We start from the raw sequence: 144179 nt of genomic DNA, 5'->3' as shown, positions 1-144179 counted from the left end.
GGGCAGAGACCCCAGGTCTCTGGGGCACCAGGCTGGGCTCCAGCAGTTGCGCAGGAGGAAGCCCTGGACCAGGGCTGCTGGAGGTGGTGGCCACTACCAACAACCCTTAACAATAACCACAGTCAATTTTGTAAGACAAATTTTTGATCATTAAATCTTCTTTTACTCCATAAGAAATAATTACCCTCCCTTTTGGAAGTAGTTTGAGAAATAAGGATCAATATTAAAGTACTCTATAACTTACCTGTATTCAGAATTACTTTTGGAATAAAGTGCTTAACCTTTCCAAGAAACATTAGTCCACATAATTTTTATATTTAGAAATAATTATACAGTTTCATATACGTAAGTAAAAAGAAAAAGTAATTATTTCTACAACAGATCTAATTACAAAAAGGTTTTATGGAAAATGGAAATGTCAGCCTTTAATTAACATCATGTTGGACTTAAATTCCAAAATACCTGTTTAATAAAAAAATAAATATTTCTTCAGTACAGCGTCTGCTGAGGAGTTATAGTAAGAAATTATCACCAAAATAGGATAGAAAAAGGAATGTTCCTAGATTTTATAAGATTCATACACTGCTGCTTCTGGGTTTATTAATATTTTGCTGCAAGAAATTATTACATAGATTAAATGTTCACAATGAAACATACTGTTTTCTCTTTCTTGTTCACTTCTATTTTAATTTCAGAGAACTTTTTTCCAGTTGTCAAGACAGAACACACCAGGAAAAAAAATAAATCCAGTTGTCGGGATGGCTACCTTTCTCAGTGTCCTGGGCCACCTAATACTATAGTACTTAAAAAATGGAAGTCAAGGTCCCACTTTCATCCTACTAAACCTTAAGCATCTCATTTAGGGACACATTCTAGATTTTCTCTATAGAGAATCCTCAACACCCAAGTGAGAGGAGCTGTACAGAATACAACGATCACCTTCAAGCTGTATCCTTTTGTGAATGCAGCCTATTGATGTAGGGTGAACTGGTACACCCAGTTGTCAAGAGCTGATCTTGTAATAAATATATTAATCTTGTTTGCTTTTTTGTTACTTGTTCCTTTATAGAATTCTATCATTTATCAGTAATTACAGATGCACAGGTGTAGAGTATATTTTTGATATGCAAGGGCTGTTAGGTGACAAGTAAAGCAAGGATGTGTTTGTAAAGATGTTCTCTGATGGCTGATGTTCATCAGCACAGCTATTGAGCACTTCAGGATGGGATGCAAAGTACCATGGTCCTGGAAGCATATGAGATGTTGTTTAATTGAGAACAGTAGGCAGGAATTTTAGCACTTTTGAGAAAGATTACTGAATTTTGGATGTCTACCTGTAGAGTGAGAAAATGGGTAAGTATTCAAACTGTAGTTTAAAACTTCTTGAGCTGCCTGTTCTTAGCACTCTAGAAAATCAGGCTGGAGACACATGAAACTGGTGAGCTGAATCTGATCAAGACTACAGAATGTATCAATCTCTAGTGATAAGGCAGGCCTTCAAGTACCCCAGGCCAGTAGGGAAATATGGAGCAAGGAAGACTTACCGATGGAGGAGGAGGATCTGGTTAGGGAATATTTAAACAAACTGGACATACAGAAGCCTATGGGGCCTGATGTGATGCATTCATGAGCACTTGGAAGCTGATCAATGTTATTATAAGAGCACTCCCAATTGCCTTTGAAAGGTCAAAGTGGGAGAAGATCCTGAGGACTGGAAGGAAGCAAATGTCACTCCTATCTTCAAAAAGGACAAGAAGGAAGGTCTGGGAAACTACAGGTTGGGCCGCCTCACCTCAGTTCCTTGGGAAGCTGACAGAGCAGGCATTTTCAAACATATGAAGGACAAGAAGCCGGTTAAGTCTAGTCAGCATGGATTTACAACGTCGAGGTCATGCCTGACAAACCTGGTAGCCACCTACAATGAAACTACTAGCTCAGTAGCTGAGGGAAGAGCTGTGGATGTCATTTATTTTGGTTTTGAGATTTTTGACACTGCCTCCCATAACATCCTCCTCAACAAAGTGGTGGAATTTGGGCTACATAAATGAAATGAACTCAGGCTTAAAGTCAGCAGTGATCAGCAGCACTACTGGCTGGAGGCCAGTTGCTGGTAGTGTACCCTAGCAGTTGATGCCAGGGCCAGTATTGTTCAATGCTGTCATCAGTGACCTGGATGATGGGACAGAGCGCTCCCTCATCAAGTTGGCAAACGATAGAAAACTGGGAGGAGTAGCTGATACACTGGAGGGTTGTGCTGTTACGCAGAAGGACCTGGTCAGGCTGGAGAAATGGGCTGATGGGAACAGTTTTCAACAAGTTTCAACAAGGGGATATGCTGAGTCCTGCTCTTGGGGAGCGTACTGAACATAATTGGCAGGGGTTTTGTATGTGGGGAGGGGCTCCAGGGGTGGCAAGTGTAGGAGGAGGTCAAGGACTGCCCTGTGCTAGTCAGCTGGTTCCAACCAGCTGGGCAACAGAAGAAGCAGACTCACCATGTGCCAAAACCAGAACCAATCAGATTAGTTTATGTTGCCTCTGGTAAAACATATTTAAGAAAGGGCAGTGACTACTAGGCAACACAAGAGAAATGCCAGGGCAGGAGAGACACCAAAGTAAAAGAGAAGACACAGGAACAGAGGCAGGAGAGACCTGCAAGCTGGTGAAACAGCAAGGGCTGGAGTCCAGCTGTCAGGAAAGTAGCTTTGTAGAGAAGGCCCTGGGGGTCTTGGGGGACAATAAATTGACCATGACCTAACAATATGCCCTTGTGGCAAAGAAGGCCAATGGTATTCCAGGCTTCATTGGGAAAAGCATTGTCAGCAGGTTGAGGGAGGGCATCCTGCCCCGCTACTCAGCTCTGGTGAAGCCACACCTGAAGTACTGTGCCCAGTCCTGGGCTCTCTAGAACAAGAGAGACTTGGGCAGATTGGAACAGGTCCAGTTCAGAACCATGAAGATGGTTAAGGAACTGGAACATCTCACATACAAGGAGAGGCTGAGAGCAGGGATTATTTAGCCTGGAGAATAGAAGGCTGGGTGAGAAGGTGACTCTCATCAATGTGATGGGATATATAAAAACTTGATAGGAGAGTGTAAAGAAGAGGGAGCCAGGCTTTTTTCAGTAGTATTTAGTGAAAGGACAAGAAGCAGTGAGCACAAATTTAAATACAGGATATTCCACTTAAACAAAGAAAAAACCCCACCTTTTTTCACTGCAAGGATGGTGAAACACTGGCACAGGTTTCCCAGAGAGGTAGCTCAAAACCTGACTCGATACAGACCTGATGACTTGCTCTAGCTGACCCTCCTTTGAGCAGGACTAGATGACTCCAGAGGTTTCTTCCCAGCTCAGTGATTCTATAATTCTGTGATTTTACAGTTAAAGTTATTAAAAAGACATTCTGAAAGCGTTTACAAATTTGAGTTGAACGTACTCTACAGTTCTTGTTTCTAGATACAGAAAACAAAATCATCAGAGGATAAGGTAGTAAGGTTTTCTTTAATGCAGCAGCTCAGTGTTTGGAACACTCTTTCATAAGGTGGAAGACCTTTTGTTTAGTTTCTTCTTCTGCTTAAGTCTGTTTGAACCTACCATAACTTACCTCCCCCCAAGGAATTCCTGTGGAAGTGTCCTTAAGCTTGATTTTGGGATGTATCACTGTCACTCTCTTCTGCTAGAAGCCTTTAATTTTCAGGCTGTGCTGAAACACTAAGTGTTACTGAAATTACTTCAGATAGTCATTACAATAGTCATAAGAAGAGAGTTCCACAAATGAGTTTCATTTCCCCTTCTGAAGAAGGGTTTTTTTCCACAAATACTTGGCTATAAAGGATGACTGGGGATAACCCACTTCATATTCTGGTAGAATACTCTGCTGGGAGCTCAGGATGCAAGTTTAGTTCACTTTCACTGAGAAGGAGTAAAATCCAGATGCCATATATATTGGACATGTTCTGTGACCATTAGGTAGTTCTTCAAAGGGAGACTGATTATATTATCCCCTTCACTGTGGATTTAACTTTCCTTTTGTTTTGTTTTTCTGGAAAATGCCTGCAGAGGACTGAGCCACTGAAAGCAGGTCAGAGAGTGGACCACTTTTTTTGTCCTTGGCAAGGAGGGAGGTATCGTTTTGGCAAGAAAGGATGAAAACAAGCTTGAAGACCTTGTTTTCCACTTATGAGTGCTGTGGTCAACTGAAAAGCTATTTTCCTTTTATGAACAATGTTGCAACATACAACCACCATAGCACTTAACATTGTGTTGGCCTTGTGTGAAAGCACTGATGGCAATCCACTTCCATTGACTAGAAATTAATCGGTAGAGAAATTGCTGTTCTTCCTCCACCAAACTAATTCAGAGAGGTATTAAAAACAGGACATTATGTACTTTTTGACATTCCTTTCCTTTTCCTATCTGATGGCATTTGCTCACAAAGACAGAGAAGCTGATTTTTTGTTAGGTCCTGCTAAATACATGCCACGATTTAACCCCAGCCAGCAACTAAGTACCATGCAGCTGCTGACTCACTCCCCATCCCCATCCCAAGGGATAGGGAGGAGAATTGGGGAAAAAGGTAAAATTTGAGGGTTGAGATAAGACCAATTTAAAAATTTAATTAAAATAACATAAACCCCAATAATAGTAATGATAAGAACAACAACTGAAATTAAAAGGAGGGAGAAGGAAAGAGGAATAAAATCCAAAAGGAAGGGAAAGAAAACCCAAGTGATGCACAATACAACAGCTCTCCACCTGCTGATCAAAGCCCAGCCAGTCCCCAAGCTGCAATCAGCAGGCCCCCACCCAATTTTCCCCATTTATATACTTAACATAATGTTCTATGGTATGGCACATCCCTTTGGCTAGTTTGAGCCAGCTGTCCTGGCTCTGTCCCCTCTCAATTCATTGTGCCCATCCAGCCTTCTTGCTGGCAGGGCCTGAGAAGTATTGACTTAGTATAAATATTATCCAGTAACAACCAAAACCATCTGTGTGTTATCAACATTGTTCTCACACCAAATCCAAACCACAGCACTGCACCAATACTACAACGAAAAAATAAATCTACCCCAACTGAAACCAGGACAATACATCAGCTACAAAATACACTAAGATAGCCACAAAAATCTTAAAGTGAATAAGAAAGCAGAAAATGTATGACAACAGAATATGGTTTCAATTGTATATGGGCCTTCAGTGATAAAGAAAACAAACATCGTGGCTGGAATTGCTGATATTTGGAAAGTCAGTCACACAGGTGGAATGATATGGTTAAAACCATAGACAAAATTAGATTATATGGTGGAAGAGATCATATTTGATATCACAATCACCACTGCTACATTGGAAGGTTTTTGGAAATCTAGTCTTAATTTTTCTATTACCATGCCATACTTCCCCTGGATGTCCAGCCTCTTGATAGCTTTCTTCAGAGAAGGGGCACATAATCTTCTGTACTGATTGCTTTCTTGGGTGTCTGCACCAATTCCAGAAGGGCCAAAGAAATTAGTTTTCACAAATCCAGTCTTAATGGAAAGAAGCCCTTTTGTCCTCACCTACAGCTGTTCAAGGCACAAAAAGTATGTATAATTTGGAGATTACTAGAGATGGTTCTATCTAATCTGTTTCTAGGGCCCAACAACCTTCACTGAGATGACCAAACATTCATCTTTCACCCTTCATTAGTAAGAGTACAGACTGGATATAGCCCCAGAGGAGATACAAGAAGTGAAAACAAGGACAGACATAAAAGGAGGGTCATAAAAGCATAACTAAGACATTTAAGGACAAAAGCAAGGTCAAACTTCATTACATATAAAGCTAGCTAGCTACATAAAGGATAAGAAGAAAGGATTCCACATGTGCTAGTAATAAATGGAGATTCAGGGAAAATATGGCACCTTTTTGGATGAGGAAGAAGATCTAGTAATGAATGATACAGAAAAGTCTAAAATACTCAATACATTTTTTGTCCATCTTCACAGTCAAAATGGGCTTCCAGCCCCTCTCATGTACAGCCTGAGATCATAGAATAGTTTGGGTTGGAAGGGAAGTGTTAAAGGTCAATCCCCCCTGCAGTGAGAAGGGACTTTTTCAACTAGATCAGGTTGCTGAGAGCCCCATCCAACCTGACTTTGAATTTTTCCAGGGATGGGGCATCTACCACCTCCCTGGGCAGCCTGTGCCAGTGTTTCACCACTCTCATTGTAAAACACTTCTTCCTTATATTTAGTCTAAATCTACCTTCTTTTAGTATAAAACCAGTACCCTTCGCCCTAACACAACAGGAACAAAAGTTTGTCCCCGTCTTTCTTATAATCCCCCTTTAATTACTGAAAGGCTGCAATAAGGTCTCCAGGTTGAACTACCCCACTTTTTCATCTTTTCTTCATAGGAGAGGTGCTCCATCCCTCTGATCATTTTTGTGACCCTCCTCTGGACCTGCTTCAAGAGGTCCATGTCTTTCCTGTGCTGAGGACCCCAGAGCTGGACCCAGTACTCCACTGGAGGTCTCAGAAGAGCAGAGACGAGGGGCAGAATCACCTCCCTTGACCTGCTGGTCACACTTTTGATGCAGCCAAGGATACAGTTGGCCTTCTGGGCTGCAAGCACACATTACTGGATCATGTCCAGCTTTTCATCTACCAGTACCCCAAGTCCTTCTCCACAGGGCTTCACTCAATCCCTTCATTCTCCAGTCAGTATTGATACTGGGGGTTACTCCAACCCAGGAGCTGGACCTTGCACTTGGCCTTGTTGAACCTCATGAGGTTCACATGGACCCATTTTCTGAGTTTTTCCAGGCCCCTCTGGATGGTATCCCATCCCTCGGGTGTGTCAACCACATCACTCAGCTTGGTGTCACCTGCAAACACGCTGACACAGAGAGGCAAAACTAGAAGTGGGGGAAGCAACAGATTAAGGGCTACTTGGAGAAGCTGGTAGTAGTGACATCCATGGAGCTGCATGAGGTTCATTCAAGGGTGCTGAAGTAGCATGCTGTTGTGGGGAGGTGGGCTATCATCTGCAGAAAGTAGATGACAACTGCAGGAATTCCCTGTCAGCTGGAAAAAGTCTAACATTCTGCTTGATTTCATGAGAAGTAGGAAACACTTTGGGAACCTGATCAGCCTCACCTCAGTCCCTGGAAAGACCTTGGAGCACATGTCCTTGCAATCCATTTCCAGTTACTTGAAAGAGAAGAAGGTAATGAGGAACAGGCAGCCTGAATTTACTAGCTGCAAACCTTGCTTAATCAACATGATTGTGGGTAGGTTAGCAGGTGGTGATAAATTATGGGGCCTGGGTGGAGGTCTGAACTGTAGGGCTTTAATCCAGAGGGAAGCTGAGAAGCTTTAGGACTGAGCCAAGAGAAGCCTTATGATGTTCAGCAAAAAGAATTGCAAAGTTCTCCTGGGGAAGAATAATCCTATAATAATAATAATAACAGGTTGGGAAGTAGCTGAAAGTATAGCAGCCTGCTGAAAAAGATCTGGAGGTTGCAGTGATTGTAAAGTTGCGTTACAGTCATACTACCCATATACTAAGATTAAAATGAGACTGTCACCTCTCTCCATGAAGTATAGAAGAGAACAGACCACAGCTTTGGTGATCTCAGTGTGACGGACACATATTTGTTATCTGGTATTTTTTCATCTCCTGTGAACTTTTCATGTCATTGGACTGGTAATATCTGTATTAACTTTAAGAAGTTAAGTTCTTACCAAAATATTCATCACTTCTAATGTTGCATTTAATATCCACATCAAAAAAAATGGGAAATGGTTTACATATTGGAACATATCTCTAAACCAGCAAATTAAACAGTTTTGAGATTTAAAGGGCAACACATGCATGACATCTGTTAAAAGCTTTAGACCTCTGAGGAGGTCTGGACTGGACAAAATCCCAAACTGTCCTTGGGAAGTGCTGGGGGCAGTATTGGCTGGTGGAGGCTGCCACATACAATTACAACAACTAAATAGTTTAGGCAGTGGAGCTGCCATGCCTGTTCCTTTTACCACGATACTTCATTTACTAATATAGAGATAAAAAAGGGGTTGAGAATGCCCATTAAAGAAAACAAATCCCAGTAGGTAATGTGGCAAAAGGAAGCTTTTAAAAAAAAAGGGAAAAGGAAGTCTGTAGCACAGTGCTACATCCGAAGTATAGAAGACTTTACATTTATATGTAGAAAAAAAAATATTATTTATTTATGTTCTATGAATAGCAAAAGTTCTGGAAGGATGAAACAGTTTCAGGTCATGACATCACGTAACCCAGACACATTACACTAACGGCCATTAATGAAAGCAGCCAGAAGGCTCTGTGAACATCATACAATTTAATGAGTTGATACATTAGGAATTAATCTTTGAAAATGGGAAAAAAATCTGAAAGACAACTGCTCACGTGTTTCTAACATTTAGATATGGTAAAAAGGGTGAAATAGAGCATCACTTCTAAGTAACATAACAGCTAGTTCAGGGCCAGCAACAAAGACTTAGCACATGCCTGACCAGCACAGAGTGACTGCTATATACTTACACTTCAATGCTTGCCAGAGGTTCAAAGGACAGTCTTAAAAGAGGGCAGATTCAGGGAAAAAAAAGGGAGCCTTGTGATGTAGAGCTTGAAAAGCACATTCTATCAAGCTAGCCAGAGAGAAGCTAGGAGGTCACTTGTCCATAACAAGTAATGGGCACTCACCCAGTGTGGGAGATAGAGACGTTTTTCAGTCCTACAGAAAAGAGCATGAGATAGCACAGCTGCTCAAAGTTGAAGCCAGGCCACTTCCCTGAGGATGAAAATTAAACATTGGAACAGTTCATCAGAAGAGGTGGGGGAATGTTAAGCTCTCACAGAGATATTGAATTTCATTTTAAAAGCCAGCCATTGATCCATCTCCTGGGAGCAATCCTGCAGTCAGTGTTCAGAGTGAGCCTGCGCAGGCCACCGTGTAGTCCCATGACAACACTTGAGTTTCTTTGTGCTGAGCTGCCCCAGTATAATGACATGACACATCAGACTGGGTCAGAGTCCTCAGTATGTGTCCTGTCATGCCCTATACCCCGATCTTGGCCAGGAACACAACATGGGCCAGTTGCTCTGGAGCTACCAGAGCAAGACAAGTGCCATCTTCTAGCTACACACACTGCTAGTGCTAGCTCTGCAGGGGGCTAATTTCAGCCTGTTTTGAACACTCTCGGTTTTGGGGTATTATAAGCTTGTTTTGAATTTCCTTTTATCACTGTCATTTGCATTAGTCTTTGGACAAAAGGACTTTTCAGCTTGAGAAGCTCTCACTTACCTCCCACTGCATACATGTCCAAAAAGTAACCGCTCAGGCTGTACGTTAAAAACAAGCATCCTTTCCTTCTCTACACCAGCCAACTTCTGGAGTTTCTCATCACTGACTGTTGGCAGTCAACTGAAAATACCCCTACTGTGGCTGTGAAAGGGAGAGTTAGAATTAAGACTTTAATGATTGCTAAGACCTGACAACAATAAAAGGGGATAATTAGCAATAATTTAAAGAGCAGACTATTGTCACAAAATGTAATTTCCAAATCCAGTTCTCTCTCCTCTTTTCTGAACTAATAAATGTTTTCTGGTTTTCCAGACATAAGCTTTCCACCAGCCCTCAGCACATTGTGGCTGTGCTAGGGGGACATTATTGACTCCATTAGCAATCTGCTAGTCAAGGTTCCTAGTGAAGGGGTTTCTGGATGTGATGCTGGATGGCAAGCTTATTAGAAGGGGAATATGTGGTGTGAACATATTTTTAGTGCTACCCAGCTGTCCTTTTTGCCTTAGTCTTCCATTCTGTGAGTGCTTGTGTAGTAATATAACATCATAAACCACATGAGAAATAGCTTAAGAGCCTAATTGGTAAAGTAATATGCCAATACACCAATTTTCAATAGTAGATGAAGCTCAGAAACAAGAAAAAGAAGCAGAAGGCTGATAGGGATTTCATAAGAATAGAGGCCATGCTGCCATATCAAAACCAAGAAATGAAATATCATTTCAGTTCAGTTGCTTTATAAATAAAATAATTGCTGGGAAACTGGAGGTCTGGGATGTCTGAGTAAGTGCATGCCTAAATGAGCAGAAAAAGGGTAAAGTATAGTTGTCTATAAGCACATCAAGTATCTCATTTCTAATTACAGTTGATGGAGCTATTCTTGATATTGGTGCAGGGAAAGTAATTCAGATCATCTTTCAGCAAAGACCCACAATGAAATTCAGTTGCCTAGACATTGATGTCAAGCATCATTTCAGTTGGTCTGTGGTATAATATCTGGTTTCCAGTTGTCTCTCCAGAAGGATGCAACCCTCCCATGCAATCTGTGTCCCTCAGTAGCTATCTTCCACATCCCACGAACCAGCACTAGGGGACTGCACAGAGGCAGCTGGATCCTGCCTATAATGCTTGGTCAACTAACTCACTCCTTTGTCTGTAATCAAAACTTCAACACATATGGCACACTTACACACCTAAATGGGAGTCTTGAACTCAGTCGTGCTTCCAAAAAATGTTATGAAAACTCTGTAGTTGATAAGAAGCCCATGCTGTACACCAGACTATTTGCTATTAGCTGACATGGCTAGATGAATTATACAGTTACCTGATTTCAGCAGAAAAATTAAGACCAAGTGAAATAGATAAATGTGTCTTAGGTGGGATATATCCCATGTTTTATTTTATGTGTTAGAGGGCTTCAGAAGCTTATAGAATAAATAGAGGTGATGGAGTAGAACAATGTAGAGTCACTCAGCCTGAAGAGATCTCAGGAGTCCATAGTCCCACGTCCTGCAGGGTTGGTTATGGGTTCTGACCACATTGCTCAAGGTCTTATTCCAGTCAGGTCTTGAAAATCTCCAGGGATGGAGACTGAACGACCTCTTTGGGCAATCTGTTCCAAGTGAAAACTCCAAATATAACACACGTACTTTGAGAATGTGAGTTAGAGCTTAGTTTTCAGAAACGTGTAGGCATTGCATGCAGTCCTGAAGAGGCTGAATAAGAGGAAGGAAAGGATTTAACAGGCATCATATCCACAGACAATGGCAAATCGCAAGGAGTTTTGCAATAAGTGTCACTGACAAAATCAGTCTGGATACTACACTCCTGTTTCAGGACAAAAGATGAGAACAACCTGACAACAGATGAAGTCATGCACAGCAGGCAGTAAGTGTAGGCCTGACTCCATCTTTGCCCCGTAGTTAAGACTACCCAGTGTCCCACCCAGCTGCTCTCAAGAAATTAGATGGCAGATACAGAAAAGTAATGGGGATTAGAAGAACGAAAGAAAGAAGAAAGTAAAAAAAAAAGCACAAAGTAAAAGCCCTTACCAACAATACTTAAAACAAGCTGAGTCTTGGACTCTCTCTAGAGACAACTAAAGCAACCCATTTAGCAAAGAAGGAACTATACCATTACTGGGAAATGTAAGTGGGTTTACAGTGGTGTCTTCTCTAATGGGAATGTTTATTCTGGCATAACTACATAATATAGACACTTCTATTCAAGGAAAAAACACTGCTATTTTAGGGAAAAAAAAACACAAAAAAACAAACAAACTACTCAGAAGACCAGAACAAGAGATTTACGTCTTTTATTTGTCTACCAGTACTTCCATGAAGAATATTTAGTCATCTGCAGGTGTATTAGAAATTTTCTATTAACAGCAGGTTTTATTAGAGATGTTTGAGATGTATTTTCAACAAAAACAGTGACACTTACCAACTACCAATAGGTTTTCTGATAGAGGAATGGGTAGTTCCTATCTCACCATATATGTGTCATGTTTAAATTTGCTCATTTATAAGGTCAGAGAATTATAGGGAAAAAAGCCCCTAGGACCAAGAAATTATAGTCAGATACATCAGAAAAAACCCAGTATGTCCAGGTAATGAATTGTGGAGATGGGATGATAAACAAATAACCAGGAACTGTAGAAGTTATTCAGTCAGTTTGAGAAACAAATTGGTTTTGGCACTTTACACCATTGTGATGGAATATTTAATTAAAAATTAAGAAACTTGTCCAGCCTTTGTATTTCCTGGCCCTAACTTAGCTAGGTCTGTTAAGAAACCTTTCTTTTATGAGGGTAAATTACATCCTGTCTGTGAACTATGGAAACTTCACATTCACACCTCAGCTGTGGAGACAGAAGCATGATCACCATCATCTGTTTCACTAGTGGCTGGGTGCCAAAGGAACATGGAAACATAAGAAACTTTAGGCCATGTTCTTTTCTCCTCTGCTAAAACCCCTTAAAAAATAAGGGAAGCCTTTCTTTGAAAAGAGGGGGAAACTTTTGCACAGTGTGGAAAATGTCAAAATCCATAAGAAATAAATTTTTTCTTAGATCCTTAAAATAATTTGCAAGATTTTCAGTTCATTAAATCTGATGTTACCACTTACAAAGTAAGCTACATATGTTCAGATCAGTGTGGAACGAGCAACTATTAGTTCTTAGAGTAGCAATTAACATTTAATCTAGAATACCCACCAGGTAGAATATTGTTGCTATTTACCATTTAGGATCAGTGGTTTTTAAGTTAATGTTTACATGAAGTCATACGGTACTTTGCTGCGGGCAATACTGACTCAGTACACCAGTTTCTTTAAACTGCCAATTTTCAGAGCACAGAAAACATACGACCAAATGAGATATGAATAAGCATTAATTTTGGAGATTAGTTCTTGACTTCATAGGGTGTTAGCTGAAGTAAATGAGTAAAAGTAAAGACAGAAAAGGGGATAACAGCTAGGGATATTAATAATATAATAAATAGCATCTTTTAAAATTAAGTTGACTGTTATTATATAAAAACAACAGCTGGCAAATACAATCAGCCCACAACACAGAATGAGTGTGGAATGGGAAACTGTTCCTCCAAAAGGTGCAGCATCTGTTTTCTTATCATCCTTCCCCAACTACCAACTGGAGCAGAGAGGTGTTGCAACTTGTTTCCCATCCCTTTAACTCTTCTGGCATTATAAAGGTTTCTGTACTCCTCCAACTCCAGCAATGGATACCTCTTTATTGCCGCTGCATTTGCTTTTGTCACCTGAAAGCTGCTTTTTAGCTCACCCACACCAGGCCATAGAGGCCAGCAGAGATGACTGGGAGGAAGGAGGATTAGGTCGAAGAACCTGACTCATATGAGAGATCAAAAAAATTAAAAAAAATTAAAAATTGTTCACCATGTCTTCCAACAGAATAATATGGGCTATTGAATAAAACCAGAAGGTGGCTAAGCCCCTCACTCCCTCCCCCGTTCCCACCCACCCCCAAGAATGTAGTTCTTATCAGTGTGGGTGTAAGCTCTGAAAGTCCCTGTGTGAAAGTGATGAAAAGATGTGAATGCTGAATTTCATATAGCTAAAAAAAGGGTATCAGTTATGGCCAAGGAAGAAAAGATTCAGTGAAGGTTTATTAAATGCACATCCACCTCTTGATAAAGAAACTCTGAGGCTGCAGTTTGCTGGAAGTTCAAAGAGCATCCTGATGTCCTTGTACACCAGGCATCTGCTGATGGCCACTGGTGATGATGTGATGCAGAGACAGATGGGCTGGTGCAGTCACCCTTTCTGTTCTCCCTGTCTGTATTCCTCTTATGTTTAAAAATTGCTAACAGGCTTCAGATTCTCTAATGCTCAGATAGCTGATCCCTAATGATTAGAAGAAGATGAAGAGCAAATAGCTCCTACTTCTAATTTTCCACTGTAGCTGTCACAGAGGAGACAGAATATGGCCCAGCATTTCTCCAGTAAAAGTAAGAAAAAAGATGAATGCTCTGACTAGAAATGTTCTCTTGAAATCAACTCACTTCTGTGCATGAATACTGACAAACACTGAAATGAGTTTCAGCTACCTTTCCCTGTGGGAAATATCCTGGGATCTTGTATGGGAATGAAAACAGAGATCATGGAAATCATGACTGCATGCAACTAAGTGAAAAAAATTGACTTTTGGGAAAGATTATCTATTTAACCATCTGTCTAGGGCTCTCAAAACCACTTTGAATGAAATCTGTTTCTTCAAATATTTTGCTGAAAATTTTCACTAAAGATTTCAGAGTCGTATGATGGCGACAACTAAATCTTAGCACACACTGTGTCAAACAATGATTGGAATGTATCCTTAAAAAAATTCCAGATGGAAAAAGATATATTTATGCAAATGTTCCAAAATAAGATGATTTTGCGTAAATGTAACAGATATAACTATGGTTTTAAAATTACCGTAACCCACAGAAGAAATCTTTATACTTGGTAATTCTGTCCCAGTAAACTGGATTGTTTTGAGCAAATAGATGCAAGATCCTTCTGCATGACTTAAAGGTCATGGCATCACTGGAAAAATTATTTCCCAGCAATGTCTCCGGTGCCCTTGACTTTATTATGATTTGTCCGTTCTTAATATCTCTGTTTATCAATTTGGTATCCTTACTGGCTACATCATGCATTTTTAAAGCAAACATTGCAAGTCAAAGGATGATCCTTTGGAAATGGAAATGTAAAATTTTGCAAGATTTTCTGCCTAAAGGAAAAAAGTCACTAAATATCAATTAAAAGTTATCAGGCTTTTACTATTTAAATACATCTGCACATATTTAACTGTAGGATTAATCTGGCTAGAATATGTCATTTGACCTTGACTAATTTTCCGTAACTCTCTCCTTTGTGGAAAAGTATGAGAGCTGTATTGATACAGATAGATCTAATCTCCTGAACAAACAAGTAAAATGGCAATTTTGAGGAATAAAAAAGGTGGCTATTTACTCAAAATATAACAGCATCTTAGTCTTTTGTCTACCTGTAAGGATACTGATACTAAAAGTGTATAATGTAACTTGTAAAAATATCACCCTCTGTAGCATGTAATTCAAAACCCAACAAAAACTTTTTGTATTTGTACCAGTCTTGAAGAAAAAAGCAAATGAGGGAAGACAACAAAGTTATACAGTCACATTTTTAATAACAAACCATTTCTATTTTCCAGATACTGGTGGGCTGATAATTTTAAATCAAGGCCCCTACTTACTGTTTCTTGTGAATAAATCAAATATTTGACATGTAAACCAAGAAAACTATTTAAATCCCTCATGTTCCTTTTCTAATGGCATATTTTGTAATAGTGTACCAAAGCAGTACTTCCAGCTTTTGTTATAAATTGCTGTGAAGAGGTCTTATTGTGGAAACATTGAGATAAACTTTAATGGTTACAGCAAGAAGACATTTAACTATGTGCTTATATTGTGTTTTCTGCACATTTGTGAATGAAAACACAACTTAACCATATATTTTAGCAGGGTGCTTTCATTCTGCAAAGCTGTAGAGTTCTTGTTAAAAAATAGTGATACTAAAATGCTTTTGTATATGTTTTATACTGAAGAGTTTAACCAGCAGACAACAAATAATGAGTAAGTCACACTCAGAGAGTCTAGAAAAGATGTTTGATCTAAACCCTACAGGATCTTTAAACCTTCATGCTCCATATAAATTCAGTGATTAGAGTCCTCTGAAGTTTCTGAATGCACTTTGGCTGCTCCAAAGAACAATGCTGAAGCCTGAGGAATCCAAGTGCATTGTATCCGGGCAGTGTATAGGGACTATCAGCCATGTCCTGCATATATTGCATTCAAAGCAACCACAATCTCTAGAATATGAACTTCTATATTCAGTCATTGTTCCCTAGATGCCTACTGTTTAATCTTCTTTTATCTTCTGAAGTCTACATTCTGGTATTAAATTTAATACCATTAAGAATGGTATTAAAGGTCTATTATCCAACGTACTTTTGCTCCCCCAGAGGTATTTATGCTTGTACTGTTATCTCAGCTGTGTCACTGTAAAATCTGGAAGAGCTTCAAGGAAATCAGTGCAATTACTTTAGATTAATGTTGTTATCTCTTATGTCCAAATGTTGCTTTTAGTCATGCAAGACATTTAACTTGTTCTTATTTCTACATAGTGGTGAAAAGAAGTCATTATCAAAATAAAGTAATGGCGTGGAGCCTTGATATGGTCATGAGACAGAGACGAGGTCAGAAATTGAGATACCAGTTCTGGTGATTCTGACACCTTTGCTGGTCATAGGTATCTCCACCAAATTCAGTGAAGTAATTGGTAGCTGAGTAAAGCTATCAAGGAGCATACTCAGGTGTACTGGAAGTACTCTGCAGCTGCAAGATCTAACAAATGAAAGTTCAGCAAAGTTTCTGCAGAGCTTCCAAAACATTGTGGCATCAGGGCAACAGGATGCTTAAAGTATAACTGTAACCACAAGAAAAGAAAAAGCAAGAAGACTACCAGTTCTCGAAATCAGACAGGTCCTTAAATCCCTTTTTAAATTGGGGATTACCTTTTGACTGTGTATATACAGAAGGCATGATTTGAATCACAGAACCATAGAATCTTAAAATCATTTAGGTTGGGAAAGACCTTTAAGGTCATCAAGTCCAACCATTAACATAGCATAGTCAAGTCCTCCAGTAAAGATGTCCTTAAGCTCCACATCTATGTATTTTTTAAACACTTCCAGGGATGGCGATTCCACCACCTCCCTGGGCAGCCTGTTCCAATGCTTGGTTGCCCTTTCAGTGAATTTTTTTTTTCTAATATCCGAACTAAACCTCCCCTGGCATAACTTGAGTCCGTTCCCTCCTGTCCTATCACTTGTTATCTGGGAGAAGAGATGAAGAATGATAATAAATTAGATAGGCTTAACTGAACTGTGGTACAAAATGCACTGGGCAGCAGGTGGTAACATTCCTCTTTCTGCCTTTGAGTTTAATGTCAGAAGTTGTGTATTACATTTTATTAAGACATCGGAAGACTGCAGACATGTTCCCAGGTTTGCAGAAAAACATTCTGTAATTTGGATTAGCTCACCGATATGTGAAAGGAACTGGAGATGCTTTGTGGTCTTTTTTAAAATGAAGTCTTTGCTAAGCAGAAAAAAAGGATGAAAGATGAACAATCAGTCAGTTGTATAAGGAGCAGTCAGTATCTGTAGGTAGAAACTGTGTATGAAGAAGCAAGCAGGAAGACTGCCATAGAAGTGGGAGATCAACAACCATGACTTCATGAGACACTGACTAGATTGATAAACTGCTGTGCAAAGAATGAAAACAGGATGTTGATGGTCAGAAGACATTAATGTTCCAACCTGATTACTACAACAGGCAGGTAAAAACCTACCATTCCTTTATAAAATAGCAATTCAACATTGATCTGGTACAAATGTCAGAATAGAAGTGTCTTGGGTTTTGTGTGTGTGTGCTGGGATCCTGACATTACAGAGCTAAAATAAACTTAATGAAAATGGAAAATATAATCTCTTTGTAGGATAGAATTTGCTCTAGGTTTTTCTTCATCCCAGCCTCCAGCGTGACCGACTATTATTAACTGGGAAGGAGAGGACTGCCTGCTGGGTAAAGTGAGAGAAGGTGTTACAGGGGCTCACTCCATCTGCCTGACTTTCCATGTGACCTTGAATGAGCCATTCAGGGCCAAATTTACTTCTTATGTTTTATTCTCAGTTTCCATTAAAATGGGTCTTTCCCCTTCGATAATGTAATTAGAATTAATTTTCCCCTTTTCAGGGGTTAATTCATTTGGTCTAAATGATATATTATTTTCTATTAGGTCCATTCATGTTAACTGACCTAGTCAAGTTAACGTAGCTATGTAAACTTAGCTGCTGTGATGCTGGGCAAAATTGTGCTCCCTGCGTTGAAGAATTTCATCCACAAAAATGATGGTAGAAATGGCAGTCTGACTCAGGGAGATACAACAAGACTAATTCATTAGAGCCTTTAAAATGCAGTTCATAAATGAGAAAAACCTGTGGAGTCTGGTTTTAGGCAGGTGCAGTAATAGTCTTTCTGCCTCCTAGATGGAGCTAAAGCACTTATCTGTTCTGTCTTGGCTTGTGGCATGGGGGAAAGCAAGTAACATGCCAAACATCATTGCCTTCTCTTGCATTTCATTATTAGTATTACCTGCAATTTTAGACACATTTTAAGAACACATTTTATGGAATAATAATAAAAAAGTTTGGTCTCCATTCTCCATGGATGATGTTTTCTGAGCGTAAATAAGTCTAAAATTAACAGACCTTTTTTTTACTTCTTTGCAGCCAGGCACTGCTTCTCACTAGATATATGCTTCAGCAGGCACTGCCAGGTATCCAGTTCAGCTTTCTGGGTGGTAAATGTTCAGTTTTCTTCCCGCTAGTCCTCATAAACGATAGATAAAGGACTTTTGGCCCCAGGAGAGAGACTGAACATATAGTCTAGATGAGACATTTTCGGTGTTCTAAAGGAAGAGACACCACGCTGTTGAAAGCGAGGAATCTGAAAATGAAACCTACAAAACAAGAGACCATTATGAGCTGAATGTAGACACAAAACCAAAGCAAATCTTGCAGCTTTATTTACTTGCAAACAAAAACCACAATCTAACAAAACCTAGCAAAAAAACCCCAAACACCACCAAACCCAAAACCCCCACAAGAACAAATGCAATAATGCCATTCATATATATATATATATATTTTTATTTTTTTTTCTGTTTCTTGGAAGGTTAAGAAAAGGGCATTTATCTTTCAGGGTTCTGGTGAAACTTCAGTTAAGACATAAGCACATATATAAGTCTATCTGTCTATGCAATTCAATACCAAAAAGTATACTAAGTTGCTAAGTAATTTAATTTTCACAGCCTCATTTGTGACAAACATCAGTATTCAGTGCACTCTGCATGCCAGTGGTTTGGGGTGAGTGGACAGAACTAAAAAATGGAGGAGACCTATCAAAACAACCACAGGGTGAAAGTGGAAAGGAAAGAACCAAAATCTCTTCACACTGTACCAAAAGACAAAAAACAACAAATGTGATCAGGGTCTAAGAACATTAAAATCATAATAACATCATACCTAAAAGAGAATTTTTCACAGTTTAAGAAGAGAAAGAGGACAAAGGAGTGGCTGGTGGCCAGTGCACCAGCTGCAGGCCAGCATCAACTAGCATCTGGGAAAAAGATGCTGGCTGGCTGGAAGATAAGGCAGTGAGTGAAACTGCTACAGCAAGTTGACAAAGCAGGGGCACTGCAGAACAGGTAAGGTCCTTTCCTCTGTGCTACTGTGTTTCATGAGTCCAAAAGCATAGACAGAAGCCAAGAGATCTGAAGTGCGCCCAAACAGGCGCTGCTGGATCTTTATGTCTGGCATCTGGCCTGTCTGCATTGCTTGTGATTTTAATGGCATTAATTTAATCCAATATCTTTTGATGGTTTTTAATTATTTAATTTGCTGCTTGAGATGGGTTTTAATTATTTAATTTATGTTTGCTTCCTTATGTTGCCGCATATAATAATCTATGACACTGATCCTACAATGACTTCCTTATTGGTGTGCTTCTTTTCCACTATGGATCTGCACAGTGTGTTCTATGCATGTGATGTGGACTTTCCTCACTTCTTTGAATTAAGCAATAATTATCCATAAAAACTATGCACTGAAATATATTTTAATTCAAGTCTGTAGGGATTTTTAACTCTGTGATAGGAATAACCTGCAACACACTTGAACTAATCTACAGAGATCAGTTTAATGCAGCAGAACAGAGTGGAAATATATTAATGTGAATATGCAAATGTAGTATATTCACTTGGTAATGAGTAGACCATGTTGGACAAGCCATCTATAAATGAATATGTAGACAAATCTGTGTAACCAGCAACTCTACTTCCTGGTGGGACTGCAAATGCAATCTTTTTTTATTTTATTTATTATCTTTAAAGCCAAGGGTCTTTGTTTACCCTATCCTTCTTCCCTGCCAGGTTCTTTCCTCTTATCTGTAACAGAATCCATATGCCTTAGGGGAATGAAACCTTTAAAATTACTACTTGATATTGAAAATCAGGTATTTATGTTGTGATGCTAATCATATGTTGTGGAAACAAAAGTATTGGGAAATCATGCTCCCGCTTTAGAAATGGACATGCATGGTCATGTTGTTACTACACACAAGCTTATACCAAGTTTTCACAAGATAAAATCTTCTGAACAGGTTTGAAATAATAGAATTCTGGACTACCATTGATATTTATCCTGTATCATACTCTGAACCTGGAAATCAATGAAAAATACTTTGTTTTAATGTTTTTTGAGTCCTAACTACCTTTAGAATCTGGTCCATACCTTCATATAGGCATTAAATGAGATTTTTAGCTAAGGGCATAATCCCTCCTTGAATTTCCTTGTGTGAAGTTGGAGTGACAGTGTGATACTGTTTTGATACAGTACAGCTTGTTCTATAGGCATACATGCCTCGACATGCCTGCTCATTTGAAGCAATGTACTCTACACGGTATGTTTCATAAGTTAATAAATATGTTTTAAATCCAGACTGGGTTGGTATCTGGAACCCGAGGCCATAAATCATAGAATTTCCCTTTAAGAGTCATACATCAACTCCAGACCTCCTAACTGAGTGATATTATACCACAAAATGGAATCACATGAAATTCAGGCTCCCTCTCACTATATCAATGTATTTCCTCCTCCGAGCGTGCCCAAGTATTGCAAACACGCAATCCTGATTAACAGAAAAATTCTCTAACAGCTTTCTAGTTTATGGACTGTGGAGTCCTCTGAAAAGTTACTTATCAAAGATGGAAATATCCCATGCCCTATAAAACGTGTTAGTGCTTTGTAACTGTGTTGCCTGTGTTTTGGCATGGGACACAGTATAAAGCAGGCTGCAATAAGAAGCATTACATAAGCCTTTAAAGCGGATCAACGCCGGCCATATCTTGTCATCTTCCTATGGCAAAATCACTACTGAAGCCTCGACCAGCTTCTCAAACACAGCAAATGCAGTTCATACTATCTGGTAGACCTGGTGACACAGCTGAGAAAAACTCTTCTGAGGTGTACCCTAATGCTTACATCACTTGTCCTTCAAAGGATCTATGCTTATGTATGCCCAGATGTTTTATTTTAATTTAATTTGGGTATGTTTACAGAAAAACATGTGCCTGAAGGCTTAGGATGGAACTAGCGCATAGCATTCACTGGAATTCAAACAATTTATGTAAAGAGAGACTTTGTCCCTGTGCTTTGACAGAGCTGCCATGGAACTAGTTTGCACTTGGAAGAGGGAGTGTCAAGGCAGGTTGAAGGCTTAGCTGAGAAACCAAGCCTATAGTCTAATCTATAGCTGAACACAGCTGAAAATGACGGTTAATTAAACTGCAATTACTTTCTGACAGAATTTGCATGTCAATTGATGATAGAAGGGAACAAGCACGAAACTGATGCCTGGGATCATGGAACCATCCAGTCATGATGGCCCATGGATACAGAGCTGACTGGCTTTGGGATTACTGCAGCCTCTGTGAAATGGAATGCCTTCAGTAAGAAGGTGTTCAGAGGCTTTTCTTTATGACTGTTACTTGAACTGAAGCTGGGGAAAACTGACATCTAAATAAAACACTTGTTTTCATAGGAAAAGGGATTCCTCCTGTGCCATTGACTAGCTGTTAGGTAGCACTCAGTTTAGCGTGACCTGCAAAGAAGAAAGAAAGTGTGATCCATGGGGAAGCTGGACAAGTATGAGAAGCAAATAGACAGCATGCAGGGACTGAGACCATGGGGAATGCTGGGTTTGCAGAAAAACAAGTTGCACGATTTTATGTGATAGAAATCACTCTGGAACACAGATATGCCCAAGGAGGATGGACATCAGAAAATTAAGGTTTTAAAAAGTAAATAATAACTTTACAGTCTTCAGAATGATGCTCAGAAGACTGTAACAGTGCTAAAAATGATTGATGAGAGAGACCACAGAGAGATAATTGGGTGGCTGTTTTGTCTTAGCTTTTAAGACTAAAACCAAGAATGAGGAGAGAGGAGATGTGCTGCAGCATTGATCAGTCTGGTATTCACATTAAAAAACAAGAATAAAAACTTGGTAATAAGAGGCTTGGTTATTTTTTGAGGTACCTTAACCCTGCTTCTAGGAGAGTTTGTTGAGAAAAAGTGAGCTTTGCCTTTACATGTTAAAGAGAATTAGCAGGGAAAGATTAAAACTGTGGTCAAAACTATGATGCTGGTAAAATGCAGAAGAAAATCATGAGGTCAAAAGTGAAAACAATCCAGGACTAGGAGACAAAATAACTATATTGTATCCAATGAAAATAATAATAAAAGTTTTAGGTGAACTCAAAAATATTTTCTGATTTTTTTGGTCCCTCCAATTTTTGGGGGGTTTTGTGTTTATTTTTAGTTAAAGAGGGATATTCTAACTGTCACAGGCACAGAGTGGAGTTCTGCTCCGACAGAAGATCTGCTCATGACTGCTTTTTGGAATAGGACAGTTCCATCAGTTCACAAGGATGACAGAAACTTCATGACAAACAACTAAAAGAGAAAAGAAGAAATCTTGAGTAACCTTCGCTGAATACAAGGAAGTGAATATGGGCCTAACTTCAGTACCTTATAAGACACTGTGAAAGACACTAACTTATAATACACCGCACTGTATTTCCATCTCTGATGAGCAGTTTCAGGCAACCCAACAAAGATGGGATACTACAAACGGTAAAATAGTTCAAACTCTAGTGCTGGCCAGAACCTGAGAAATAAGCATCACATGAAGTACTTTCTTCTGTCAGCAAAGCAGTGCAATATGGGTGGAAGAGTGTGTCTTTAAGAGGATCCAGACTAATACTAGCAGATTTAAAAGGTGACAAAATTTAATGGATGCATATTTCATGCCTAGAGACATTATGCCTGAAAAAAAAGACAATCGTCATGTATTTTGTCATGAATGCCCATACAGGCAAAAGTGCAAAGTACGCGGAGAATGCTTTCGTTACCCAAAGCAGAAAACTTTTCAGACTTGAGAAATCACAGCCCATTTTTAGAAAAGGTTGTGACAAACCCCTACAATTTTAAGGTCAAGAACAACATGGTCACAATTACCAGCCTCTGACAGCTAAATCACACCAGCAAGAACTGTGATAAGGTATTGACAGCAGATTTTACAAGGTGTAGCGTGCTGAAGTTCAGCATATGAGCTGATGAGTCACAGCACATGCCAGGATATTCAAATGGATGTAGTACCAAACAGGAATCACAAAACAACTTGTGACCCCCCTGGACTCCCTAGCAGCATCAGTAGTCCAAGCCATGCTGTAGATCAGCATACTGAACGGTACATGAAGCTTATTGGCATCATTCAGGTTCCCATGGTGTGACTAATTCTCGTTAGATTTGACCCCAGGAAGTAAGACAATGATGCAGACTGCAATCAGATAAAGGAAGGAAAAGATGTAGAAAGACTGGATCCTGGAGGGAGGTACACAGATTGCAGGAAGGAAGAGGCTGGAAGTGCCACTGTGACAGGGCTGATGGGAACCTACCTGCAGCCACACCACCTTACTTAATTCAGTTTTACAAGCACTGACTCCTCTGACGTGATTATGCCCTATGCAGCACACAAAACAGGAACCATGCTGCCCACATACAGACAGAGAAAAAAACACAAGGAAGTCCAAATAGGACACAAAGGTCTGAGACCTGACCCTGACATGGGAAAAAAACATGGATGTGAACAAAAGTTCATCTTCTTCATTGTGATGGAAGACAATGGTTTCAGAGGTACGGATATGAGATGAACCAAGTGCTACACAATAAATACAGTGGTGACCCAGCTCAAGCGGTAACATTTTCATAAGTGCTTAAGTGAATATAATACATAAAAAATCCCAGATTAACCCTAAGTGTTTGCTATGTAGTGCAGCAGGCATATATCAATTACGTCTCAAAAACTACTATAGCCACATTTGCTCCACACTGCACCCCAGCTAATAAAGATGTTTCAGTAAGGCTGGTGCATATTGCCTTTCTGCATCTGTCATTCTTCTAGTTCTGGAGCGGGCTCAGTCATTGCTAGCTTGCACAAGCAGACACCTAACTTGCTTTCAGAATAGAACTTCCATTTTCAAAATAGTTGTATGTTTTCTTCAAGAATTACTGGGACAGACTTTCTCATACCTATGTCATGTAGGAAACTGTAAAAAATTGTATTCAAGAGAACTAGTACATGTATATATTTTTTCACAAAAAAAATTATATTCTGTTATCATACAAGATGATACGTCATTCTCCCATTTTGATCTATTATTGAGGAAGAATCTTATTCCTATATATTGCCCAATGTAGCCATTAGATTTTGGAACATATGTAATGGAAAATATAGTAGTAGACTACAGCGATCACTATGATTTTGATCACTATGATTACGAAAAGGACCTGCAAGCTATCTCCAATCTCTAGGCCACAAAACACCAACCTAACATAAGATGAATTGAGCAAAACATTCAGGAGTCAACAACAACATCAAAAGCCCTTCATTGCTAGGCAATTCATAGGACAGGGCAGTGTTACAACACAGAACTAGTACACTATATGCTCATTCCAATAACAGACCCAAATGGCACGTGTCGTAACCAAATGCTCATCGTCAAGATATCTTTAAGACAGATCACAAGAAGTAGTCACATGCTAGACAGATGAAACACCTTGATACTTTTAAAGAGAGATTATTTTTTATTTTGTGCTATAATTTTCCTCTGGTATGGCAGAGGAATTAAAATATTTTTTGATGAATTTCACTGGTGTGTATTGACTTAAAGGGACCGTCTCATTACTGCATTACTGGTGAGAGAAAATAGGTAGGTAAATGAAGTAAGCCACTTACCACCTTGGAACATGTATCTTTTCTGCATCAGTGAGCATCTGACTTTGCAAAATGCAGATCTTCAGACCTTTAGTCTTTGTGGAAACTGCCACATGAATCCAAATTACTAGTTTGAAGAGAATTCACATCTTTTCTTTTGTGGGAATGAAGTTGATGTCAGGAAGGCATGAACCATCCTTCAAACCCATCAGGTGACAGTTACCTTGTTCTGATTCTGAAAACTGATCTCCAGACTAGAGTAAAAGAGCACTTGTTATTTCAATGCATCTTCTATTTTTTCTCTTCAGTTTCTGTTAAGAATCGGTGTTTCCTTTTTTTCTGCCCATCGTACAAATAATAGCACATATCTATCTATCTACCTGTGTATATTAATTTGCTTTAACTCTGGAGAACAAAAGTTCACAATAAAAACACCTACAGGGCACATCAATTAATTTATTTTCATCTATCTGAAAAATATTATATATAGATATAGATATACACACACATATAGATATAGATATACACACACACACATATATATATGTATATATATATAAAACTATCTACAACACTCTCTAAAATCATCATATGGCAGCAGCTTTTCCTTAGGAAAATTCTGGCACTGGTCAAATGGAAATAATTAAAATGAAGTCATTAGTACTTCATATCTGAAAAGTATTAATTGATTTTTCTCTCCTTTTCTGTATGATTAATTGTAAGTTTTAATGACTGTTTTTAGAATAAGAGAATAATTGTTTAGGAACTGTTAATGCTGTTGTTATGATCAAAGATTTGGCTCCTGAGGGTATTGATCTAGGACTCTAAAGACTGACTTGAGATCCAGGATTATGAACTTTACAGTGAGTACAAATGCTACAATCTCTAAATGCTCGGTAAATTGTATTTTTTTATTTTTCCTAAAATGTTTTTCAGGAGGAGGAAGGCAACTATTTCTGACGTGTTTGAAAGTGGTGCTTGCGCAAAGACATGGCCTTAAGGGTACTGAAGGACACAAGTCCAGATAAAGGCATTTGATACATGTTACCTGCTCAGGGCTTTGAGTAACCTGATCTAGTGAAAGATGTCCCTGTCCACGCCAGGGAGGTTGAACTAGATGATCTTTGAAAGGTCCCTTCCAACCAAAACCGTTATACAGTTCTATGATTCAATAATGTGAGAAAAGTTCTTTCCAATGTGGCCATTAATTTCCCAAGTTTACCTTAGCCTCTGAGTCCACGATAAGCTTGAATTTGCACTCAGTTCCTTCAGTTTATTTTAGGATGACAAGGACATCCTTTTTCACAGTAGTTTTTGCATTTGACCATTTTGCTTACGACAGGCTATGCAAAAGGGCACTCATTCTTCATTAAGTACCCTAAGAATTGGCTTCTGTTTCAAAGTATACCTCCTAGGACTAGCAACTGTGTTATTTTATCTACAAAAATCTAATCAGTCTAATACAAAAAGCTATTAAAAGCATTACTTGCTTTTACCTAGAATGCTCCTAAAGTTGATGGCATGCTATTTGAATGCATCTGTTAGCATACTGTATTATAGAAAGGACCTTGTCTGAGGTAGTAATCAAATTAAACTCTAGCTATTTTCTATTGAAAGCGCATTTTGATTCACTTCCCAGCTATCTTTCTGGAAGAAAGGAAGTATTCAAGAATGGTCAAAGAAGGAGCTTACCTGGGACAAGTATAATATAACAAAACAAGAAAAAAGAGTTTAGGACTTTGCTGTAAAAGACTTCAGTTATCTCTTTTGACTGTGGTAGTATCTGGGGAGTCAGAGTTAGACCATAGACAAAAAGAGACACACAGAGATAAAGGATATGTTTAAACACCCAGATAAGCCAGGATTCAGCCTTTTTCCATCTAATATTGCCTGACCTCCCACAGTTTTTTGCACACAAATTCACAGGTAGGTACAGAGACTGATTCAAATCCAGAGGTCTCTGGAAAGTGAGAAGCTGAGAACATTTGGCACCCCATCACGTATCAAATAATCCCCTTTGTAAATACATGGGTCAAGCACAGGCAAAGTCAGCAACTTTTCTGCCAGCAGCTACACAAAACCAGCTCTTCACAGTCATAATCATGGTTGTCTAGCACAAGAAAAGCAGAGTCAGTCTTCGCTTTCAAGGGCTTCAGATAAAGAAGGACAAGATATATAAAGCTGAAAACACATGCTCACATTGGAGTGGCAGGACTGTTATTACATGTTGCGCATCTCTTCCCACCCTTCCTTTGTTGACCCCCACAATTTTTATATCTGGACAAAGTGAATTTTATTACAGGAGAATAATATATTAAGATTTTTTTTCATGTTAGCTGATTTTTTTTTCATGTTAGCTTGCTCGTTTACATTATCTGAAAAATAGCTTAACAAACAAGTTGTATAATGGTAAGTAGTCTTCCTTCTCCCACAGTATTCACCATTTCAGAGACTTAAAAAGTCAAATTTGATTGTGTTATTGGTAAGACAAGAACTGTTATGGCTGCTTTCTTTGTGTTGCCTTCATGACACATGTTGGTTTGAGTTTTATGGGCTTATGGCAATAAATAAAAATGAAGAACCGTTTGGGTTCTATCTGCATTGTTTCAGAAGTCTTGCTCTTGTATGCTCTCTCTCTCTCTCCTTGCATTGGCAAAGCTGGAATGAGCTATCATGCCAGACAGGGGAAATCTGTCTCAGATTTTGTTTACTACTTAGAGTACAACCTGCATGAATAATACAGTTTGGGAGCTAGTTAATTCTAATTAAGAATGATATTTGCACATTCCTTTCTGAGGCAAAACTCAGGATGAAACCAGTCAAGAAAACAGCATCTGCTAAGCTCAAGATCTTTGGTAGGCACTAAAACTTTTAATCTTCATGACAGAATATGTGTTTCCCTGTGACCTCAGAAATTAAACTCCCTTCTTTAGCAGAGCAGTCCTGCAGGTAGCGGGAGACACATATATGCCAAGGAATAGCACTTCCTCCCTCTGCAGTAATAAACATGCCTGAGAAGCATTGCAAAGAGGTAGCTTAGGTCAGATTTCATACCTGATGACTTAATTGAAAGCCTGTCTTCATGCTACCCTAATCTTACATCTGTTTCCATGGAGATGCAGGTTTTGAATGCATTCATCCCTGAATTACTTCCACTCCTTTGTTATTAGGCAGGTGTGCAGCATGCAAGACAACCACGCCAGAGAAATTCTGCATGTTCACATTGCTCCAATGAATATGAGCCTTTCTGATATTTTGTAAGCTGCACTTTCAGGTGAGTCAACAGGGAGTATCCTTAAATGGATAACCATACACATAAACAAGAGCCTTGACTTACAGACTTAATAGTCCATATGGGGTACACCACATCTGAGGCCAATCTAAGAAATTTCAGAGTAGATGAATAAAAAATGTAATTCCCATTAAACCCCTTTTTATGATTTTTTTTGTTGTTGTTGTACAAGCAAACTTTCCCTGTGGCTGTGTCAGTGCCATTACTATGGTCTTGTTCTTTTGTACAGCAAATTTTCCCCCTCCTTAGAGCTAAACTGCAAAATCTCCTTTTGCACTAAGCAGAGCTCCAGGTCCCACTTTCTGACACGAATATCATAGGTCATGTCCTATGTCATTTCAGGATAGATTCAGAGAAGAAATTTTAGAGAAGAATTGATCAATTCTGCTTTGATATAGTTCACATTTCCTTAACAGTTTATCTTGCAAATTAGTTATTGATTAGATTTTACTGACATTTGTAGTTGAGATCTGAACCAGGTGTTTTTTATGAGCAGTACTGTGATTCAATGCAAATCAGTGCAGCACTTTATAAAAAAGATTAAAGCTGAAAATTTAACAGCATGTACCAAATCTGCATTCAGAAACAAAAAGGTGCCATTACAGAGCACATAAAATTTCCCAGAGTGTTAAAACGAAGATTCACAGCACACAACGCGTAGTATTTTCTCCAGGGTTGAAATATTCACAACTGAGAAGAAAACAAGAGAGTAACTGGGTTGGCTGTAAATCAAAAAGGAACATATGAACTAAAGGCTAGTTCAGTGGAGCTCTGGTCCTTGCTCCCTCCCCAAACATCCATACTAGAAGGTAATCAAATTGAAACAGAAGCAAGTAATGCCACAAGAGGAAGGGACACAGAGGGAATCCTTTTTTTCACCATTTGTAGCCAATTACCTGGGACAAAACATCTGTCTAAGGCCTACAGTTTGCCCTATTGAGTCCTTGAAGATATTGGTCAAACTCACCGGCTGACAGCCTAAGGCTTCTCAGCTTTAGTCCTATAAAATGATGTCACCACTACATATTTGACAGCTATACCTAGAAAATACTGAGTAGGATTTTAATCGTAGGATTTTAGTCATGGGTATTAACTAACTACAACTTCACACAAAGTAACAACATTAACAGCAATAGAAGAATATTTATGGATTATGGCTGCGAGTAATGACTTCAGTGCAGGTGATCCTGACTCACACAATGGTACAGCAAATTTTCTGAAAGGGATAAATACACATGAGACTTTTGTCTGATCTCATATCACTGAAATGCAAGAATATCCCTGCGAAGGTCAGTGGGTTTGTTCAGATGTAAAACAAGTGGGAGAAAACGCAGTTTCCTCCAGATACCGTGATCATCATTAATACGCAATATTCCCAAACAATGCCTAGCAAACTTCGAACAGTAGCTGCACATTTAAGTATCATAAAATACTTTGTGTTTACTAGTTGTTTTCTTTCCTGCATGCTGTTTGTAAGAGGTTATGAAGGATTAACTACACGGGAGACACAGAGATGCAGGGAAATGTAGCCAGTTGTTGAGTGAACCATCCACACATGAGCAGGACCCTTACTTGTGGCAGTTTCCCTGCCTAAAACAACAGGCTGCATCATCTACTGGGTATTAATTTTTAACAGCAGACCTTTGAAGTGATTTCAAAGACATGACGTGATTAAAACAGATAGAGGAAGCAAAGGGAGAGGCTGGAACACAGGGATGGATGGGCTGGGGATTGCATGCAGGAACCCGGCCAGCTGACCTGCTCCCAGCTAACACCATACACTAACACAACAGTCTCCCTCCAAGACTGTAGTACTGACTGCTTTCAGGCAGTCAGTGCCTGCTGGTTTGTTTCATAAAGAAAAATGTTCTTAACAGCTCATGACCTCCACCTTGTGAGCACGGCAGACCCTGACTTGCCCGGCTCTGAGGGGTGAAGGAAGCATCCTGAGGTGCTCAGGAGTAGTAGCAGAGTGAACCAGGTTTAGGAGAAATTGCTCATCTGCAGGGACTGCATCTGGGGATAGCTGTGAATTGTCCGTGACTGATATAACTCTAGCTGAGAGCAAAAATATTCTTTGGAATAAGTACACAACATATCCCTTGCACCCCCTGAAACTTATTCTAAGACATCATTCCACAGAATATTCTTAATACAGAGTGGAAAGCAAGCAATCATTTCCTTCTATTTCAGAAAAAAGTTTAATCCAGCTGCAGTGTTGCAGCAGCAATTACAGAAACATTAGTGATACAATTAAAGGAACTTTTTGAAAGTTTTATCCATTACCTCACAAACTCATGAAAAATCTCATTATTAGCATAGTCGGCATTAGCAAGCTACACTTTTGAAAAAAGCAATGCTTAGAAATTTTAACTGCCCAAATTGGTATTGTGTTGTGGCTGGAATATCAATAAGGTGCGAAAAGCCTTTCAGAGCATCTAAAACTAAATCTAAATTAATTTAATTTAACTGATGTGTCAACTAACATTTAATTAAAGGACCATGTACTATTTGGAGAGAAAAAAGGAAGGACTATCTCATGCAGTTCCAGCACAATGCTATTAATTTCCCACTCAGAACAGTGTAAACTTTAAATACTCATTTATTATTTGATTTCCCTCATTTTGCTTCATTTTGATTTTGTGCCTGACTGAATAAGAGGGTTTGGGTTTTTTTGGGGGGTGGGGGAGTGGTCTGGAGTAATTTTGTGGAACACCTTTGATGTTCTGTGGAGCAACAGCAGTTCATAGACACAGGCTGAATGATGCTAAATTAAATCAGGAAACATTAAATCTGTCAAAATAAGATCTCAGAGCAAACTTTGTAGCCACAGAGTTGGCTTACATAGACACAGTCTGCAGAAGATAAAACAAAGTTGAAAAATGCACAACGCAGCTTGCACATTAAACCCAAAAGTTAGCATAAATAAATACTGTGCATCCCTTGAGGATACTTTTTTAAGGAAGACAGATTGTCGCGTGAGAAGAATAGCGATAGCTCCAAATGCAGGAGCAGGTACAGCTTCAGGCTTCATGCCGGAAGGGGAGAACTGAGGTTTCCCCCTCTCCTACCTGCATAATGCCGTTCTGCCTCCTGTGCCCCATGCTGGGGACATGCCCGCGGCTGGGCGTTGTATGCAGGGCTGGGAATGGGACACGCCGCACTGGGCTGCTGCTCAAAAGTGCAACTCCTCAAGCTTCAGCAGAGCCACAAGTATGCTGGCAGGCTATGCAGCAGCCAGCTGTTGGAAAGTGCCCAAAATCACAGTGCAGTGGAAGAGAGGTGGGATCACAGAAGACAGGCCCAAGTCCTGCTAGGCATGTGGAAAGGCAGCTCCTTTAGAATTCCAACGAGGATCACAGCATAATTCAGGCTGGAAGTGACCTCAGGAGGTCCCCAGTCCAACCTCCTGCCCAAAGCAGGGTCAGTTATGGTGTCAGGCCAGGTTGCTGAGGGCTTAAGGTGGGTCTTAAAAACCTCCAAGGATGTAGATGGCACAACCTCTCTGGGCAACCTGCTCTGCAGCTGGGCTGTTGTCTTGGAGTAAAAGTTTCTCCTTAAGTCTAGTCTGAACCTCTTTTATTTCAGCTTACGTCCTTTGTCTTTTGTCCTTCTTAGGTCACACATGTTGCTGTGTATCTACTAACAAGCAGTAACACCATTCTCCTTTGGAAAGCAAAAACAAGGAAGGTCTGACAGTAACGCACTAAATCTTCCTTCATTAATCTGCACGGTTAACAACTACTTTGTGTCTTTAATCTGTTCAACAGAACAATGATACCAGAGCTGGGAAGGAAACCTGTTTTCCATCTCTGTTTTCTTGATATTTAGGAGTAGATTTCAGTTCAAAACCAAACAAAAGGTGAAATCTTTCTAGTAAAAGAAGTTTCAAAATTATACTTACCAAGCCATTCCAGTCAATGATGTTTGACTGTTGTTTATATTTACTGTCTTGTACATGCAGTCTTATTTGAAAGCTAGTGTTCGTTTTGAACTTGATGGTCTGGAATATCTCCACTTCCAGGATGACTGAACACAGTGGTCAAGCTACTTCAGAAAATTTTTCTAAAACTTTTCAAACTGAGAAATTCACAGAAATAGATAACCCCAGAGGAGCAAAATGAAAACGAGAAATGAAATAATAAAAAAATCATTGCCAGGGTATGGGTGTCTCCTCCCAAAACATTTTCAGCTAAAAATTCCTGACTAGCTACAGTCTTGACAGTTCATATTCAGTCCAGTTATGATATTTGTTTTCTTTAAGGAATGATTAGATTTTATTTTTTTTTTTAAATTGCCAAGATGCAAGTTAAGAAGATTCACTTATGCAATGATGTATTGATAAAGATATAGGTGCATCAGAATAGTTTAATAGCATGATAAACAACAAAAATGGACAAATAGTAAAACTGATAAACAGAAGCCAAAACCAGTTTGTTTTTGAGTATTGCTGATCCCATATAGCCACTGAGTTCAAAGTGCTTTAAAGTCCTCTGTTGTAATCAGAGGGGTGCTTAGCAGTTTAAAAAAAAAATCTCTGTTCTGAAGGATTTCTTACCGATTGCCTTAAAATGTATCCCCAGCCTTTTACTGCTTCAGTGACCCTGGGTACAATATGCAGATCTGCAACCAAAAGAAATTTGTTACAAAGAAGGAAAAAGAAAGCAAAGTGTCTGGTTTTGAAATAAGCTCCAGAGTGATGGTTGCATTTATCGGTGCCAGCTCAGCTTTTCGCAAGGGCATGCAGCACATCCTTGCCTAGCCAAGCTTAGCCTCTGGCTTGCAGCAGGTATTTCAATCACTTGTTCAATTAGTGCAGCCACTCCCCCAGCATGGCTCAACAAAAAACTCCTTAAAACATTGAGACTACCAGCAGAGTCTTGGTGATTAATTTTACATCTTTTGTGCAAACGTTAGCAAGAAGAGCTGTGGCTTCCAGGAGCTGGAGGTGCCAGGTCCCCAGGGGGAGTTACCAGCCCTAACCCGTGTGCCATGTCTTCCAGGGAGATACCTGCACCCAGGCACAGCTCAGCCCTCCTCACTGCTCTGATCTCAGTCTCTTCATCAGTTGTTAACAAGGTTACCTTGAATTTGGCCCACCTGGTAGCTATTCCACAGAGGAATCTGCCTCTGTCTGTGGCTGGCAAGAGAACACCTGGCTGATAAATGAGTATGGTGAAACCCATCCTGCTTCTGTAGAAGGTGTGTATATCTTCCACCATACTTTCTGTGTGGTTTGTCCAGGAGCCCCTGTCACCCTGCTCACTTCCATAAGGAGCACCAGCAGCCTGCCTCCTCCCTACAGCATGGCATTTACTTTGCTCTCAGTGCCACGAGGAGAAGCAGCCACGTGGATCTCTAGCATCTGTCAGCTCATTTTCCCATCTTGGCAGAAAACTGTGAGGGGAAAAAAAAATCAAATACCAGAGTGGAATTAATCCTATAAATATTAAGCAATATTGCTTTAAAAGAAGAGAAATAAATAAAGAATTACCCTTTTATTGCCATGGTAGATTTCTTATAGGAAAATTAAATACACTAAGAGCATCATTGAAACTGAACAAGTAAGTACAAACCTTCTTAGTTAAAATATAAAAAAAACCCCAAGATCTTTATTCAGAGCTGCACTGCTGCAAGTGCTTCAAATTAGTGATTGATGTTAAAGGAGATTTACACAGCACAGTTGTTCTTGTCTTTTTCACAAGCCTATAAATTTAGACCAATTCAAATAAGTTACAGAAGTAGTTCAGCCGAATGATGAAGCAGGAGAAGTCCTCTGTCCTGAAGGTTATAATGCATATTACTGAGAACATGAAAAAATAGATACATTAAGGAACAATTTAGAATTTCTTACTGGCTAGACAGAAAGGAAATGAGGCTGCAGCAGCAGGCTGTAGAGCGGGCACAGGGAAGTATTGCAACTTGTCCCTGGCAAGGCGCAGAGAGGTAAATGGAAATGGGTGTTTTTTTCTTTTCTTTTTGCAGTGGGATGACTATGTACGGGAAGAGCAAAATGAATGAGAAACCAGATCAGCTGATGTACCACCAGCACAACACCCATTTTATTCACATGAATCCAAATGTTTAAGCCTCAAAAGCCAGCCTCGTTTTTGTCTGACTGGGAAGTCACTGGAGTCCGGTCAGCTGTCAGTATTATGGTTTTCTGACCATTTAAATTCTGCTTTTGGTCACACCTAAGGGGTCCGGATCTTGCTGGCAGAGAGAGAATCATCATTGCTCTCACATCTCTGCCTTTAGAGTTTCTCAGTTAAGCTTCCCTCCGTTTATTGGATTCAAGGTACCTGGCTGGTCCATCTATACCTGGTCTGCATGTGTCCCCGTTTGATGCAGATGGTTTGCATGAAGCTAAGGGAGAACCAGCAGCTCCTCGGGATTACTCCTGTAGGAGCACCACTGTTGAAGATGAACAATCAGGTAGCAAAACAGATAAGGACAAAAAAAGAGGTGCCTGTTGATTGAGAAATTTAATCAGGGGAAGAAGGAATCCTGCCTTTTGATTATTGCATCCAGCTCTGCTTCTTTATTTTACCTTGGAGGACAAATGAAAGATACAAAAATGCAGTTGTGTGGCTTGTTTAGAAATCAAGTCTTAGCTGGCTGCATAAGAAACCTGTGGATGAACTACTGAATCTTAATCTCCCAAGTGCTACTCCGGTCCTTCATTTAAAAATACTGCCCATCCTGAAAATCAGGACTTGGAACTGCCCTCTCTTGGGTGTAAATCAGCATGAAAATTGCCTCAGTGTTATTTAAATGTAGCAGCTGTGGGCTCTAGTATTAGCTGGAAGTAATGAATACATTATTAACTGTATTTTATAGCAAGCAAAATCCATTCATTCACACTACTTTTATCTTATGATTCATCTGTAGTTTTTAATCTATACAGGGAATATGCATCATGTACATGAAAAAAAACAAACAACAAACCACCAAAAAGATGTTTGAAAAACTCTGTCGTCACATCCTCTTTTCTATACTCTTTCTTCTGGTGATCATCCTTTTATGCCTGCACCATCACCATACTGAAAGTAACTTAATTATATGTTTCCTAAGTATCATTTCATATCATTGATTACTAGCTAAAGCAAACCTCAAAAACCACTCTGTCCTTACTTTTGAAGGTCAGTAAGGAACAATCTGCAAAACCAGGGCTGTTTATTATACCTTTTATTCTGAGGCATTTGACTACCTTGCCAGGTCAAACAAATAAATATTAAATATTGATGCATTGTTTATTTAATACTATAAACATTATCTATATACAAATATCATGGGATACAGTCACATATCACATGAAAACTGCTGTCAAATCAATACACTGATACTGAACCTCAGAAACTGTGGATGGCTTAGATGTGTTTTGTCATCTTTTCTGTGTCTGTACTTTTGCCAGCCATAAAGGACAGTAATACCTGAGCAGGCTGTGAGCTATGGCACTTCAGATACTTTAGCAATCTCATTATAACTGCAAAATTGCACATTTCTCCGAGATGTCATTAAGTAGTGACACTGGTGCTACACCGTACCCACAAATGCATAGGTAGCAGTGCGGGGAGAGAAGAAATTCCTTTTGGGAATGAGGGAAAACTGAAGACCAGGTCTTTTATCATGATTGTATGCATGAAATTTTTATCAGACGAGAAACACCATAGACCAGACCTGCTTAAGACTTCTCAGAAATGATTACATGGACAAAGCTATTAACTCACTGTGCTCATGAGGTCAGATTCCTATTTCTTAATGTTTTATGTCGCTTCACGTTTTCCAAAGCCACTGGTTCCTTCTCTGGCCTCTTCAGCACTTCTACCTGCCTCAAGAGATCTCCTACCTGAAAAGGGACTTAAAAAATATTGGTGGGTGGAGACTCATTTGCTTTTCCCCTTTTTATGATCATCAGCAAGGTGTTTCAGTTTCTCAAGCAGCCCACTTGCCAACAACAGAAATCTCACTGAGGCCTGATGTGGTCATTCACCAACATCAAGATAAAAGATTTTGGGACTGGGTTTTCTAACTATTTCATCTGACAATGCATGAGCTAGAACAGGATGCAGGTCTTCTACCTCTAGATTTGAACTCCACACTTAAAATATAAGAAATGGAAACAATTACAGGGAGGATAGGGGATACCTACAGAGTGTTTGGACCAGGGTTCATCCAGTTGCTGGGAAGCACTAAAAACACCAGGTGAGGTCCCCCCCTCCAGTGCGCACTGGGCACCGTGCTGGCACAGCCTCTGCCTTGCCTCGGTGGTGCTTGGCATGGGCACACTCTGCTCTCTGCTCATGTAAGTAACAGAGGGTTGTAGCTTTTGGCATTTTCTGAGATTCACATTTAAAGATTAAAGATGTAGGTAAGCATGATGCTCTGTCCGAAATGCTAGCCTGGGCTTCACCATATTTTTAGTTGTTACCTTATTTTGTTTGTCACTCCAAAGGGCTGCAAATTTGCCTTGCTGCTGGCAGGGAATGAAAACATGACAATGTACATTTTGGCTGCCATGGGCAGGTGGATAGACTAATATGTCTTTCTCTTCTCTGATTCTTTCTCCCATTTAATTAAGAGATTTCTAGATGTGCATGCAAACATTATAATATAAATGCTTTGACCCACATTTCCTCTCACATTAAAAAAAAAAAAATTCTAAAGAGTTCAAGGGCATAATGGCTCTTGCTTCACAACTAAGAATAAAAAAGTATTCAATTACTTGTGAAGGAACATGCTAAAGTATGCTTAGTGATATATTTGAGACTTAAGGTAGCTAAAATTGGCAGAGTCATGTCTTTTTTGTTTCTATAATTTTGGAACCCAAGGCAGTCATGGTAATGAAAGGAGTTATTTAAAATTAAAAGGAAGAAGATTTATTAATTAATAAAAAGTGTTTGGTCTTGGGGAATGAAAAATTAAGATTTTTTTTTTTTACAAAAAAGAAACATACATTATTTCTGTTCTAATTTACATGTTTATTTATTTTATTTAATTTGTTTATTAATCAGACTTTCTAAAATGTGCCATTTAAAGATACCAATGAATTTCTGATGTTCTTTTGAAAATAAGCTCTCTAAATTTTATCCATGTAACCAAAATTCAGTAAGTTATTCTCTGGAAGGGTGCCCCCTCTGAAGTGCAGACTTGGGTGTGAATCCCTGGTCTCTCAGTATGTGACTGAAGGCATTCTTTCCAAAATGACACAAGTAATTTTCAGGCTTTACAGATTTTTAAAAGTATTTATCTTTGTCCCTTAAAAATCTGTAAGAGTTGAGCTTGAGTTTTTTCAAGCTACGCTTGTCTGCAAAATGTAAGGAGTAAGTCCAGATACAGTGCTTATCCCCCTCCCCCCCAAAAAAACTATCACTTGGGTTTCAATTTCCAAATCGCTGCCATGATTTTTAACATTTTGCTTCAAAACTGAGCATGAGAGGTTTATATCTGCTGTTGTTTATTTCTTTCTGTTGCTACTAGGTCAGTACAAACAGATGTGTGCCAGACCATGCAGTGTATATCCTAGGGTAGCGCTCGCTCTTTGTGGAGAGGTTTAATAGTGCTTGCTCAAGGAAATGCAAATGAAATAAATGTTGATTGAATTCAACCTGTCAACTATCAACTTCATTTACTATTAAACTCTCAAGGTTATGAGATTAACTTTGTTATAAATAATTGATCTGAAAATAATTCAAACAAATTATTGGCTTGTGAACTGAATAAAATATTCCATATTAACCTGAAGATTATAGACTGTATGTTTTAATCTACTGAGAAAGTAATCTTTTTTGAATTGTAGATCATTGTTGAATATATTTGATGTCTTTAGAGCTGACCAAGCTGGAAAGTAAGTGTGTGTGGGTATGTATATATGAATATATATAACCTTCAAAATACTATCACTGTAACAAGTGATACTCCTCAGGAAAAATATATTTCAGTATATATTATCTTTTAAAAATCCTGCAAAGGAGTGAATGTAATAATGTGATAAACAGTGGGTTAAACACTAGTCTGTGAAAAGTGGGTTTGAAGACCAGTGTAAGAGGTGCCACTTGAGCCCACAGGTTTTCAGCAGAGAGCTAAAACCACTGTGTAGTGCAGAAGCACCAATAGAAGAAAAAGTATGAACATGTATATGAGGGTCAAAGGTGCCCTCTGGATTACTCTCATTTCCATTTGTTTTTGTTCTCTGGCCATGTCTGTGGAGTGGCTGGGAAAAAAAGGACAAAAATGCTGCAGGCAAAAATTTCATTCTGTTTATAATCTTCTACAGATTCAATAGTTTATTGTTTGAGCAGTTTTTATTGCTCTAAGTCTACACACCGTGTATGACAAAAGTATAAGGAAATTAAGTTTAAAAAACTCTAGTTTGTGGGACATTCATTCTTGAAATCTGCAGAGGGAGGCATGCTTCTCTCTTGCACCTTGCATCTTCCCAGCAAGTGAGGACACTCTTTTAGATGTGTTGTTTGTGATCCTGTCTCTGCCCGATCACTTGAAGCATCAAAGTATGATGGCATGATCCCTTGGACAACAGCAGAGAGGCTCTGCTGTGAGTTACTTGGCTGAAAAGAGATTGTGTACAGTGACATTTCTCCAGAATATTCCCATCAACATTATGAATTTGCTTCAGAATTTGCTTCTGATCTCCCTAGATTTCTTTTCCTCCAGCTCTTGTGTGTTTTTCCCCAAACCCTTGCGCTGCTCAGAAGAGGAGGAGCAGAGGATATGGACCTTGAGCTGTGCACAACACCTTTACAGTACTTCTCTGGCTGACAGGCTTATCAGTATGGAGAACAAGGATATGGCAACAACTTGCTTCCCTATGGCCTATATTGATCACTGTAATGCTTTTAAGTAGGGAAACCATCATGAGGAGTTTCTGAGAGCATCCTAGCCCCAAGCCCCGGCTGCCTCATTGACTTGTCCACTTAAAGACTGAGTCCTCTGCATCGCTTGGATGCAGGCACCTCCAGCCTTCAACAAACTGTAAGCGCCAGCTGTTTGTCCCACCTTAGAAAGCACTGAGGGTTTTTTTTTTACTTTGAGGAGTGAGTAGAACAGAACAATTGTAAAGACCTTGGTTGATGGGTTTGAAACTGAGTTTATTACACAGAATTATAGTTAATTTTCTGCGTGTGGACTACTTATTGACAATCTATCACAATATAGCCCCCCACTACTGGATAAAAAATAGCTGGGTGCTTCAAATACAGCGTGAAAGTTGGTAATTTTTCAGATACATAGGGAAAAGCTGTTTATTATATACAAAGATCTGCAACATTGAAAGTGACAATTTTACAGGCACTTAATAGAAGCAAGATTTTTGTTAGGGCGTGCTTGTACTTGGCAAGACCCAGATTACACACCTAGAAATGGAGTCTCCAAGTCACTCATATTATTGGTAAATTCAAGGCAGTGGAACTGGACAGAGGTAAAATGATGTCCAGTTTCACTGCCTTGAGGTCTGCACTCACAGCTACTCTGGCATGTGAGCCTAGGGCTTCACATCTGCTGAAAGGGGATGACAGGTCTAGCTTAGCTATGAGGAATTCTTGGAGATTCACGTAATTCTGCCGTAATTCTAATTATTTTAGTTTTTAACAATGTTTTGTCAAAAAGTGGTACATCTTGACTTTCAGTAATGAATGGCATGGAAGTACTTTCAGAAATCCCCAACCCATACAGTCATCAGTCTTGTCCTCATTTGGCTATAGGTATAGCTTCCTACTCTATCTAACTGAAACGACGAGAAAATGAAAAGGTTCATGTTTTTTTTTAATAGTTACCTACCGATGCTGAAACGCTGCAGACAGAGTGGCTGGCAGGGTAAGTTCAGGTTAGACCTAAGTGAGGAAAACTAATGAATAGAGAAGAGACGGGAACTACAATGACTTTTCTGTGTGGGAACTGCAAAAAGGCTTGACCTCAATTAACGAAGGTTAAGTTTACATGTATTAATATGTAAGTAAAAGTTCCTGTACAAGTAGGAGCCTTGGTATTATGCATGCAGGTACATGCATGTGTGCCTGCATACACACTGCCACAACCCCAACCATCAAAGGTTTTGTATGTGGTAACTGAGTAACCGCCTCACAGCTGTATAACCTCTGTCTTTTGCACTTTTCACTTCCTCTCTTCCTTTTCATTTCCTTCCTCCATTGAGTCTAAATATAGACCATAAGCTGTTCAGAAACACTACTGGGTTTCCTACTGGGTTTTCAAAGGCCCTGAGCAAATATTCAGGACTCAAAATCAATTTCTCATGAGCCATTCAGTATTAGCACGCACTCATGCATGGTGTTGTCTGAAGTTAATTCTCATAAGCAATGTGGTAGAAGTGATTTTTCAATAGCAGTTGCAAGGCAAGAGGTAGGCAAACAGATTTCTGAAGGATGTTTCATGTAAATAAGAAATTAAGCTGGAGATGGAAGGAGGAAAAAGAGAAGACTGTTGAACCTGGTATAGCTAGCAAGGCAGAATTAACAGGAAGGCAAACAAATCCAAAATGTCAGCACAAGAAAGTGATACAAGGCTCTGAAAGAAAACATGGGATGCTAACACAGCTGACCATACCCTGTTTAATTTTTGGTCCAGCTTATTTCTACCTATATTTTATTCCAGAAATTTTACAATCAAGTGATACTGGCTTTGGTCCTTTCTCTGTTGTTTGAGTGGATCCTTGGTCCCGTAGAAGGTGCAGCAGTTCTGCAAACATTGATGCAGCCACAAAGGAGCTTTGAGACCTCAATTTACAACATTTCACTCAACATACCTGATGTCAGCATTTTGAAAAAAGGTGTTCTAAATTTTGAAATGAGAAATGTTAATAACAGTATGAGCCAGTGAAAACAAGAACACAGGAGTGAGCTGAGCTTTAAAAGAAACATTTTATTTGGTAAAAAATAAAAGTAATAAATTATTTCAAGACAGTTTTGGTTTGTATCTGTACACACACAGTATATCCAAAACATAGCTGCTACGCAAGCCAGGAACTCAGTCTTAAAAAAAAAAAAAAAAAAAAAAAAAGGATTTACACATCAAGTAAGAATTTTAAATGAAACCAGCACAGTCTTTTACATCTGTCAGTATTGAAACCAAATTGATGGAATTCTAGCCCCTGCCCTGCCACTCCAAACTACCCAGATATATCCCTTCTGGGTCTTGTGTGTTTGTAGCACCTCTCATGCTTCTTTTGCATTGTCTAGGTCAGTGTTTCTCAGCTTTTTTTTTTTAATCAAACAGCACCTGATTATTATTTTTGCTGCAGCACTGATGTTCCAGCTTTCACTTTCAACTGGTAAAAAGCACATTATGAATGTTCACTTATGACTTTATCTTCTGGTTTTACTTGCTTCCTTTGCTGTATGTGGAAATATGTGCAAATGCTTTTTTGTTTGGCTTGGTTGTTTTTTCAGTACTTTGAATTCTCCACTTCCATGTCCCCTTTTGAAATCTTATGGATCACCAGGGATCCACAGACCCTGCACTAAGAAAGTCTGCTCTAAACTCTGAAACCACGATAATGACGTATTAACACCAGCATGTATGACATTTGACAGAAACATATGAGACACAATGCCTAAATGTGGTGTGGTCAAAATCAGACATGACCCAAAGAAAACAATGAAATTGTCAAGTCAACAGTTTCCCAAAGTACATGAGCTAGGACTACACTGAGATTATTTTTACACCAAAATCTAACAAAACACATATGCCTGCTGTTATGCTTTATCCTGGGACTGCCTCGTTTAAAAAGCTAAGCATGTGTTTAATGCCTTGTTGGATCAGTTTCAGTGTTGTTCAAGAGCTTGGGAAGCTGTACACAATCAGTCTGAATTCTGAGCATGTTGGTTGTTAAATGAGGCAAGAACAGATGTGCAACAGGCATGTAAGAGTCCTGTGTTTGAATGCTAATAAATGAGTTGCATTCATTTCTCAAGCACAATAAAATATTGCCACTGGTGTTTTGTCTTTGAAATATTTCTACTTCAACTGTCATAAATGTCTGTTTTGGAGAGAAAAGAAGCAATTTTTTCCCAGCTGTATTTACATACGGAAGCAACACTATCAAAATAAACATACGCCATGGGCCTTTCATCAGTAATGAATCCTTTCCCTCCAGCTACCTTTTGCCCTTATCCAGTGAATATTTAGTTGAAGTAACACATGTGATGGGACAAAGATGAATAGTCTTCACAGCAGCTTCTTTTCAAGGGTTGTCCAGTCATTTTCAGTAAACCAGATTCTCTTCCAGCAATATACAGATATTTTTTAAAAATACACAAAGATATATATGGACAAAAGGAGAGCTGATGACCTTTGGAAGAAGGTGAAGGCAACTCAGGACTACAAAGACGCCATGAGGTTATGCAGGGCTAAAATTAGAAGGGCCAAAGCCCAACTAGAATTTAATCCGGCTACTGCTATAAAAGACAATGACATATTTATATAAATACATTAGCAACAGCAGGAGGGCTAAGGAGACTCTCCATCCTTTATTGGATGCAGGGGAAACATAGAAACAAATGACAAGGAAAAGGTTGAGGTACTTAATGCCTTCTTTGCCTCAGTCTCTAATAGCAAGACCAGTTGTCCCCCAGGTACCCAGCCCCCTGAGCTGGAAGACAGGGACAGGGAACAGAATGAAGCCCCCATAATCCAAGGGGAGATGGTCCGAAACCTGCTACACCACTTAGACACACACAAGTCCATGGGGCTGGATGGGATCCACCCAAGGGTACCGAGGGAGCTGGCGGACGTGTTCACCGAGCCACTTGCGATCATTCATCAGCCGTCCTGGCTGACCGGGGAGGTCCCAGCTGAGTGGCAGTTAGCCAGCGTGATGCCCATTGACAAGAGGGGCCAGAAGGGGGATCCAGGGAACTACAGGCCTGTCGGCCTGAACTCAGTGCTGGGGAAGGTTACGGAGATCATCCTGAGTGCCGTCATGTGGCACGTACAGGACAACCGGCAGATAAGGCCCAGTCAACATGGGTTTAGGAAAGGCAGGTCCTGCTTGACTAACCTGACCTCCTTGTATTTCAAGGTGACCCACTTTAGTGGATGAGGGAAAGACTGTGGATGTTGCCTACCTAGACTTTAGTAAAGCCTTTGACACCATGTCCCACATCATTCTCCTGGAGAAACTGGCTGCTAATGGCTTGGATGGGCATACTGTTTGCTGGGTAAAACACTGGCTGGATGGCTGAGCCCATGAAGTGCTGGTGAATGGAATTCAGTCCAGTTGTTGGCCAGTCACAAGTGATGTTCCCCAAGGTGCAGTACTGGGGCCAGTTCTGTTTAATATCTTTATCAGTGGTGTGGATGAAGTGATCAAGTGCACCCTCAGTAAGTTTGCAGATGACACTATGTTGGGGAGAGAGGGAGTGTTCATCTGCTTGAGGGTAGGAAGGGTCTGCAGAGGCATCTGGACTGGCTGGATTGATGGAGTGAGGCCAGTTGTATGAGGCTCAACAAGAAGTGCCAGGTCTTGCACCTGGGTCACAACAACCCCATGCAACGCTACAATCTTGGGGAAGAGTGGCTGGAAAGCTGCCTGGGGGAAAAAAACATGGGGGTGTTGGTCAACAGCTAGGTGAGCATGAACCAGCACTGTGCCCAGGTGGCCAAGAAGGCCAAGTGCACCCTGGTTTGTATCACAAACAGTGTGGCCAGCAGCAGGACAAGGGCAGTGATCATCCCCCTGTACTTGGCACTGGTGAGGCCGCACTTCAAATCCTGTGTTCAGTTTTGGGCACCTCACTATAAGGAAGACATTGAGTGCTGGATGATCTTAACAGTCTTTTCCAACTTAAATGATTGTTTGCTTCTAATGATTTTCAAGATACAAAAATAATTGATTTGGGAATGTAACCCCCTATATATCCCTGGCTTTTCAGAAATAGGACCTGACCACTTTTTGAAGTGTTACATATATAAGAATTGCTTTTAAATACAGACTGGGGTGTGTGGGGAGGGAGCATTCTCAGCAAGGAGATTAAAGGGATTAAAACTTAACTAGTCAACATCACTAACGTAGAAATCCCCACTACTAGCTTTGCTTAACGGCAAAGTAGTTCTGTAGCTGTGTTCTGAGCTCTCTTTCTGAAAGCAAATGTTTTCTTCCATCCTGTTTCTCAATACCGAAAAGAGTTCTCAGAACATGGAACATGTCTTTGGTATCACGTCAAAATGTCAAAAATTGAGACCTAACTGTAACTCTTACTTTTGAGTTGAAAATTATGAAAAAAATCAGACCCTACAGAAAAGTACCAAGACATCTGTAAGCACCTGTATGAAATACAGAATGAAATGGCAAGATGGCCTTTTGAGCAATGCAATCTCCTCTCTTGTCACCAGTGTGTTAATGGAATATGTACTCATGCAAGTGAAGACAAAATTGGAGTAACGTGTTTCGATTACCTGTGAAATACTGCAGCTTTGTGATGCTCTAAGTCTCCTGACTTAAATTAAAACTAACAAAAACGCCAAACACTCTATTGTGCAGTAAAATATTGATATGGGGAATACATTACAGTAAGTACCACAGTAACTTTACTGATCTCTCTGCATTACACAGTTGCAAAGCTACTTGGTTGTACAGCTTATCCCACATAATGCAACAAAGGAAAAAAAATATAGTTAACATACAGCTTAGTGGAGTAATTTAAAATTTTATTTTTCCATTGTCTTGCAACAGATTTTGGTATTATTTTTCTTATTACTTCTTTTATAATTGACATTTCCTAATACATTTCAGAAAGCTGAAAAATAATTAAACTGTTTTCTCTCTGAACAGTAATTTTTCACCTCTCAATGCACAAACATATATTGCCTGATAAGCATTTTGTTTCTCTCAAGGTTTGTTACAAATACTACTACTCTCAGATATTTAGACAGCTGGAAATTTGATTTTTCTGATTATAACCTTTCATTACATCTAGTTCATGTTTGTTAGCATGAACAAATAGTGCAGTGCAACTCATTAATATGAGAACAACCAACATTTTGCAATCTGAGAGGCAGTAAAAACTGTTTATTATAAGGCCAAAGAAATGAAGCAACTTATTCACTGGGCATTACAACCATATGTAGGGGTGGTTTGTTTATGATGTGAATGGAATGGGCACCATATGAGCAGCCTGTATCTCCCGGCTGCACTGCTCCTGAGCCCCACTCGGCATTGCATAACTGATCGGCTTTCGCACTCCTAGATCTATTATGGTGCTAATGGTGTTTTATTTAATGTGGAAATGACACGTTGTTTTTTATGGGTTTCACAATTCCCAAGCCATTTGGCCAAAGGACCGTCATGCACGGCAACAGCTATTACTTCACAGCCTTACAAAACTGGGAGTGCATTAGGTGTGTGCAGGGTGTAACAAACTTGCAATGTGCACAGCACACTTAGGACACATTGAATGAAATGCATGTCCTTGGAAAAGCAGAAACATCAAGACGAGCTTTGGGAAAAGGAAGTTTAAAAATATAAACCATATTTTTCTTTCCCTCCAGAAACGTGCAAATCCTTCTTCTTTTCTCATGCAAAGAAGCTACTTTTCCTTCCTATTTTGTGAACAGCTGGGTTCCCGCAGAGACATCAGGCAAATCTGACCGGACTGGGTGAGCACTGTTTTCCCACCTTTAATGCACAGTTCTGGAGGGAACAAACTAACAGTTGGTCCTTGCACCACCTGTGGAGCTCCCCAGTGTGCTTCCCCACCTTCAAAGCCGCAGCTGCAGGCAGGGCATCGGGCTGCCTTTCCCCTGGTGTCAGAGCCTCGTGCTCCCCAAGCAGCACTGGATCTTGCAGCATTTCTAAAATAGTGGTGGCAGTACATTAAATGTCTGATCCTACTTCCACTGAGGTCTGTGGTGTCCTTTTGCATTCATTTCAATTAACCTCAGATCAGGCTTTAATGTAGCAGCATGCCTATGTGGGATCTCTGAGGAGAGATCTGAAAATGAAAAAAAGCTAGTTCTACTGTGATTATCTTTTTTGCATTATTAAGTGTACGAGCAGGCTCTTCACAGAAGGCTCTTAATTTTCTACATAGGTACAAAATAGCAGTATATATCTATAAACATAGATGACTTGGTAAATTAAAATATCTGCCTTCTCAGGACTCTAATTAGCAATCTACTTTGAAAAATATGGTAAAATATTTCCAAACTGTATCAAAATAGATTTCCTGAAGTTTACTACAAAATAGAAAGCACTGTCACTTCAAAACTTGCCCCAAGACCCTTGTTCTCCCTCTCTAAGTTCCTTCCCAGATATAGTACCTCCTACAAGCATATGTCAGAGCTCATAAGGGTAGGAGGGAAAAAGATCCTCCTAAAACCTACCCTCAACATTTTTAGCACCACGTGCATCTTAAGTTCCTTTGCTGCAGTGTTAATTCAGGCACTATCCTGGATAACTGTCTACCCTGCTGAAAAATACTAAGTTATAAAAAGCACAGTATTGCATTGCTGTTGGCGGCGTACCTGGGGAGGTATGTTGTGCCTCTACTGAAAATACACTTAGAGCACTAGGAAGACCCTGCTTACCTTGGGCCTGAACATGCTGCCTCTGTCAGGACATGCTATTTTAGTATACATGTTAATTTGGCAAAAACACCAACTATGGCATTTCAGCATGGAGTGAACAAAGTCACCAGTATTCATCAAGAAATTCATAAAATCTTTTCTGTGGTTATAGGTAAGGGGGAGACCTACACTTTCAGCAGAGGACTGAGATGCAAACTTCATCACGCTCATAAATAAGTACCATCCCCACAGTGAAACAGTTATTGCTATGATGCATCAGCCTAATAGGGCTGCCTGAGAAACAGTTGGAATAAAAACCTGGCACTGCTTCAATGAAACCACTGACACTAACTGCGGGGACTTCACAGGAGCCAGAGCAGATCCTCAGTGAGAAGCAGATTTCTGTATGAAATCTCTTCCCAGGACCACAGGTAGAAGAGACAAGCGAGCTCAATCTAGCTGGTGTATGAAATGCCTTTTTAATGTTTCTTCCTAAAGAATCCAGCCAAGACCTTCATAGTGGGACCCCTCCATAGAACACTGTAGAACCTTTTGGATCTAAGAATAGTCTCCTAAAACATGAAGACCCTGTATAAGGATTATAAGCTTTCAGCCAATAATTATCCCAAATTTCTGAATTTGGAACAAAATTGTCACAGAGCATCTTGAAGCTAAATGGTTACGGCATTCTTCTAAGAGACAAACTCCACATCCAGGAGGGCACAAGCCAGCTGGATGCTCTGGCTGCACACTGCAGATGGGAAGTGGATGCCATGCTGCTGCCCAAACACCTCACCCTGCCTGTGCTTTTTGTAAGCAATAACCTGGTATAGTCACTTAATATCAAGACATTTTTTATGACTGAGGGGCTCGGATGAATAAAAATGTGTCCCTTAGACTGCTGTTAGGTCCCTAAATACCTTCATTAAGGTTGAACACTTGCTACCATCACCCTTCTCTGATACATTCTTTGGCTTAGGAGAGGTGCCCTATTGTTTGATGTGGTGACCTTTACAAATCCCATTTTTAGATGTCTAATTGCTCCTAGCCACATAATATTTGTCCTGACATAAGGCAGCATTGCAGGGTTGAGCTTGCAATTTCCCTGGTACACCTAGTCAAAGCACTTGCAACCTTATTTAAAAAATAGGATACTAAAGCCAAAGTTGCAAATACATCTGGCAACATTTAAAACAGACTGTTGCATGTGAAAATCAAAAACTTACCTGAGAAATGGAATTCCACAGACAATTTTTTTTAAAAATACCAAATAGAAGAAAAGTAACAAAAGGCAATTTTTAGAATACATTATAGAATACTGGCATGTTATACAAACGTAATTAACCCATTGAAATTTAGACTAGTTCTAAGTTATGTTCAAGGCACCTTTTTTATAAATAGCTTTTTCAGTGTTCATTCTACATTCACACTAGTTTAACCATGTAAACAAGTCTGTGAAAGCTCAGATTAAGGTCACTTTCAGATATGTGTGCCAAATACTTCAGAAAAATATCATATTACATGGAAAATTCAATAAAGTAAGATAGATCCATCTGCTGCCCAAACAGTTCAATAGCTGCTATGGGGTAAATTATTAACAATATGAAGCCTATAGGAGGTTTTAAAAAATTAGTTTAAAGACAAGTATCATGCAATGCATTAACATTTTGTGTTTATCATTTGAAAGTGTACCTAAATGCTAAAAAAATGCGAGCCACTATTCCTAGTGCTATCCTATTTTTAAAGGGCAAGTCTTTGGAAACAGTAGTATTTGAAGTTTAAAAACTGTTTTCCCCACACTTAAATCTTACAATGTACTAGTATGTACTTTCTTCACAAGGAAAATGTATAAAATTAATGTTACAATATAAACACTATAAACAACTCCCTTGAGACACCTTCTGGACACGGAATTTCTGTAAAGACTTAAGTGTAACAATTCTAGGATAATTATGTAAAAATATGTACATTCATTCCAATGTCCTAGATCCCAGAAGAAACCCAAGAAAGGTCTACAAAAGTTGCCCATCGGTCTTGTCCAGTTAAGATTATCTCCAGCTTGGACACTCTTGCTGTATTTCAACATAACCAACAAAAATTTTACTTGCTTTTGTGTAGGAAGTTCCCAAACTTTTGCATAAATCCTCTCAGCTTATTTTCATTAGGCTGCAGTGGATGATAAGCAGTTGAGTTGTAGCTGACCATGTGGTTACTCCTGCCGTAACTATTCCCTAAGGTCTTGCTTTTAATATCTGAGAGATGTGAAGTGCTGTTGGGTGCGTTTCCTGCAGGTTGGCTAGCATTTTCCATCTTACAGAATGGCTCAAAGCGACTATAAACACGCCTTTCACTCAAACGGGATCTTAGCTCCTCCTGGCATTTTGAGCTTGGCAACTGTGGTGTCACTGAACTTGCTCTCTGAAGAGCAGAAACAGGGGCGCTTTCAGGAGTAGTGTTTGTGGTGCTTTCCTTTACATCTTGATACTGAATCTGTTCTGTATTAAATCTTGGGGTAGAGGCATCTCCTGCAGTTTCTATGAACTTACTTTCAAGGGGGCACAAGAGAGGACACTTTTTATTGCTTTCATCAGATGGAGGTTTTTGAGACTTTGGTGACTTTGGAGACTTTGTTGGGCTCCCTGTGACATCTTCTTTACTTCTGTTCAAGCTACCTTGAGAATTTGATGATGTATTTCTCTTTCTCCTTGGGGAAGAATCTGTCTTATTCTCAGAAATCTTTGGTTTTTGATTCTCTTCTTCAGAAACCAGTGTGTCAGAACTACTACACATTCTGTAAAAGGCAGGACCCCTGTTTTTTGACAAGTTTTCCTTCTTGTCTGGTGTGAGGTTAAGAAGTGACCTCAATTTCTGGGATCCTTTCTTTAGAAAACTTGGGGAATTCTTACTTTCTTTCTTTGCTGTGCAATCCTTACTAGACTCCTCCTTGCCAGCTTCAGTGAGAGCAGCCATAGAGATTGCCTTGCTAGAAGTTGGGCTTTTTAGCTCTTCTTTGAGGTTCTTTTCCTCCTGTGGTAAGTGGTTGGTCACACTGTGTAAACTTTTAGAGCTCTTCAGTGTGTCTTCTGGAAGTTTTGGACTAACTGGCTGCTTAAGTCTATGCCTAGTCAGTGTGCTGTAAACGTAATTGGATGCATGTTTGTTGGCACTAGGGTCTAATATGGATTTTGAATTGAACATGGGAAAACTTCTTCTTTTTAGCATATTTTCATTTTGAAGGTTCTTCAGATTTTCTGCATGTTTGTCTGTGCACAGTGTCGTGTACAAGTAGAGAGATGAGTCACCCGTTGCATTTGAATTTACAGTAGGTTTTGTGTTGTCTGCAATATGAATTCTGTGGGGTTTTGGTGCATCTGATTTAAGAGGGACGCTTGTGCTAAGCTCTTCTACAATATTATCTGTTCCATTTTGCACACTAGGAGCATGATTAGATGTCCCTTTAGGTGTTGCACTTCCCTCTGACCCAATTATAGTTGAATTTGTAGAACTTGCACAGCTGCTTACTTCCTGCTGTTCAGGTAAAGTTGGCTGAAACACCAATGATGAACGTAAGCGAGAATGCGAATACAGTGCATGAGCTTTAATATTTTCAGCTGTGTCATAGCTATCATATCTGTCACCCAAGGCTGAGCCATTAGACTCCACTGGATAATCTGATTGATCATTCAAATATGACTTAATTCGCCAGTTACGTAGGAATGATTTTGTTGTGTGTTCAAGGGTTGGCATCCTTTGCTGCAGATGGCGTATATGGTTATCTGTCCCATTAAAAGACCTCCGTACAATTGAATTTCTTTCTGCAAGATTTACCTTTGGTCGTGAAAACTGATCAGCAAAACTTTGCTGGGGTGTATTGTAGTTATTTGTATATCCTCCCCGTAACGAAGAAACAATACTAAGGCTATCAGATGGCATCTTCCAAGCATTTGATTGATTGTTGGCTCTATTAATAGCTCTGTTGAGCAACAGGTAAGGTGTCCTTTCTGGCTTCTCCCCAGCATAACTATGTCTCTTCCAGTGCTCATTTTTTTCACTAGGTTGATACTGCTGGATTGTATTTTGTATATTAAAACCTGGATGAAACGGTTGTTTACTATAGGCTTGATTTCTCAAGGCATATTTATCTATTTCATTTACTGCATATCTTCCACGAGTTTTCCAACAAATAGGATCTATCTTGTGAACCGTGTCTTGCCTACTGAAAAGGTTTCTTTGGCTAGAAACTGAAGCCAAGGAAGACACTGAGTGTTGGTATGTATCGTTATCCCAGAGTGTCCTGCGACTGTTTACACGCACTAATTCTGGAGCAAATGAATTGGGAACAGAAGAACGGGCATACAGTGTCCTGAACTCTTCATCAAAGGATTCAACCAGCTGTCCTGTGATAACTTGAACCATACTGAGGTTGGTTTTTTCAAATGACCACATAAAGCTGAAAGAACAAAAGACCATTAGAAACAGTTCTTTTGAACTGAAGTATTACACTGGTCCTTCTTAATAAGAAAGCTTTCACACAAACCTGGGTTTTGTACAAGTCTTCTCTAAATAAATAAATAAATAGCAGGAATGATTCATATAATTTGGATTTGGAAGGTCTAATCTAATACAACTCGAAATCAGGTGGTGATTTTCCACTGCTTTCAGTGACAGCAGGAATGAGTCTATAACCACTTAATTGCCCTTAAAAAAAGTGAATATTACAAAAAAGCATTCACAAATGTAGAACAGTGGAGTAGAAATACCTAATGGAGCAAAATTACCTCTACAAAGACTAAGCCAGGATTGGCTAGACCCACTGCATTTACTCCTGAGTCAGAGAATGTTAATGTGTAGTTATGTTGTGGAAAAAAAATAGAAAAAAAAAGAAAAAAAGAAAAAAAGAAAAGAAGAAAGAAAGAAATAATATGCAGAACTACTTCAACAGTTCTGGATGTACTTCACTCTAAACACATTTTCAGAAAGATGCACCTCAGAATTGTTAAAAAGTTTACATTTTCTACTATGCACACCAGATTGGATATGAACATTTATTTTAATTGCAATGATGCTGTTCTGATGCAGGCAATTTACATCTTTTCTATCCACCTTAGAAAGGCTGAACATATGCTCAAACCTAAGTAGCTGTAGCTGCTTTACAGCTAGAAAATTAGATAAAATACATTAACATGTACACTAAGTATGTTTCAACAAGCCTAGTATCATGGTGTCTAAAGCTTGTGATTTGTAGATTACGACAAAGAAAAAATCAATTTTGCAATGCTATTTTCATGAAAAAAAAATAAATTAAAACTATAAACTTCTTTTCTTTGCATTTATCTTCTGGATATAAGAAAATAGGCTTGTTGTATTCACATAAATACCTTGCTAATTTCTTCTTTTTTTTTTTCTTTTTTTATTTTTCAGGAAATAATACTGTGCTGAGATTAAATCAGATCATGCTGCATAAATCTCTTCTATTTTCACAATTAAAACCAATATGTTTTGTAATACTTAAAAAAACTCTAAACTTTAAATTGAGTTCAGAGAGCAAGAATTCAGAAAAACTCATCTTTCCTGTTATAAATCACTAGATCCTTTTACACAACACAAGCTTAATGTCTACAGAAATTGATCATTCCATCCCTTGTGCTGCTAGGTCTCAAAGTAGTATTATTTTTCAAAATGAAATGAGAAAACCCATCACATTCTCACAGAAGCTAACACTGTGTGGAGATGTCAAAGCAGGCAGACTCTCCCTGGACTCTCCTACACTGACTCATTTATGAACTTGTCACTTACCTCACTACCCTCTATATACATCAGTCTGAATTTGGGGCTGGCCAAGCCTCAAAGGAAATAAAAAGCCAGATTTTAGAAAGCTTACAGTGGTGCAAATCTGTCAAAGTCAGTGGTTGTGGATCTGGCACCCAGGCACTACGCTGGCAGAAACTAATTCGGTAGACCAAGGAGAGAAGTGTAGCATGAAAAGAAGGAAAATATTTAATAACGTGTGAGATAGAACTGTCCCTGCTTTAACATATTTTTTTTTCCAGCTCTGCAAAACTGTAACTTCTTCCAGCCTATGCTTTGCACACATACACTGGCAATAAAATGGGAAGTAGAATAAAGAAACTTAGCCAAATATAAAGAGAAACTATGCCAGCTTAACTTGGGCAATTCTGAATTTGACCGTGATACACTACAGAGTGCCACAGAACAGGTCTACAATGTAGCTTTAGAAGATTATTACGAGGAGAAGCTATCCAAGAGAGCTTATGAAATAATTTTGGCAGCCTTTTCTGGAGTGAATGTTAAACAAGAATAATTCAGACAACATAAGACAAATCAGTATTTTTCTCCCTTTTAGCAAGTCTCCAGCTGTGGCAAAAGCTATAGCCTTTATTTCTTATTTGTGAAAACCTAATAGAAGATGTCAAAACTGGGCTCTGTGTTAGCAATGAGTATCCATGATAACTTGTTAAATTACAGCAAAGATAATCAAATCTGCCCATGGAGTTCCCTGGAAGAATTTTCAGAAATAGAAAAAAACCCAACAGATTTGCAATAGGAAAGGTACTAAGACCACAGGTTTTGTACAGACACCTCAGTAACTGTTCTTACCTGTAAGAACCATATATGACTTTCTTACAGTCAACAAGAATAAATTTTTGTTCCATTTTTCCATAGAATTTTGCTCCTGTTTTAGAGTAGTAATCTTGTCCTTTCACTGTCCGCACCCTCATGTTCTGAAAAAGACAATTGAAATACTTTAGTTGATATCATATATTCCATATTTAGCATCCAGGGGTTTAAAAGTCAGAGGTACAGTAGGAGAAGAGTTATCTTATTGCATATCAGTAAAGTCTGCAGGGAAGACTGGTAAAACTTGTCTTCTAGGGACCCAAGTTACTGTTTTGTCTTCAAGACTGATGAAATTCCCTAGGCCATAGAAAATGAAATTTTGCTTTTCCATAGCCACTGCTCCCAGAAATGATGGTCTGGCACAAGATGTCTTTGACAAGAGAAAGAGGTTTTGTACTGAAAAGAGCCAATTGTTTTCATAATCTGATATAAAATATTTAGAAGATTTCTAAGCATCTCATCTAATCAGAGACAAAATCCGAAGAACCAGGATCATTTTTAATTGAACAAGGCTGTTATATCTACAAACACAGATACCCTACTCTGAGATAATCCATTGAATGATAACACCTGGCACCAGAATCCCTTGCAGTTATACCACCATTAAGATTTCTCAATCAGCTTTGCACCATCAATCACATTTCTAAATTCAGAGATGCTATCACAACATGCATAGGTAGCATGAACTCTATGCAGCAGTTATGTTTGAATTCTGTTAAGACACTTTATGTTTTACTCATACAAGCTCAGTAAATTGCACTTGGGAAATTTTCTGTGTTGGATCTCAAAAATGTGGTAAATTTTTCTCCCAGGCTGCAAATGAAATTGGTTCAGGTAAGCCATTGCCTTCTAGAAATAAAAAAATTCAAAAGATGTGTTACTGCACTGTACTAATATAATTTTCAAAAAGTTCTTACATGGATGTAGAAAAAATGTAAAAGCATTTATCAGAAATTGTTACAGAAAGGTATTTATTTATAGAAAAAATAAAATTTATATTCAGTGCAAGCCAACCTACAGCACTGAACTCATGTATCTGTGAGATACAAAATGCATCACAAGACATAAAAATGTCTTAGAATATAGCTGTGAATGATCACAATATTTACTGTAGCTTCTAGCCTTGCAATATTTGTTCTAGCAATGCTGATTTGTGGTAATTTACAAGTATTCCAGTGCAAGTGAAACCTGTAGCTTAGCACTGCCTTTAAGAAAACCCATATGATTATTGCATAGACTGTATAAATGGAAATAGTGGAATATAAGACTTGTGAATACAAAGGACTGTCTGGCTTCATGGGACTGCTACAAGGACAGGGTGAAAATCACAGCAGACATGGTCTGTAAAGGCCAGGTAGAGATGGGTTAAGGTGGTTCATGAAAGCAATACAGGTAAGACTGTGTGCAGGGTAAATTCAGAAAAACTGGGGGGAGAAAGTAAACAGAATAGAATAGAACAGAACAGCATAGAATAGCATAATTTCAGTTGGAAGTGAGCCACAATGACCACCTAGATGGACTGCTTGACCACTTCAGGGTTGACCAAAAGCTAAAGCATACTATTAAGGGCATTGTCCAAACACTTTTTAAACATAGGCTTGGGACATCAATCACCTCTCTAGGAAGCCTGTTTGACCACCCTCTTAGTAAAGACATGCTTCCAAATGTCCATGAAAACCTCCCCAGTGCACTTTTGAACCACTCCCATGAGTCCTGTCACTGGATACCAGGGAGGAGAGCTCAGCGCTTCCCTCTCCACTTACCCTCCTCAGAAAGATGTAGAGATGTTTAAACTTACAAAAGTATTTAAGATTCCAGGCTATAAAGTATGACTGAGTTTACAATACAGTTACATAAACCTTTACTGTCTATGGGAGCACTTACACATTTACCTAAAATATATCAGGTTCTGATAGACAGAGGTGTAGGAGTTTTAACAATAGTGTCTGCTACAATCCAATGAACTTTATCTTTCCAAACAGAAAATTAAAAAAAAAAAAGGTGAAAACCTCCATGAAATGAATGAAAGCACATTTCCAAATAACACATGCTTTCTAAATCAGTATATAATTCATTGTTGGTATTTGAAAACAATTATTGAAAGAAAAATCAAATCAAAGAAGCAAGAGTAACACTTAAAAGCTGCTGAGCTGGCAAATTATGGTTTAGTTCAAACTATCCAAGTTCTTTACATTTTGTTTCTTTATATAGGTGAATTTTTACTTAGCATCTTTGTCAAACTGTTTGAACAAAAATGCAACTCAGTTAAAATGTACAAAGACAGTATTTAAAAATTTGTAACCTAAATGTTTTTGCAAATGTGCTAGAAACATAAAACGTAAATTTACCTCTTCATTAGGTAAATAATAGAAATATTATCTAGAAGTACTGTAAAACTGTAAAAGTGAAAACCCAGGTGGATGCTTAGGGATATTTTCAAAAACAGCTAAAAAAGAATTAATAACAATAACCACCCAATTTGCATTATTGAATGGGAGGTTAACGTAATTTTGCATCTCTACCTGCTAATCACTTTTGACAACCTAGTATTGTGTCTTTCAAGTTTTCTTCACACCAGTTAGAAGTTTTCTTATCAGTGAAAGTCAATTTTCCCACTTTTCCAGTGTGGTTTTGTTGGACTTTGAACAAACCAATCCCATTGAAGAAAATGATTCTCTTTCCAGCAGCTACTCAAGCTTTAAGTAAAAATAATTAAATAAAAAGCTTTTATTTGAAAGTTAAATAATGTGGAAAAAGTAACTACTGAAAAAAGAAAAAAATACTGGCATTTACCCATTCTAAAGTTTATCACAATAGGAAACCCTTATTTACTATAAAATAAAATGTTGTGAACTAGTCATGAAGTTTGCATTTACTTTAATGACTTATTTACTCAATTCTGTATACCATGTAATTATATTTTTATTTCAGATTTATATTTAACTATAATAAATTATATTTATGTCATTATAATTTGAAGAAGGTAACTTGAGAGGCAGCTTATATATTTTCAAGTAAACATAACAAGTAATGCTGGCCTAAAGACATGTCAGCTGAACACATCAAATCTTACTGAGATAAGGCCGGATTGGTGTTGAACAGGATATCACTTGGGAATCTGGAATGCTGGAGGCACAAGCAAGGCTAATGGCTTGCAAATTACCATACTATATATATATAAAAAAAGCTTTGCCTTAGGTATTCATAAGTGGAAATATAACTTCAAGTAGGCCTATCTAAAAAAGGAATAAAATTTCCATTAAGTTACTGCTTCTTAAAAAAATCATAGTCTCTGCTTCCCCTGTTCTATCATTCTTCCTCCAGCTTTTCTATCCTGCTTCCTTAATCCCTTACTCTTTTCCTGTCTCACCATGTCATCCTTTATACAGATGGGAACATGGCAGCACAAAGGCATGTGCCTGAGATCAGAGTCATGCTCACCTTTCTCACAGTTCATCTGGCGTTCTTCAACTACTTTGAACCCTCTAATTAGGTGCCAGGGATGCATACTGTGAATAATTGCCCAAAATATAGACAAAATTTGAGGATACACAGTGACAATGCCTTCCACTTAGAATTAGAAGCAGTAAAGATGTACATAGTGAATTGCGAGCCCCATCTGGTATGAGACGCTGTTTTCTACCCAGTTTCATCCTCAGGCTAAAGGTCTCCCCTGCTGAAAGCAGCATGTCACCAATCACTGCATCGTTGTGGGTAAAGCAATAGTTCATTTCTGACCCTGAGAGGAAAATCCTGGGCAAACCAGAAACCAACAAACCCACACACCATGAAGGAACCAAGCTAGCCTGATGGGACACACAAACGTATGTAAGGTCAGCCACAGTGATTCAAACGGAAGGTCTGTCTGGTCCTGTAACCTGCTTCTGTCAGTGACTGCTAGCGGATGTGTACGGAGGGATAGTTTAATCAAGGACTTGATGTTTTAGAAGGTTTTTGAAGCCAGACACAGGATCTCCTCCCTCCTCCAAGGGCAGGCTGTAGGACACTCAGGGACATTTAAAACAGCCACTGGCTGCAGTTTAAGGAAGGCCATCAGGGCTATCCAGTTAAATGACACCCAAATGATGAACAAGAAAGAAGCCCTAACCTCTTCTTACATATCGGTGCACCATTATCTTCCCAAAGAGAGACACATAAGCACAGTTTAAAATTATGAAGTGCAATTCAATTACATATTTATTTTAATCAGTAAAACCCCTCCAGTGTGACAGATAAGTACAGTGAATATAGTGCTCGCAAACCTTTCACTTCAGCACTTACTTGCAGAGACTGTTTTTATCAGTGTTCAATACACAACCTATACTTGCTGTAAAGAATACGCCTAACAGTTTTCAAGGAAAAAAACCCCCACTTTTCTCATATTGTTCATAATTACTAATACTACTTATTATCCTGGGTCTCTCTTCTTACTAAGATATAATAGTTACTGTAGAAATGCTAAGTAGTTTTCAAGTTTGCTTCTATTCTGACTTTGAATCTGATTCAATGACCACCGAAGACAAAATCTCAGTGACTTCACTGCAATCTGGCCCTTAGCACAGAAGTTTGCTCACAGATACAAGACTGTGCTGTGCAGGTCTATTTAATAACCAAATCTGACTCAGACTTGGAAGTACTGGAAAACTTTTGTTGAATTGGATAACACTGGTGAGAAATAACCCGCTGCAATCAGGTCTCAAGAGTAGCTGCTACTATGCATTTAAGTACACATATCTGGGAGTAGACTTCACAAAAGGAAAGTAAAATCAATTCATTAGTGGTTTTATTTTCTCATTCCTGCAATTCATTAAAAATACTGAGAGGATTTTCAGGTAATAAACAGTTCCTGCTGAATTGCTTTCAATATCCTCCTATAGCAAGATGATTCTTCATTATTGCCAGAGAAGTAAAAATAGGTTTCTGGAGAGCATGGAGCCTCTTCCACATGCCTCACCTTATGTCAAGTAAAACACAAAGATCTGGCATCAGCTGAGGAGCTTGGTTGACTTCTTGAGCATTATGCAACATTGGCTGCATTGGTTCTTTATTTCTAATACAAAATTAAGTTATTGCATTTGAACACTCTGGTGGTTCTGGGGATTGTTGTCTTGGTGCTGCATTCTGCAGTACAAACCTATTTCACAGTTTGCTGCAGCACCTGTCAGTAGTAGGAAAAAGCATCTCTTGAAAAATTTGGCTATTAGGTTTTGAGAAATCACCTGGAAAAAGTCTGAATCTGTAACGACTCTTCATCTTTCTATGTAAAGGAATTGCTGACTGAACAAGTCAGACCAGCGACAAAGTTAGTCAAAGAAGCTTAGGTAGAGAAGAGAAAAAAAAAATGAAACCCATTAATTACTGAGGAAAATTGTAGGACAGTCAGGAAACAGATAAATGAAACTTGGGAAAGAGAAACGTGAAAGTATCTGAGTTGAGTTGCACTGGTGATGTTAAGATGAACATTAAGTATAAACCAACCCACAAGAAGAAATACTGTACAGAATTCTAAAAAAGCTCCTAGTAAACCCCAATTTTATATTCTCCTATACAGAATTCACAAAATAATCATAGAATATATAGTCTATCCATTTTTTCAGCTATATCTTTCAATAAAGAGGGAAACAGGCCCTGATATGCAGTCAGATGAAGATTTGAATAAAATATTATTTTTTTTCCCATGCAGACTACTGAATCGTAAAACTGAATTAAAAAAAAAACATTTCATTCATCACTGCATCTCATATTTTACTGATTCAATGGCAGTGAAAAAGAGCTAGAGAAGGCGCTGAGTCAGAAAAGCTTTACAGAAATTCCTCATCATGAGTGCATGGCATGAGGAGCATCTGCCATACTCCTGCAAGACTGAACCAAATCATGACAGGGAATAAATAACGAGATCAATGTTGCTGGTGCTACAGTTTGAGGAAAAGAAATCGATCCATACACCTCTGTCCTCTTCTTGCTTTCACTGAACAGCAGCGGAAGAATGAAAGCCAAGAGCACAGAAAGCTGAAGATGTTTTGTGTGGGTCTTTTGGGTTATTTTGTGTTTTGGGTTTTTTTGGTTTGGGTTGGGTTTTTTTGGTGGTTGGGTTTTTTTTATTGTGTTTTTTTATTTTATTTTATTTTTGTGAACATTGAAGCAATGGGAAAAAGGAAATGGGAGAAAACTTCTCCAGAGTACTGACTGTTCCTTCACAGTCACCTACAGCTTCTCTTCATCTTCAAGAAAGGCACAGGAGAATCACTGCAGGAGTAGCAAGCTTTTATTCTCAGAGCAACAGTCACTGGGACTAGCACTTGGATGAGAAAACCATTACTTTGAAAAGCTTCATTACAAACTAAACTGGAAACCCAGCGCAACAGGATTACTGCTTAGCTTTTTGGCATGTATTTTTCATTTTCTGATAAAACTCTAAGTATTCTAAGTAAACCTTGCAGAGTAAAGATATATTCTATTTCTCCCATCATTATGAAGTAGAAACATAAAAAACATAACATCACTGAAGAGGCCAAGTCCAAACTTCTCCAATCCACACTAATCTGTACAAAATCCTCTAATGTCTGTACATCAATTCTTTCAAACATAGAAATGCCTGTGGGTCTATAAAACCATATTAAAAAGACAACCTCGAATCCACTAAAAAGAAGTTAAGCTTTTGAAACAGCTGTAGATACAGAATTAATTTCAAAATGTACACTATGGCATTTTTTGAGATTTCACTTGAAATTAATATTCCCGGTTTCTTTTCTTTTGGGATGATAAAAGTCATGCCATGAAAAGACATATCACCATCTTTGGCAACCTCTATGGCATAGTTAATCCAAGTAACCAGCAAATGGTGGTATCTCAAGTTCCAAAGTATGGAAATATTGCCACATACTGACTTCATGAAGGCAATCACGACCAGCGTTTACAGAACCACAACAGCTTTTTGACGTTTTCTTTCCAAAAATTCCCATAGCTCTGTGCATTAGGCCACCAGAGGGCAATCCCACACACTCATACACAACAAACAAGCATAGAAAGTGGTGCGGGAATACTTCTAAGGACCTAAGTCAATACTACAGAGCAAAAATTGGTATAAAATAAGTTTGCTCCAAAATTCTACCAAAAAGCCCTCTTTATCCTCACAAATACACCACATCTGTATCTGATTTTTAGATTGGGTTCTTAAAATGGATGTGGCGAAGAAGAGCCTTTATAGCTTTTTTTGCCTGGCGTGAACATGGTCTAACTAGTTACAGAAGCAAGGAATTGCAAATGGGACTATATGGAAGTTCAGCCAAGGCAGTACTCAGAGCACTGAAAACAAACGCTGGCAAAGACCTTGGAACTTCTTCAGTGCTATCTCCAGTACAGTAAATCTAAAAGTATTTACGAAGCATTTACTTTAGGACAGTGCAGCTCATGGTTTGTATTCTAATCCCTGCTAAATATTAGAGCAGTACAGGACATCTTGTGAAAAATACACGTTAGTCTTGTTATCTTTCTTAGAGGATAAATTCACATATTTCATGTATAAAAAGTAATACTAATATATGATGCAGATAAACATGATAATATAGATTTTCAGAAAAACACTAATGAAATAGAATCTTGGACCTTTTGAAGTATTTTAATACATAATAACTTTAAATAAAAAGGTCATAAAATGAAGTATGCAATATATTAATTTACATAAGCTTCATGACTCTATTCTCAGGCTGCTTTAAGAGAAAGAAGAAAGAAACCTACTTTTACAAACATGATGTATTCCTAAATACATAATAACGGAAAATTATTTTTTAAATAATATATGAGAATTATGTCATTCTATGAAATACTCTTGTTTTGACACATGAAAAAGATAAAAAACTTTCTAAAGAGAAAAACATTTGTACAGAAGGTCCTGCTGAGAGCTTACTTATTTATACCTCATTGTTAATTTGAAAAAGCAGTACTTGATAATCACTTTTTGATTAATAGTCCCTTTTTAATGGGTTGCAGAGGAATGAGTAGTGAATATTCGTGCACAGGAACACAGTAAGTCTTACCCTGAGCCTCTGAACTTGACAGCCTTGTTTCTCCGTCATTTTCAGAAAGTGACTGAAGTTTGACTCATCAAGCAGGAGATACACTGCAATCCCTCTAGCAGATGCCTCCACAATTTCTCTAAAAATATCTACATCTGTAAACATATCCATAACAATGGCAATGACCTGAATAAAACAGAAAAGACAAATTATTTTATTGTATAAACACATAAATAAAACTCTTAACCGAAAGTCACACCAGGCAGCCAACACTAAAATTTTTTTACACATCAAAAAGTTCTACTATTTTCCATGTGGTACCATTTAATCCAGAAGGCTTTACAAGACCACTGGATCTTCTTTTTGAGAAGTCAGATGATTGCTTGTATGGCATCTGTGAGAAGTACCAAAATCAACCAAAAAAAAGTTGTGTTGTGGGTGTGTGTAGTGATTGGTTATACAAGGAAAAGGAAATCCAGTGGAAGAGAAAAGAAGGGGAAACAGTCATATAAAAACAGTGGGGAAAAACACCCCCAATCACAATATAACTGCAGTGTGCATGAAAAAAAAAATCAGAAAATGTTTTTGTGTAAGGGGCTTCTTCATCCTTCATCACCTCTAAAGCTAAATGGCTCAAGTCCTTGAAGGAGTCAAGGAAAAAGCTCCTTGAAGGAGCTGGAAAAGCTGATGACTTCAGGACCCATACTGATTCAGCACTCTTACTGGGATGAAACTTCTTCAGCTGGTGAGAGCTCGGCTCAAGAAGATTAGAGTGCTGAACATGAGCTACTAATGCCCTTTGATCTACAGAGATAGAGTAAGTGTTTCTGATCTTAGGGGCAGGTGTCAAGAGGATGGGACCAGTTGCTTTCCAGTGATGCCCAGCCACAGGACAAAGGGCAACGGGCACAAACTGCAACACATGAAGTTCCATCTGAATATAAGGAAAAAATTCTTTACTTTGAGGGTGACAGAGCCCTGGAACAGGCTGCCCAGAGATGTTGTGGAGTCTCCTTCTCTGGAGACATTCAAAACCCACCTGGACACAATCCTGTGCAACCTGCTCTGGGTGAACCTGCTTTAGCAGGGGGTTGAGCTAGATGATCTCCAGAGGTCCCTTCTGACCCTGACCGTTCTGTGATTGGGGAAAACAATGTCCTGCTAATGGTATTTTGGAGATGATATACTACTGACATAACATTATCAATTTGGCAAGAACTAATACTGAAGCATTAGAGGGAATAACAGAGGAAGAATGGGTATGTCTGTAACTTTTAAAGATGGTATTTTTATCCACTAGAGTCTTCATGAAAAGTTCCAATGAGATGTCTCTGAGGCAAATTCAAAGCAAATAAAAGCCTTTCACAAGTATCAGAGCAGGCTTGATAGTGGGCATGCTTTTACCATTTTCACTAATTCTTGAACTACTTGTACCTCAACTTTAATGGTGTAGTTTTTAAGTTAGTCATTCCAGAACTCAAAACATTTACCTCACAAATTTGGTAAATGCTGTCGCACACAGCCCGGTAGAAGTTATGTCTCCACCAGTTGTCTGAATTACCTTTTTGAATCCTGCCTGCTGAGAACTAAAAGACTCACTTACTTTGAACACGTACTTAAAACAGTAAAAATATGAATGAGAGCTGACTTACAAAAAGTAAAATAACAATGTTATTAGGAAAGCTAAATAGACAGCTCCTGAACTAGTAAAAATGAAAGGACTTGGCCTTACCATAACATGTCACCTGGCAATAAAAAAGACTCTTTACAAATCCATCAGTCAAAGAGGAACTGAATAGCACGAAATAATTAAATTCTTTCAAAAACCTTAGGTAATATGCCCATGCAATACCTCATTCATTTTATTGACTTTCTGAAAATAGAACCTAAATGTGATTTTTACCAGTACAAATTATATTTCTTTATCTAAATTTGAAAGGAAAGACTGAAAACCAAAAAAGTTTATCTTGACTCGAACGACCTCATCACTTTCAGACTGCACCTTCTGCTTGGTCTTTTTTCTGAGATACACAACATTAACTGAACATAGCAACCCTATTTACTCATCTGTCTTGTTTCACTTATGTCTGAGCAGAAATCTGCCAAGACAGATCAAGTATGTTAGGTAAAAAGACCAAAGAAGAAAGACTCTCCTTAAATAATTCTGTTTCGTTACTTGTGTCCCCTCCCTCTGAACTCCCTCATTTCTTCTTAACCTTTCCTTTTCTTCAGGTCTTTTAGAAATAGGGGGTCATTACATTCAAGGAACTATTTAAATGTAAGAGAGAAATCCTGAATGGATTAATTAGCATACACTGACATGAACACATGAAATATTCAAAATCAATAGTACAGCCTTCAAAAATCTTTCTAACATTTTCCTATGGCAGATACCTAAGATGCTAATTTGTTTGCATCATCTGTGGTTGCAAAGACTAATATACTGGAAATACACAGAAAAGAAAAAAACAAGAATAAGTAATAAGACCTGAAAACCAACACTGACTAGAATGGCCATATCTATTTTAATGAAGAGAGGAGGAGAGAAATAAATTCATAAGCAAGCAGGCCAGTAAATTGGTGGCATGAGAGGGATGCATGTGCGCTACTATGCAGATATTTTGTAACTTGGAAATGAACAGGGAAACTCTTTGTCTTCACTAGTAGAACTGTTCTTAAACCATTTAGCTTACTAATTTTGGAGTTAATTCTGCAAAGCATCAAAACACTTCCAGAGCTGGAACAAGAATTACATTTTGGGACCTAAAGCTTGTGCTAGCTGGAAAATCCTCACCAGATTTAAAGACATGTATGCAAAGCCACATTCATCATCTGACAACCAACTGGACATCCATTTTTGCGTTCCCTGGAAACCAAAGATGACTTTTGTTTTATGCCCTCATTAGCCTGCCCATTCACTCTTACCAACGCTCAATTAATCTAGTCAACACAAACATAATTAGGCTCAATTGTTGGAGGAAGAAGAGTGCCAAATTTGAACAATGCATACGATATACATTCATAACTGAAAAGTAATTTACAATGGACAATTTCTGTATACTGATTTCTATGTCAGACCGGTTGTTTGATCATAAACTATAGATTTTGGTGCAGAAAGAGTGGATTCCATAAATTTCATAAATATTCTGGTTTTTAAATGTATTAAACTCCCTTTAATATTTTGGAGTGTGTGGTGTGTATGGTGTGTGCGCAGGGTACATTTCTCTATACATTTGCGTGCTTTGCAGCAGAAGGCAGTATTGAGCTTGGGGAAAAAAATAAACAATATGGTGTTCAGGGTCCCAAGGCTTAATTAAGGAGACCAAGACTAGGAAGTTACTTCAAAAGAGCTATTCTATACTTTGTATCTACCTTTAATGAAAGCTGTAACAACAGCTACAGGATTAGTCGCTTGCTGCATCACTATGGAAGGGAAGATTTCACTACCGGGTTTTTACATTTGTTTTTGCAATTGCAGAGGCAATTTTCACCCTGATACTTGTAAGAAGAAGTCATATAACAGTGAAATCCAGCAAGGACGAAAAAATTATACAATTCAAGTTGTAGAAAATAGGTCAGAAAATTGCCTATTCCACAAATTCTGTGCCTTTTGGGCATAATACCACCACCCTGTGTGAAGAAACTCCCCCAAAGACAGCTTCCTTATAAACTGCCATTTTCTTTCCAAAGCATATTTGTTTTCCAAAATGCAGAGGTCTTTTCAAAAGCAAGCACCAATGCTTTTATAGGAAATACAAAGGCCATCCAACCATGCAGGGGACACTGGATGGGTGCAGCAGTTTTCTGCTGAAAGCACGAGAATTCTGGGAGAACTTTCCAAACCTTGAGAAACTGATTATCACCCTGACCAAAAATGACACTCAGTTGAGAATAACTTAGCATTTTTAACTTTCAGGGAGGAGAAAGTAGTGGTGGAGCTGGTACTTGCTGTGCATAATATCACACAATACTGATACTATGCACAGCAAGAGTGAATTATCACCACCTGATTTCGTATTAGATAGAAGAGCTCATTTCAGTGATCAACTTAAAGTGAAGACTGCAGAAATCAATTTTTATACTTGTCTCCTTCCCCTCAAATTAAACTTAAATAATCTTAGATTATAGTTACTAATCTTTTCGTCTTACCTACCAATTCTTTTTTTAAAGTGGTGAATGTTTTTTAAGGTTAAAATTTGGTTTCAATGGCATCCTTACAGAAGGAGAAAATCTGCTGCAGTCAATAAGCACAAAATTGCTCCTAACAAAGCTGATAGTTTTATCAATTTAAATGAAGGCACCAGTAGAGTTATATTCTATTATTTGTAGAGCTAACTTGACACTAAGACTATGGTTTGCAATAGAAAAGTAAAGCTTCACATATTACTTTTTAACATTTTAGAAACATTTAAGTACAGAAAAGTAAAATTTTGTTGAATAGCACTATTTTTATGCAAATATTTTAAACCACATTTTTTTGGTAAGCTGATGTATTTTACTGAATTTGCACAGTATCGAGTAAAGTAGCATTTTAAAACTCATTATCTCTATCAGATCATTTTAATACAAAGTTCTTTTAATACTTAAAAGGTTTTTAATAATCTCTAGGTTCAGGATATTACTCACTCCTACATAAAATACTAGTCACAAGATTCATGACAGACACACACACACAGATTTTTGAAGGTCACAAATGAACAGCTATAGATGAAATAACCTGCAAAATTATTCATGTTCTTGCAAAACAGGAGCTTAAGTACATGATATCACATCACACTGGATATTATGAGACTGTAAATGGAGGCTGATGCTCAGTTTTGTTGATCTATCATGTCACAGGGCCAGCTGTTGCTCCAAGGAGTTACTAGTTTGGGCCCATTCACATGCATATTGGTTTAAACCGTTCTCACCTTCAGAAACTAATGCTGTTCAAAGACATATATAGAAAGAAGTTGCCAATCCCAACAACACAAATACATCTATCACTAAACATATCCTGAGCTTGTCCAGGGGAGGGCCACCAAGATGTTCAGGGCTGGAGAACTTGCCCTGCAAAGAATATATGAAGGAGCTGGGTTTGTTCAGTGCAGAGCAAAGGTGGCTCTGGAATGTTATTCCATTCCCCTTTAACACAACAGTGGCTTTAGGAAATCTTGCAGTAGTCCCCCAGTGCTTTACAGGACGCGTCTAAAGAAGATGAAGCCAGGTTCTTCAGAGTGTTGGCAAGTCAAGAGTCAACGGTCAAACAGAAACAGGAGCAGTTCTAACTGGATATAGGTACAGAGTCTTGTTTGTTTGTGTTTCTTATAAATAAAGAATACTGAAATGTAAAGGAGTTCTGGTAAGAATTTTGGTAAGAAAAATCAATGGATTTTAATCTTCATAGCTCAGTTTCAGGACATCAAAATCAACCCTGTTAATGGGTATGTACTGAAATTAAAGCATAGATGTAAATAAAGGCCTTTAGTGCTCATGCTCTGCAAGTCTATTTTGTGCACTACTGACAGTTTCATTATCCCAGTATCTTTGCTCCTCTCACAAGCATTAATTATAATTCTTTAAGAGATATCATGCAGAGTGAGCCATTTAACACCTCCTTTGCTATAAACAGTAAAAAAGAGGAATTAAAGCAACTGCTTCCTTAGGTCAGGCTTTACTAAAGAAACACCTACCATTGTATCAACAACCTCGTAGGGAATAATGCTACAGACCTACCCTACGCTGCAGCAGTATTGACTCCCTGTACCCACGCGAGGCTTACTGGGGGCATGCTATGGCAAAAGTCCATATCGCTGTGCAGTGCTTGTGAACGCCACCACCCTTCCTCACCCCAAAACCAAAGAACCACATTTCAGATAGAGATGTTAACTCTCTTTTTGTTGACCTTTTCCACCGCGCTCCAGTCAATTTCCATTTCACAGATCTCTGTTTTGGAGAGAATCTTCTTGAGGCACAGGCTCGGTGCTATCCAAATCTGGCCCTTCTCAGAGATCAGGCAGGTCATGACACTTGCAACAGTGCAGAAAGAAGACCTGGTACTGCATACCTTGCTGTTAGCAACAGGAGGCAGGCAGCAAATTGACTGGGTGGGTTTCAGGCACCATAAAAGAGACAAATTTTGTGATCAATGCCGTCAGCATTCCCACTAGTAAGCTATATTATTGTGTTGGTTTTTTTAACTATGTTACACTGTTGTTTATGGTTGAGGGTCTAGATCCAGTTTATGCTTGCTGCAATTCATATTAGCAGCACCCCAATAAATCATCTGATAACCTTACTTTCTGGCACTGTTGCTAGCACCAGAGTGCTTCTAAGATGATAGGTCATTAATTTTGTCTGAATTTTCAAAATTGAACGCAGCCCTGAAATGCCTTGCACAACACATCCTTCCATTGCAAAACATACTTTAAAACCATTGTGAGTTGCACCAGAATATCTCAGGTCACCTTTGGGCCAGCTGAATTGCTGAGGTCTCACATAACAAATGTAGCAGAACAGAAGTCTTGAAATAAAGTGAAGACCTCCTCTGTAAACAGAGCCTAGATACACTAATAAAAATAGTAATCAAACATTGAGTGTGATCCACTCTCCTACAATTTCTGTGGTAACGTAATGGCACAAAGACTGAGATGATTTACACTTACATAACTTCTGTGAAGTTAATGTCACCCTTGTAGTATATTATCACCAACACTGGCTCCCTGAGATCATATTTAATTTATTTAACTTGGCTCTGCATTCAGAGAGCAATAGACCATAACCATACAGTGTACTTTGAAATGTTCTTCCATTATTACATTCTTTAAAAGCAATTTAATTAACTACAGGGTGAAGTCTGGCATTTCACTACAACAGGCAGCTACACTACCTCAGAACCAGCTCTCCTAACCCTCACTATCTTCCTCCTCCTGCTCCAAAACATTTCCACCATCAATTTTGTGGATACAAAAAGTGCACCTCAAAATTGAACATGTCCGCTACTCTGATCACCAAGCCTCAGTTTATCATGTCACATACCACCTACACAACATAAGCATTTTAAAGTGAAAACTAAATTTACATAGAATAAAAATTAACTTCGACATGTACATTAGCAGTCTACCTCAACATCTTCTCTCTGTAACAGGATGTTAGACATGCTCAACATCAACAAAAATTCATAAGAAGAGTCACTGTCCAGAAAACAAAAAGTAAGCTAAAATTCTATAAATTTCCTGCAATACAATATAGAAAACCAATGCAAACTATTCTCAGAAAACTGTGAATGCAGCCAATCACATAAAGCACTGTACAAATAGTTTACGTGTGTTAACTGTGTAGCTCACATGGCAAAGCCTCATCTGTTCTGCCCAAGAAACATGTAAGGTGTGTGAACTTTCTAGCTATTGGTAATGGGGGAAAATGTTCTGATTCTGGTAGCAAAGAATGATATAGCAGTAAAAACTGCAGCTCTGAAGAATGACATGATTTAACTTTGAGATACACTGGGAAGATGAATTTTTTCAACTTTTGTGCAGATTTCCATGTCTCTAAAAAAACAGATCAGAAGATCAGGATTAGCTCTTCTACAAATGAAACTAAAACCAACACAGAAGAAAAGTTCTCTGAAGTGCAGCTAAGCTTGTTTTTCTGAAAAGTGAATGTACAGTATCCTTCTGCATTGCCTTTCAGAAACCTATTGCAGGCTGAGCTAGCAAGTCAGACATGTACCATCCTAAAATGACACCTTCTGTGTTACCTTTTCAATTCACTCAACCGGGAATTTTACAGGTATCCTGCAAAATGTACAGGATTTTGCTACAGGATAATGAGCTACATTAATTCTGTTAATGTGATCTGTATCTATGGGTTTGGCAGTTGTTATTCTGCCTGAAGGATTAGCAAGAACTCAGCTTGAGCTGACCAAATTACATGAGACACCACCTCACTCTGGCTGGCAGCAGAGGTGGTAATTCCTCTGAAGCTTTACTTCCGCACAGGCAGAATTGAGTTTCAGCAAGCCACAGAGACGAGAGGAAGGAAGAGGATATTCTGAGGACTCTTTGCGGGGACTTTCCAAGAAGCATTTATAAACCTAACCCTTGGAAGAAAGGATCTGCAAAGAAACAGCTGCTGCCCAGTGACTGGCACACCATGCACAAGAAAAGATTTATCTAAATCTGCAAAGAACTCTTAAGCGTGATTAAAGCAACAGGCATTCACAATGCTCAATTTTAACACTTTCCTTTCTGCTTGGAATGCTCTGATCAATCACTAAACTGCTTTCAGTATTTCATAAGCAAGCTGTGTTCTGTCACTGCAAACAGAAGTGGGCAGAGGTCCTACAGAGAAGCCTTAAGGCAGCACGGAAAATCCTTGGCATGATGGAGGGAAAGTGTTTGGGAGCTTACTCTGTCCTTTCTTCTTTTGCCATTGATGTTGTTGCTCTGTTCTCACTGCCATGTGGGCTGCAGCTGGTTGGGTAGCAGGACTTTAATATTTGTATTTAGCTCTTCAGAATGTTCTTATTCAGTTGTTATTTTGGGAAGCTGCCAAGCTTTTCCTAAGGAAAGCAAACAGAAAGGAAATGCCAGGATTTCTGACGGCCTACGACTCAGCTATACCAAAATGGAAATTCATGACAAAAATAAAAGGTAGTTCTCTAGCCACTGGCTTTCTCTATTATGAATTTCAAAGACTTGCTACTTAAGAAATAATTTTTTAATGAAAAGATTATTAATAGCCTTAATATGTGGATTCTCTCTGGATCCCTTAATATTTAGGGAATGTTCAGGCTACTTGAATTAAAATTATAATGTTTTACGTCTTTATTTTAAATCTGTTTGTAAGCAGAAGTACTCATTTATTCATGTGTGCATTACTTAGTGACTGCCCAAAACCAAACAATGTGCAACCATGTGATAAGCATGAATTATTTTTTTTAACGTGTTAATAGTAATTGGAACTAAACTGTTAACAAATTTTACTTTTAGATCTGCTGTGCAGGACTGAAAATCTCGTACGACAGCCTCAGAGACCAGTCTCAGTTTTGAGACTTCTGCCAAATAACTGGAGTACTAGTAAGAGCAGTAGATGCTCCTGGCTACTTCTACTTGGCCAAAGGGAAGTATGCGCTGAGCACTGCATGGGTGAGGACTCTGTCAATACTTGAAAGTATGAACAGCTGCCATAAATCACCATACACAGCTAAGAACATGGGAAAAGGCTACCTCAAACTCGGGTGTAGGGGGGTGGCAGTGGACGCAAAGGGACAAAAACATTTTAAAAAAACGTACTGAAATTGTCCATTCAAATTGCTCATGCTTACAAATATTCTTCATGCCAAAGTGAACTAGACTCAACACCCACACTTCTGAGGGCTCTTACTGAGACTTCTTTCCAGAAATCTTAAAATAATTTGCTGCTTATCAAGGAGTCAAAGTAGATGTCTGAGATTTCAGCTAAACTAGGTAACAGTTCCTGAAAAACCATTTGGTTTTGCCACCTTTAAGAGTACATTTTGGTGGGGTTTCTCAGACTGGTAATGGAATGAAGTTCAGAGTCAGTCTGCCTTCCCACTGCTCCACTCAGTTTCCTCAAGTATCCTGTATAAACATATTGTCAACAGTGAACCCCACTTCCTGAGTGTTTACATACTGAAAAACAGTAGACAATGTGTAGAAAACCACAATATTAATGAACACTTACAGGCTGTGGACTTTAAACTCTAAAAACAAGCAACATTTCTTTAAAGTAGACAACTTTGTTGGCATTTGTTAATTAGACACTTGGAAACAATGAGATTCTCTTAGTCAAAGGCAGATTTATAGGAAGAAGAGATGATTCAGACCTACTTTTGTAGACTGGGAAGAATAATTTTGCTTTTAAGTTTGTTTATGCAAGAGCTGTGCACTGTTTGTCATCTTTGGGACCTTAATAGTAAACACATTTCTGAAATGAAATGAAATTGAACGGGAAGAGCTGAATATCTAATACTCTTATTTTATACATAAACAACATATTTTAAATATCCTGCACAGGATTCAATGCTGCTGCTAGTATATATATTTTTTCAGACAAAAAAAAATTGCAATAAAACATAACTATATTGTTCAATTGCATAATACTGCCTTGAAAACCCCTGCTGATACTTAGAGGAATGAATACGTACTACTGATCCCTTGAGAACTTAAGGAAAGAATCAAAAAAGAAAGGTTGGGACTTAAGACAGAGGTGGAAACAGTGCTTCCACAGCAGACCCTGTAAAATAATGGAGGTAGATGAAAATAAGTATTTCAAAAGCAGGAAACACTTAGTTTCTATGTTTCTAAGCACATGAAGATTTTGTCGATTCCAAGTCAGCACACAAACCTGATGCATTTAAGAGTTGTTTATGATTCAGAAAGATGTAATTTCGAATGCCTACATGCAGTATGTTACACACAGTTCACATGGATGGTCTATCAAACACTTTTCATATGTGGAAAAATTAAAACATAACAGTTGTGGAGGACTTGTAATGCATGTACTGGTAAGTCCACAAGCCTTATACTTGGATGACCTTGCAGCAAGTAACAGATCTTCATTACAATATTATTTTTTTCTAACATAAAAGACATTACATCCAAAGGAAAACAAATCTATTTCAGATGGCAGTGCCCAATTAAAAAAAAATAATTAAATTACCAGATTTCAAATGACCAATGAGCATGACCTGATTATACTTAATTCTGAGAAAAAAACCCTAATTATATCATTAGCTGTTGGAGGTTAGTCCTCTACAGACACTCAAAACTTCTAAGATGGATTTCATAATCCTAACAAACACTACTGGCAAAATTGTCTCAGGGATAAATGTAGAAGAAAAAGACTAATAAAAAATTAAAGTCCCTGCAGAAAACATTGTTAGATGTCCACAGAACCACAAAAGAGACAAGAACCCATTCTGGTTAAAAACTTCTCCTCATATCTGCTGGAAAGAAAACACAGCAAGGTACACACAGTCCAGGAGGTTCTTACAGAGCATTGATGCTAACTTTTTGACACAGGTGGTGGAGAAGCCAACAAGACAAGGTGTGCCGCTGGACCTTGTACACACAAACAAAGGACGGGCTGGGAATGTGAAGGCTGGGGTCAGCCTTGGCTGCAGTGACCATGAGATGATGGAGTTCAGGATTCTGCATGGAGGAAGCAGGGCAATGAGTAGGATTGCAACTCTGGACTGTCAGAAAGCTGAATTGGCCTCTTCAAGGACCTTCTCAGCAGAATCCCATGGGCTAGGGCTCTAGAAGGTAGCAGGGTCCAGGAGAGATGGCTAACATTCAAGCATCACTTCCTTCAAGATCAAGAAAAATGCATCCCTCTGAGTGAGTAATCAAGCAAAGGGGGCAGGAGGCCTGCATGGGTGAGCAAGGAGCTTCTGGCAAAACTCAAACAGAACAAGGAAGTTTATGGAATGTGGAAAAAGGGACAGGCCACTTGGGAGGAATATAGAAACATTGTCAGAACATGCAGGGATGCAAGGAGGAAGGGTAAGGTCCATTTGGAATTAAGTCTGGCAAAAGATATCAAGGACAACAAGACAGGCTTCTTCAAGTACATCAGTAAGTAAAGGAAGACTGGGGAAAATGTGGGCCTGCTGCTGAATGAGGTGGGTGATGAAGGACACAGAAAAGGCAGAGTTACTGCGTGCCTTTTCAGCTTCAGTCTTTACTGCCAAAGCTGGCCCTCAAATTTCCCAGACCCTGGAGGCAAGAGAGGAAGTCTGGAGAAAAGATGACTTTCCCTTGGTTGAGGAGGATCACGTTAAGACATCCATGGGCCCTGATGGGATGCATCCCCAAGTGCTGAGGGAGATGCCAGATGGTATTGCCAAGCCACTCTCCATCATCTCTGAAAGGTCACAGAGGACAGGAGAGGTGCCTGAGGACTGCAGGAAAGCCAGTGTCACTCCAGTCTTCAAAAAGGGCAAGAAGGAGGATCCAGGAAAATACAGGCCAGTCAGCCTCACCTCCATCCCTGGGAAGATGATGGAACAGCTTTTCCTAGATGTCATCTTGAAGCATGTAGAGGAAAAGGTTCTCAGGAATAGTCAACATGGATTCATCAAGGGGAAATCATGCCTGACCAACATGACAGCCTTCTACAGTGGAAGGACTGGCTGGGTAGATGAGGGGAGGGCAGTGGATGTTGTTGTCCCTTATAGGTAAGCTCAGGAAGTGTGGGTGAGATGAGTGGACAGCAAGGTGCATTGAGAACTGGCAGAATGGCAGAGCTCAGAGGGCTGTGATCAGCAGCACAGACTCTAACTGGAGGCCTGTAGCTCACGGTGTTCCCCAGGGGTCAGTACTGGGTCCAGTCTTGTTTAGTTTACTCATCAATACCCTGGATGAAGGGACAGTGTCCCCTCAGCATGTTTGCTGGTGATACAGAACTGGGAGCAGTGGCTGAGACCCCAGCAGGCTGCGCTGCCATTCAGCGAGACCTGGACAAGCTGGGGAGCTGGGCGGAGAGGGACCTCATGAAGTTCAACAAAGGCAAGTGTAGGGTCCTGCACCTGGGGAGGAATAACCCCACGCACCAGTACAGGCTGGGGCCGGCCTGCTGGAAGGCAGCTCTGCAGAGAAGGACCTGGGAGTTCTGGTGGACAGCAAGGTGGCCATGAGCCAGCAGTGTGCCCTGGTGGCCAGGAAGGCCAATGGGTCCCTGGGGTACATTGGGAGGACTGTGGCCAGCAGGTGGAGGGAGGTGATCCTCCCCCTTTACTCTGTCCCGGTGAGGCCATATCTGGGGTGCTGTGGCCAGTGCTGGGCTCCTCAGCTCAAGAGAGACTGGGAGCTACTGAGGAAGGTCCAGTGGACGGTTACAAAGATGCTTAGGGGACTGGAGCATCTCTCTTATGAGGAAAGGCTGAGAGAGCTGGGCCTGTTTAGCCTGGAGAAGACAAGACTGAGAGGGGACCTTACCAATGTCTACAAATATCCTAAGGGAAAGTGTCAAGAGGATGGGGCCAGGCTCTTTTAAGTACTGCCAATTGACAGGACAGGGGGCAACGCACATGAACTGCAACACATGAAGTTCCATCTGAACATGAGGAAAAACTCTTCTTTGAGGGTGACAGAGCACTGGAACAGGCTGCCCAGAGATAATGTGGAGTCTCCTTCCGTGGAGACATTCAAAACCCACCTGGATGTGACTGTGCAACCTGCTCCAGGTGAACCTGCTTTCCAATCTTGACCATTCTGTGATTCTGTGAATCCTGGTATAGCAAAGGTAACAACGAAGTGGAGAAAGCAGTCCTCAACAGAGTGTCCACTTAATCTTTGGAAAGAAGTGCAATAATCTCCTTGTTTTATAAGGGTAAGAATGAATGTTACAGTCCATTGCAATACAGTAATATTTTTTAGAGCAACTGCCATTACCAGACCTGGACAGTTTACGCCTAAGACAGTGAGGAATTCCCTGCTCTGTTGTTGGTCATTTTTAATTAAAATTTTGAGTATCAGGGGTATAACGCTTTTGCCCAATATTAAAAAAACAGCTTGATGACCAAGTTCTTTGCTCAGCCCGACTTCTGAAAGGAAAACCAACACAAGAGTTAATGAATACAGAAATAAAGGCGAATTATATATTTAGGGAAGTGGGAAAAAAAACATCTTTTCAAATATTGCTTATTTCATCCTTTCTCAAGATTACAGCTTTTGTATTGAGCTTCATACATGTGATTAAGAGTCAGTAACAGACACATGAGATAAGCATACTTAAGGACTGGTTAATGACCGGATGTTTAAAGCAGTTGTCCTGTGAAAATATTTTGATTGCCTGTGAGTATTTTTAGCAGCCTGTAGGACTCAATGACATTACAGGTCTCCATATTGCTGTCACAAAAGTGAAAGCAAAACCACTAAAATGTACAGGTTATTATGGCCTATTTCTGTTACTCCTTCCTCCCTTCTCTCACTGCCTTCTCCTTCCTTCCTTCTCTACCTCTCTCCTCCCGTTTCCCTCTCACCCTTCACTCCCTTAATTCTTTCTTTCTCCCTTCCTGTTCCTTCTTCCCTCCTTCAAGAACTTCAAAGTTAGTTAAATCTGAGATTCAGAAGAAAATCTGGTTTGGGATACTGAATGTGGCCTTAAAATGAGTTCCCACATATTTTATGCAAACTTTAATACACATCACATTTTACTGCACATTTTATGACCAAATTGTTGTAATATTCACGATAAAGCTTTTGCTTCCTGCTACAGATGCTATTTACTTCACTGCCACTAATTTCAAACCCTATAGGTGTACTTAATTCCATTTAAGGAGTTCAAATCAGGCAGTAATATGGTTACGGTAAACCAGAAAAATAGAGAGTCCAGGCTGTTTATAATTACTGGTCACAGGTCAGTGATGGGTCAGTATGAAGGAAAGCCAACAATTCTCCTGTATAAATAGAAGAGGATGGATAATGAGAAGTTTACCTAGGGTTCAACTCTGACAAATTCTCTGTTCATCTTACATATGTCCTACAATTTTTTCCAGTTCAGCTACATGACATAATAAAATGCATTTATAAATAAAAATATCATGCCTGGACGAATACCTGTAGTAACATTTATGTTGCTAAAAAAAAAAGGAACAGCAATGACATAAGATTAATATTCTGCAATATGTATTACAGACATAAGGTATGTCTGCATATGGCACATAATTACATCTGAACAGCAGGTAAACAACCCAGCCAGATGATTTTAACTATTTATTTTTTTAAACATGGTGTCACTTGAGCAGGAACCTTCCCTGATACTTGGGAGAAGCAGATTATACCACCTGCTTATAGAGCAGCTACAGTTAATGTGCAACATGTTGCTAATGACTGTGCGCTGGCAGGCTGCATTTCAATTTCACCTATTTTAAAGACAGGTTGTGAAACTAATTAATTAATTATTGTCTGCAAATCATGTTGAGATTGTCAGGTGAAATCCATTATCCTGGCATGCTAGATTATTTATTACAGATTAGACAAAAAAGGAAAAAATAATTGCAGACTAGTCTGAAAGCATCAGCAGAATGTCCTAAAGATAAGAAAAGATTAGTCTACTTCATAAGTAATTATGTGCAGCTTTTCAGGAAGAAAACAAATTTAAATTTTTATGCACATTACCATATGGAGCAATACATCTGAAATAGTAAGGAAGCAATTAAAAATACCCTGCTCAAACCTCCTGTGAAGCAAACTGAAATGAAGCAGATAAGTAACTTTACAATTCTTGTAGACCCCAGTGGAGTGAATACTGAATTGGAACTAAACAAGGTATTAAACAAAATTTAATTCCTGGATCAAGTGCAGCGCTTAAAAAAAATAAAAAGAGAGGAATTACAAGTAAAACTATTACTAGTTGGAAGAGCTATGATTTCAGTAGCAATACTATGCTCTAAAATATTGTATTTATAGAAAATTATTTCAATTTTGAAACACTCTAAAAGCTTTTTAAGAGAAACCTGACAGTTTTTATTCAAAAGTGAATCTTCCCACAGATAGTGAGGCATTTGAGGGAGAAGCAAGTCAATGGATAAGGAAGGAAATTAATAGAAACAAGTTTAAAAATTTAAAAGAAATGTTTCTTTCCTATTTATTTCTGTCAGTTGTTTGCTAAACTGGTCTTGTAGTCTCTATGTGAGCTGAATTTTGAATAACCATCTCTGTCAGACAACAACCATGTATATACAGCTTAAGAATGATCTTGGTGACACTATTTTTTTGTACATGCAGTTAACATCAGCTTTCACTGATCTGCATACAGCTCCTCAGCAAGGCCCCAGGAAAAGTATTAATCATTTACAATTTGATACTGCAATTATGCAAAATCACAGGAAAGATTATTTGGTCTTTGTGATAAAGTCAGATGAAGTAATCATTATGCTCCATCTTCAATATCTGCTAGTCTTTCCTTTTGAATTTAAAAGTTTATTTTTGATGTTTAAAAGTTTATTCAGTGTATTCACATTTTCTTAAATCAGTCCTATGCCACTTCCAGGATGCATCTGGGGAGGAGCAGACCCATGGCTGGGCTGCAGGACAGAGTTCTGTGATCCAGATTCCATTGCCACAGGCACTGTCATCCTACCGTCATGGTCTCCTCTTCTCATTTTTCTCATCTTCACAAGGATAATGTGAAGCACTCATTCATAAATGAATAAAATGAACAGTTATTCAAATAACTGAGTTACCAGCGTGCAAGTAACTGAACCCTTAATACTCAACTGAGCTAGTGACCAACATGGCAAGTTAGTAGGGTTTTATTAATGGGTAGAAGAGAAACATGTTATCACGTCTTCCATTGTACAACTTCATGTATGTGAGATCACTTCTCTTTATAGAAAATATTCCTCCTGACATGCCCTACATGCTGCTGGTTCACACCCACTCCACCCCCATTTGGGTAATGATAATCAGAGATCTAATCATGAAGCATGCTGAACACTTGCAAGAAACGCAAAGCTCCCACTGGGGCAAGGGGATTTCTTATAAAACATCACAGCAGGCACCTGGATTTAAAAATAGAGGAAATAGAAAATCAGTCTTGGGGCACCTACTGCAACTCTTCAGTAGCTTTCTTTGAGAGATTCACTGGCTATTAGTGCCAGTGAGACCCTTGCAGCCACAGAACGTTCCTGTGCTGAATAGATGTATACCTCAGGAGTATACATGCTAGCAAATGTGAGGAGTAGAGGGGAAAATTCCCTTGTTTTGCCCTTGAAAACAGAACCTGTCTAATCATAAAGAACAAAGGCAGAAACACCACTGACCAAAACATCCACAGACTTACATTAAGCCACATTCTGTTGGAAAAATTTCCTCTTGAAAAATGTGCAATGCATGCTAATAGCTTAATATGCTAGATGAGTTGTTTGAAATAAGGATGGAGATGAGAACCTCCAATATCTCTGTGGAGCGGTGAACATTTTATTCCAAGAACACTCTGTAAAATAACTGCTTTTTGTGCAAACTAGTGCCTTTCAAATAAACGTTTGTTCTTAGGAACAAACTTAGGAAGTACCTCTCTGATCTCAGGAAACATCTTCCTTTGAGTAAACTTCCCACTCCAAATTCATGGTAATAAGGCTCTCTGTACCTGACTGCTATGCATCCTGTGCATGTATGCGTACCTAGAAACCATGCTTTCTGTAGCACAGTGTGTACACATGCATGTAGAGGATTGCACACACATGCACACACGCTGACTGGAAAAGAAATATTCTAGTATTTGCCTCTTTCCTTTAGATAAAAAATTTCAGACCAGCACCATACTGACAAAAGTGTGGAAAAAACTGCATTATTTTCAGACGTAATAACAGGACAGCTTTTATCCTTTTTTCTTGCTCACTTAAAAATGTATGTATCTTTTGTTGTTCTTCAGTCTTTCCTTATAATTCTGAACCTGCTCTCAGGTGTGGTGCAGGCCACACGCACTAGAGAGAGCAGGTGCAGCTGACAGGAAGGAATCTTCCAGGGAGTTTACAATTTTTGGTCAACTGTGGCCAGTAGTTGGTAATTAAAAGATACTCCAGTTTCTTATCAATCATAAAAAATACAATATACATCATCTTAATTGACACAGGAACAATTTTTGCAATGAAACAGGAGCCAGGTATGCAACAGGTAAGCCTTTCATGACATTTATGTGGGTGACCAAGCATTTGCTGAAATGCAATCTAAATCAGAAACACTACTTCAAGTGAACAACAAAAAAGGTATTTTCTTGTTTCTCACAGCTGCATACAGGAATACTGTGAGAAAAAAGTAATAGCAGAACACAGTCAGATAATGGGGAAGTGAACAACTGCTTTGTATTTGGATATTACTGAAATGTTTCTGGTTATCTCATGGACAATAACAAGTACACAAAAGTTTGATACAAAATATAGTTTTAAACCACCAGAAGCACCTGAGAGGGTAGATTCCAGCTTGTCTTGCAACTGTATTCACTACCCTTAGTACGTGAGTACCCTTGACTATGTACATGTCTTCACAAATCACTCTAGGCTGTTATCCATATTTCTAGATGAGGAGTCTGTTCTGAAGGAATTTATAAACAAGTCTTCCATATGCTAGACCAATGTTTTTAATCAAAAGACTTTCAGGTTCAGCAAAAATAAAAGGATACAAAGAATAACAATTTTTTTAAAGGATGGAAAAGGTCTTTGAATCAATACAAATGCATGACCTAGCAAAGTATGTGAATCTTTCCAAAAAAGCAATTTAGCTAGTTTTAGAAGATATTAATGTAGAAATATATTTTTAATAGACTAATGTTATTTATGGCCTTCCAAAGCATCCATGACATAACTAAAAAAATTAAAACTTACTGAAGTCTGCTACTTCTCTATTATGAAAGTCTTAGAAAAAATACTGAAAAAAATAAGCAGCTTTTACAATTCCTCTTAAATTACTTCCAATAACACTTATATACAGAAAGCTTTTCATATGTAAAGTGCAAACCATTTAATAAATGTGGGAATAACATTTTTATTATTATTATTATAATTATTGCATCTATTTTTATCTGGGAAACTGAAAATATATAGGGTGTATATGTGTGTGTGTGCACATGCAAGTCACACTGCTGGGTGTGCAGGGACATTGCAGTCACCCCATTGCTAATTATTTTTGTTACTGTCACATTAATGTGATGCTTTGGGAAGGCAAAAATGCCCTGCTCCTTAGGAATCTCCTCACTGCACTTGACTGTGCCATGCAAACAGATCCTCAGAGGCTAATGGCCTGTATTTACAAAGATGCTGTGCATCCCAGAGTCCCTCTGAAAGCAACCCCTGCAGCTACACAGCAGCTCAAGCCTCACCTCGCCCTCCAGTCCTGCATTTAAAATTCTCTGCACCTTCTCTTTTGGCTGACTGTCATGTTGAGTGATGAGATACACAAACAGAAAGCTCAGGCAGTCTTGGTCTCAGCTTCAAAACGGGTTTCTTCAAGCAAATTCCATCATTCAGAGAAAAGTATACAAAAAACCAATCTGATCTCCTGAGCAATTATGAATTAGTTACCCAGAAGTGCTGACTGTAGGACTAGCACCCAAGCCTTTTAAGGTCAGATTTATTATTAGTATCAGCTCTTTGAAGATGCAACACTGTCAGCCTCGTGCTCTGCAGGGAGTCAGATTTCATTATCATAGTGGTCCCTTCTGGTATCAAAATCTGTGAATCTCTCAGTTTTATCAAACCTCTACTGATTTTGTAGTCTGGAAATGGCTGCAAAGATGAATAGGGAGGGCCCTGAAAACTGGTAACAAATTACAAGTTTTTGAAGGATACAAACATTGATCACAGGTTCCCGTCTACCCAGCTCTTTTTCAAAACAACTTCCAATAAAATCAGACAGAAAATAATCTCTGAAAAGGAAAGCAATGACAGGGCCCATGGAGAGGACACGTGAACACAGCATATAAACGAGCAGCAGCGTATAATCAAGAAATAAAGAAGACAGTTTGATACAAAAATTCATATTCATTAACATATCAGAATCACTACTAGTCTTGGTGGGGTAGCGTGGGGGAGATCATGTCTCTGAACGAGCTCAACACTAAAGCCTTGCTGCCAGCATTTGAGGGGAATAAACCTGGAGCACTGGAAGCCTCACTGGATGCAATGCAGAAGACTCATTCCCTCCAAAATCCTGGGCACAAAGCACCAAAAAGCATGCCTGAAAACGACCAAGCAAGCAAAAGCTGCAGGTGAATGACTCTCTGAAACACTAAGGAATACCTGCCAACTGGAAAACAAATGAAACATTTAATTTGAGATTTTCTTGGGTTTGTGGTTTTGAGCAAATTTGAGAAAGGAAGGAAAAAGAAGGTATAGTTTATATACATTAAAATCCTTCCCAGACAACCTGCTGACCTTCAAGAGCCAATCATGACTTTGAAATAAATTAAAATGTCCTAAGTGAAATGCCATTCTCAATTTTCATAATGTGTTAACTTAGTTAAATATGTTAATATTTACCATGAAAGATTTTTCACATACATCATATTCATAGGTGTTCTGCATTTCAGCCTGTGTGGTGCAATATTTACTGTGGCAGCTGCTGACAGCAAGCTTTTCAATGAAGTTCCAGAGTGCATGTGTGCATATTTATTGCATATTTATTTATATAAATATTATGTAACCTGCTTATACAGATCATTTGATAATTATTTAATGTCATTACATTTTACTGTTTTGGGCTAAAATCCCAGCCAGGCCACACATAAGCAATTTAAAAGCAAAACCAGAACAGATCAATGCTTTTACTTACAAGCATTACTGTAATTGCTAAGACCTTTCTTAATAGCTGTTAAAAAACAGATATACCATGATGTGAAAATATAATTCACTATATGTTTACAGTAACTTGGCACTATATATAGGATTTAGAGTCAATGGAAGACAGTAATTTAAAAAAAAAAGTACTGTATTGTTTTTGTGTGTTACAATGCTTCCCATAATTCTGAAATTCTCTTCACTAGAGAAATAACTTAAAGCCTGGTCAAAGCAGTTTCTTGCACAATTTCCAAATTTCCAAACAGAAGAATACTTAGTGCAATTACCAGTAACATCTCCACTGTTAGGACGGCAATGCCCTTGACAGGCATTGACAAGGCTTTTGTACTTCTGTGCATTATCACGCATTTTTTTTCCTAAACTTTGTGACACATGTTCAGCCAAGACTGATCAAAGAATCTGCCCAAATTTGGTTTTACTGGGCAAGGAAAACCTGTGCTTAAACCTACGTCTATTTCTTTTTCCATGCATTATAGCATGGATCCCCATACAAACTCTATGAAAACAAGCAGCTTTGACCAAGTTCCATTTGGTTTTTTTAAAACTAGTACCTCTATGTGAACATCAGGGTGAACTGAAATGCAGCCAATAATGTTGTCCTTCCTTCTTTAAATCAAGACAGAGAGATATCTATATTTGGAATTAAAATACCAGAACTTTTTGTTACTCACTCAGTACAGTATTTCCACAACAGATAATGCTATATAACTGTGCTGCCGGAATACCGCAGTCAAGGTACTTCGCTGGAAATCCCCCAATATCTTTAAACACCTAGCTTTTTGTGTTCTTTTTAAAGTAATTAAATTCTATGGAAAAAAGTCTCTCAAAGATCATCTTCTAATGCCGATTTCAGATACACTACTCAGCTTTGTAACTTCAATGCCTGCTCTTACAATACTATTATTTGTTTTAGAAATTAAATATTTTCCCTTTTCTAAATATCTGTATTTCTGTTACATGTAGTCTAATACCTTGAAAATGGACAGCTAGGTTATGAACAGAGTAACACATTAAACTGAAATGCTTTCTTCTTCCACTTCATAGCTCAAGAAGGACTATGTTGTATAATTAAATGCAGCGAGTCACCTCCTCAGATAGTATAAGCAATGTCACTCCATAGGATTTAGCAGATTATGAAATTCTGATCCCCAGGATTTTTTGAAACACTGCTAACAAAGTTCAAATTAAGCATGTCTATCTGTGTACACACAATCTTGTATCAGCAGTGTCATAACTGTCCATGAAACTATTTCTCAAGGTGTTTTTTTATTTTTTTAAATTTAAGAATATGCAGCATTTAAAAAACAAAATACATAAACTATTTTGGACAGTACTACCATAATAACTAAATTCCAGATGTTCACTTCTTACTGTATTTTCTTCCTTTTTGTTTGCTTGCATGCCAGCATGCATGAAAAAGTGCACGTGTGCTTCTAATATGTATTTTGCAACCATTTCAAAAGCCTTAGAGTACAAATTGAGAAACTTCTCTATGGAATTTTCCCTGCCTGTATATGAGCTCAGTAGAGCACGTGTAATGTAGCAGAATATAATGAAGCCTCTATCCCCAGTACAAACTCTTAAGGTCTGCTAGGAGAGGACTCAGTTACTTTGGTTGAGGCCAGTTATACAAAGTTAGAGAAAAAAAATGTTCTTTGATAAGACATTCTATATTGGCAAAAACTATTCTTGTTCTTTATGCATCAACATGATAAATTAGTCTGGCTCTTGAATTTCTTTTTAAGGGACCAGCCTGCCTTCTATAACATTCATATGTGCATCCCTTCCTTTGGGTTAGACTTCTGTGGGACCTGGGCCTGCGCATGCATGATGGGATCAGTAAAGGAGAACTGAGTAGTGGAATAGCATCTGCAGAAGGGAAAGCCTTCCACTGGTTTCAATGCCTTGCTTGGGTTTCAGATATTCAGTTACTCAACACAGGTTTTATTTAGAATAAAAAAAAATTACTGTTGCATTCTGCTTGGACATATATTACTCTTGTTTTAGTTGTTCACAGTGGATGCAACCAACTGAAGATACATGCTCATTTTGTACTACAAGTGTTCTGTGGTGTGACTTAAGAGAGAAAGAAATCAGATTCTTAATGATACATGGTCATATCCCTAGGCATCAACCCTGCAAACACATATGCATGTTAAGTTAATGGAGCCTCTCGTGTACACAAATTAAAAGTATTTAAATCCTCTCAGGATTAGGGATCTAATTTTGTTTGAAGAAGAACAAGCGTATTCTTTGAGCAGGTATTATATTTTTCCCTCTCTGCCCTTTACTAAATACCTAAAAAATTCTTCTCAAGTTTTGTTGGATGTATTGTTAGACAAAATGAGATGAGAATCAATTGTGTATACAAGTCATTTTTGTAATTAAATAGCCTATTGTAATTTCTGATACACAAATGTTCTATCTCTAAACTGCATCCTTGCTGCCAAAAACTTCAGTTTATTGCAAAATAAAACAAAGGGTAAATATGAAAGTCCTATTCAGATAATATATCTCCCCTAATATTTAATCTATTAAACCAGGGGTCCTCAAACTACAGCCCGCAGGCCAGATACAGCCCCCAGGGACCTCAATCCAGCCCCCGGTATTTACAGACCCCCCCGCCGGGGGTTGGGAGGGGAAACCAAGCAGCCGCAGATGACTGCCTGCCACTTCATCCGCGTGCCAGCCCCCTGGTTAAAAAGTTTGAGGACCCCTGTATTAGACCTACAGTTGATAATAAATACCAGAAACCTGCCAATAAAACTGAGTGATTTGACTAGCAATTCAAAAGCATTGCTGTATTTCTAATATCATGACAGTGTTTTACTACTTCTTACTGGGAGACACAGAACAGGGAAAAGACTCAAATCCTCTGTACAAGCACTTGCTTCAGGTGTGCTGACTGGCATCCTCCAGGGCACCCAGGTTTCTTTATTGACCTAAGAGGGAGCTCGCATTCCCAGATGTCACACCTGGAACTTCATTCAGGGAAGATGCCAAAAGTACCTAGAGCAGGCATAAATGCTCACCTCTGGCTCAGGTGCACAATGAAAGAAGGGAGGGCTGTCCCAGGGGAAGAGCTGGAGTTGGGGGTGAAGTGGGGGGAAGGAAAGAAGATCTACCACTGAAATGTATAGGTTTCTAACCGTATGATTAGTATGGTTACTTCAGGGTGTGACAGCAGAATATGCCTGCAGAGGTGACTGCATATTACAGACATCATGCACAACTTTCGTGCCTTACTTCCATCCATCTGATACCGATTCTCATGGAGTTACTTTTGATTGACACACGATAGCACAGAGCAGAGCCCAGACAAATCAAACATTGGTCCATCTGCATTTGCCTTAAACTGTTCCCTCCACATAACACTGTAAGACTTAGAGTAATCCAAAGCTGCCAGCATCCTCATCCTGGGTGCAGACTCCAGAGTGTTATGGTCCCTCAGGAGGTCTAAGCAGCATTTAGTTGCTGCACTGGTTCTAACAGGAAGCCTTCCAGCAACTGAAAGGACTAGTGAAGACCCCTGCTTCTCTGACATGCCTCCTTCCCAATTCCCAAGAACAGCATGTCTTTTTCTTCCTTTTCTTCCTCCAGAAAGCACTTGGAGCCCTGGCTTTGCAAGGCTCTGATGTTTACACAGAAGAGCTTCCTGGCCTCTCAATTGCTTCCTGCAAAGACACCGTTTAACTTCTCTGAACTTCAAGTCAAAGTACTGAGCCTTGGGACAGAAATCCTGATCACAGCACTTCAGATCTGGACTGCACTTCCATCATTAAATTTAACTTATGCATAAGAAATCAAATCATCTGACTAATCAGATTTCTGGCACAAGTGGCTTACTGTCATACAATATGCCCAGAATTCCTGAACAAAATAGATGATGATATTACTGCAATCATATAGTGCATCATAAAATCTATCATAAAATATGATATTACTTGTGATCATATACATAAATGTTATACATATATGTTAAAACATAAAATAAGGTTATAGCAAACAAATAAATAGAAGAATCAGTCATAATTCCCAGTTTCATCTCTATGCTTAGTTTTCTCATTTTAAAAGTACCTCCTCTGGGCAAAATAATACAGTTTTTGTTAAACTTTAAAGCAGCTTTTACAATTACATACTACTGTAAAAGCTGGATCTGTTGATGGTTGATATTTTTAGGCCAATCTTCATCAAACACAGGTTATCAAACAGATACTGTGCAGCCACATATACCTGCCTATTATTTAAAAGAAAACCACACCCCTGACAGTGACTTTTCAGGCAATTATTGCGTGCCTGTGCATTAGGCAGTGCCAAGAAATCATTAGAACAGCAAATAGCTTCAGATATTATTGTGCTCTGTCACGCTGGACAGAAACCTGCTTGCTTTGACAGGCGGTATTCCCCTGGCATTTGAGGGAAATCAGATTTGTGGGCTGACACTATAACTTCTGTTTGCTGCCTCGGATGTCTCTGATCAGGAGGTACAGCTCTCTACAGGTACAGAAGTGAATTCTGCACAGCTTAAAAAAGGCTGTCCCTTGGTGGACATTTCTTGGGAACGGTCCCACAGAAAATCAGCAGGCACTTGCTCTTCTTCTGGGCTAGTGATTTCATCTCATCCTCATTATTATTTCTGGCTCATTGAGCATCAAAAACCTGGCAGGAGAACACTAACTACAATACCTTCTGTGGGCTCATGCCACTCAGAATCACCTGAATTAGGAGGTGGTGTCTAGTGCTTTACCTAGTGCTTGAGCCATAAAGGCCGTTTATTGAGCTGAAGTGTAGCCTGCTTGGCAAAGAGTGCTTGCAGCTCCAGGAAACAGCATGAAAATAAGGCTGAGATGTTTTATCTGCCCTTTGAACTGGAGGCACACCCACCTGGCTACCTGAACACACAACCCTGTGCTACTGTTTGAGCCCAACTGCTAAGTGGATGAAGCAGATATCAAAGTTTTCTTTTCATCTCTAAGAGATATGGTGCATAAGTTCTCATATTTTCCTATCGCACAGCTTCATCTCTTACAGCAGGATCGCTGACAGAAGTGAGAAGGCCTGAGGAAATCTGGTGCTGCAGTTAGCAACCCCCCCTGGATAAAAGATGCACCGCAGACATTTTCTGAAGGCAGCTTCATGCCCACACACCTTGCTGGGGAGAGCAAGGGTCACCATAGACTCTGTTTTTGAGGAATCTGTTCTGGTTCCCTCATGTCTTACATCTTCTGGGCAGTCAGTGCAAGCACTCCAGACCAAGAGACAGAACTGGTTAAAATAATCTGCTCTTAACTAAGGTATGAGAACACCTTGTGTATGTCTCAAAGACACACCCTCTTTATCTGAAGATAAGAAAGGACTTATGCTTTTACAAATATTTTTGAAAAGTAAGCACTACAAAGCTACAGTTATATACCAATGCAAACTTTTTTTGAGAAGCACTGATGTTCCCCAGAAATTAGTTTTTATAACTATAACACTAAATGCATGCCTATAATTTTTTTACCAATTAAACCCACAAAGTCAGGAAAAAAAAACTTGTTATCTGGTCCCTAGCTGCTCTGAGTACTATCTGCTAATGTATAATACTCTCAGGCTGCTGGTTTATAACTGTATCTCTTTGCGAATTGTGATATAATTTGATGCCTTTGTGGCTTAGTATTCTCATCTATAAAACTGAACACACTACGGTCGTTTTCTTTGATGGCTAAGGATGAAGGAAATCAATAAATTCTGAATCTACTGTTTATACTGCGGTAGCGGTATGTCTGTACTGGCTGGCACCAATCAGGAAAACTAAGACACCGGTTAACTATATGATATACAGACACACAGCAAAACATTATGATGCTCACCATTTCAGAAAACAAACACAGAGGATATGGGAAAAGATGACAAACAAAGGCAAGGGAAGCAAAGATGGTAGTTTGGTTGCTTCCACTTCTATATTTACAATGTAAAAAGCACTACTGTAAATTCAACTGACTTACTGATCACTGGACTGTATACTGCAAAATTATTAACTTTGTTGATCAAGCAAGCCATAGCCAGATCTTGCAACTGTTTTTTTGAACAGCTCTGTTGAGGTGGGTCATTGTATGGGTGTCTGCAGATCCTACTATAGAGTAGCAATTTCAATGTCTGTTACACCCTGTTCCTGTTGCAATGTCCATTGCTTCTTTCCTCCCAAAGGACAATTATGGTAGGATTTTAAAGACTAAAAGCTCTCTGAGGTCTCAGGTATGCTGACAAAAAGCAGCATTTTTGAAAATGTGGAATTTAACTTTTATTGTACAAATAGCACCTCTCTATTAGAAAATTGTTGCAGACGTACTTTATCAACAAGGTAAAAGGAAAGGCACGGTTGCACTGGTATCAATGGCAAGGTCTGCACTTCTTTTAGAAGTAAATACTAAAATGTACTTTGACTTCTTTTACCACCTGCACTAGAATACTTGCAGTACTCTTGGGAAAAATAACACAGCATTAAGCAAATTGTTCTGAAATAATTACAAGTGAAGTAGATACGTGTACTCTGACCTGATATATGAGGAAACTTAATACACATAACTTGGTGGCCTTCAATTCAGTCCCTCCAAAGAGCAGCATGGGAATTTCTGAACCTGCAGCTCTCCTTGGATTTTTGTTTTGATCCATGTCAGCAGTTTTCCACTTTCCATGTACCTTCTATCATACCGTATTACACAAATACTGCTGAGGTATTGCAGGCATCTGTATACCGAGATATTCTCATTTAAAATTCTATCATCACAGATAGTATAATATTTTAGTTTCCAAATTCTGATACATAACAAACAAATCTAAAGCTTAAAATCACCCAAAATGTGTCCCCCAACCCTCAAAACATCATTGGCTATGCTGGAAAGCTAGGAGAGATCAGAAGCTATGCTCAAACTGCAAGAGATGAGAAAAGGCCTATGGCAACACGAATGTGAAGTGGTTAAGCCTATAATTCTTCAAGGTGATTGATCCCTGACTGAAAAAAAATAGAAAAACCCAGCTCTCTTGAGGATAGGAATTCAGAAGAACAAAAATAGCACTTCAACATTTCAGGGTTTTTTGACAAGCAAGACAAGGAGAGGGATGAAACCCAACTACACTGGACAGGGCACTGAAAGAAGCATTCTGCCTCGGCAAAATTATTTTACATCAATTGTTTTGTATTTATATCATATTTTGACCCATAATTGCTTCAGTATATTGTAGTACAAAGTTATTGTTGAATATGAAAAAGAACATTTTAACCTACTGAATGTGAAAAAAGCATAAATTACTATTTAATAGCACTTTTGTTTTGACTGACAAAGATCTATGTCAACAAAAGAAAAGATTTTAATGAAAAAATATTGGTACAAAGCATATGTGTATGCTTACTTCTTACATATATGTGAATGAGATAGATGTTAATAAAAAATACAGCTGCCTGTGAGATCTGGCCTTTAATTTTTCCTACTTAATTTTTAAATCCATCACAGAGGTGTGGTATTTTGATAACACGATACCCATTGATGGTGGTCCTCTCTGTCTGCATTATAAGTGCACTGCTGTGTCTGCTCTGGGACTACCCTTACATGTAGGGAGTGGGAGGGCAGAGGGAGAAGGGGACAGGCAAGTAAAATTGTGTAAAGAATCCAATAGCAAATCCAAGCAGAAAAAATACCTGAAATAATTACTTGTTTTGAGCAGATGGCAAAAAGACCTGTCCTCTTCCAATGCATGGCACATGCCCTGGGTGATTAGAAAAGCTGGGACATGACCTCACTCTCTCTAATAAATCTATCAAAAGCTAAAAATCACATTTCACCTAAAAAACATATGCATGGCTGCCATGCTGGTTTTCAGCTAACAGGAAGTCATTTAACAGAAGGTGAGTGGAAATGACTGATGAATGCAGCACCCTTCAGCATAGCAGCTGAACCAAAAACACCTGCTGAAAACCTTGGGGGGTAGAATATTTTGGCAGGGAAAATGTTGCCTATATGTCTTCAGCTGGGAACTGAGTCTTTCTGTTTCACTCTAAGCTTGAAAAAGATATCCACTGTTTATCACTCTACAGATAATATAGAAAACTTTTGAGTGGGATGATTATTGCACTTATCTATTCTTTCTCCCTGAATTCAGCAGACTGTTCTAGCTTTTACAAACAAAAAAATGCAGCCCCTTTCTCTCATCTGCTTGGACTGCTGCAATTAATGAGCTAAGACAAGCATTGCCACAAGCAGGATTCATTACCATTATTCCAGTCTGTATTCAAATCATATTTAAAACAGTTGGCAAAGAGCATTGTTGAGAGAGTAAAAAAAGATTGCTCAACACACCCATATTCTACAAGTTTCTTTCTGTACAGAAACATCACTCTTCATATAGGCATGTAAAGAATTTGATCTTCCTTCACACTAGACTGCAGCCAGAGCCAGTTTTATTATTATTATTATTATTATTATTATTGTATTATACACACAACCAAAGGAGATCAATAGTGAATAATCATTTTTTCTGTAATACATAACCTCTCACTCTTGCCTGAAGAAAAAAAAAAAAAAAGAAAAAAAAAAAGAAAAAAGATCAATCCAAACTACAAGAAAATGTTTTCATTTTCACACGACTGTAAAATGAGTCAATGTTTGTTTTTGTTTATTTGACTGGGTCCACTGCTCTGGAAGACAACAGAGGCATCAGATTTTGTACATAACTCCCTCACAAGAACTCAAAGAAAGTCCTTTTTGAATTACTAAGGGCCTACCTACAGTAGGTCCAGCAAGACTTAATAACAAGTTACACTCATTTACAGTGCAACTTAATTCTTTCCCAAGGGTCCAAGTTTTGCAACCCTTTCTCACATTACAAAGCTCAGTCATGAGTAATTCAGCAAAAGCAACTGCCCTTTTTGAGTTTCTGAAATGATACACTAATCATCTAAATTTTTATTTAAGCTTCTAAACAATTAACTTTTTTAAAAGTCTTACAACTATCACTGATTTTATGAACCCAGGCTTAAGACTACTAGTCTATTTGAATAAAATAAAATCAGGGAAAAGTACTGCATATTTACTGAATAGCGTGCAACTTCATACATTCCATCAGGAATCCCAAAAGTATGTCAGGGAATTCTTTCAGTTTTCTGGCTTGTGCTAGAAACCAGCAAACCTTGGGTTGTCTAAACAACATGGTTCTTTAAAAAACAGGTTTGAGTTCTCTCCAGGAAGAGCTGATCCTTATTTGGGTATCAATCTAAAAGACTCAGAGCTATGCATTCTCTCTAAAACTGTGTAGGAATGCCTCAGTGGTGGAGAGAGGAATCTAGTTAATGAAGGAAGAGAAAAACACATTGCCAGAAGGACCCTTTGGTGCTTTGTCCTGTCCTTTCCCTGTTGTCTCACCATGCCTGAAAAGATAGTACAAGCTGTTTCTTGCACACATGTGCAAGTCTCATAACTGAGAGTTTTGAGGCAACTCTTATGAAAAGTCATACAGGGAGAGGACACTTCATTACCAAAGTCTCTGTGTTGCTTTATAGTAAGAGAAGGAAGTCTCACGTTAACATGACACAGATGAGTAATCATCTTGATACCATTTCCCAGATGAATAATCTCAGCAAAAACTGCTAAACATTATCAGTTGCAGTTCAGACAACCCAGCCAGGATGAGTCAGGCTGTAGGAGCACCTCAAGCTTCAGAGAAGCCGGAAACTACCAATGATTAAAGGTAGAAACCTCCAAAACACACAAGAAATAAGGCTACTGGCTTATTTGCAAAAGTCTGTCCATCATTAAGGTCAGACAGACCTTGCAGTGCTTTTTCCCCACGTGGTTATATCAGCATCTGAAAAAGACGCGTGTCTCCCCAGTTGACACCATCATGCCAAACAGACAGGTTATGCTGACAGAGGAGGGTGGTTGCCAAGCTGTATCATTTGGAGATGAGGTCTAGTTACACCAACAGAAAACCCATTTTGTTGACATGTTAGGTTTGACCTAAGGCACTCCGCTAACGTCACACCTATGCCACTGAAGTCCTGTTGTATAGACTGCAGCGTAATGCCATCCTATGTACAATATGGTTCCCCTGCTGTAATATAAGTTCAGAAACATATATCACAAGCATGGATTCATCTCTTTAAAATGATTAGCTCGTTTTTCTAGTATTTAACAATATTGATCCTTTTCTGTAAGAAAAGCTCCATTATTACATTGCCTGTACCTACCATAAAGGTGATGTGTGCATAATTTTTACGCAGATTATGCATTTAAGAAACATTTAAGTGACAAGATTTTCTTATTACACTTTTTCATAGTCACTGGTTTTAGTCTAGTGTAGCATAGCCTTACAAATTATTTTCTTCTTTAGTCAGGAAAATCACTGTCAGCAAGCAAGTTGCTTAATGTTGTTTACAACAGGTTTTCTTAAGGTCAAAATTAACATATGTAATAATCATTTCAAGGAGTGACACTGTGATGCATCAAGCATGAAAGAGGTCAAGAGTAAGTCCACTAATAATGTCATCTAACCCTTATATATCTCCAAGTATTCAAAAGAATCTAGGTTTTAAGTGGCTGTCTCCTTCATGAATTTTTGGGCTAGTATATACATATAAATATATATCGAACGGGTTCCTTCATGGTGTGAATCAGTGCAGAAACATTCTCTGCCTTGCCCTTGTAGGAGCTGGTTTCCTACTGCTCTGAGTGTTCAGGTAGCCCAGGGAAATCAGTGCCTGAACTCAGGCACTTGGGTTTGGTGCTTAAAGCTAGGTGGTATGAATACACCCGCCTCCAACAGTCTGTATATTTTCCCAGAGAAGTTTGCTGTAATTCCCACAGATTTTGCTCAGAGCTGTAATGGTTTAATGTGATTTGCTGAAGAACTTCTTTATTCTTTACAGGTTTCTGTTTTTCATGTGTAGCCTTTTCTTACTTTGAATATTCTCATAAGGCTACAATTTCCACTACTACATAACAAAGAAACCTGCTTAATATAATTGTATTTTTATAAGTGGCTTAGCAGACGTAGGTTAGACTGTTTACAAAGTGTTTGCCTGCTGTATGTTTTAAAAACCTTACTTTACCTTATTTAGAAATCCTTCAAACTTTTCTATGCATCTGCAGAGAGAAGAGGCTGAACAACACTGTGTCTTCTAGATTTAATTGCTGCTTCCTGAAGTGACCAACCCATATCACTGTATCAAAAGTGCTACAGTTGTTGCTGTTGAGGTTGTGCTGATCAACTAAACAAACCTTTCAGCTGTCAGATTTGACAATGACACATACGTAACATCCTCTTTATAAAGTGGAAACACCACAAGCACATCAGAGAGCCAATATACTATGCACTCAACCTTTTCCCAAAGGAGGCTAAGAATCATACCTAATTTTGCTCCATAGCGGTATTCAAAGGCTTAAAATGGCATTTTACAAGGTAGCACCACCAGCTGAGAGAGCCACTGGAAAGGGACTGGATCACTTGCAACCAGCCAGCTAGGCACAAAAAGCATGGCAACTAATGGAAAACAGACTTTCTTTACAGCATTTCAAGACCCTGTAGGAAAATTGAATTAGTTTTCACAATAAAGTTATCTATGCTTTTGTGGCTTCCCTTAGAGTGGATACATTGGCAGCTCAGGAGGTGCTGTTGAAAAAGATCACAGCATATCTTGGGCTAGTCACAGTCAAGACTCACTATAAACAAAAGCAAAAAACACCAAATTTTGCTCTGAAAGGCACAGCAAGGAAAAGAAGTAATTAATTCTCCTCTTCTTTGAGTGTACAGTCATTCTAGACTGTAAACTGCAGGATAAAAGGCCTAGTGATAACTCTATTATGGAAACAAATTATATGCTTTATCTAAAAAGAGGAGAGACATTGTAAAAAGACATTGTCCTTCCCTTCCCCGCCCTTTCCAGTCCATTTCTATTGCACATGTTTACATGCACGTTTCAGCCACTGAAGTGTTTATGGATGCACTGGAGCTAGAGCCCTATCCTACCTATTTAAAGCCCATAAAGTCACACAGAACCCAATTTTTTTCACAGGGAAGACAGGAGAACATGATGTACTTGCTAGGAATACTTCTGAAATCTTGTCAAATCTGCTTAAAAAGATAATGTCGCCCAGGGTTGAACAGAGCTGTATGCTAATACATTTTATGGTGTTGTTTTTTTTTTTTTTAATATTGGCACTGGAAAGCAAAAAGTGGTTTGTACACACAGCACCCTGTCACTGAGGTGTAAGCCAGGTGTGCCTTAGGAAACAAGATGCAAGTACCCTTAAGTGGAAACAAGTGCATTTGGAGAGGTGTCCCTATTTCTTATAATTAGTCATTAGTCTGAAATGAAGGTAAGGTACCCACGTAAAATCTGTTTCCTTGTTGCCAAAACCTTTTTTTTGTTTGGTTTTTTTTTGTTTCTTCTGAGCTCTCTTTAATACTTTCTGACTAATTTCTGCAAGGACAGTTGGCATGCAAAATCACAAAACCAGAGACTCTCAAAGTACATGAGTCAGGCATACACCAAGGTGTTATTTTCTTGTAACAGCAGGGTACTGTTCCAAACCAATGCATGTTCCCACTGACAGAAGAGAAACCTTAGGATATATCCTGAAGTTAGATAGAATTGTATCACTTGAGGTATACTCAGCTGAGGTCAAACAAAAGGTGTGCTGTTTATCTACAAATTCCCCATGGACTGGTCAGCATTACAGAAAAATGTTAATTATGCTTCATTAATCCCTCCAATTAATCCCTGACCCCTTGTAAATAAGGTTAGTAACATTGGTGCATGTGATACCAAGGGACTGATCTCAGTCTGGGAAAAGCTTTTCGTTTCAACTGTTAGCAGCCAGATCATTTTTTACTGCCAGAAATAATAAAAAAAATCTCTAGTAAAACAGCAACTAGATTATTATGGCCACATGGTTTTTTCAACAATATTTTTCATGTTTACCTTTCTTGCATCTCTTATCATCTTCCGAATCGTTTCCTTTATGGTGTAAGGCTGTGCTCGTGGTGGATGAAAAAGCAGATCAATATTCGTGCCACCAGAAATTCCAGGCATCAGGTAGGGCCAACCTAAGTCAAGATTTGGAGCTTCCACATCTGATTCAATGGGCCAGTAGGTTCCCGAGGAAGAGGTGTCATCAATGGCATGGTTAGAGGAATAAATTGTGTTTTGGGGAAGTTTCTGAACATTGTTCAAAATATAATCAATTTCCTCATCTGCTAGAAACTCTGAGCATCTCTCTTTGGAAAGAAATTCTTTGTAGGACTCTAAACCTCCTTCAATCAGAGCATCAATAGCTACTCGGTACCATTCTTTGTAATGAGGTTCAATATAGTTGTCTGATCTGCATTCATCATGTAAGGATGATAGCAAAGATGACGTTTCCATTTTCACAGATATTTTGTATAAAGTCTCTTAAATTTCCATTCATGAGCTGATGAAATGTATCTGTAAAGAGAGAAAAGTAAGAAAACAATCAGAATATTTGTAGAGATGCACATGCACACAGATGTTATTCAAAATACTTCTCTGGTAATGTTGCTTTACGTTTTTCTAACACCTTCCAAGAATTTAAAAATGTTTTGAAAAGGCTCAGGGATTAATATTGCGAAATGAATATTAAAGAGGTAGATAAAGAGCTGCTTCTACACAAGGCAAAACTAAACACATAATTAAGTGATTTGATGAAGTTCTCATATTAAAAGCTACAGCAGAGCTCACAAAATAGTGAAGATCTGCACCAGTAACACCAATACATACCTGACACACATTCCAATATGCTACTGTAGGTTGTGTTTCAAAACTCTCTTCATAACAACTGACAGAGTAGTGTTCAGAGAAACACTGCAGAAAGCAATTGTGTTTTCTACTTCTTGATTCATTACTCTTTCTCTGCAATGCATTTCTTTTCTCTGGCTTCTTTGAAACCACAGTCTTTCAGGTCCTTCTCCTTATCTATCTGTTCTCCCATGCTGATCTAATCCATTTGTTGCTCCCAAGCAGGACCAGCCTACCTCATTTCAGTGAGTTATGAGGAACTCCAGAAAGATTTATCCTCCCACATCTGGGATCAAACTCTGAATCAGCAATCTGATGTCTAGTTTCCACCCTACTCATTCCTTCTGCCAAAAGGAGCGGCTGCTTTAATCTTAGCTTTTTTTTTTTTTTTTACCTCCAAAACATTAATAATAAGTTGTTTACTGCTGAAGATTTATAAATTCATTCTTACCATCTTTTTATTTCATTTAACAAGGGCTGAGAAGAATGGTTCCTGCTGTGACAATCTGGGATTTAAGACAGAGAGAGGACAAATGGCCAGCATTTCTTCCTTTATGTTAGTGCAACCCTACAGGACGCCAGCAACTCCACTGTTTGCCTAAAACCTAAACTGCAGTGAACGTCTGCACTGGGCAGGTAAGCCACACACAGAAAAAAAAAAAAAAAAAAAAAAAAAAAGTGGTGGGGGTGGGGGGATTGTCATGAGAGTGGCATGACCATGGCTATGTAAAATAGATGATACATGGTAGCACTGTTTCATGTGTTTCAGGCTAAGGCACGAAGCTTAAGAGAAAGACAGCGCAAGTAAGAATATCCAGCAAAGGCAGAATAGTTAACAAAATAGTTACAAACAGCATATACAAAGTATAGCTTGAAAGTTTACACTTGGCTTCCCTACAAGCCTCATTAATAGCACACCGGTATAATAGCAAGGAATAGTCATATAAAGTTCTAATTTCATATACTGGCATATAAATGCAACATAATTCTCTCTTCACATCAAGACCTTTCAAATATTTTTGCAAACAGTTCATCTGCTTTCCACTGTCTGTTAGGAACAGTTTAAATGTTCTTGAAAGGAAACATAAATTAGCTACATTAACCTAAAGGAATGAAACCCAAAATCTCTATACATCAATGATACTCCAAAATCCAACTAAATGTTCAATCAAACCAAGATTTCTGAGGAACTTGGGAACTCTGAGGTTAAAAAAAAAAACAAACAGGAAAGAAAAATCCAGATCTGAGGCTGGCATCAGCATGTCATATGAAATAATTCCATTTGAATCCTGTCTCTCAGCCAAGTAGCAGGGTAGATCTTCCCAGATAGGATTGCTTTCGAGCCTGGGGGAAAGGAGTGTTTCTGGCTGCTTCCAGAGTAGCTCTTTGTGGTGAACTGGAAAGCAACAAGCGAAAGGGATCCAACTGCTCTCCCCTGATCGAAAATTAAATGTATTCCCGTGACAGATATTCAGGGCTTCATTCTGCACTGCTCTCACAGGTAGAAATAAAATCTTATAAACCAGGAGGGATAGCATTACACTTTGCCCAGATGCAGATACAGCCTGTGGCATAAGGCGATGGAGAGCCGAGCACGCAGTAAAGACAAGACAGACCAATTCAAAGGTCAAACTCTTACAATGTTGTAAAATTAAAACATTCCCATCAGTGTCGCATGGAAGGAAATCATCTGGAAGAGATTCTCAAGACATTTTAGATGAAGAATGAAAAACTACTGAGAGTTCCAAATGCAGAGTCACTCAGCTGAGCTGTTCTGAAGAGTCTGAACATGCATACAGGCGACTTGACCGAGAATCTAACATTCCCCTCTTGTAGGGCCCTCCAGGACAAGTAACTAAACAGCGTGGTAAAACAGTCAGCCTTATTATGACATTTAAGACTAAATCTGATTTTACAAAGGCAAGTGAAAGATATCTCTGAATTTCTTACTACTTTGGAATGGATATACTTCTAAAATAGGTATTTTGCCACTGATTGCATATATGGTTGAGAAAGACCTAAGTGTTTATTTCAAAAGCTGCTACTTCTCACTCTTTCCTTTGAAAATAATATAAGGGAACAGAACTATACTTAATATGTAGTGTTGTGTAATATAAAATATTGAATGTTATGAACAAATAAAAGGCAAAAAATGATTGCATGTGTGTGCTGGCTCACATGCATTTTTGTTTGGTTTGGTTCTTTTGATTTGTTTTTTTGTAATAGTATAGTACATTGTTTGACTTTTCATTGAAAACAATGTCAATGCAATAACTCATGCTTAGACTTATGCTGAAAGCAGGGTATAAATATACTGTAATCTCAGAAAGGTGAGAGTTTTAGTGCAGTTTCTTACAAATAAGAATACTTATTTTACAGTGAACATCTTTGCTGTTGATCTTTGCTTTGCAAGTGCTGTTTATAAAAGAAGCTTAAAGCACTGCAGATTTATTTAAGAAAGTAAATGTAAAATCTGTCAGCATGGAAATAAATCACAGAACAGAGGAGACAAATGAAAAAAATTCTAATTCTGGTTTTTGGTATTATAAACATCAGCATGTGATACGTTCACAAGAAGAAACAAAAGAAAACACCCAAATTAAAAAAATGGCTTCAGGTGTATTTGACTAAAGCTCTAGATGTCTTGACACGGGTACTTTCTGTCTTAGAAGGTTAGAGCTATTTTGTAGGAAATGCACCTATGAAACCGATATAAACTTGGATAGAGAAGCAGAGGTTTAGACAAAATTCTGAAACAAAATTTCAGGCGCCTTCTTTACCCGTGTATAATGATTTCTGCATAATCAGCTTGATTCATCAAAGATCCTCTTCAGGACAGCAATTCTATTAGCAAGGTTGCGCAGAATGAGGCCCATCTCTGCAGGCTTCCAGAGCTTTATCAGACTTCACGCACATGATCACAAATTTTACCAGCACCAGAAAAGCTGTTACTCATCCTCTAAGAAACAACCTTGGCTAAACCTGAATCTTTTGCTGAAGAACACAAATTCTGAATCCTGCAGTGATGTGATCATCTTGTCCTATTAACAACATGCTCAAACTTTTCCAGTGTCATTATCAGGAACCCAGCAGGAAGACCACTTTTTCTTTGAAAGAGAAGTAAATGTGCCTTTTCGCAGAAAGATACAGAGAGGTATCCCAGCTTCCACAAAAGCAGCTGATGACAAATGCCCACTGAAGAAAATGATGCAACATATTGCAGTGGTTCCAGAAGCACAGTCCTCCAGGCTAGAGCTAAAGAGAAGCAACTTCCCCGCCTTACTAATATTCTCAGGATTTGAAAAATTTCCTATTCAGCAGCTTCGGGGAGCAGCCTTAACCTCAGGCTCGTACAGCCGGTCCTTGGCAAAGCCCTGGCCATGGTGCTCTCCTGGGGATGTCCTTATCTCTTTTCCGACTGAAATGTGATTGCTTTGACGAGCCTCTGCATAAAGTTTCGACCTTGTCACCTGGGTTAAAGGAAATTTAAACCACGGGAAGTTCTTTTTGCAGGCCCCTCTCTCAGGTACGGTTTATGGGGCACCCACCTGAGCAACCCCGACCTGCAGCTGCACTGCGGGGCCTCAGCACCGCTCGGGGGCCGGTGTGACAGAATACACAGGCGTTTCTCGACAGCTGCTTTTCACCAACCTTTGTATTAGGGAATTGTATCAAGAATAAATAATAATTACCTACATTAATCTGTGACAGGCAATTACTTCATTATTAACGAAATTACAGTATTTTCCGTGGATGCAAAGGGCATGAAATCCGAGCGAAAAGCTACACCGCAAGCGTTCCTGCTTCTTTCTCTCGCCTTTTTTTCCCTGCTTCTAAACCAGAAAGTTAAACTTCCCAGGCAATAACGGCGGCCACCCCCCACCCCCCGCTGGCACCGCCACGTGCTCGAACACGCCTCAGCCTTGAGGACACCGCGCCAGTGTCACGCCCGGCCTCGGCGGGACCCCGGCGGGAGGCGGGGGGGGGGGGGGGGCTGCGCGCGGCCCCGCGAGGGAGCGCGTCCCCGCCGCCCGCCCGCCCCGCCCGGCCCTTCTCCCGCCGCCGCCGCCCCCCAGCCGCTCGGCGCCGGCTCCCCTCGCCGCGCCGCCGCCGCCGCGTCGCGATCCCCGCGGCCCCGTGCCGTACGCCCCGCGGCGCCGAGCGGCCCTTGGCGGGGCGGGGGGCGGCCGCCCCACCCGCCCGTCCGCAGCGCGGGGTCGGCGGGCGCGCAGCCTGCCCCCGCCCCGCCCCGCCCCGCCCCGTCCCGTGGGGGGGGGGGGGGGGGGCAGCAGGGGTCCCACTCACCGCGCCGGTGCCCCGCGCCGGGGTCTCGCCTCCGGAGCGGCGGGGCGGCTCGACCCAGCTGCTGCGATCGCGGCGGCGGCGAGTCAAGGCGGCGCAGGGCTCATCGCAGGTACTTCCCGTCGCGCTCGGGCGCGGTGGGTGTGGAAACCAGTTACAACATGTCAGGACGGTGTCGCACCAAACCCGCCGCCGCCGCGGGAGCGGGGCAAGGGCTTGTCTGAACTGGGGAAGCCCGGCCCTCGCGCGGAGCGAAGGGCAGCGCCTTCCCAGGGGCGCGGCGGGGCCCCCCGCCCCACCCCAGCCCACCCCATCCCTCCCCACCCCAGCGCAGCCCGGCCCTGCCCTGGGCAGCCGCGGGCGCCCGCGGGGCAGGGGCCGGCCCCAGCCGCGCACATGGGCAGCCCGCGGGGGGGCCTGGCCGCGGGCCGTCCGTGTGCGTGGGAGAGAGAGCTCAGAGCAAACCGTGGCTTGAAGAAAACATAAACCCGTCAGCCTTGAGTCACAGTTTTTCAGGTTAAGTCCGGGGAGCAAGCCGCGGCGAGGGAGTGATACCTGTGTGGGACCTTTCAACTCGGTGCTGTGGACGAGCCCCCTTTCAACCGCTCAGTTGCTTTAAAATTCTCTTCTTTTGCTCGTGATGTCTCAGGTCAGGGAAACGGACCTGAAGGCAGAGCTCCCCACCCTGCAGCCAGCGCCAGCCTCCTCGGCCACGCCAGCGTGGCAGCCCCACTCTGGGGGACGTTTGGGAGCCCTCACTGAAAGGCTCTTCCCAGCCACGGTCATCTTTTCAGTAGGATCATGCGACTGCCCACAGATCAGGTCGTCACGCGTCCGTAACTTTAGCACACCGAGACTTAAGCACACCAAGTTTTCTTTGTCATTTGAAATTAACAGCGATAGATAGAAAACTTTGTATAGGCTTTGTCCATACCATACCCTGTGGTGCACAACTGCAGGCAGCTCTTTCATGAGCCATTTAAGACAATGCAGCGTAACCCTGACAATTATGCTTTATCAGCAATAATTCATCCAGTCTGGCTTTAAGCACAAACTTTTTTTTCTAACCTCTACTGCCCAAGAGTAGGTGCAGGGTATATCCTATTTCTGAAGCTAAGCATGGTTTTACTGAGACTTTTTGATGATGGTTCCCTGAGGGGGGGGGGAAGTAAAAATATGCAATATCTATACAACAATATAAGTATATAAATGTCTAAGTCTGGTGGCCAACACGCAGTGACTTTTTCTGTACAGTTCATTTAGGTAATGGAATGCGCAAGAGGAAATAGCTGGTGTCAATATGCTCATGGACTACCCTTTACAGACATAGGTTCACCTGGGTTAAATAATTAGACTTTTCTCACACCCGAAAAAGAATTTCCCTGGTTTTGATGAAACATAAAGGAGAAAAGCTGCTGTAAAAACAAACAAACTTTTAAAATGTACTTAGTACTTTATAGTTAGTTAGTGTGCAACACTTTTTATCCCATGAAAATGTGCGGTCAGGAAGGAGAATGTTTCTGTGGAAACTTGTCTGTTAAAGAGGTGGGGCCCTGTAAATTTTTTAAAGCAGTTCTATTTTCTAAAATTATTTTTGAAAGGGTAGGAGGTAGAGAGATGATCATAAAAGCACTTTTGACCTTGACTGAATTGGTTGGACTTTTATTACATAAAATTTGCAGGTATTACTGGGCCTTTCCTCTAGAGAAGTCAGTGGTTGAGTACTGGCTTAGCATAAACAAAAAGCTGTAATGAGACCGGTAATAGCTTCCTAAATAAGGAAAGCTACATGAAAAAAGTACCTAAGTTTTTTTGCTACATGAGTGTCTGTACAAGAAGAGGGTTTTTTTCTGTGTCTTTACAGTGTCCAGCTCAGTGGGAAACTGATCTAATATTGGCATCTTAAGCAACACACACATATATATGCAATACAAATGAACAATACAATATAAACTAGCAACAATAATATCAGTAATTTGTTGCTGTTGTTACTATGGAGAACACTGCGCTCTCTAAATAGCCAGTACACCATGCCAATTTTAAAATTAATGGGTAAACAGAATGATGAGAGGAGGTGAAGAAAACTTAAACACATCTTCTTAAATACCGTGAATTGAATACCTTGCACAGAAGACAGAAAATGGGGATGGCAAATGCTGTTGGAGAGTCTTCCACACATTTGGGGGCTGCCCAAGTTTGTTAACTGAAGCCCTAAAGTAGCTATACTACTAGACAAGACATTTCATAAGACCTAGCTTGGATAGCATGTTTCAGAAACCAGCTATCCACAGTCAACTGTCAAAATAAAGAACTTTTGTACTCTGCGGGTAGTAAGCTTCTGGGTCTTACAGCCATGGGAGGCAGTGGAAGCAGACAGTATGAGCAAGCTCAATAAGTGGTACGAGAAATTCTTAAACAATAGGTATAAAACTGGATTCTAATAGGTTGAGGTGGGGATATGCGCTTCCGCATCCTTACTCCTAGAGTTACGGAGCTGTAGCAGTTTGAGGGGAGTGGACTGCAGAAACTGGCCAGGCTTTCACTTGCCTAAATAGCTTTTCCTTTTGCCATTGGAAACATAACATTGAGCAAGAGCAGTTGAAGCATCTTATTGATTAGAATTGTTTTACTGGAATCCCACTGCTTCATGAAGCCTCAAAACTACAGAAAAAGTTCTTATTGTAGACATAGCTTGTTCATGGGAAAAGAATCAACTACGTAAGTCTGATACCACCATTCTGAGAATGTGATCAGAAGGTACACTGTTTGTCTTAAGTGACCTGTGTACTCAAATGATGGTGGTGATGGTTGATCATCTCTGTAACTTCCATCAGTTTCCAGTTGTCGCTTCTGAGACTTTTTTTTGGTATTCAAAGATGATCTTGCCATGCGGGTCTAGCTGAATGCAAGCAGAAGATAAAAGATTGTTATCACATATACAATGACACCAGTCCATAAGTTTATGATATGAGTAGTTATTAAGGATAAATATTTATATGAACAATACTTATATTCCTACTGCATGTTTACTAAGATTTAATTTAGATTTGCTAAAGGGGGTATTGATTTGGAAGCAGTGAATGTTTATACAATTCATGACATCTATGAGCTGAGTTTTATTAGATTTTAAACAGATGAAGAAAGAGTACAGTCCTGAAGATTCATACTACTCGTGAATCAAAGGCCATCTCATCTAAAGCATAAGTGCAGAGGCTTCACACACTAATCTTAAAATTAGAAGATATGTGCTATTACAGGTATGGATATAAAAGGAGCTGCACTGCACAAAGCCTGATCGGTACTGATACAACACACACACACACACACACACACACACACCCTACACACACACACACACCCCCCTTTCATACAGTAGCAGAGAGAAAAATGACACAGAAAGGACAAATTAATATGGGAGAGCAGGTGTCCTACTCTCAGTACATGCTTTTTTCAACTTAAATAATCATAACCTACTCTATTTGGTATCATATTCTCAAATCAGGGACACATTAATTTGGTCATAGTGATGTAATGGAAATACTTGGCAATGTCCAAACACTGATAGTTTACCAGTTACCCCCACAGCTGCTATCAAGTAATGGCCATTAGTTGAAATACAAAGAATTAAGATTTTTTACTGAGAGGGTGTTCCTAACCGATATATGGTGGCCTGGGTATATATTCCATATACTATATGGTAGATTTTTATCCAAGGTCAGGTCCTGTGTCAAAGCTTTGTGCAAACCTACTGCAATGACTTCAGGAAGTTCAATTGTGAAGAGAATCTGGAGGTTTCCTCCAAGGAACTTATGGTAAGAGCAGAATAAAATTATGCAAAACACCTTATTTTTGAGACACAAGTAAATACATAAAAATCCACCAGTCTTTATTTTCTGCCCTCAATATATATAGCTGAGAGATAGGGTAAAAGAGCAGGGTGAGAGAAATTATCAGAGGTGAAGAACAGCTGCCATATGACGAAGAACCATGCAGACTGGGACTCTTCAGGTTGGTTATGGAATCGGTGCCTGAGGTTTCCTGATGTGGTTTGTCACATCATGTGTAGCTCTGCTGTAAAACAGGGCTGACTACAGAGAAGGAAGCTCCTCTGAGGTCTGCTGTAATATGAAGACACCACCTCTGGCTCAGGAAGGTCTGAAATAGGAAGTTCCAAACTGGCAGAGGATGGCAAAGTATTCTTCATTCTTCTGCTTCATTCCTCTCCTTTTCCTCTTTGCCACATGTCTACATGCACTGTTAGTCACCGAAGGGCAGATATAGGCCCACGGAGACCTTTGCTCTGACTTCATACAGCTGTTCTTCTATTCCTTACAAGCATGCTAAGGGCAATGTGTAAAAAAGGGGGAGGAGTGCAGTTTCCGTACTTCAGATTAACTTCTTTCTCTGTGGGTCAGAGAGGTGGCTCCCCTTGATCTTCTTGCAGGCTTCTAGACCTCTCAGCGTGTGCCCTTAGACACGATTCTACCCCTGCCCCAGGGGAAGGAAGGGTGCACAGCTAGCAGCAGGTAGCCCAGTTTCCCTTGTTTTCTCCATGGCTTGTCAAGTTTTTTAGTTACACAGGTGGGTATCTTCTTCAAGATTACCTAAACCTTTATAGTTTTTGAGGTCTTCTCAGACTTCATGTGTCCTTGTGATTCAGGCTCTATCTTAAAAATCTTTTTGGCCAGGTGGGATCCATGTGCTTGTCGTAACTTCCAAAATACATACTTCAGGCTGACTCTTGTCATTGTTTTTTTCTTTTCTCACTTGCTCTTACTTTAACATCCACCTTTGCCTTACTCTGGAAATAGTACTCATTGTACTATTGCTACTACAAGCAGGCAGTAATACAAAATTGACCAGAAAATAAAGCAAAAGAATAAATACATCTGTTTTTCCAGTTTGTTGGAAACCTCTTTTATAGAATGAATCATAGAATGGTTTGGGTTGGAAGGGACCTTAAAGATCATCTAGTTCCAATATCTAATTCCAGTATCTTGGTCTCCATCTTCTCACTTTCCCAGGAAACTAAACTTTCTGAAGTATTTTCCCTACTGGGCTTAGCCTTTCCTTCTCATCACATCTTCGCAAGGGCTGGTACACTGCTGGAGTTTGAATGACAAAATCCTAACCATATATTTTGTGATCTAGATTCAGGATTAAAGGTGTTAGAAACTAGGGATGAATATGCTTGTCTCTTGAAGCCAAAGGTACTTTAGAGTAATGCAGAGATCAATAATAAAAATTTTATACTAATTTAGTAAAAGGCAAACCTACAGGGAATTTTTTATAGCATATATTTTAATGTTATAGAAACTATTAGATGCAACTTCACAATGTGTATAAGTAAGAATCAAATTATTGAAAGCTAGACTAGACTTAGTCCCAGGATACACCAGTTGGACCAAGATTTAAGTACATCAAAGTCCAGTTTGCTGTCGATGCATTATTAATGGAAAATATCTCTTCCCATTTAAGCTGTTTCTCCTTAGTACAGGTTCCATGAGTGTTCAGCTCCCCACAGGAAGGGAGAATAATTTCCTTGTGGAATGGCAAGCTGTCTGCTGTTGTTTGATCTTAATGTTTTAATGAACTGCAGATCCAAATCCTGCATTAGGCCATGACCAGGAACCCGAAACATGTACGCTGGGTTTGTGTAGACTCTCACTATATAGCCATAAGGATCTTCTAGCCAAAAGGAGAATTCACAGCTGCTAGGTTGCTTCTGACTGAGAAAAAAAAGGTGAGTCCTGTAAATAAATGCATAGAAAGCGAAAAATGAAATAGGGCTAGAGGGAACAAACTGTTTCTCAATTTACACACAGTATATTTTCAAAGCTATAACCACTTTGACAGGCCTGTGTTGGCACTTAGAAGGATCTGCTTTTGGCCTGGTATTCACCTCTCTGCTTGGAGGTGAGGTTGGCAAAAGGATGAAAGGTCTTTGTCTCCTTCCAATCCCAGAAGTGCCTGAAGCTAGTTTTCTTCCCACTGCTGGTTACAATGGATGCTTGGAGCCTACAGTGTTACCCTTGTGTTTACTTGGGTGCTTATGGTCCTAATAAGCTTTGTAGACCCAAGCCCATCTCTCCTGTAGCCTTCTTCTAATACTAAAATTTGGGAAGGATTAAAGGTTTCACAATACCTTTGGGAGGTCTCTGGCCATCAATTGTAATACTGGCAGAAGTAGAAGGGAGAAATTTACAAGGGAATAGAGCAGACTATATCAAACAATAAAATCACATAAAAGTCTCAACGGCACAGAAAGTTATGTTAATGTTCCAAAGTGTCAATAAAATTGTAGGTCTGGATGCAGCTGCTAGAAATGGAAGACTTGTTCTTTTCTGGGTAGATTCACAAACTGCCAATTAATTTATAGCCAAGGAAGTAATTATCAATGGTATAAGCAGTAAACAAGTTCCAAAAATATTCCATACTCAAAGACAAGGTTTTCTTAACTGTCCACATACCTGTCCAGAAAACACAAACGGCCAGTATGATTAAGGACTGTTTACTGGCTGAATGAAACAAAACAAATGCTGGAGTTCACAGGAGCTCAGCAAATGCTTTCCTGTGAATTTGATGTTTCACAATCAGTGTGAAGTTGTTAACTTATATGTACAATTAATGAAACAAACATCATTTACTCTGTGTTTATCGAGCAATCTATAAGAATTAATGTAGTAGTGTTACTGTAACCATGATAAACTAAGGATATTGATGATAAATATTTTTAAGTAGAAGTAATGTTTTTCATCAAGTCAGCTAATACTGTTGTGAAAAGTAGACAAGCTTATGGACACTGAAGCTTCTCCAAGTCTGAAACAGATGCAGCAAACTTCAAATCCAAGTACAAATTGTGAACAATTGCTCTGAGTTGAATCAGAGATGTTTCAAGTACCGAAGAGAAAAAACATACAAAGACAGGAGTAGCCATACTAGGTCCATCAAATTCAATATCATGCTTCTGATCATAAGTGGTTAGAACAAAATATTTGGGCAAGTCTTCAGTCTCCCATCTTCAGCTGCCAGCTCTTTCAGAGTCATAGGTGAGTTGGGGATGATGGATAAAGTGCACTGGAAACCCAAACATAACTGTAATCCCAAGCAGAGGAAATACAGTCACTTGTTTCAAGATGTTTTTAAAAACTCTTGCTCTGAGGTTGTGAGAGGAAAGAGATGAATTGTGATGGCACTTATGTAGTGCTCTCCATGACTTTGAGACAACAAGGCGCAACAATCACAAGTTGCAGCAAGGGAAAATCTAATTGGGCAATGGAAAATTTCTTCTCTGTGAGGGTGGTTAAGCACTGGGATGTACTTCCTGGACAATCTGTGGGATCCGCCTCCATGGAGATTTTCAAAACATGATGGGACAAGGCCTTGGACATCCTCTTTTAATTTTTCAGTTAGACTGGCTTGAAGCAGGAGGTTGAACTAGATGACTTCCAGAAATCCTTTCCAACCTGATTTTTCCATAATACTGTGATTTTGTACTTATTCTTCTTCCTGTAACTTCCGTAATTCTGACAGTTTACTCCATCCCTAGAACAGTAAAGTCCTCACCAGAGCTTTGCTAAAAGGCAGTTTTCCTTTATGCTTCTCTGCTGTGTGTTATAGTCCTCAGTCTTTAACTGGAATTACCTGCTGATAATCAAAATTTTAGTTTTACAAGCTTAAGAGTTTTATATTGTCAGCATGTAAGAGCACTGCAGAAGTTACCTCTAGGAAACTGAGGGGGTTGCCAGTTCATAAGAGAGGCAACTGAGAAATAGTGAGAAGTAATAGCTTGAGATTATGAAATAATGTTATTACCTGATTGTGTCTACTAATATTATCAGCAATGGAATAGCTAATTTCTCTGATACTTAAATTGGCTTTAGAGTTAAAATACCAAGAGTAATGGAGACCATTCATTCCCAACACTGGAGCCTTCAGTTAGCTGTTAATGTCCTTAAGGTCTGTCTTGAAATCCTGAAGCCCAGAAATACATTTCTTTTTTTTAAATGCAGGCTGAGATCTGAAACAATAATTCTGTGATGCTATGTGGATTCCTTATATATGGACTATTCATGATTATCCCTAACAAAACTGCAAGTCAAGCAAAGCAAATACTGTGAGATTGTACCGGTTATTATTGGACCATCTAATGCTGGAGAGAAATTTTATGTCAAATGTTTACAAACAAGCAAGCTGAAAAGTTTCTGCGCTTTATCAATAACTTTGACATGTCTGCAAGAGATTGTGTTGTGCATCAAACCTTGAAATAATTTAACACTTTGAGTCCTCTGTGATATTTGATGGTTAATCTGAAATAGTCAAGTTCCTGAACACTATCTTGGGAAAAACATACTCATAAATTCAAATGTTTGTGCATTCTCTCCATACCTTTCAGCCATGTGAGAACCCATGTGATAAAGACCTAGAGGTGGATTTGAGTTATCATCTCACATTTACCAGTTATGAGACATCACGTGCTTGCAGTTTGTTTTGATCAAACAAATAAATTAACATTTAAAAGGCAATCCCAATCTGATTAGGATTTACAAATTTAGTAATTAGTAAAATAATAAGGGTGGTTCAACTCAGGACCAAAAAATACAGAATAAGGAGTAATTCAGTAAACATGGCTGGGTTATGAACATGGAAATTTGCAGTTGCCCTTGCCAGGGATTAAACTTGTTTTAAAATGGAATAATTTCTACAGAAAAAAAGAAAAGTGTTTTGAAGCTAGACAATGTCTGAAGTTCAGTCATGCTGAACTATAAATGTATGGCCAACTAGAATGAGGCGGACTATCGTAGAAATGTAAGACAGAATAAAAACCTTCTCCAAATGAAGTAAATCCTATCCTTTCAATTTTTATCAAAGCCTAACAACTTATACAGTGAAGTAGCCAGAAGTATTTCAGCTCTAACAAGGGACTTTGATGACTAACACAGGACCTCAGGCGCCTGTGTGAAAATTGCTCATCAAATAAGCCCTTCTCAACTGTTACTTAAACTGATTCCGCAGGGTCTTATTTTAAAGCTCCAGGGTGCCTGTCGCTCTGTGCCTGCATATACACAGATCTTGGCCCCTCTGGGCACCTTCACACCTAACTCTTAAACTTGATCAACATCGAGAAGCTTTGAATTCCTCCTCTTGCATCCCACGTGATGCTCTAATCAAAAGGGTTTTAGGGATGTAGGTCCTCTGTTGGCTTTGATCCTCTCCGCTGTATTTCAGTTTTCATTTACTGTGATTTGCAGTGAAATGAAAGAAAATGGTTCAATTCTAATTTCCTTTAGTCAGCTTTAATTCAGGCCCATAATAAACATCACAAATCTCAGCGGAGACACGAGCAGAGTGCATCATAGGAGACTGGTGCATAGACTGCAGTGAGTAAGTCTTCCGGTGACCTCAGAAAAGTGCAGTGTCAATGACCTTCTACATCATAAACCAGCATGCAACATGTCCACACCCACAGGAAGAACAACAAATACAAGGTTATGTCCAGTTGTTATTACGCATATCCTAGCATTAGGAAGCAATAAAAGGATAGTGGAGTTGGAAGACAATCACCACCACTTACATTTTGATCAATGGCCTCCAAACTGGCAGTAACATTAGGCATTTAACAGCTGTATTATTCATAGAAGAAACAGGTTTTTTGTGAAGGAGGGTCATAATGAATCATGGTCTGAATTTGGGAAACTACTCCCTATGTCTAAAAGTAACACAGAGTGAGAGACAAAAGGAAGAGTGAGAAATGTCAATACAAGTAATTGCAGATGCGATAAGAACAAAAGTGTTCCTTCAGGGCTATTTTATAGGCAAATCACTTAATAGCCTCCTGTGTAATCTCCCTTATCCCCTTACCTGAATGTGCACATCCATACTTTTGTAACATACCTTCTTAGCAATGTAGTTTTCACTGTCAGAAATTTGATTGTTTCCTTGTCATCATTCAGTTTCCTGATAACGCCTGGTATTCCTGAAAAAAAATAAATTTTCATTCTCCTTTCCCCTGTGGGTTTATCCATTATTTCTCTAAGGCATTCCTCCACAGCCTAATAAACTGAAAAAAATGCACATAGCACTGAGGCTCTGTACCTTGTATATAAGTTTTGATTTGATTTAATTTCAGATTGGGCATTGCCAAAAGCCAGGTACAACAAACATCAGTAATGTTTATGGTAAGAAGTGCTTGAGTGACTATGTGTTTGACTAAATTCTTTTTACTCCATTGCCAGATAGAAAACAGTACAGTGGAGATGGAGATCATGTTGCCGACTGAGATACAGGAGTTACCCCGTCCCTATATCTCAATATAGGGAAGAAGCCTTGACCGAGTTCTGAAAATGCTTGGCTGTAAGGGTGAACTTGGCCTTTGAGACTAAATATGAAGACAGGGTGAAAGGAGATACATATGAGTTTTAATGCTGTGTAGTGTAAAATTAAAGTTCTAATTCAGTGTTATAATTCATAACAACTACTGGAATCTATGCAAGAACATTCTGAACATGTATTAGCCAGAGTGCTGAGAAATGTGTAGGGACAACTGGCGACTTTGAGGAGAGCTGCCACAGTGGAACGGAGTAGATTAGTCCAATGAATTACTGGCATCATAGTAAATGGAAATACAGCTCAAAATACAAATAATCCATACAGAGCTTAAAATATTTATGGTGGAGCTTAAATTATTCAGATCAGCAAATTTAACATAAAAATGAGGTGCATTGCATATGAGTTGAAAAGGAAGGATAAAAAAAGGAAATCATGTGATAGTGATGGTTTATTTCATAGGAAAAACAAATCAATTTATTCATAGAACTAAATGAACACATTTGTCCAGAATATGCTGGTGCTCGTAATTGGAATACAGTTCTTCTTCAAATTAACATTAGTTATTAAAAAGAGAAACAAAGATTGTAATGCAGGAAAGATTGTAGTGAATTAAGGTTAATATTTTTCGTGTGTTTGTTTACACCGGACAGCTTTATAGTTCAGATATTTTACCCTGATTATAATGGAATTTGTGTGATATTAAGTGACATTTAGTGCTAGTAAACATACTTAAGTATGAGTGCATATGTTTGCATTATATACTCTTAAATACACTGAAAACCATATTGCAATCAATACAGATTTTGTTGCTTATCCTTCACCATTTTATCCATCACTCCAAGTTTTGGCTAAGCCTTGCCAATAGTGTATGAAACACCGGTTACAGTTCACTCTGTTCCTTTTCCCTCACAAGGAAAGTTGTTTACATTTTATACTGCTTAGGTTTGTAGGATTTCTTCCAGGAAGAGTTGGGGGATTTAAAAAACAAACAAAGCAAACAAACAAAAACCTGGCATGTTTTTACTGCAAAATTTAAGACTGGAGAGACATGCTTTGCATCTGAAATGCAAATTGCTAAACATGCAATGGTTATAATCTTCTGTACAAAATAATATTGCGCTTCTTGGAATAACCTACAAAAAATTCCTTCTCTTGGAAACTCACTTTACTCTTAGACAGAAAGTTGGACTGTTGTGCACATAAATTTGTTAGAGCATTGTACTGAACAACAAATTTCATTTACAACTTTTTGATACCAATTGGATTTTTTTTTGAATTTTTGTTATTTTAAAAAAAGTCAGAAGTCTATTATTCCATTAATTTAATTGATTCCACCTACTTCATGCATTATGTAATTTAAAGTACTGCTAAACTTCCCAATAAGATTTCAGTAACAATAATGAAAACAATAAATTATTTTATTGTAATATAAAAATACTTACAAAGGAATCAGAAATACATGGTAAAGATAAAAAGGACAATCAAACTAATTTTAATGACATTGTATATGAAAAGCAGAACTTTAAAACTTTTAAACTGCTTAACTAGTTTATGCAATAAACTCTTTATGTAATTAAAATAGAGTTGCCTACAGGGAGAAACCATACGAAAACAGTGATGAGAATTGCGAAGTCAGGTGCATAAAATGTGAGGAATGTAAGAATAAAGGCTTCCTGTGCAAATTTAATTCTGCCCTTTTTATGTACATACATTATCAGGCAGCTTTTAATTACGTGATTGTGTAGGTATTGTTTTTTCCCTCTTTGGGAAATCCTGCCTTATTCAATAAAGGCGTAGTTACTCCATATTTCTTCTTCATTCAATATTTAATATCAGATCTTACTCAACATTCAACAGGGAGATCCTGCATCAAATGTAAAATTATCTAGTATCTTCATGGATGATTGTGCTGTGCTGTCACCATAGCATGTAAGTGCTTCATAAAATTAGCTAATCTATTGTTCCCTACAAAATTAAGTGCCACTATTATCCTCATTTCATAACTAAGAAATTGAGACACACAAAGATTAAGGTCAGAATTGTCAAAAGCATCACCTAATTTTGGATGCCCAACATGAGATGTCTCACGCTTCATTTTCAAACCACGTAATACTTTTATCACACTTTTTATCTTCAAAGCACAGCTTTAATCAACTTGAAGGCAGTCGACTTTAAGAACAGTATTGTAGCTGTGGCTCAGACTGGAGAGACTGAGATTGGATCTTTAGTGAACGGATTTATAGCTCTGGCTCTGAGAGATGAGGTACCGAGTGTCACAAATATACCTCGCCAAAAGAGAAAAATGGTGTTCTTCGGTTCTGTCCTAGGCCTTGGAAGAGAGTGTGCTCTGATAGTTTTGTGCACAGATTTGTTTGTATGGAGTGAATTGTAGAGATGCTAAACTAGTGCCACTTGAGTTGGATGTCCACGTACATCCTAGGAAATACAGGCACAGTTCCTGTGCTATCAGATCAGTGGTATCTTTATATCAACATGGACATATCTCTAGTAACAAGCCCCAATTTTCAGATGGATGAATTGGCATAGTACCTTAATGGCAATTGTTACCTTGTTTTGGAACCAGCCCGCTTGCCTCACTGTGCTAACAGGGTAGGCTGTCCATAGAAGAATCTGTGCCTGTTTTCCCTAATCATGACTGATGCCACTCCATTGCACCTCTTTTCTCCCAGCAGTGTGTTTGTAGTCCTGCCTCCTAGTTTTACATCAGTCCCAGAACTCACGCCTCTACCATTACAGGTCATCAGAGTCCTGTAAAGTTTATCTTCTCTTGGTGTGCCTTACTGTGGTTCTGGTCTCAGTTTTCCATTAATGCTCAGTGGCTTCTGGCTCGTGTGGAACAACCAAGTCCATCTCCTGTGCCCTCTCCACTTTCTCCCTCTTTCATCCCTTCCTGCCCGTTCCTTCTAGTTCTAATTCCAAATCCTTCTGATAGCTGTTCTGAAAGAGCCCATGTGCTTCTACTCACAACTCTTTCTACTTGACCTTCCAGCTGGCCAGCTGACATGTTGATTTGGTTTCATCCCTTTGCTGCAGCCTCCTCAGAGCTACTGCATTGTGATGAAGCACAGGGAGGTGTCTTTCTCCAGTAAGCAGTGCAAGAACAGAGATGGGAAGGTAAGAAATGATCAACAAAAGAGATATCTAAGGTCAGAGATTCCAACCAACCAGTTAACATTTGACAAAGTTGGAAGCAACTGAAATTAGAGTCTTCCCAGGGGAGATGCTTGTTAGCAATGTCTGTATCGAGAGCTATTTATGAGACCTCTAAGGAAGACTTCAGAATCACACAAGTGTTTGAATGACTAACTCGACCATGATGTCCCACACGTCTTTTACTTGCGTTGTTGAAAGTACCAGCAGTGAGAATAGAAACTGTGCATAGGATAGATAACAGAGCAACCCAGGCAGGCTGCAAACTAACCCTGAAATGATGTTTGAAAATTCTGGTTTCCATTAATCAAACCCAAGGTCTTTTATTTTTTTATTAATTAATCTTTAGAGTAATTTTCTTACAACTCTTATTTTTTACTGGATATGCATGCCATGTAAGGCTCTTACATATCTCCTATGTAAGACTCCATCTTATGCAATAATGTCAGTTCCTTTCTAAAGGTCTCATGCTTTAAGTTTTTCTGTCATACTGTGCAGGCTGTCAGGGCAAGATTAGCACATTTCTGACTGACCAGCCAGGCTGCTCATGCAGGGAAACAGAGCACATGGAAGGCTTTTTCCCCAGAAAAGCATTAATATGCATTCCTTTTCCCTCCCCAGAAACCAATTTTCATGAAATTCACAGCAATTTAATAAAGCATTACCTGCAGGTTTGTGTGCAGTTGGCCAATGGACTAATAGTACTGTAGAGGTGGAGGGGGGATGAGGACACCAGATGGACTGACACAAAAATGAAAGACAAACCAATCCTTAAATAAAATAGACACTTGGAATTAAAACTGGATTACTAAATGAAATAAAAGCTTTTAATGAAATTTGGTTTTCAGTTATTATGACTAAACTACCCACTTTTAAGAAACTAATGCCCAAAGTCTAGGATATGTAGAAGATACTGTGTTTGCAGTAGTAAAGTGTAGTCATACTAAGGAATGGGAAATTTGCTAATGAAAGGGGAAAAAGCCAAGAAGATGTCTTAATCCTTTTTCTAACTTGAAGCAGTGTATCAGGAAATTCCTGCTAAGAATTCCCTGCTAAGGTAAATGGAGAATCCTTTCTGAATAAATTAGTATGGAGCTTAATAACAATGCATATGTTTTAATGCTTTTTTGTCCTTTAATGTAAACCAAAGTAACTGATCTGAAATAAGATGATGTGTTGATAACTACTGTCCCAACTTGCATCTAGTCTAAACTTAAATTGAGATAGACATCCTTAATTAGCTTAGCACCTGAACAGTCTCAATGATTTTGAGGTGTGAACACCTTAGTGCTATGAAAGACTTTGTATAAAGCCCTTTGTCTTCTTACTGTGGTGCTTTAAAAAAAATTTGTTTCATGACCTTCAGGTGTTACGAGTTTTTCTTTCCTTTATTTGCCTTACTGTTCTTTGTCTTAGAATTCTGGGCTTTCCTTCACTAGTAACCATATTAAATCTGTGTCTGCTATTCTTACATCTTACTATTCCATATATTTTATGTACATTTTTAAAGATATTTTAGATGGATGAACATGCATTTTTTTCCCTTTTTTATTTCACTTACATGTATTTTCCATCAAATTTTAAAGATATTTAGCATGCCTACTGTCAACTTCAACTTTTCTTATGATTTCTCATTCCTTCTATCCTTGAAACACAGCATTATATTCCTACATATAATAATCCTCTTTTCATTTCTTCCTTCTCCAAAATACCATTGACTACTTGGTGCTGTTGATTGTCCAGGACAGGGGCTGTGCTGGAGCAGCAGGAAGGACTTTTTTACCTTCTCTCAAGGATTGCTCTTCTCTGAATCCATCCCTATATCTTTCTTTGGAGTTTTCCTTTGTTTTTCCTTGTGTGAAAAGCTGTCACTATTGCATGGTGTTTGGGAAAGATTAAACTAGTTCTTCTTTGCCTCTTTCCATGTCTCAAATTAAGATCCATGCTCCTAAATTGGATTAATAATAGAGTAGCTTCAATGTGCCCTGAAGTTAACTGCTGTGTTTGTTTGACCTAATGTAGGCCATGCAAGGTTGGTTCCTGTCCCTGCCTCCCTGTGTTCCTGCACGCAGATGTGTAGGAGGGAAGGTAGGACAATCCATAAGGAAGCTGAGAGTGGCACTTTTTCCACTAATATCCTGTGTTATCCTTCCTTTTATACATTTCTAAATAATGAGTTGCTTGCTAAGCTTACATGATAACATGCAATCAGCCTTTAGTGCACTCCTCCACAGTCTTATGGGATTGGTTTTATCATTGTTATTATTCAGCATGAAGGTAAACCCACTCTAAGAACTGATAAGAAACAGTGATATTATTAGCAATCTAGTGCTCATATCTGACTCGTTGCACAATAGGGGTGTGGGTTTTTTTCTCTGCCGCTGCTAAGGACTTGGCCAAGCTTGGTCCCAGCTTTAGTTCAGTGTCCACTGCAGGAAGGGTTAATAAAAGGAAATGTCATACTATGTATGACAGAACTATTTCTTGTACCTTGTTTAAAACACCTGGAGAATTTTGTGTGTTTAGTGATTGCTCCCTATAGAATCTTTTACAGCCATCAGAGCTACCTTGATGATTTGCCAAGGACAGAAACACTAATTGTGTCCAGGATATTGACAGATAGGACATGCTGGAACTTGGAGTTCATTTCTGAAATACCAAGTTGTTGGAACTTAGCATCGGTCTGTTCTTAACCATTTTGCCTAAGAATGGTAGTTGGTAAACAAGGCAGAACTTGGAAAAATGTTTATGGCCACTGGAAGCACCTCTGTGCAGGGGATTGTTCTCAGTCCTGGAGATCTGGACTGATTATTGCAATCCAAGCCTCTTGACAGGGCTTTAGTAAAATGACAAGGTTTTTATTTCCATGTGAATGATTCCCTCTCTATGTCAGCTACTTTAAATTCCTGCAGCTGAGTCTGTTCTCTGAGATATAATATACTGTGTCACAAGTTTACGTAATTAAAATAAGCCTGTGCAGATAGATCTATAGATGTACAATTCCATTGCATTCTTAATGTGGTGGCAGAAAGCTTATTTTGCCTCTAACTGCATATTTATTCAAAGATCTGTTTGTGATGATTTTGAAGTGTTGAATTGCTGATTAGTTGTTACTTTGAAAATATAATATTTGGAGATCAATTGATTGCTGTGACCTTTTTGTTTTCTCAATTCTTACAAGGTCACAAGGAAATAAAGACAATATTACCTGCCCAAACAAGATGAACATTCTTGTTGATTTCAAATGAAGTCAACATGAATAAGGGCTGTTCTTAAGAGCAGAGATTTGTGAAACTTTGTTCTAATTGACTATGATGACATAGTAATGAACAGGCCCTAGAATTCAATCAAATGCTGTATGGAATTTAATGTAGATATTCACCGTATGTTATCATCTGCCTTCCTGCAACTGGCATCAAGCCAAAATTAAAAACATTAATCTGACTAAATCAGTGCATCGTGTCTTGTGGCTGCTTGCCCGTTTATCCTCTGCAGTGTGATTGTGTACCCCTGTGTGACCCAGGACAAGTCTGTCTTGTTCAGGGATGTGGTAATGCATGGGTGGTATTAAGGATGGTGAAATCACAGCCTCACTTGTTCCCTGGGTTGTGCTGTCTTGTGTAAATACTGAGTAGGCTTAAATTTTCCTTTTGCCCAATATTGCAGACATAAGAAACAAGCTTAATTTAAACTGGAAGAAACATCTTCAAAGTAGCAGCATGTCTGAGCTCAAGGATATTAACCAAAGCGTAAAGGATTTACCAAAGCGTAAAGGATTTCAAGGGCAAATTGTACAAAGGCTGTTAAATGTTTTGGGGAGTTTAGAACCATTTTTACAAGTGCTGATAAAAGTGATAAAAAGTGCAGTTTGCTGACACTTCGATACGATCTGAGAAGTCATACTGTTTTAGATACAATAGATGAGTGAGATTTCATATATCTACAGATGCCAGTAGGTGACCTAGCCAATGACAATGTGAGACTAAAAGACACTGTGTTTCAGTTTTAGACTGGCAGTAACCTACATGGCTTTCAGTGCTTGTATTAGGCTGAAATTGTGTTTGGTTGTTGCTTATCCATTTAGAAATAAGTTCATTCTGCAAGTGAAATTTGTGTGAAGTAAAGGACAGGGAAAGAATACTTCTGGCAGACAGGGTGTCTCCCAGTTCAAGCTGCTGTTTGATAGAATTATATAAGGTTGGCACAAGCAACTATTGGCATAACTTTTCTCTGAAATCAGAAAACAACTAGCTACTATTTTCCTTGAGCTCTGAAATAAGTATTCATGCTTTCTAAGATTTGCACTTTCAGTAGTATGAAATAAGCTAGAAAAAAAATCTCTACTAAATATTTTTTAGGCAAAGAATGCGATTGACCACAAACCCATAATTTTTAATATTAAAGGTCAAGGAGGAGGTTCTGCGTTCATCGAAGTCACAGAGACAGAGGGTTACATGTAATAAGGTTTCCATAAACCATGATGGCAAAAGACTGACAATGTAAATATGTTTATTCAGGATTGTGTAATTTAATTCACTGATCAAACCAAGGTAGTAATTGACTTGGAATACTGGCTGAGGTCTAGTGATAACTATTAGTCTGAGCATCAATATCAGATCAATCCCACTGCAGTCAGGGAATCGTAATATAATGTATTGCTTTGCTTTGGTTTTTTTTCCCATTAAGTAGGGATTTGCTTTTTCAAATTTCAGTCTAGTGCCTATGAAATGGCCTTATGCTTCCTCCGCTTCTTATTTTTCCGTGAAGCTTAACTGCTGTTTATGAGGCTGCAGTCTCAGGAGTGCCTGTTGCTGTTGGACTGAGAACATCACTGGTTACTTCACCAAGCTCATGGGCATGTTCCTGAATCATTTTTATTTCTTCTAAAGGTAGACCTAAACTGCACTCTCTGGAGGCTGGCTGCAGGCTCAAAAGACGTATCTCAGCTAGTTTTAAATGGATTAGATGAGTATCGGGACTCAGGTGGTACAATGTACTGCAGCAGCATGATGTTTGTTGGTTGACTTCTAAAGTATTTATTCAGCTTCCCTAGTGGATTTTGCAGCCTCGCTCAGGTATGTCAGCACCATCTGCAGTCACAGCAAAACCAGCAGTGTAAATATATCACTAACCTGAAAATCTCTCCTGCAGCCACTAACATAAGGTAGACAATGGGGTAAAAATTCAAATATAAACAACAGGACCTTTACCTCGAGTAACACCGCAAAAAATAAAGAAGTATTCCTAGAGAGAAAAAATGTGTTTTCATCTATTTGGCATGTGGATAACAAAGATTAAAGACTCTCTCAGGAACTGGTACAAAATGGAGATTGGTGGTGGTAAAGTCAGTCACTAATTGCAATAAGAAATTGTTAGAAAGAAAGGAAATGTATTGGGTTGTGGGCCTTTAACATTGCAAAATGAAGAAATTCAGATAAGCTTTACGCATTACCTTTTGGTGAGCAGATAATTTTAGTTAAAAATTTCCATCAACCAACTAAACACTAAGAATTTCATAGTTTTTAGCAAGCTTCCAGGACTTTAAATTTTTAATAAGACATTGTATAAGTTCTTGTGCTCAGGAAAAGAAATTCAACTTAAACCAGACACATTAGAGCATTTTAAAGCAGCTGTATAGTAAAATATAGACAGTAATAAAGATTTAAAATGCCTTCATTGATGCTTTGAAGACCTCAGTGCCTCCAGAAACAGAGAATTCTGTTGTCTTAAAACGTTCAAATACACTGATAATAGATTTAAATTGAAAATTACTAAGTTGAAATTATCATCTGGGAACTTAGATGTAATGTAATCTATTTTAATACTTTTCCAAACAGTAAATTGTCAAATATCTATATTTACAACAATTGCTGTGGGTTTGAAAGAGGGGATAATAAGATTCTCATATGTTGTTAAAATAGAGCCTGAATGAAATAGAAATTGCATATACCAAGAGAACATGTGTTATCTGTCAACTTCTCTTTTATTTTAAATCCTCTGTATACACAATTTCTCCCCTGCCATGCAAAAGTGAACACTGTGTTACTATGGACAATGTAATTCTGTTTCTTAGACTTTTCTGCAGCTTTTAATCCACATGCTGTTCCAAATACTAACCCAGCGACATGATACTACTTGAGCAAGATGATGCAATATTAGCCAAATCTTCTGACAGAGCACAGAGAAACTACAGGTAATAAACAGACAAAACACTACTTAGAGAAACCTATAAACTTCCCTCCTGAAGCATTTACATGAAACCTGTTGGACATGCAGGATGACAGTGCAGGCTGCGGTGCCAATGGTTTTAAGATGTATTTGTCATTTTCAGTGGTGTAACCACTACCACTAAAAAGATACCACAAAGCCTTCAAGAAATTATTTCCTCAAACAGAAGCAGCTGCCTGAATCTTAAATTGTGAAGACTCACTTTTGAACTTATAATAAGGAAATTTTTAGAGATGTTATATAGAAGCGCTCCCTTCCTACCTTCCAGTACCAAGCTCTTCACCCTGGTCAATCATTAGACCAATTTTGCTCTTTCAGGAACAGGCATCTCTTACTTTCTTGGAGATAATCTTATATCTGCCACTTGTTTCTTCTTGGTCTCCAAGTAGATATTCTGGACATACTTAAAACTTCCAAACAAGCAGTGCGACTGTCTATGGGAGCCAATATCTGACGCAGATTAAAATACAAGCCCTTTTGCTCCTGCAGTTATCCCTCCTAATGTCTACCACTGCAGTTCTTACCTGGGCCTGTTAAACAGAATTTACCCACTATCACTTCTAAGCATGCCACAGTACTTGTAAAACTCTGGAATGTGGTGATAGAAGAGAGAACAAGTATGTGATGTTATCTCCTTTACCACTGGTGGTGGGGTAACAGAGTCGACATGCATAACGAAGGGAAGTGGCAAACTTGACAGTGCCTGTAATCAATGTGATAAGCACCTCCATATAATTGCTAGGAAAGCCCTAAAGCTTGGGAAAACATAGCAACAGTATACAGCTTTAATGTGCTTTTTAGTTTTCAGTGCCTGAAAGACACACACCAGACTAAAGACATTTTAAGCCATTTCTGTGGCAAAAAGTCTCGAAAGGAGCCAAGGGTCAGTAAGGGTGGAAAGGACTAACCATCTACCCTCATCTGATCTGTGCAGAAGAGGACCACAGTCCTCAGGAGCACTTTACTGCAAGGCGTTCCCGATGTAAACCTTTCCCAGCACTGCTTTTTTTCTCCTTTCCCCCTTCTCCACAGCACAGGCAAGCAGTGCAGCCAGCCATCCTAACCAGGCTGTGGCAAAGGCTTCAGCAAATATTCAGCAAATATTCACAGCTCCAGCCAACAGGAAGGAGTTGCCATACTGAAAGCAGAAGAGAACACCCCTGTGTTCTCCCCACTGCACTTCACAGTAAGCATTCAGTTCCTTATCTGCTACAGAGCTGACCCACTGGTGGTCCAAGTGTTAGACTCGCCCAGCAGGACAATCTTTTTTGGTAGTGAGTCAGCAGGCCAGTGACATTGAGGATGTTGCTGTATTTGTATCGCTAGGAGAGAAGTGCAAACTAGGTCAAGTGTAACAGGATTTATTAGATTAATTAAACATGGTATGTATTGATCTGACCCATGAAATATGAGTGGGCTCAAAAGCTGACCATCTCTATTTAGACTTTATTTTCCTTATTCTAGGAGCTAGAAAATATGTATTCTAAATGAGACAGGAGTCTTTGGGGAGGAATATTACCTCTTCATGCAATCATATTCTGTAATAGACTGCATGGATACAATAGATCAGGGTAAACATTTCCAGTGCAAGATCATCCTGCTGCAAACAATACATGCACTAACAGTAAAAATGGAGGTCTCAGAGCGATAAGCATTTGGTGAAATGTTCCTAGGATTAAAAGGTGTAGATACATAGTTATTGCCATCACTCCCCCTTTCATCTATTACATCTACATGTAAGTTTGTCTCTCTGCTTAGAACACTGTCTATGCCCACATGAATGTGTGCCTGTGTTAACATTCACCACACTCAGTTATTTAAGCTTTCAAATCCCTTCTCAGATTTTAGTGCACATCCACACAGCCAGTATGATGTGTTCTTGCTGAAGGCATCTTCTAGTGGTTGACTTTCCCTACACTCAAGCTCTGAAACCATCCCAAATACGATCTCAAAGCCCAATGTTACAATTTCTTTCCCATTGGTATCCTGCCACTAGTTGGCCCTCAGAGCAAGATGGGTTTGACCACCAAACCAAATGAAACAAAAAGAAAACCCTTACCCAAACATTAATATCTGCAGCCTTGAGTGTACATGAAAGCAGTGCCTGCCAAACACTGCTCCCTGACTCGATCACTGTACTTCTTTCACCACCCAAAGATCTCACATGATGACACTTCATGTGCTATGTCACACTGGGTACCATCAGTGTGCTTTTACGTTCTTTAGTGGTAACTAGTTTCTTAGTAATAGGCATAGCACTAGACTAGAAATAAAGTGGGAAGCATTAGACGTAGAGGTCTCAACCGGTAGCTATTTGTATATCAAGCTTCAGGATGGTGTATAGCCCTACTAATAATCAATGTGATTTCTCATGGTAATAAGATCAATGTTTATATAAATCACTGCTCAAATGAGGGCTGTATCTGATTTAGACTGGAAATTAATTAGATGTGTATTTTATATGCCTTTATTTGTGAAATGGAGTGCATATCTATGGGACTATCAGGTAGTGTAAGAATGATCTGCGGGTGAAAAGAAGGTGTGGGTAGGTTTTCTAAACACCAGGGTGTGTTTTTATTTTTATAAGTGTCTGTGTAGACTTTTGCATATCTCAACACCTCACCCCTGCTTTTATCTTCCTTCTCTTGTTCTTTTTATTCTTCCCAATCCTTTAATTTTCTTGCTGCTTTTATCTGCTTTGCTTCCTTCCTTCTATCCTGACAGAACACCACTTCTGCTTTCATCTATCAGACCCTCTCCTCTCTCACTCTGCAGTCGTCTCCCAAACATGTATCTCCAAGCTAACTCGCTTCTTTATAATCCACATTAAGAATCTCACACTCTTTATTTATTTTAGCCTTTAATCCTATGTTTTGTGCTATGTTATGTCTGTGGGTTCTTTGGGACAAGGAGAACACCTTGCAGTGCAGTACTGTACACAATCTGCAACAAATACATTGGAAAAACTACAATAAAGTGTAAATTGGTCTTGCACAATTTTTTGTGTTTTAATCTGATATTAGTCTGTTCTGTTTCATAACATATATCCTGAACTCAGGTAATTCTTTTTAAAACTAATTGTTACTAAAGAAGCTACTCAGATGTTAGCTGGTGAGCGAGACAGCTCTTTTTAATATCTGGCAAAAATACTGTATTTCTATTCAAAATAATTTTAAGCTTGCTTCTTCCTGAATTAATCTCTTAATGGCATTGTTCACAGAGAAAAAAATGGGCGTGCCCATCATGAGCACAGTGTATCAGTCTCACCTATGGGGGCTAATCAGAGACAGTTTATCCAGACTTCTGTATGGCAAGAGTGACACAAAACAAATGGTTGGAAAACTATAATCTTCTGTTCGTGTGGATTTGGCAGCCTCTGGGCTATAATAATCTTCAGAATGTAATAATAAATTAACATACAGAGTTACTTTGACTTTTTTATCCTTTTTTAATATGCTCAAGTAATTGACAAGTAAAACAATTGGCATATTTTAGCAACATTTCAGATAAGTTATGCCTATCAAGTTGAGTATTAGGCAGAAATTACTTCAACTAATTTTCTGACTGGTTCTGAAAGCTAGGATCGTTTTTCTGAACATGTATGCCTTACTGTCTTAATTTAGATGCTTTATATCCATCTCAGCTTAAAAATAGATGAGAAATTTTAGTTATATGGCAGAACATAGAAAAAGATTTATACATGAAGATATTGCAAGTTGCGATCAATAACTCTCTCTATTCTTCAAGAAAATAAAATAAAAACCTGACAGTCTGTAGACCTACTTGAAGGACTTCTCTTGAATTTTGAATGTTTGTTTGTTTGTTTTTAAAAAAGCAATATTATCTGCCCAAATGTCACTATTTCAATGTTTTACTCAAAACATGAAAGTATTTTAAGATCTCAGCAGCTGAAATCTGACTTTTTCTTACCTCTCCGTCCCTTCCAACTTTGAGCTTTAACCTTTCAGCAGAAGTAAATTCCTGAAACAAATTTTCAACAAAAATATTTTTACAATTTTGGCCTATTTTTTTTTAACATACTTTCTTTTATTTCTCCTTAGTTGTGGTGAACAGAAACAAAGGAAAGGAATAATGTTACGAAAATCATGTTACTATACAGGCAGGTGACATAGTTGTGAATATAATTGCTGTCAGCTCAACCTGACCTTGAAATTTCTTTCCTGGGCAGACACCCCTGGTATCTCTGGGATCAGACTCATCTGGTAAAGCTTCCTTATCTCCTGTGCCAGTGTGAAAACAAAACCAAACTCTCCTTCCTTCTAATATATGATCTCTTCTACAGATGATGTGTCCTATTCTGGGAAAGACTGCAGTGGCACTGAACCTATATATGCTTTCAGACTACAAAAGGTCCTTTTCAGTCAGTAGCCACATGCTGGTTTTGCATATTCTACCCTACCTCTCTTAACCCACACAGGAAGAAATTGCACCATAGATTAGTCACTTCTCAGTCCCCAGGTCTGAATGTGGAATTCATATCTTCTTTCTCACTTCTGGCCTCAAGTAGGAAGTCTCCAGAGACCTCAGAAATCCTTAAAATGGCTGAAGAGTCCTCATCGTCCTCGTCATCTGAGGAAAGCCCTAGGCAATTGGTGTGTTTGAGGTAGGAATGCAAATGCAGAAGAAACCAAGCATGAGGAAAAAATGTTGCAGCTTGCCATGTGTTATAACAGGATGCCACAAAGCTTTGGGCAGGCTCTAATACTTTAATGAGAACTCATCTTTCATTTATGCTATATATACAATATTATTACATTCATTTAAGGCAATTTAATGTAAATACTGGTGTTTTCATAGCATACGTAGGAAGAACATGAAATTATCTCTATTTCAGAAAAAGAAAAACAATCAGGAAGAATTTGCATGACACAAACATTTATTTGCCACCAGCCATCAGCTGCTGTTGAAAGAACAGTCTACTGCTAAAAATAAGAGCTGAAGAATGGTCCGCTAGCTCTGGCTCCCGCTGGCCATTCATCTGACATTGTCTGATTCATACACTCCTACACTGTCCCTTCAAACAACCATTTGTAGCAGACTGAGCTGTATTAGGGCAGATTACACCTGTCCCCTGCACAGTATCCTTGGGGATTAGAAGTCATCTAAAGACAGTGGAATACAAGAACAGTCAAAGTTATTACTTTCCCTTTGCCACATTTTTACCTGATTCTTGAAGTCCCATACAGACCTGGTTCATACAGGGTATGGAAACACATGTGCGGCTGAGTTTCCTAGATATTCACCAACAGCATTAACCTTTTATTTTGGGGGGGCAAATACCTGGGTTTTATGTAATGATACAAGGTACCGACTCTAGCGACTATTGTAGCTTTTAAAAAGAAACACCTCCTGTCCAGAAAACAAGCAAATGAGCAATCACACACATAACTCCGTATTAGCAAATGGATTATCAGAGGGTCAGGTTGTTCAGTCCTGCTCTCACTTGTGGTCTCAGAATGAGCAACAGATTTTGCTGATGTCTAAAATTGGTGTAAAGTAGCACAGATTAGTGCCAAAGAATGTGCAAATGGAAAGAAATTACTAGGTCATCTTGTCACCTTCCAGCAGTGTAGGACTGCTCCTTACAAGTGGTTTTATCAATTAAACCAGCATGGCTGCTTTTAAACATGCCAAGCAATGTAATTTTTTCTGCTCCTCCATAATATTTTTCAATATTTACTTTTGGCTGGATTCTTCTGGCAGAATGTCTAAATTTCCTTTTCCACCATTTCCCCCCCCCCCCCCCCCCCCCCCATTTTTCTAGGAAAAGTTGAGTATGTTTCTCCATTTTACTTTTGGATGCAAATGCAGTTCATCTGTGGACAGTGAGACTGATGCCATCTTCCTTAAATGCACCTGGCCTACATCTCCCAAGTGGCTCATGCAGAATAAAACTGGAGCACAGCAGTGTATGGAGGAGGGCAGAGAGACATTTCCACACAGTAACTGTGTAAGGACACAGTTCCTTGGCTTCCCTTTGCCCACAGTGCTGCCAGCATGTCAGCAGGGAAACAGGAAGCAAGACCTAGGAGACCTGGTCTCTTGGGAGATCTAACACCATACTGATAAATATGTTCTCTGTTTATAACTTCTGAGTATTTTCAGGCTCTTATGTCCTTTATTCTTTATCTATAACTTGTTCTTTCTCAGTAAAAATAAGTCCCCTGCCATTTCTCTGAACTGTTTCTCGCTAAGGAATCTCATTTTTCAAGAGGATGTGAACTTCAGGTGGGCATAACATTACCATTGTCACTTCTGTTGCAAACACGATTACTAGGTTTCACTGTTCCAGGCGTCATTCTCGGACACTTCCAGTCCGCAGGAAGCTCAGCTGATGCTAACAGGATTATTCACATGAACGTGTGTCTATTTTTGCAGGCTTCAGCTATTTGCATGTAAAGATTTTACATGTCATCTGCAGCATAGCTGACTGTTTACACAAAGAGAAGTGTTGCTGATGCTTCAAGGGCCTGTAGAAAAAGTTCCCATGTCAGTGTGCTTCACTGTGGGGAATTTATGTTTCTCTTGTGAAAAAAATACTACTTTTTAGAAATCCAAGGAACCACTGGTAGACTGCTGCTTTGAACAAAGTCACAGCAGGTATCTAAATAGCAAAGGGGAAGTTCTTTTTTATTTCCTTTGTCCCTGTTTCATCATTCACCTTTGTTTTATCTCTCCAGACTCATTTCCCAAGGGGATTTCCCATTCCAGCACTGTCTCTAGTGAAGGTAGTGTTACATGTATGACACCAGGAAGGAGAGTTTCCTTTGATACATACATACCTCATGGCTTTGATGGAGACCTCTAATGAAATATGCGTATAGATATTATTAATATTTAATTAAAAAAACACCGTAACAGTCAACTCTCCAAAAAATTGTGTGAAAAGGCACGAATACTTTATATCCCAATGCATCCAAGCTCAAAATCTGGGTCCAGTAATTCAAAAACGTAAGACCTTAAAACTTTGTGTATGCTGATTGAAATAATGGCTTACAGTGGTTTGTTATGGCTTCTGAGAATCTCTCTGCACAGAACCTTATGTCCATGTCTACCTTGCCAGCCCTTCCAAGATTACTTCAGTGAACACAAATAAAAAGCTGTAAGTTATCAATGCTTCCTCTGATCTTCAGCTGGCATAGAAATCTCTCCAAGAACAGTGAAAATGAAACTTGCTTGCTGTTCTCACTTATAGGGTTTCGGTACCTACAAATGTATTCCCTACTATAGAGGGCTTGTCTTCCACAGGTTAAAATTTCACTGTTCCCCTCCATGTGTATTCTGATACATGGCAAGCTGTGTTGGGTGCTTAAAAAAGCATGTGTAAAGAGACGGCCACACAGTTTAGGCATGGATTTGGCCATTTAATACTATTGTATTTTGGTGGGTTGGATTATAGATATCTAAAACCCCAATCCCTCATTAATTAACCAACACTTACATAGGATCTGTTTTATCTCTAATTGTAGAATATCTGGTTACCAGGAAGCAAACATTAAGCAACACAGTTGCAGCTGGTTTTATTGCCAAATGCAAAGTTCAATGTGTGTGATTAGGCTACCAGGACTCGTGACACATTCCGGAGTTCCCATCAACAGTGTTGCATCCAGGTAGTGCTGGTAGGAAGGCAGGCAGAGATAGAATGTTAGGTTGTCACACAATAGAGAAGCACAGAAGGGGTTTGATTATCACAGATGTCTTTATATCAACACCCCCATCACTCCCTGGATAAACACAGTGCTTTAAGTTTGAAGGAGTCACAGACAGAGGGGTGACAAGGAATAGAAACAATACTGAGGACATCAACTTAAAGCAAGCACATATACTTTGACAGCCAGAACCAGTAAAGCTGTCAGATGTGAAGCAGGTCTTTCTTGGAGTAGAACATAAAAATATGCTTATGTGTCACACAGTTTTATTCAAAGATCCTTTGCTATTTTTCTTTTTTACTGCTCAGGAGAAATCTCTGCATTAGAGCATCCTGTGCTTGGCAGTGGTAGGGGTGGGAAGCAGACAAAAACCCATGGTGTTTTAGCTTTCAGATGCAACATCTTGCCCTCTGGATCCAGGACCATGAAGTAAATTTATCTGCAGAGAAGATACATGCTATGACACTCTGCCAGTCATCACTATGAGGGCAGTATGGAGGCTCGTTATCATAGAGTTCCTCTGTGAACTGTGGCTGCTGGTTGTTTATCTGCATCTTCTGGCATATAAGAGACCATGGACTGTGTTTCTTCCAGTGCTTCCTCAACAACTTCAGGAAGTCCCAGCACAGGGTGACGGGGGGTGGTGGGGTGGTGCGGAGGGGCTATATTTGCTTTTAGATACTACAGAGAATGTGCCATGTCCTTGCTTTGAGATTCTGAGAATCCCCTTGATTGTAAAGCTTTGTTCACATTTAGAGGAATTTGTCATTATGCTAGTTTACACATAAGGAAAGGAGTGAAAAATAGACAAATGTCAAGTTGATGTCTTCTTGCAAGTGGAAAAGGAGCAAACGTACTAATTTGCAAATTTATTTCCAGGGTTTGAAGTGACATTGAAATTTTTGGGAAGGGAACGTGAAAAAAAAAGAATGGATTGTTGTGCAAAAGTTGGTTTGATTCTGAGGTGAACCACTTGAAATAATAACAGTTCTAAGACTCAGCCTTTTCATTTTTATGTTCCCCAAGTTTGCAATACCCTATACCTAATCAAAGGGTTTTGGAACCAGGTTAGTTTTAAAGCTATCCTTAGCCAAAATTACATATTCACCACTGATTTTCTTGATTTAGCTGACTGGACAGTAGCAAAAGCAGACAGATGTTAGCAGTAGTGTCAGCTCAGGAGAAGAGAGAAAGTTTTAAGCAGCAGAGTATGCAATGGCCTGATAGAAGAAATACACAGGAGCAACAAGTGAGAAGACAGAAGCCCTAGCTTAAAAGCAGCCTTGTGTTTCAGTCACTACTATTGTCAAGTAACCCCTCTTTATATCAGTATTAACAGGTTTCTGGAACACCCACCAAAAGAAAGATAATGAAGTAATCACATGAAGTTGTTTAGTTTTTCATGTAAGCTGTTGTGTTTTAGCTTACATATAAATCTCTGGAACCAACAGTTTATTGCCAGTCCTTACCAGAATTGCATAGCATTACACTGTGATCTGATTAGGTTGAAAGTCAGCAGTTATGCTGAGCAGACATGTGAGAAGATGCCTGCTTAATTCTAGATTTAGTAGTGAGCCACTCTTTTCATCACGGTTTGTGGCAAAAGGTTTTACTGTATAACAAAAAACTTGGAAGTACACGGTTTCTGGATCAACTGTGTCTGAATCACCATTTAGCAGATTTGAGCCAGAAGAGCTCACCCTTGCTTATGCATGGCATCATGGGCTGTATCTTTGAAGAGGACTGCAATGGTGGGGTTTTGGAACTAGATGTCTGAGTAATATGAAATTAGTACTAACAAATGCATGAATTCAAGTCATCTTCTGCCAGCTACAGACTTCTGGAGGGATTCTGATAATGGACCTTACTGTTAGTTAGAAGCATCTTTGGATTGCTTGAGAATGAAGCTCATTTCTGGCAAAAAAATTTCCGTGTTATTCTTGAAGCACCAGTTCAGACTATCCATGAGGATTTTGCCATACCTTTTTTACGTGTTATACGTGTAGCATCAATTAAAAGATTATGACAACAGAATTATTAGAAATGGTGTGTCCTCACAAACAATCCCAACATAGCTGAGCATATATAGAAATGTATATTACCAATACTGCACCCACAATTATGTGGAGCAATCCTTATTGTATTTTGTAACTGGATGTTACTGAACTAGCTTGTTTTTTATTGTGACTTCAAAAAAGAATGTTGTTTTTCTAAAGCAGAGACCCAGCAGCTGTACTCGGTGACATGAGGAGGGTACCCCTAAAATGTCACTAATGGAATGATTTAAGTTATTGTTTATTAGGAATATTAGGTCAATGTTAATGATGCATTTTTCTAATACTAACTATTGGAAGAAACTCATTGTCTTGAACAATATTTACACATACTAATTCATATTTTTAAGCTCATGTTTTCACTTTGGTTGGTCTGAAAGTGTGAAAACCCACTCAAGAATACTGTATAAAACATGGATATTGCATGCTATGATTAAGTTGACTTCTAGTGTTATTGTTGGCACACAATGGTCACGTCAGGTATAGTCACAGTCAGTGTCATAGGGTCATGGGATAATCCAGGTGTGAAGGGATCTCAGGAGGTCTGTAGTCATGCCTCCAGCTCAAACGTGGGTCATCTGTGAGGTCAGAACAGGTTGCTCAGGGCTTTACACAGATGGGTATGAAAACCACCAGGGAAGGTGACTTGTACAACCTCACTCTGGGCAACTGGCCATGCTGCCATGCTACCCTTAATGGTGAAAAAACTTCTCTTTATACCCACTCCAAACCTCCCATTTCAGCTTCTCTCATCCTATGATACACCACTGTCTCCTCAATAACCTTGCCATAAGTATCCCCTGGAGCCATTTCTTCTCCAGGCTGAACAAGCCCAGCTCCCTCAGCCTCTCCTCACAGGGCAAGTGCTCCAGCCCTGAGCATCTTGGTGGCCTCTCCTAAAATCACTCCAGTTTATTGATGGTTTTTTGGTGGGGTTTTTTTCTGGTTTTTTTTGGGGGGGGGGGCAGGGGTCATGGGGGAGACAGGGGGGGACAATACTAGGTGCTTTTATTTACATACAATTTACATACAATTACTATGTTGTAGATGTGGTCTAATGAGTGTGCTAAACAAAGGGGAATAAACCTTTCCCTGACCCCCTGGCCATGCTGTTGTTAACACAGCCCTGGGTGCTGCTGGCTGTCCCTGCTGGCTCAGGCTCACCTCGCTGCCCACAAGGCCTGCCCAGGCCTCCTCAGCAGAGCTGCCCCTCAGGCAGCCAGGCCCCGGCCTGCATCACTGACAGGAGCTACTGGGTTTTGTCCATCCTCACTGAATGTCATAACTTGTCCTCAGGGTACAAGTTAAAGGAGTTGTCCTCTGTGGTACCATTCCAAACCACACACACAATTGAATCAGACAAATGGCCCTAACCAGAGGACCAGGAACCATTCCCCTTTCTGCTCTTCTTGGCCTTTTATCTTCCTTGGGCAAATCGTATCACCTCTCTCTGTTTTGAATTTGTCATCTGCAAAGGCATTTATTGATATATCTATTTCCCTTTGCAGAGCACTCCTGTCTAGGTTTACCAGCAATATTTGGTTTCCTTCTCTTGAAACCAAGAGTATGAGGACAGTCAGGGACTGAACCCAGGTTTCCACCTGCAGAGTCATTTATGAACAGGTGTTCAACAAATAGAAAAACTCAGTGTATAAATATAAATACATAAATGTCAGGCAGTGAATTGAATTAAAAAAGAATTCTGCTTTAAACCTATTTCTCAAAATGTCTAAATTTGAACAGTAACACAAGCTTAATTCTCATCGGAAGCATCCTAGCAGATCTCTAAGTGTAGTGCTTACAGACTAGCTCTAGAGTGACTTAAAATAGGATCCTGTGTGATTTATAATGATTTTGTCTTTGACATTTTTAATGTTTAATATTTCACCTTTTAGATAATTTCTCCATCCTCTACTGTAGATGGTCAGTCTTCTGTTGATACTCTTCCCCTGAAAGAGTGCTTATAGGCACTTCATGATGTTGCAAAGTTTGTCTTGGGATTTACTAATTGGAAGAGTAACGTCCCAGAGGCAATGTCTCCTGATGAGCTTACAGATACAAGGAAATGCCCTCCCAAGTAAAATTTGCACATAACTTTTTCAACTACTGTGGGATATCTGCACTCTGAAAAAAACCAGGCCAAACTTTCAAACTGTCTTTCCATCTCTGATTCATGCTGTAAACGCCATGCAGCAGGGTGTGACTCTACTTGTTGTGAACATGTTCATACAGATCCTCACTGAATACCTTTAAAACACAACACTAATTCTGACAGAGGAACAAACTTGCTCAGTAAGTAAAAATGTTCTTCAGCTGTCACAGTTTTTATGCCTTTTATTTTAAAAGGGCCAGCACTCAGACACACAGACAATACTTTGGAGGGATCCATTGAAGACCAAGTGTTCGTTTTACGAAATGAACAGAAATACATGAGAAATACAACATAAAACATTGATTCCTTTTACCATTTCATCTGCCAGGTGGTTAGTAATAAGAAACTGCTACCCTCTAGAGATTGTTTAAAAGTTTATCTGAAGTGACATTGTTCTTCTACCTGATCTCTTGGCACTCTTGTTATTCCTCCCACAAAGCAGACCATGCCACAACTAGATCTACTAGAACTTTTTGTCTGCAGATTCAGAAGACACAATGTGTCTTCTTTATGTGATGTTCCCTTTTGACATTAGTGGGATCTCATACCATGACCACATTCCCTCCTGAAAGCTGTATCAGCACTAATGTCTAAGAAAAAAGAGTCAAATGGAGTAGTGAGGGCCAGGTATCCACCCAGGGTCTCCCTGCAGACAAGAAAAGGCATCTAGATGCAAGCAGTTCTGAGTCTATCTTAGCCACAAACACCATAACTTTTTTTCACATATATATAAATATGTAAGGAAAGAAGGATTTGGAATCCTTCCACAAAATTCCTCTGGAGTAGTTGTACACTTCCACAAAATTCCTCTGGAGTAGTTGTACACAGCATCTGATTTGTAAGTGTTGTTCACGTGATAATCCTGATTTGAAAAGAAAAGAGCATTCAAACTCGGTGAAAACGTATAGCAGACATAAATCCTGGAAAAGAAGAGCTCTTAAAGGAAACATTGCTTGGCTGTGTTTTTCTCTCCCACACCAAGATGTGCTGTACTGACGTTTTATAAGTGCTGTAGGTGTGGTTAGCAGTAAATTATGACTCTTCTGGGGAGTTCACTCCTCTGCACCTTCAGCTGTACTATGCCTTGCGGGCAGCTGTCTCACAGCATACTCATGTGTAACTCAATACTTAGGTAAAGAATTTTCAAATTCATGTTACAACATGGAAAAAATATTTCTGTACATCGGTATTTTTCCAATTGGATTTTCTCATACCTGATGATCATCCTTATACTTCAGGGCTCTTGAAAATAAATGTCTTGGCTGTGTAAACAGCTACAGCTGATAGGGTTTTGGCATTTCTCAGGAAAATGACATTCACCTTTTTTGACAGAGTGCCAAGCATAAAAAACCTGCTTCCTGCAGTATTACAGTTAAAGAAGAGAAGTTTAAAGGGGAAAAAAAAAAAAAAAAAGTCAAAGCCAACAAGACAACCCCCTCTTATCCATTATCACAGTTGCAGGCTTGGAAGGAGAAAACATGACAGCAAATTGCTAAAATAAAAGCTGACAAGTTATGGTGTTTCAGTTGACAGAAAGAAATATTTGGATACCTAATCTCAGTGGTATCTGTACAATACTATCGCTGTTAGGTCTGACCCAGCAAAACATCTATTCATTATTGAAGTGTAAGTGTATGACTAACACAGCTTAAGTTGGTTTCATTCTTTTTATTGTGCCTTGTGCTGTTAAAGATTAGTGTGCTCTTCTGATTGCCTTTTGTTCTTCAACTAGACTAACATATTCTGCATCAGGCAGCATTGAGTTTAGTGTTAGGAATACGGATTTGAAAGTTGGCTCCATCGCATTGGTGCACACAGAGAGTCTCAGGAATTCATCCAGTAATGAAAATGTAATAGGCCACAATGGCTATTCAAGCAGAAACTATGAGGAATAAAACTACATTAAGTGCTTGTGTTGAAGATACAGCTCTACCTTTGGTGCCTTTGACTATTAATCAACATTTTTTAAAAGCTGGTTAACACTTTTTCATCTTTTAATGATATTTTCTATGTTTAAAATCAAAACTACAAACCAAGTGGAGCAGTACTGTTATATAAACTTTTTTTGTTGTAGTTGTTGTTGTTATACAATGCATATTGTAGTGTTAACCATTGCTTACAATTCTTGTTCAACAGCAAAATGAGAATAAGGCTATTTTACAAACAAAACATTGTGGTGGTTAGAAGATCTGTGTTTAACCTCTTGTTTATAATGTTTAAATCAAACCAAACCTGTTCCTTCACCAGCTGAGTAAAGATTGAAAGATTTTGGTGTCATCAAGTCAATAAAATACAAGTAATTCAGGAGTTAATTTTTGATATTTAGGATTTTTTTAAGACACACAGTAAAATTAATTTCAAAATTATTAGAAAAATGTGATATTACAATACTATTATGATATGCTTTTAAGATACAATTGCCAGCAATGGAATGGGATATTTATAATTTCTGTAATTTTTGGTTAAGGTCAGTTTGTATTGTATCAGCCTCAGGTACATGGCTGTTGTTTGTTTTTCTGATCCTTTTTGTTTCAAGAAACAAACAAACCAAAAAGAAGTGAGAACTGCTTGCTATACAAAGTCTTATGTTTGTTCCGGATCTACGCTGAGGGTTTGGAAATTGTGCAGGTTTCTGCAGAACTCTCCTGCATTAGCTAGAGGTTCTTGTTTGCTTCTTGCCTTTTTTGTTTTGGTTTGGATTTTTGTGTTATGTACCATGAAAGCCCATACAGCTTCACCAGCCAGGCTAGTAAATCCTGTAACCAAGCTCAACTGCAATCCTGCAGTTCTGTGACCGAAAAAAAGGAAGAGAAAACTTGAAACACTAACCCCTCTGTCATGTTTTCTCCCCTTCATTTTATGTTTCCAGTGAGGTAAGGGAAAAAACTGAGACATGCCACCTCCCAGGATTTGCCTTCATGTGATGAGAAAGAAAAATTACTTCAAAGTCAAATATGGAATTCGATAGTGCTCAGAACTTTCCAAAATATTACTTAAAAGGACCAGAATACTGACTTTGCAATATTTATTATATGTAATCCTTCACGTCTGTCAGACTGAATTTGGGAAAAAAAAAAAAGGTTCTTGTGATGAGGCTATGAGGAAAAAAGTCAGTCATAATTCTTTTCCCTTAGAATTATGCTTTTGCAGATGAGGGAATCTGTTTTCTCAAATTTATGCAATACTTAGCTCAGTAGTATAATCATAATGGAAATTTTTAAACACTGTTATGACAGAAACAGTAGATAATAGAATCCAAGAAAAACAGTGTAACCCTTTGTAGGTTTGCACCAGAATGGGATTTCACTTTGGATCAGGACATTTTTATTCAGTGAGAGAGTTAGCATGTTCAACAAGGTTGATATTCTGTCATTATTTTCAAGTTACATATGGAATAGTCATAATGTGGTGGAAACAACACCTAATGTAAATCACATTGACTCTTATTAGGACCCTGATAAATTCAGATTTCATGCACTAGTCATAAGGAAACCAAGAACAGACCTCCTTTAGACTTGTCTACAAGCAAGTCTAAGGCATCACCGTAAATGCTTTTTTATACAGTTAATAGAAGAAGCTACTCTCCCCAGACTATACAGCTTATCCTATACGTTAGGATAAGTCAGTGTTTAGGACAGATGCAAATGGATTGTTCTGTAGAAGCTCCCACTGAGCAAAAGGAGAGCCAAGGATGGCTGTCTTTCACTTAGATGAGTAACTCTTAAATGTATTGTATTGTATTGCATTGTATTACAAAAAAAGGTAAACAATTATTTCCCAGTCATCCCGTATAGGCTACTCGTGCCCGTTTTCTCAGAAGACATTAAGCCAACCTTATTGTCATTGTTGGGGAATCCTGTTGGATCAGATGGACAGACATATTTTTTTTATAAGAATGCATGGCATCTTTTTTCTCTCTGCATGTTGTGGTACCATCTCAGAATCTCAATCAGGGTGTATGGAGTTAATGTCTTCCTGGAAATGCATGACAAGGCCTCTGTGGAATTGTTCCAGGAGTAACTCATGTGTCTGGCTGGTGCAGACCCAGCACAGTTTGACACAGAGGGCACAGGGAGAAAAGAGAGAGCATTGCTCTGCCCACCCACTAGCACTACCTGATATGGGGAACTTCTCATTATACAGGTGTGAGAGGTTATGTTATCATGGCCCCCTCTCCTTACTTTCATCATGAACCTCATTTCAGCTTCAACTTCAATCTATATTGACAATGAGTATCTTGAATTATTGCTTCCCCCTAAATTCTCCAAGAGCATTTCTCTTGACTCCAGATGGTTTTACTGGGCTCTAATTTGAATCTTTTGCATTACCAGGAGAAAGATTTTATAAATTGACAATAGGAGAATTAAGTATTTCAGCAATGGTGGGACTGCTTTGTTTTGTTTTGTTTTCTAAAGAAATCTAAGCAAATAAAAAAATATAGCTCATATTTCTTCCATTTCTCTTTAAGCATTTACCACTTGGAGCAAAAAGCTGAACTGTAGCACAGTAAAATGAACTGGTCTTATATTAGTAATGCTTCCTGTATTAAAAAGTCTGTTCCATTGCTCCTTCAGCCTTTAGCAAGGGAAAAAACTCATACCTTTCTGTTTGCTTTTCACTGGAAACAGCAGTCTCTCTTTGATGAAGAGTTACAGGCAGATCACCATACAATTCATCTGAGATGCAGTGGTGCATCTGTCATCCCTCAAAGAGATGGATGTAAGAGAGGATGAAGATGAAATAATACTGATTCTTATGCTGCAATTCTAGTATCCCAAATATAAAAAAGAAAAGGTGAAAAGGACAGTAAGTAAAGTTTTTGGTAATTTTTTATCATTTATTATGAAGTAGTAAACAGCAGGCTAAAAAAAAAAAATGTTCTTACTTTGCAAATAATCCTTCCAAACAGCTTTGGTTATTAGACATAAGGAGTGACTGACTGTAACTCCTCATAGAAATAGAAATTTCCCCTATTTTTCATAGAAATTGAAGAGCAAAAACCAAATTATAAAAGGATACCTGCATGTCTAAGATATCTTCCTCAAAACCCAAGTTCTATACGTCCTGAAAGAGTTGTACTGGAGACTGATAAGAGAAGAATAGTGTTGGAGGTAGGTAATAATTTCATTTAGGGACAAAACTCTATTTCAAAAGGAGAGGATGGGGGACTTCATACTCTACAGAACCTGGTGGAGCTGGAACAGTAACAAGGTCTCCAAGGCACAGTGCCTTTTCTGGAAGAAGTCAAATAAAAATGAATGCAGTAAGCTGAACTTCTGTGTTGTTCTTTACCTAAAGTAATTCTCATTGGAAAAAGAAAGCTGAGCTGTCTCGGTGATCTTCCTCTGTTATAGGCTGTAAGCAGTTTGTAGGATCATCTGGGCAAGAGTGTTGTTTTCCTATCTGACCACAGTGTGTCTGGTGTATGTATGTGGTTCAGTCACATGTATACTGAGAGCAAAAAGGACTTGAGCTTTGTCTCCTTTCACATAGCCCAGCTGTGGGCACATGACTACAAAGCCCTCCTGCCCGCATCCATTCTCAGAGACAGACCTAGCAGGTCTGCCTGGGCAGGTATCTTTCTCACAGTGTATTCTGATTAACATTTCTAAAGACATTTTTGGGTGTACTGTGGACTACAGGGCTTCTTCCCAAATCGTAAGAAGCTGCGTATTTCTTTTCTTTAGAAGTCCTACCTCACCTGGGTCATATCAGTCAAATTTTTGCTAGAGGTCCCAACTGAAGCAAGTCATGGCATTAACTACTACAGAAATGGATTATAATTTACTCCAATGAAATTTGAAAGCTCTGCAGAAGCTACAGCCTCTTATTGCTTTTCAGTGACCTGGCTGCTACTGTAGATGGAAGAAAATAGGCTGTATCATAATTTGCTGTAAAACGGCTACTTGTGCCACACTGGATTCAATGTAGTACCCTGAAATGCATGTTTGCCTATATAGCCTTCCTGTTCAGCTTCTGCAGCTTGCTGCTTTACATTGGTTTCCTCCAAATGCAGCTATTGCATTTGATGGTGACACTGGAGTTCACAAAAGCTTCAACTCTGACAGGGTGAAGGCAGAGTGTTTTCAGTGAAGGGTTTCTCCCTGTGGAGCATGCTGTTGCCAGAGATAAGCTTGTCCTCAAATCTAAAGGAGCATTCAAAACCAGATTACTTTCTGCAGGTGCCTAGCTAATGACAGAGTTGCTCCTGGGAGCATGCTGTGGGATACACTGTGCTGTGGATTATTTCCTCTTGAGGAAGAGATGAAAGAAAGCAAGTTTGTCTGTAATGAAGGATTTGCTGTTTGTACTTCATGTGGTGTTGCCTAGATACTGTAATGATTGATGTCTTTAAAATATAAATAATCTTGCACACAAAAGAACATTATTAAGGTTACAGAGTCAAGTACTCAAAAGATAGGAGATGCCAGAATTAAGATTGCCCAGGAAACCTTAATTCAGCTCTTTTTTTTCTGAATGTACTATAACACTGTAATTACATAGGACCCCTGCTTCATTAAGCATGAAGAATACACAGTACTCCAACAGCGAGCAGTTGTATATTATATTTACCTCTCACTGTTCACTGTATACCCCATGGCCTTATTTGCCTTGCGTTATTCAAACACTGCTGGAAGGCAGAATTATTCATTTCCTCTAGGGTGTTGGAGTGCTTCACAAACATTAATTCATTCAGTCTCACAAAACTCAAATTAACTGATTTTTTTTCTTTTTCAGTAAGAAAAACAGTACAGAAGTTGTTTAAGCTTAAAAGGTTCCAGTGATTTGGGATGTTAGTCTGGGTGACCTAAACCAGGAACTTTCAGAGAACTTTGAACATTCAGAAACAGAGTCTGTTGATGATAACTGCAGCTTTTATTTCATGTGTAATAAAATTTCGTCTCTAAATACATAGAGTTTGCACATGCATGTGAATATAATGTACCTAACTGGACATTATAATAATGTATATCTGGTCTATTGTGTTCTGAAAGATGTTTTGAGCTCGTATTTTCTGAATCAGTGCTCATCATATGCATTTGTCATTGCAGACTGCAGACTGGCATCGATGCCAGGGATGCCTTCAAAATGCCTTGAAGACTGTCTATAATGCAGTGTTCTGAAGGAGTGGATTTGGCATAGGGATTTCCCATAAGATTCTACATTTTATTGGGGTTATCTATTTCTTTATTTATTTTTAGAAATTAAGGTCTAAAGGTAAAAAAAAAATAATTTAATTGCTAGCCACCTTGACAAATGGGTGTGTTCCTCAAGTTGGCATAAGGACACAATCATAATATTTGCACCTTTATTTAATACAGGATGTACTAAGGAACCTCTGGAAGGGGTTTCCCTACCAGATGACATTTGCACGCTTGATAATTCCTTGAAAATCAGGCTGCTTTTTTTCCTCTTGCTGAATACCTTCACCATGACATTATTCAATATCCAGATGAAGTGATTTTAACCTTTTTTGAATGTCCATTTAAATTAAATGTTCATTAAATACATGTACAGCAATATAATTGTTTCTATGGAAAAAATATTCTTATGCTTTCTATATTTTAAGAAAATTGTATCTCCTGTTTACAGTGATATAGCATAAGCTGCTTTATTACATGAAATCACCTATTGTGCATATAAAGTTCTGCTCTAATTTTAGGATGAAAGGGGTTTCCTGGTACTTATAAACCCCAGTCTAATATGTATTTGGCTGGTCCTCTGATAATCTAATAATTTGGGAGGGTTTGGCTCTGCTTATTCCATAATATATTCCAGCATCTATGTGCCTTTGTCAGAAAATTTTAAGAAAATATAAAAGGAGAGTGCAAAGCCACCTTTACACAACTGCACAGGTCACAGTATACTGCCATAAAAATGTATTTGCCTTTGAAAGCCATGGTAAAAGGACTTTAGATGTTTGCTGAGCAATACAACAGTCTAACCATAGTTGTGACAGTCTTACTGTCAAAAATAAAAGTATTTTGCAACAAAGAGCTCTGAAATACTTATTCTAATAACAAAGTTTTATATTTGGATCAGACAATAAACTGAGAGCTGGACAGCTGAGAAAGAACCTTAACAGGACTTTATTACATGTTGAAACTGTTTTGGGTTGACCTATTGAAATAACTGTGTGGAAATATCTGCAGGATGAAGTTGCTGCTTCTACAAGAAAATAAAATGCAACCACAGCCCTTGGACTCACATGAGAACATAAAAGTAAAGCCTAGTTCTTTCTGGTTTGCGTATTGGTGATGTTAATTGAAAAAATGATGTGAAATATAAGGACTCGTTTTAAATTAAGTTTTGATTTAAATGGAAATTTGATTCAGCACTTAGTTAATAATATTACCAGTGATGTATAAACTAGTATAGAGCTTTATTTGTTGCATATCAGTAAACACTTCCTCTTGAGTTTTTTACTTAGTTATGGATTTGAATACGCCCATTAAGATGCATGTGGCTAGATTCAAAACTCCTTGATACCATCACCTTTTTGAATATGAATTAGCTTTCTGAAACAGTATTCTAATAATCTTTAATTTTATCAGTTGCTACATCTTTTTCATGACCTCCAGATTTCAGCAGTTTTTTCATTTTATATGTATTGTATCATTCACAGTTAATTTCCTGCAACTTTTCTAGGCAATTCATGTAATCATGCTTTGTCTGATAGAACTTTCATGTAACTACCATTTGTCTGGTATATCCTTACCCTTTCTGATTCATACTTCTTTAACAGCTGGTTTTTAAAGTCGAAGATGTGTTCTTACTTCTAAAGCTCAGCTCAGTGCTAGCACCAGGCACTGTGAATCCAAGTCAAAGGCAACTGTTGTGCACTTGGATGAGATTCTGCCTCCTTAGAAGCTGCATAACAGTGGCCAACAAGTAATGCATGCAATGAAACCATGATGTTTCCATTTCCATTAGCAGGAACCCCTCTAGTCACTTCTGTGCTGATGTGACTGCAGGGGTATTAAACTCATCAGCAAGTGGTTAAATAATATTTATTTGCTGTGAAGTCTCTTTCTGGAATTTTACTCCCATACTGGGATGCAAGAGGATGGCCCAAATTCTTTATGATCCTGATGATTCTCAAATAGCAACATCTTCACATTTGTTATTATTTCTCTTCATCGAGTAAGAGACCTAGAGCAGTGTAAGAGGATCTTAGCAGGTGGCCTGCTAAAGACAAACATTTATCTGCTCTTTAAATCTTATTATTTAAATCTGTACCTAAGAACGAGGCTGTATCTTTCTTAACTTTGCAGGGATTTTGTTAGTGTCAACTGAGAGATGATTTAGCCTAACTGGAAGTATGAATTATTCTCATAACATCACGAGCACTTGGATTCACTCAGAATCAGAAAATTGTGAATGTTGCTTAAAGACACTTGTTCCCTGTTCTTCTGAGGTATCTACAGATTCAAAACCGCTTCAGTAATGTGGATGTGTGAGGAGGGAGAGACAGAGGAGGTGGGAAGGGAAGAGGTAGTCAATGAAAAATAATGAATTAAGAGATTATTGCAGAATAAATATTTTCACCCTGCAGCTTCAGAGTAAAATATTGTGGTTTGGTAGGGCTGTCCAATGGTGTATTCTCCAGAGCTATGTCAAATATTTTTACTGCAGAAATATTTAATAGTCCTTGTACTGTGTTTAACAAAAGCAATGAAATGAAATTTCAGTCAAGACCCTAGCTAGAGAAGTGTCTGAAAGGAAAATAGAAAGGGAGTTTTTCACCTCTGAGATTTAATTCCAAACAATATTATCATGCTTGAGAAATATTTTTTTCTTTGTACTACTTGGTTTTATGTCTAGACAAAACTAGCTTTAATATAGAATGGAATATTTCATTGCTTGGTACAAGAGTGGTTCATTCTTACATTCTGTCTTCATTGTACTTCTTTTGAAATAGTTGACCATCATTTTACATCAAGTTTTTTTAAAAGGTGCTGGATATTGTTTCCTTTTGAGTATTCAGGTTTTCTTCTTTTTTTCTCACAGTATTTGTAATCTCTCTGATCTGATTCTTTAAAAGTTATTTTTTAATACTTTGCCAGTGTTTATTTTTTCTGAGGTTTATATCCTCCAGTTATGTTTTGAGCTCTCGAGATACATTGCTGTAAATAGTCTTATTTTTATCATGGATTATACATTTTTTCAAAATATATGCTTTAAAATAAATCCTACACTGTACAACACCTAATTTATTTTGTTAGAATAGATACCAGATTTCAGTACACATCAGACTTGTACTCACAAACTGGTACTCGGAGAAGCTTATATTATTTGAAATTAAAGCTTTTAAAGTCCAGTTCCCTTTTCTCAGGCTTTAGATTGAGTTGGATTTACAGATTTATAGCATAAGAAAAGAACAAAAAAAACCCACCAGGTCTTGACACTTGACATACTTCAGCCTTGAGAAAATGCAGCTATAAAAAGGACAACAGCACCATCAAAGAAGAGGTCCACACAGCTGTCAGCTCTAGAATGAGCTGCAGATAATCCACTTGAATTTAGTCATTTCTAAGGCAACAGTTTTCAGCTAAGCTGAGAATATCTACAGATACTTGGTTGTGTTTTGAAGAATATGGCTCTTTAGTGCCATCATTCTGTGTTTTTACTTAGTTTAAGGCACTCTTTACTGTCTAGCACAAGGATTTATTAAAAAAAAAAAAGGAAAGCAAAAAAGGGCACAATAATTTTTGCAATAGACTTCCTCCTAGTCTATATACTTACACAGACTTAAACACACAAACCTAAGTTAGTTAATGATTGTTTCTGAAGCTCCATCCCCTCAAACAGGCAGCCAAAATGTAGTTTAAAAGTACTTATGAGATCTGCTGAAGGCCTCCATTGTTAGGCAGTGTGAATAAATTCACCAGGTTTTGATTTTGTGCTAGATGTGTGGAATTTTGGGGGAGACAGTTATTTTTAAAACAGCACAACTTCAAAAAACTGTGTGGTTTGCAGGGACAAGGAAAGCATTCTATCTACAAAAGTTAGTATAAAAGGAACAAATGCCACATTTCACCTCTGCAGGGTTTCACATTTAATTTGTAACACCTTCAGTGCAGAAGGAGATGGCTGTGATTTTTCTCAGCATCTGCCCATGTTGATGGTGATGCAGAGATTCTTTTGGCTTTGTGGTGGATCAAAAATCGCACAGAGCTTGTAGATCATGGAAATGATGCTTGCAAGTGACTTCTAGATGACATCTAGTCCAACTTCTTGCTAAGAGTGGGACTTTCAGTAACACCACATTCATTCAGCTATGGTTTTGTCTGTTTTGAAAACCCCAGGGATGGCATAAGGGGTTTCAGTGTTGCATTTTTTTCCTGGTGAGAGAGTGAGTGAGTGAGAGACACCCCCACCCACACCCCCACCCCCACTCCACCCCCCCCTCTCTCTCTCTGTCTCTCTCTCCCTTTCCAATCTGAACTTTTCAAGGTTCAGTGTATCTTTTGGCCTTCTTGTCATATTGATTGCCACTACCAAGAAGACTTTGGCTCTGTCATCTTTGTAGCTACCCTTTGAGTTGCTGCCTGCTGTGAGAACTTCCTTAGCCTTCACTCTGCTACTCCAAACAAGCTCAGCTGCCTCAGATTCTTCAGTTAGGCTAGGGTTTGTAAAGTAATGAAGAATGTGAAAGAAGACATCATTTCAAACCACACACAGTAGCTGATGAATAACTAAGCCTGAAATGTGTGATAAAACCATTGATTGAGTACTATAAATATACAATAATCTAAAAAAATTGGTCATAACTATAATATAGTGTCTAAAAGATTCCATTAGCATTGGAAACCTGTTGCTTTAAGCACTATGAGAACTCAAAGTATAACCTGAAGCCACAGTTCATCAGTCAGTCAACTTAATGCAACAGTTGTAGTAGTAATTTCAAAGGTAAAATTTTACAGAATTTAAGGAAAAATATATCCAGTCCTGTCCTTTTCAGGTGTACAGAGATAATAGATTTCAGAGTTAAGAGCCTCGGAAAAATCATGAAGCAAAGGGGCTAAACTTCTTAAATCCTTTGTTCATTTTGTTAATTCCTCTGTTTGGTCCCTTTTCAACTGAGTAAAACTGTATCATATCAACAGTCCATAGCAGACACCGCATTACTATAGGTTAAAGTGTTACTCTGATGAAAAGCACATATTAAAATCATCTTCCTATTTTTTTCTTCTGTTTCAACTGAAATATTTCCAGGGAATTAGATGAAGTAGGAAAGGTGTTTGGCCCTGATAAAGATAATTCTAAGTGCATTTTCTACATGAAAAGGTATGCAACTATAACCGAAAAGTGGCTTCTGGGACTAAGCTACCCTTTCAAAGTCATTTTACATTTGAGAAGTAGATGCCCCAGAATTGTTGTCTTTTAACTAAAGTAGCATAGGGTTTTGTACAGTAAAATTTATCTCCAAAGCTGAAAGCTGATTAAAAGCAAAGTTTTTAAATGTTAAGAACACCTAACATGTAAAGAAAGTCTCTGTTACTGGAAGAAATTCTAAAACCTGAAACACACCTTAAATTGTGATAAATGTGATAAATAAACAAGACGGATAGGAATAGATGGTTGAAGTGCAATTTTTTCCCCTTTAGGATTATTCAAGAAAATGAGGAAGAAACAGTATTATCCATTCTCATAAGAGCTATTGTCAGCAGGTACTGTCCTTACTGAATATTATTTTCTGAGAGAGTAGAGCTGAGTAAGCATAGCTGAAAAAAATGGAAGGACAGGAATGTCAGGATAAGCAACCATTTTGTGTTATGGCTGGATTAAAACCCCAGGCTTTTAATATTTACACTGGCAACCCTCACAATTCAGTGAGGGAGATGGGATAATAAATGGGCAGATAGCAATACAGCAGACTAGGAAGAGAGAAATAAATGACTGGAGTAAGAATTGGGATAGGAC

At 38.9% G+C, this 144179-nt stretch overlaps 1 protein-coding gene across 1 annotated transcript; it reads right to left on the bottom strand.

The window, feature by feature from the left end:
• Positions 1-44786: 44786 nt before the first annotated feature.
• On the bottom strand, positions 44787-123409 carry FAM83B (family with sequence similarity 83 member B). Its single transcript, XM_037392536.1, has 7 exons — positions 123307-123409; positions 109543-109624; positions 102429-102547; positions 94513-95016; positions 61274-61438; positions 53217-53341; positions 44787-51048 (listed from the first exon to the last, which is right to left on the bottom strand). Exons 4-7 carry the CDS (start codon positions 94954-94956, stop codon positions 48699-48701), a joined length of 3084 nt encoding a protein of 1027 aa, XP_037248433.1. The 5' UTR covers positions 94957-95016; positions 102429-102547; positions 109543-109624; positions 123307-123409; the 3' UTR covers positions 44787-48698.
• Between the last annotated feature and the right edge of the window lie 20770 nt (positions 123410-144179).

The sequence above is a fragment of the Falco rusticolus genome, chromosome 6 (assembly GCF_015220075.1).
Source record: "Falco rusticolus isolate bFalRus1 chromosome 6, bFalRus1.pri, whole genome shotgun sequence".
Lineage (NCBI taxonomy): Eukaryota > Metazoa > Chordata > Aves > Falconiformes > Falconidae > Falco > Falco rusticolus.
The sequence above is the reverse complement of the archived record's forward strand: the minus strand, read 5'-3'. Positions and strand labels throughout refer to the sequence as shown.

Excerpts from the sequence above, each read along its gene's own strand:
- FAM83B (XM_037392536.1), bottom strand. The coding sequence starts at position 94,956 with ATGGAAACGTCATCTTTGCTATCATCCTTACATGATGAATGCAGATCA. Across the intron at positions 61,439-94,512 it reads TGATAAGAGATGCAAGAAAG|GTCATTGCCATTGTTATGGA; the intron begins GTAAACATGAAA and ends TGTTTTATTCAG. Across the intron at positions 51,049-53,216 it reads GTCATATATGGTTCTTACAG|CTTTATGTGGTCATTTGAAA; the intron begins GTAAGAACAGTT and ends TTGTTCTTTCAG.